Source organism: Tenrec ecaudatus, chromosome 3 (assembly GCF_050624435.1).
Source record: "Tenrec ecaudatus isolate mTenEca1 chromosome 3, mTenEca1.hap1, whole genome shotgun sequence".
NCBI classification, from domain to species: Eukaryota; Metazoa; Chordata; class Mammalia; order Afrosoricida; family Tenrecidae; genus Tenrec; species Tenrec ecaudatus.
The window spans coordinates 148,127,275-148,247,989 of NC_134532.1; the positions used below are offsets into that span (position 1 = coordinate 148,127,275).

The following is a 120,715-nucleotide window of genomic DNA, read 5'->3' on the forward strand; positions in this document are numbered from 1 at the left end:
AAAGGGATCCCACAGATTGGGAAAAATATTTAGTTGTGATGTATCAGATAAAGGGCTCATCTCCAAAACCTGTAGAAGATTTCAACATCTTCACCAGAAAAATTCATATATCCCAATTAAAAAATGGGCACAAGACATGAATAGACAATTTACCAAAGACAACATACAAGTAAATGGCCAACAACCGTATGAAGAAATGGTCATGTTCATTAGCAAGAAGGGAAATACAAATTAGACAACAATGAGATACTACCCCACACTGACATTTCTAACAAAACTCAATAAAACAGAAAATACCACAGGTTGGAGAGGATGGAGAGAGACTGAAACTCCCCATTCAAAATGGCAGCAGATCTCCCAGGTCCCCGAGGGTCCCCCGCAAACACAGACTTGTAGAATTGTACACCACTATGAAAATCCATATCGCACTTCTTAAAACAACTGCAAATGCAAGGACCCTTTGACCCAGCAATCCTCTATGGGCTATACTCTAGAGAAATAAAGAACAACATGAATAGGCCTATGCATGCCTGTGTTTATTAGAGTGGTTTGCATAATAGCAAAACAATCAAAAACTATGATTGCAGAGGAATGGGTAAACAAACCCTAGTACAGTCATACAATGGAATATTATACATAGTAATAAAAATGGTGACGATAAACAAGCAGCCAGCTAGGTGAGAAACAACAAAGCCCACATGGATGAAGCACAGCCTGTGTGATCAAGAGGTGTTGAAGGGAGCGGGTATCAAGCATCAAAGAACAAAAAATAATATCATTGTGAATGAGGGGGCGGTGCGGAGTGGGGACCCAAAGCCCATCTGTAGGCCACTGGACATTCCCTTACAGAAGGGTCGCAGGGAGGAGATGAGCTAGTCAGGGTGCAGTATAGCAATGATGAAACATATAGCTTTCCTCTCGTTCTTGAATGCTTCCACCCCCACCCGCACCTCACCCCTGGCCCATCATTATCCCAATTCTACCTTACAAATCTGGCTAGAACAAATGATGCACACTGGTGCAGATAAGAGCTGGAAACACAGGGAATCCAGGACCGATAAACCCCTCAAGACCAATAATGAGAGTAGTGATACCGGGAGGGGGAGGGGAAGGTGGGATAGAAAGAGGGAACCAATCACAAGGATCTACATATAATCCCCTTCCTGGGGAATGGACAACAGAAAAGTGGGTGAAGGCAGACATCGGTCAGTGTAAGACATGAACAAATAATAATTTCTAAATTATCAAGGGTTTGGGAGGGAGGAATGGTGGGGGGGGGAGGGAGGGGGTAAATGAGCTGATACTAAGGGCTCAAGTAGAAATAAAATGTTTTGAGAATGATGATGGCAACAAATGTGCTTGACACAATGGATGTATGGATAGTGATAAGAGTTCTACGAGCCCCCAATAAACTGATTTAAAAATAAAGAAAAACAATGATAATACTCTTTAGCATTGAAAAACATGGACAAAACTAGAGAACATTATGTTTAGTAAACTTAGTTTTATAAAGATAAATATTTAATAACATCATTATTATAAAGAAAACAAGGAAAAAGATGTGATTTTTATACCAAAAGATGAGACTTTGAAGACTATGAGGAGGCCAGGGATGGGAGCAGGAATAGAGAGAGGGAGGGATGGGGAATTCTAGAAGGACAGAAGAAGGAGGGGAGGGAAAAAGAGCGGCAGAGAACACATTTGTAGGGTGGGGGGTGTAATGGGATATTGTTCCTGATTTCATTTGTTGAAATGGGCTGTGCAACTATATAGAGTACGCTTCTTTCTTTCTTTTTACCTTTTCACATCTTTCATTCCTTTTTTATTATTTAAAACATTATTTTATTGGGGGTTCTTACAGCTCTTATAACAACCCACACATCAATTGTATGAAGCATATTTGTACATATGTTGCCATCATTCTTTTCTAGACATTTACTTTCTATTGAGCCCTTGGTATCAACTCTTTTCCCCTTCCTACCCCCCACCTTCATGACCCTTTGATAAATTATAAATGATTATTTTCATATGTTACACCGATTACTGTCTCCCTTCCCCCATGCATTCTGTTGGTCATCCCGTGAAGGGGAGTATACTTCTTTTTGTTTGTTTGTTTTTGACAAACCCTTGTGTCGAGGGCTGACTTTCAATAGATCGCAGGAGTATACTTCTTTAAAATATCAAAATTTAAAAATATATCTTAGAGTGGAGCCTCACAGCCTTAAAAAACAAACAAACAAACAAACCTCCTCCAGATTCCTTATCGTTCGGACTTAAATATTGGTCTGAGTGACTGAAAAGCAGGAGGAAAAGGAAAACGGGACAGGACTTGGAATCGTTCGTGATACCTGAGTTCGTTTCGAACACGTGGGGAAGCAGCAGCCGCAAGACTGGAGACACTCGGTCTCATGTCCTGTGGACGAATAAGCAGGAAAAGGACGTCATGTGGGTAAAGTGCATGGGGCAGCGGAAAAGAGGAAGACTCTGGACAGGATGGATGGACACCTTGGCTGCACACTGAGCTCTGCCAGAAGCACATTTGTGCGGCCGGCGTCCAACGGGGCAGTGTCCTCCTCTTGTACAGAGGATCCCTACGGGTGGGAACCATTCAACTGCACCGAACAGCCACCAGGGTCATGGCCGGACTGCTTCTCTCAGGGAGGCCTGCGACTGTAGCTGGCGGTGATGATTTCGCCGGCCTGTTACAGCCCACGAGCTTGATGTTCGTTCCCCACTCTGACATAAAGGAATTCACTTCATCACCTGTACCCTGTGCCTACAAATGCTTTAGCGCTGCGCTACCTCTGCTGCCTGGGAAGTCTCTAGTTTAACCCTGCATCCGCTCACAGGTGTTCCCAGGTACACCCAGTTTAACCAAAATCTTTCCTTCCCCATTTGGCCTGCAACATAACACTCTTGAAAACCCTTTCCTCACTGGGGGGAGCAGTTACTAATTTTTGTCATCTCATTACACGAAAATATCATATATATAAATGACAATAATATAAATAAGTTCCAGATCTGCAGATGAGCCAGTCAGGGTGCAGTGTAGCAATGACTAGACTAGTCTAGTTCCTAAATGCTTCCTCCCCACTCCCACTCACCCCACTATCATGATCCCAATTCTACCTTACAAATCTGGCTAGACCAGAGGATGTACACTGGTACAGATGGGAACTGGAAACACAGGGAATCCAGGATGGATGATTCCTTCAGGACCAGTGGTGTGAGTGGTGATACTAGGAGGGTGGAGGGAGGGTCAGGTAGAGAGGGGAAACTGATTATCAGGATCTACAAATAAGCTCCTCCCTGGGGGATGGACAACAGAGAAGTGGGTGAAGGGAGACGTCGGACAGTGTAAGATATGACAAAATAATACTTTATAAATTATCAAGGGTTCATGAGGGAAGAGGTAGTGGGCAAAGAGGTGGAAAAATGAGGAGCTGGTACTAGGGGCTAATGTGGAGCAAATGTTTTGAGAATTATTAGGGTAACAAGTATACAAATATGCATTATATAATTGATGTATGTATGGATTGTGGTAAGAGCTGTATGAGCCCCAAATAAAATGATTTTTAAAAAAATTACTAGCCACGATGAAACATAAAAAATAGTTAACTATTAGGGCCATCAATGAGGGAATTGGGACCAACTTGAGAACTTTGGCGCAGGGCATACATAGACTATCAGAAATAGGGAAGGACACAAACACAGAGGAGGCACAAATTGACAAATTGGATATGCTGAATATAAAACACCTGTGTACATCAAAAGAATCCACCAAGAGAGTAATAAGAGAGTTCACGGACTGGGAAAACACCTTTAGCAATGACACATCAGACAAAAGCCTTATTACTAAAATCTACAATACTCTTTTAACGTCCAAAAAGAAAAAAAAATTAATTGCCCACTGAGGAGGTGGGCAAAGGACCTGAACAGAAATATCACAGAGGCAGAAATCCGAATGGCCAACAAACATATGAGAAAATGTTCCCGATCTTTAGCCATAAGAGAAATGCAAATTAAAACAACAATGGGGTACCACCTAACACCCTCAAAGATAGCCCAATTCAAAAAAATCAGAAAGCAACAAGTGTTGGAGGGGCTGTGGGGAGACAGGAACTCTCATCTACTGCTGGTGGACCTGTAAGTATGTACAGCCAAAATAGAAATAATCTGGCGATATCTAAAACAGATGGAAATCAAGTTACCACACAACCCAGCAATTCCCCTACTGGGCATATACCCAGAAGAGGCAAGAAACAAACCAAGGCCAGACATCTGTGCTCCAATGTTCATTGCGGCACAGTTCACAATTGCAAGGAGTTGGAAACAACCCAAATTTCCTTCAATTGATGAATGGATTAAAAAGCTGTGGTACATACATACAGTGGAGTACTGCACATCACTAAAAAGCAGTGAGGAACATATGAAGCACATGGCTGCATGGAAAGAACTGGTGGAAATCATGCTAAGCGAAGTAAGCCAAGCACAAAAGGACAAGTACAACATGAGTCCACTGAGCATAGGGACAAAGCTACTGTATACAAACATTCCTGGGGTGAGAACCAGGCAGTATGGCAGGGACCAGACCAAATACAGGGATACATACAGTAGCCAACTACAGAGGAGGTGGGGAAAGGGGAAAAAAATACAAAAATAATAATAAAAAAGAAATGGGTAGCGGGGGCACAGGGCACTAAGCCACCCAAGAGGAGGGTATTGTTTATATCTCCACAGGGAAAGAGGGACCAGATTTCAACCCAGTGCTCCAAGATGTGAATGCAATATGCCAGGGTGGAGTAGGGAGCCAGTAGAGAGGTCTGAAGGGCCAACCCCAATCTCAACTACCTGGACACCTGCCCCTCCCCCCAGAAGAATTTATTTCAGAGGATGGCACTGAATCTGCAGCTCTGGGAGAGGGACATATCTGATCAGAGCACACGGGAGCAGATGAAGTGGAAAGAGGAGAGAGTGGAGCACATCCTGGCCTACCAGGCCTTCAGGTCGATATTCCCACTCAGAGCAGCCAGTCCACAGAGAAGACTATATGGCTGGCCCCACTAGGAGACACGACGTCCCTTACTGACCCATAGTCCTACAGGGGACAACACTGGAGACACAGTGTGGGAATTGCACTCGATCTGATCCCGCCACACTGAGGCAAAACACTAAATGGGTGCAACAGAACAGCAAGGGAATGGAGCAGCGAGGTCCCCAGGGAATGTCGAAGGTGGACTTTGGGGCCAGGGCATGGTGCCCCAACAGAGTAGACTGGAAAACACTTATAAAGGCCAACAAATAGTCCTTGAACTAACTACAATCTTTTCTTTCTTGTTGTGTTTTGTTTTGTGATTGGTTTGTTGTTGATGTTGTTTGGTGTATATTGCTGTTTGGTTTTGCTCTGTCTTGTTTTTGTGCATGTTATTATCTTTTCAGTTCTGTCTAAATAAAAGAGGCTGGAGGAGAAATCAACGGGACCAACAGTTCCGGGGAGAACATAGGAGAGGCACAGGTGGGGGAAAGGAAGTTGTGTTAACGAACCCAGGGACAAGGGAACAAGTGATCCACATCGGTGGTGAGGAGGGTATAGCAGGCCTGGCAGGGCATGATCAAGGGTAATGTAAACAAGAGGAATTACTAAAACCCAAATGAAGACTGAGCATGATAGTGGGATAAGAGGAAAGTCAAAGGAAATAGAGGAAAGAGCTAGGAGGCAAAGGGCATTTATAGAGGTCTAAATAAAGGCATATACATATGTAAATATATTTATACATGAGGATAGGGAAATAGCTCTATGCGCATATATTTATAGGTTTAGTATTAAGGTAGCAGATGGACATTGGGCCTCCACTCAAGTATTTCCTCAATGCAAGAATACTTTTTTCTATTAAATTGGCATTCTATGAGGCTCACCTTCTGGACACAATCTCTGAAGACAAAGTGGGTGCATAAGCAAATGTGGTGGAGAAAGCTGATGGTGCCTGGCTATCAAAAGATATAGCATCTGGGGTCTTAAAGACTTCAAGGTAAACAAGTGGCCATCTAGCTCAGAAGCAACAAAGCCCACACAGAAGAAGCACACCAGCCTGTGCGATCAAGAGGTGTCAAAGGGATAAGTTATCAAGCATTATCAGAACAAAAAATCATATCATTGTGAATGAGGAGGGGAGTGTGGAGTGGAGACTCAAAGCCCACTTGTAGGTTACTGGATATATTTTTATAGAAGGGACTCCAGGAGGAGCCAGTCAGAGTGCGATATAGCAATGATGAAATGTGCTACTTTCCTCTAGTTCCTAAATGCTTCCTTCCGTCACCCCACCACCACTATCATGATCCCAATTCTACCTTCCAAATATGGATAGACCACTGGTACAGATAAGAACTGGAAACACAGGGAATCCAGGACAGATGATCCCTGAGGGGCCAGTGGTGAGAGCGGTGATACTGGGAGGGTGAATGGAGGGTGGGTTGGAAAGTGGGAACCGATTACAAGGATCTACATGTGGCCTCCTCCCTGGGGGACAGACAACAGAAGAGTGGGTGAAGAGAGACGTTGGACAGTGCAAGATATGACAAAATAATAATTTGTAAATTATCAAGGGTTCATGAGGGAGGAGGGAGAGGAAAATGAGGAGCTGATACCAGGAGCTTGGGTGGAGAGCTGATGTTTTGAGAATGATGAGGGCAATAATGTACAGATGTGCTTTACACAATTGATGTGTATATGGATTGTGATGAGTTGTATGAGCCCCTAATACAAGGATTTTTTTAAAAAGGAAAAAATAAAAGTTCCAGATCTGCTCAAATGATTGAAAAACATTTCAGAAACTAGGGAACTTAGATAATTATGCTCATGATGAATCTTTTGTATCTGTTTGTTTTCATTAAGATTCTTCTGGTAACTCTAAAGTGGCTTAAACCTGAACAACCAGCCTGACAGGTTTTTGTTGGTTTGAGACAACTCATTAAAACATTTCAGTCTCTTCAAACCACTTGACATAAGCACAAGGCTCAAACCTATTACTCCACTGTGTTTTGGTTTCAGAGCTTACAGCCAAGGCAGGCCTAACATGTGCTGGGCTCCCAGTAAGTATGAGGGAGATCAGGAAGAGAGAGCCGAAAATAAAGACTCTCCTTAGAGCTATTCCGTGCATTGCAACGATCTGGGCGTCTAGGGGCCTGGAAGCCAAGCGGATTACACGTTGGGCTACTTGGTCAGCCGTTTGTACCCACTAGTTGCTCTGAGGGAGAAAGATGACACTGATACTTCCAAAAAGAGTTAAAGTCTTTTTTTTTTAATTTTAAGGAAAGATTTAAAGCCTTGGAAATCCGAAGGGGGCAGTTCTACTCGCTATAGATCAGATCTTCCTTGATGGTGGGTGGGTTGGTTTGGTTTGGGTTTTAGTATTTGGTGGCCCAGTGATCCTGTGGTCTACTTGGTAAAGCAGCAAATCAAGGGACCCACTTCCATCTAATGGATCCTGACTTATGGCAACTCTGTGTAGGTCAGAGTAGAACTCGACTTCTCAGGGAGTACAATGGCTTGTTTTTGGAAAGTAGATCACCTGGCCTTTCTTCCAAGGCACCTAGATGTGGATTCAAACCTCCAATTGTTCGGTTAACCACTCCATCCAGGGACTTTAGGACATGGGAAAAACCCTGCCACTGAGTCCGTTCCAACCCTTGAGGGCCACGTGTAGGGTTTCCAAGACGTCGTGGGAGGAGACAGTGTCTTACTTCCAGGGCACAGGGAGGATGGCGATAATATGGAAACAAAATGCACTCTGCATCCTTTCAGGGGCCTAAGGTTTTCTTGGGCCCTTAGCTGGGTACACCTGTTATTTCATCTCCCTGAGATTCTCAATGCTTTCTTGCCAATGTAAATGGACATAAGACTTGTTCATTCAAAGGTTACTCTGAAGCTATAGGGCATGCCTGACACAGTCTCTACCTTCCCACCACGGTAACTTTATTAAGGAATTGTCAGGTGCTGTCGAGTCGCTCTGACTCACAGCAAAGCTATGTGAAGCGAATGAAACACTGCCCGGGCAGGTGCAGTGCTCACAATCCTATGTTCCCACCTGTGTTGCAGCCGCTGGGGCCCTCTAGCTCATCAAAGGCCTTTCGCTCTCTCTTTTCTGACTCTCTGCTTTACCAAACGTGATGAGACTATTTCAGGGGCTAGTCTCTCCTGATAACATGTCCAAAGGATGTGAGATGAAGTTGATGCAGGTTCAAATAAATGACAGCCACTAGAATGTCTTGAAATTTAGAAGAGTCTTTTATCTGGTTATAACCAGACTGCGAGAACCTAAAAGCGATTCTTTGATTGCAGTCGCGAGTGGATATTTCAGTCCACTTTTAAAGGCAAAAACTCATTGATCATTTTTCTAGGACTTAAGCTAGAGTGGACAGAAGCAGAAAGCAAAATTAATGTGATTATTCTTTAGAGTTAGTGAGCATTATAGGGTACAGCATTGATTATAACATCCTTGTCATTAAAATAAAAATAGTTATATCCTGCTTACAACATCAAAAGGAACAATATTATTAATTACAGTGCTCTTATCTTGAGAACATAAGAGTACATTCTAAAATCAGTCACTAGTGGGACTTTCTGAGGTGCGAGGGGGAGGAGGCAGGTCCTTCAGCAGTCAACAGGATGGGGTTACAGTGGTTGGTGCTAGTCTGTCTTATTCTCTGATGTTCTTTGGGAAACAAATCATTAATTCATCAGCAACTTTTTTTTTGGATTTAAGGCTGTATATTGAGTTTTACTATCATAAGCTTAATAGCCTCTATATGGTTTCAACAAACTCATCTAATGCTTTAATAATGAATGGTCCAATGAAAAGTTTCAGTATCAAAAATAATAGACTAGTAATTAATACAGGTTGTGACCCAAGGAGGCCAATTAAACAATTTTTATATCAGCTGCCTGTAAATTTTATTTTTATCATCCTTAATTTTTATACTTTTCCAGACCAAAGCGAGAGTTTCTAGTATGATCCCAATTTTGTTTACAAAAAACAGTACTTTTTAAAGGGAAACGTGTAGCTTACCTTGTTTAAGGAATAACAAATTTAGACCTTATCTATTCTTTTTTTTTTGCTATTAGACCTTGTCTGTTCTGCAAGGCTACTTTACCTAAGGACTTAATTTGTTCTGACAATGTTTAAATGGTGGCTTTTATTTATTTACTTTAATCATTTTATTGGGGGCTCCTACAACTCTTCACAATCCATACACACATCCATTGTGTCAAGCACATTTGTAATTTGTTGCCATCATCATTCTCAAAAACATTTGCTTTCTATTTGAGCCCTTGGTATCAGCTCCGCATTTTTCCCCCTTCCTCTCCCCACCCTCCCTCCCTCATGAACCCTTGATAATTTATAAATTATTATTTTTTCATGTCTTACACTGACCGATATCTCCCTTCACCCACTTTCCTGTTGTCCGTCCCCCTGGGAGGGGGTTATATGTAAATCATTGTGATCGGTTCCCCCTTTCTCTCCCACCTTCCCCTTACCCTCCTGGTATCACTACTCTCATTATTGGTCCAGAGGGGTTTATCTGTCCTGGATTCCCTGTGTTTACAGCTCTCATCTGTACCAGTGTATATCCTTTGATCTAACCAGATTTGTAAGGTAGATTTGGGATTATGATAGTTGGAGGGTGGGAAGAAGCATTAAAGAACTAGAGGAAAGTTGTATGTTTCATCATTGCTATACTGCACCCTGACTGGCTCCTCTCCTCCCTGCCACCCTTCTGTAAGGGGATGTCCAGTTGCCTACAGATGGGCTTTGGGTCTTCACTCTGCACTCCCCCTCATTCACAATGATATGTTTTTCTTCTTTGATGCCTGATACTTGATTCTATTGACACCTCATGATCACACAGGCTGGTGTGCTTCTTCCATGTAGGCTTTGTTGCTTCTCAGCTTGTTTATTTCCAAGTCTTTAAGACCCTAGATGCTGTATATTTTGATAGCCGGGCACCATCAGCTTTCTTCACCACATTTGCTTATGCACCCGTTTTGTCTTCAGTGATCGTGTCAGGAAGGTGAGTATCATGGAATGCCAGCTTAATAGAACAAAGTGTTCTTGCATTGAGGGAGTACTTGAATAGAGGCCCTATGTCCATCTGCTATCTTAATACTAAACCTATAAATATATGCACATCGATCTATTTCCACATCATCATATATAAATATATTTACATATGTACATGCCTGTATTTAGACCACTATAAATGGCCTTTGCTTCCTAGTTCGTTCCTCTATTTACCTTTACTTTCCTCTTGTCAAATGGTGGCTTTTAATCTGTTATTAGTTACATAAATTACACTGGAGAGGCCTTTCCAGCCATGACTGTGTGATGAGTGTAGAGATACCTGTGGCTGCGGAACCTGCAATACCCAGATGTTAGATATAGAAGTAGACAAGCAGATGTAAGGTCAGAAGAGCAAGAAAACTCCATTTCTAGGAAAGCTTTAAAATACACTTGTAAACTATTTTGACACATTTTAATTGTTTGGTTACAATAGACGAAAAAGCTAGACTAAGATAATAATATTAATAAACTCATGATAGTCGTTTAAAACAGCAGTTCTCAACCTGTGGGTCTCAACCCCTTAGGGAATCGTATGACCCTTTCACAGGGGTTGCCTGATTCATAAGAGTAGCAAAATTACAGTTAGGAAGTAGCAAGGAAAATTATTTTATGGTTGAGAGGTCACCACAACATGAGGAACTGTATTAAAGGGTTGTGGTATGAGGAAGCTTGAGAACCACTGGAGTAAGAGGTCTTTCTTCTAAGGAAGAATAAACCTTTCATTCTGTATCAGGCCAAGACAGCTTTGTGACGCAAGTGGTGATCTCGGGCAACAAGTACATTCACCTTGACTATGCTTAGAGTAGTAAGTATGATGGTAAAGGATCTTTTTCTTTGCTTTTCTTTTAACCATTTTATTTGCGGCTCATACAACACTTTTTTAAAAATCATTTTATTAGGGGCTTGTACAATTCTTATCCCAATCTATACATACATCCATTGTGTCAAGAACATATGTACATTTGTTACCATCATCATTCTCAAAACATTTGCCTTCTACTTGAACCCTTAATATCTACTGCTCATTTCCCCCTCCCCACTCCCCCTACTCATGAACCCTTCATCATTCATAAATTATTTTTATTTTGTCATATATTACACTGTCCAATGTCTCCCCCCGCCTTCTTCTCTGCTGTCCATCCCCCAGGGAGGAGGCTATATGTAGATTCTTGAAATCAGTTCCACCTTTCTACCCCACATTCTCTCCACCCTCCAGGCATTGCCAATCCCACCACTGGTCCTGAAGGAGTCATCTGTCCTGGATTCCCTGTGTTTACAGTTGCTACCTGTACCTATGTACATCCTCTGGTCTAGCCAGATTTGTAAGGTAGAATTGGAATCATGATAGTGGGAAGGAGGAAGCATTTAAGAACTAGAGGAAAGTTATATGTTTCATCATTGCTACACTGAACTCTCCAGTTTTTATACTGCCCGCTTATAATAACCAAGTTCGTGGAAGAGACAAGTATGTTCTTTGATGTGAAGAATCTTTATTCCATTTGGAACCTTGTGAGTCGTGTTCATGAGCAAAGTCAAATCAGGGCAGGCCGTCCATAAAGTCGGCAGCAGTATGCCCCAGTTCACAGGCATAAAACTTTTATCTTCATCTAGTGGGGTTCTAGTCAACTTAATGTGGGCTGCCTCCTTTGGCCCCACCAGGTGCCCATTGTTGGCCTTGCCTTTTGACCATGGGTCCAGTCCCAAATTTTTAATAACTTCAGCTTCCTTGGGTTAGGCTGCTAGCTTCAGACCAGCCAATCTGCTCTTGTCTTCTTTTTCAGTTCCTGTAAATCAGGTTTACCGTGTTAGTGATCAGACTGGGCCCGTTTTCTTATTGCTACATTTCTTTCCACTATCATTGCCATTGTCATTGCCAAAATGCAATTCCCCTACGATGGAGCTTCTCTTTTTACCTTTTGGTGAGGTCTTTTGATGCTCACAAATGTATGTATTTTTAGGATGTCCCACTTCTCTATATTGTCATTTGCTGTATAGGTATTTTTTATTATGTTTGCGAGTGTATTTATGCCTTGTATTAGGACCCCTGAGTTAGACCCTATTTTGTGATCGATGATCCTTAGTGTTCTGGGGTTTACATTTCGGTCTTTAATCCGTGTTGAGTTCATGTTTGCATCTGGTGTGAGGCCTGAGTCCTGTTTCCTTCTTCTGCCAATGGAGATCCAATTTTGCCAGCACCGTTTGTTGAAGAGAAGATCTCTCCCCCTTTCAGTGTACATAACAGCATTTTAAAAGGAGGATTCTGTGCTATTTCATTTTGTGTGTGTCCAGTATTTCTCCCTGTCAACCGTCTAGGCTGGCACAGAGACTGCTTGCATCTGAGGGCGTCTTCTGACCTTTTGGAAAGTTTCTTGGGCAAACATCAGCAAGTTTGCCTCTCCCCAAACCTGTTCGCTTCTATGTTCATAAGAATGGTAATAATATTTATTGAACACTTGTGCAGTGCGCCAGGCTATTTATATGGTTCATTTCATTCAATCCTTAAAACTTGTCCACACGATACATACTAATAGTGCAGCTGTACAGATGGAGCAGTTGTGATACAGAGAGCTTATGTCCTTTGCCTCCGGTCTCATAGCTACTAAGTGGAGGAACCAGGGATTCAAACACGAATGGGCTTCAGAAGCAGCGGCCTCACTAGAAGGGTAGAGAAAGGTGATGATTGCCCCTCTTGACACTGTCCAAGGGGTGTATTAGCGCTTAAATTTCTGAGTATAAAGTTTGCAAAGGCTGTGTTTTCCAGTGGAAGCCCTAAATCTATTTATGGGCTGCCGCATCAGGTAGCTTCCACTGAATTCCTTCTGACCAGGAGCCAGTAACCTGTACAGCTTTTCCCTCAGCAGAGGTCATTGGAGAGTAGATTGTAGCCACTCCCCCGGCCAGTCCAGGGAGAAGCGAGGTAGCCTTTAGGGACCTCGTCTGGGTGTGCTCTTAGTGTCAATTAGGGTGCTAGGACCATGAGTCACACACTGACTGCCTTGGTCAGAGGTCCTGAATCAATCTTGTGAGCTAACATAATGCACATGTTACCATCTTGTAATTCTAATATCATGTACTTATCCCAAACACGGTCCCATTCCCCATTCAGTAGCCCCATCTGGAACTGTGATGCAGTGAGTTTTTGCAACCAGTTCCTTTGTGCTCCAGTGTCCTTTTAAAAAAAATAATTTTATCAGGGACTCATACAACTCTTATCACAATCCATCCATCCATCCATCCATCTATTGTGTCTTGTACATTTGTTGCCGTCATAATTTTCCTGTGTCCTTCTTAGGCCTCTGAATCTCTGCAAACTCTTGACTACCACTACAACCTCGTGCTACTGGTCTCCCTCATCCAGATAGTGGATCTTCACCTTTGTCTTGTCATTTCCTGTTTAAGACTAAATATGGGTTCTCATTAAATTATATTTGAGATTAGGAGTCTCTTTGCACCTTAGCAGTCCTTGTGCTGTAGTGGATCACACATCGTACCTGAAAGCTCATCAGTTTTTACCCAGCAGCCCCCACGGGAAAAAGCTGGAGCTTCTACTCCAGTAAAAACTCACAGTCTCGAGAGCCCACAGGGGCAGTTCTGCTCTGTCCTGTAGGGTCCCTATGAGTCAGAATTGATACAAAGACCGTGAGTTGCTTTGGTTTGTACCTACAAAAAGGGATGATACCAAGATAATCTCAAGGTTAAAGGGGTGCAGGGGTAGGAGCTTCCAAGGCAGGAGAGTCACTAGTGTTGGTCTCGCTCATCATCATTTGTGTGTGGCAATTTAATACACACACAAACCCTCCCCACCCTCATGGCACCCCTTTCCACCTTGGTCAGTGGGAGGAGAGGTGCTGCAAAGGGTACTAGGGGGCAGGGTCCAGAGGGGTGGGGTTCAGGGTGGTTCTTGGCCCAGCTCTAGGGTGAGGGGTGGAACAGGGCCAGGACACTAGAACTAGGTCTTCAGGCTGGCCCCACCCACTGGGAGGTGGGTATGACTACATGAGTCACCACACTAGGTGACCCCAATGCTGGGGATACCACTGTTGAGAGCCCAGACTATGCTGAACTCGATCTGGGCCCTGTGCTCCCAGTGATGGGTAAGAAGTCCCTAACCTTTCTGTTCCGGCGAATCCCAAACCACTCTGACTTTTTTATAGAGACAGGTAGACAAGAGATTCATTAAGATGGGTGAAGGTGGTAGCTGAGAATAGTTTTCAACTTGGGAAAAATTTAAAACCATCCTCGTGAGTCCACCATGGTAGAATTCTCCTTTCCATGTCGGAGACCCGGGCTCAAGCCCCAGCCACTGTTCTGCGGGGGTAGCTGCCACCTGTCTGTCAGCAGTGGCTTGTGTGCTGGAGTGATCTTCACCAGGGCTCAGTGGAGCTTCCAGATGAAGATAAAAGGGACTAGAGAAGAGGTCCAGCCACCCACTTCTGAAGATCAGCCAGCGAACACCCAGTGAGTCACAGAGGTCTGATGTGCAAGGCATCATGGGGAGGGTACAAGACCAAGCAGCATTCTATTCCACCACTAGTCGGTTACCAACTTGTGGCAGTTAACAATAACACAAATGCCCAGGCCACTGTCTTTTCAGTGGGACTTTTTTTTTTTAACTATATGGTCTCAGTTTCCCCCTTCTTGGTGATGGAAATATGCTCTTAATTTGTAAGAGATAGAAGTAAGATTCAAATCAGTAAGTTAAATATTATACAGAAACTAAACTACTTTACTACATACATCTCTAAATATCTTTCTATGCTAACTTCATATTTCCCATCACCACTGCTATCAAACTGACCATCTTAATAAGGGGTTTCTATTTGCAATACCCTAAATAAATCATTTCCTAATTGGTGTGTATTGTCTTCACATACTCTACTAAGGACAAAATCAGGATTACCTTAAACCAAACCCATCACTGCCATCAATTGAATGCCAACTCATAGCAGCCCTATAGAACATCATAGAACTGCCTCCTGCGAGTTCCTGAGACTCACTCTGTGAGTAGAATGCCTCATCTTTCTCTCTCAGAATTGCTGATGGTTTAGAACAGCTGACCTGGTAGTTAGCAGCCCAACACATCACCCACTACGTCAGCAGAGCTCCTTAGCAATACAGTAGAAAATAAAAATGCAATTTGAAAAGTCTCAAAATGTCAGGAAATGCCCCTTTTTGGGTATTGTTGGCCACACGCATTTCATCTATTCTCTTGAAATCATTTCAGAAATGTTTGCCAGCAGAGAGAGGATCCTTGAGAAGATCTGGTGAGGTCAGTTCTTTGGGTCCTAAAACTACACAAGTCAAAGGCTGTCCTCAAAGGGAGAGCTGATGCAATAGATAGGAGATTTTGAAGATGCGACTCCTTTCCCAAAGTGTATCAAAAAGTAGTGCCTTCCCCGACCCCCATTTTCCTGCCTCCCTTTCTAAAACTCCACATACACACAACCCTTTGAAAAAGGACTGATCGGTTCTTAGAAAAGAGCCTCGCATATACTGCATCACAATTAACTTCTGAAAACCCAAATCAAACGCATTTCCATTGAGTCTATGTCAACTCAGCAACCCTGTAGCACAGGTAGAGCTACCCCTGTGGGATTCTTCATCTTTCTCATGAAGACTGGCCTTGTGTTTTGCAGCTCAACAAATAACCGCTACACCACCAGGGCTCCTTAAGACAAGAGACAGTCGGTAGAATATCTGAGGGTCTCTCAACAATAACAAGGAAAGGAAGAGTTTCTACTGTCACATCTCAAGGATCTGAAGGACGTAAAGCTTTCTCCAGGATCTGTCCTAGAAGTATGGCCAGAGGACCCCTTAGAGGCAAGGATGGGGAGACTTTGTTTTACATACTTTGGACATGTTGTCAGGAGAGACCAGTCCCTGGAGAAGGATATTGTGGGAAACAGAAAGATTTCTCCCAAGTTGTCTCCTCCAAATATATGCCAAACCTAGCTTCTTGCTACACATGTCAAATGACTATACACTTGGAGTTCAACAAAAGTAGGTCAAGAGTTATTCTCCCTAATGGTTATAGTCTGTATAGTCTGTATAGTCTGCTCCACCCTAAATGCAGTCCACTCCCTTCTGATAAAGATAGCACTAGACTGTTTCCTTGTAGGAGAACCCAGGGAGGTCAAGCCCACTCAAGGTTGACCAAGGTTAGGCCGCCATCATGAATCTAGGGTCCGCCCATCACATCACATGTATACCTTTAGTCCCTCCCCTTCCTATCATGTGCACATCCCTGCTCACTGGCTTCCTGTTACGCTTATGCCCATCCACTTCCTGTTACGCTAATGTATATCCCACTCCTATTGCTTGTATTGCCTATTGTACAACCCCTTCCTGTGAAGTTTGTCTTTACCTGTAATTAGGAGACATGCACATCCCCAAAGATATATAAGCCTTGATGAGCAATAAATCACTCTCTCTTGCTCTCTCCCCTGCCCTCTCGGCCCATACTGTGCTTGGACCTGGCTGTTGAGATCATGGTCTTCCAGGTGGTGAGCATACTACCATGAAATGTGGCTGACTTCTTTATTTTATTCTCTCTCTCATTCTCTATGACTTTATTATAATCTTTATATATCTCATCTGTACAATTGAGCTTACTAAACCCGTGATTAGTTGTGGGGGGCTGGATTCCCCCGCAGGATATCATTCTCTGTAAAGTGGAGGGGCAGCAGGAAAGGAGGAAGGCCCTCAAGGAGATGGATTGACACAGTGGCAGCAACGATGAACTCAGGCACAGGAACAATAGTGAGGACGGCACAGGACCAGGCAGTGTTCCCTTCAATTGTGTATAAGGTCACTGGGTTGGAATTACATGCTCTGTAAAGAATTAGTCTCAGAAACTCACAGGGGCGGGTCTACCCTCTCTTATAGGGTCAGTATGAGTTGGTGTCAATTCACTGGCAGCAAGTTTTTGAGAAGAATGCAGAGGGGCCCTGAGGGCATTGTGGGTCACCACTCCGGCTGCCAATCGCAAGGTGGGTAGTTCAAACCCATCAGTCGCTCTACTGGAGAAAGTTGAGACTGTTTCTGTCTACCCCTCTCCCAGAAAGAGAGCCAGCCTTGGGAATGTGGGAGTTGCTGTGAGTTGGATGGACGGGGTGCCAGCGGGCTTGGGTTTGAAGGATGCAGACTTTTGAAACCCCAAAACTAGGAAGAGACAAAGTATTTGCCAGGTTCCCTCTTCCCTTTGTTGAAGTAATAGTACAATCTCTTCTCGTTGGTAAAATGTGTGTGTGTGGAGACCAGACAAGGGGGCTATGAGGAGAAATAATGGACAAAAAAGGGTTAATAGGTAAAAGTATTATCGGATGCCTGGATGTGTGCCAAGCACTCTGCCAGACTCTAACCTCACACTCTCACTGTCATTGGCTTGATCCAACTCACCGCCACCCTGTAGGACTGGGTGGATTCCCGAGACAGTAACTATTGGAGTAGAAAGCCTTGTCTTTTCTCGAGGAGCAGCTGGTGGTTTAGAACTTGTGACCTTGTAGTTAGTAACCCAACAGGAAACCACAGCACTGTCAGGCCTCTCATCATTTTATTTAATTAACCCCCACAGCACCCTATGATGATTTCTATTCTATTTATTTAGCTTTAAAAATGAGGAAACTGAGGCATGGAGAGGTTGAGTCACATGGCCAGCAATGTGCACAGGTTATCCTGGGTCCAGGTCGGTCAGCTGCCCCTTTAATCACTGCACAGGACAGTTGCCCTCGTGTTTCCTGAGAGCGAGGGACAGCCGTTAGCACTGTCCCAGCAACACTGAAGTCTGCCCAGGGCCGCGTGCACAGCCAGCAGGGCAGGGGCTGGAGGGGGATGGTTTCCTATCTCTACTTGTCTGGGCTGGACGGCTGGCTAGAATGGTGAGCCCGGGTGAATTGCCAGTTTCCCCTCAACCTCAAGGTGGCCGAGAATGTGTCCCATGTGTGTTCTGCTGTGAAAAAGTTCCGATATCTTCTCACTTGAGGTAGCTTCACCATGACTTGTAGAAATCAATGTAGTTTGGGTTGGATGTTTAGATTTCCATTCAACCAGTGTGATAAAGTCAGCATATTACAAAATAACAGAACTGTCTGATTCTGGCCTGCTGGGAAATCAGGGAGAAAGCAAACCGCTGTTTCCAAATGATTTACTCATGGGTAAAAGTTGTTTTAAGTGAGAAAGTCCACTTGACTCACTCTCTGGTGGAAAGGCCCTGGGCTGAGCAGCTGAGTGGAGAGGGGAGGTAGAGAGTGAAGACACGCGGCTCTGAGGTGGGCCAGTCATGACTAGCCCTGGACGGGAGTGCTGGTGGAGTAGTGGAGTCCAGTGAACTGCTCACCCCAGGGTCGGCAGTGTGAACCCTCAGCCATTCCAGGGACAGTCCCACTTTGTCCTATAGGGCCGCAATGGCAGTGAGCATGGTTTGCTGAGGGGGTGGTGGGAAGGAACTATTTGGCTGGGGCTAGGTATGGCTAGAGGGGTGGGTAGGAGTGGAGCCTATTCAAAATGCACTTGCATCGAGTCAACTCTCTCCTAACAGCGCTATCTGGAGTTTCTGAGGCTGTAATAATTACAGGAGGCGACCTCTTCCTCTTTCTCCCTTGGAGTGGCTGCTGGGTTTTGTATTAGAGCTCAAGTTCTGGGCCCCAGCTTGGCAGACGGCTATAAAAAACAGGAACTTTGGGGCCAGGGCATGATGCCCCAACAGACTGGACTGGAAAACACTCCAAAAGGCTAACAAACAGTCCTTGAACAAGCTTTTCTTTCTTGTTGTGGTTTTTTTTTGTTGTTGTTATTGGGTTGTTGTTTTGTTGTATATTGTTGCTTGGTTTTGCTCTGTCTTGTTTTTGTGCCTGTTATTATCTTTGCAGGTCTGTCTAAATAAGATAGGCTGGATGAACAATCTGGAGGAGAAAACAATGAGACTGACAGGTCCAGGGGGACATGGGAGAGGGGGAGGTGGGGGAAAGGTAGTGGTGTTAACAAACCCAGGCACAAGGGAACAACAAGTGATCCAAATTGGTGGTTAGGAGGGTGTAGGAGGCCTGGTAGCTGGTAGGGTGTGATCAAGGGTAATGTAACCACGAGGAATTACTGAAACCCAAATGAAGACTGAGCATGATGGTGGAACAAGAAGAAAGTCAAGGGAAATAGAGGAAAGAGCTAGGAGGCAAAGGGCATTTATACAGGTCTAAATAAAGGCATGTACATATGTAAATATATTTATATATGAGGATGGGGAAATAGATCTATGTGCATATATTTATAGGTTTAGTATTAAGGTAGCGGATGGACAGTAGGCCTCCACTCAAGTACTCCCTCAATGCAAGAATACTTTACTCTATTAAATCGGCATTCTGTGATGCTCACCTTCCCGACACAATCTCTGAAGACAAAGTGGGTGAATAAGCAAATGTAGTTAAGAAAGCTGATGGTGCCCGGCTATCAAAAGATAGATCATCTGGGGTATTAAAGGCTTGAGGGTAAACAAATGGCCATTTAGCCCAGAAGCAACACAGCCCACATGGAAGAAGCACGCCAGCCTATGTGATCATGAGGTGCCAAAGGGATCACGTATCAGGCATCATCAGAACAAAAATATCATAATGGGGGGGGGGGCGGGGAGTGCAGAGTGGAGACCCAAAGCCCATTTGTAAGTCATTGGACATCTCCTTACAGAAGGGTCTCAGGGAGGAGAAGAACTAGTCAGGGTGCGATGTAGCAATGATGAAACATACAATTTTCCTCTAGTTCCTAAATGCTTCCTCCTCCCGCACTGTCATGATCCAAATTCTTCTTTGCAAGCCTGGCTAGACCAGAGGATGTACACTGGTACAGATAGGAATTGGAAACACAGGGAATCCAGGACAGATGATCCCTTCAGGACCAGTGGTGTGAGTAGCGATACTGGGAGGGTAGAGGGAGGGAGGGTTGGAAAGGGGGAACCGATTACAAGGATCTATATGTGACCTCCTCCCTAAGGGATGGACAACAGAAAAGTGGATGAAGGGAGACATCAGACAGGGAAAGATATGACAAAGTAATAATTTATAAATTATCAAGGGTTCATAAAGAAGGGGGTTGCGGAGAGGGAGAGCAAAAAATGAACTGATGCCAGGGGCTTAAGTGGAGAGCAAATGTTTTGAGAATGATGAGGGCAATGAATGTACAATTGTGCTTTACACAACTGATGTATATATGGATTGTGATAAGAGTTGCATGAGCCCCTAATAAAATGATTAAAATTAAATTAATTAAAAATAAATAAATTAAATAAAATTTTAAAAAGAGAAACTTCGTCTTTCTCTGGTGAGCAGTGGTGAGTTTGAACCACCAACCCTGTGGTTAGCAGCCCCAAGAGGTAACCCACTACGACAGCAGAGCTCCCTGTAAGATTTAGAGAGAGAGAAGCCACTTCATTGTGTTCATTTCCTAGTGCTGCCATGACGAAATAAACTGGGTAGCTTCCAGACTAGAACATTCTCTGTTTCTGGAGGCTAGAAGTCCGAAGCAACTTGAGCCATGCTCTCACTGAACGGCTTCGAGAAAGACCCCTTCTCATGTCTCCTAGCTTCCTTGGCTTGTAGCTGCAGCATAACCCTCAGATGGATTAGGACTCACCCTAGCCCATGTTGACCCATGTTACTGAGAGCTTCACCACCTATTTCTAAACAAGGTCACAGTCACAGGGTTGATGATTTCGCCATATCTCTTTAGGTTACACAATCCAATCCATATCATCCACCTTTGGGAAAAAGCAGTAGCCCTGGGGGTGTCGTGAGCTATGCATTGAGCTTCTAACCACAAGATCAGTGGTTCAAACCCACTAGACACCCACTCCTCAGGAGAGATATGAGGTTGTCTACTCCTTGAAAGATTGAAAGTCAGAAACCCCCTTGGGCAAGTCCTACTTTGTCCTAAACGGTCACGCTGAGTCAGAATAGAGAGTTGTGGCGAAAGGAACCGCATGAGCTTCCAAAATAGGACCACTGTGGAATGTCACACTGGAGACTGAACCACCCGACCAAACCAAACCAAACCAAACCCAACCCACGGCCATCAACTAGATCCTGACTCACAGCAGTCCTGGAGGGACTTTCTGGGGCTTTCGGAAATCTTTAAGGAGCTGACAGCCTCGTCGTTCTCCTGGGGAGAGGCTGTGTACTAAACTAGGTGTAGGGTATGCACTAAGAATTTGAGATAAACCCGCAGATGAGATGCTGAACAAGGCAGGTGTGGGAGAGCAACCCTGGCCAAGGATGATGGAAGCAGGCAGGCCAGGTGTTAAGCCCAGGACAAGAGATGGTGAGACAAGCAGTTTTCTCCGGAGAAGAGAGAAGTTCTTTCCCCGCTAGGGCCTGTGCCCGAAATCCAGACTCTAGCCTGGTACCTGCGAGAAGATGTATTTCTGTCCATTAAAATTACCCGTTTGTGAAAAGTCTAGTACAGCACCACTAGAAACTAACCAAGCCCAAACCAAGTTTACTGCCATTGAGTCAATGCTGACTCAGCATTCTACCCTGATAGGACAGGGCCGGACCGCCCTTGTGAGTTGCTGAGACTGTCAGTGTGGGGGGGCTGGTAGCGCCCTCATAGGACAGGGTGGGACTGCCCCCGTGAGTTGCTGAGACTGTCAGTGTAGGGGGCTGGTAGCAGTCAACTGCTAACCTAGCAGATTGCAGCTGGACCCGTCACCATTATGCCACCAGGGATCCAGAAGGTAATAGAACACATTTGTCCAAGTATACAGTGACTCTATGATTAACATGATTTCAGTATAATTAAAACATAAAACTAAGGTGAGATCTAAAACACCCTTCTTGCTCCCCCAGAGTAGGCCTGCCTTGGGGTCTCTAAAGGAGAATCCTCTTCTTGGGCCAGAGTGACTGTGTGATTTGTAGCAGGTACCAGTCCATTCAGAAGTGCACGTGTGCTTCTCGGGTAAAGTGCTCTGGTTGCAGGTGCGGAGCCCTCTGGGAATATTTCTGATGGTCTGGGATCATTCTGATGTCAGGGATCAGCCCCCTTCATTGAACATGCCTGCCTGAACCCCCAGGTCTGCATTGACCTGTTGTCAGAAAATTAGCTGGACTCATATGTACCCTATTTCCCCAAAATAAGACAGTGTCTTATATTAATTTTTGCTCCCAAAGATGCACTAGGTCTTATTTTCAGGAGATGTCTTATTCTTCCATGAAGAAGAATATGGTTCGCATTTACTATTGAACAACAAAAAAGGAAATTTATTGCCTGTATATGGTATGGTAGTAGTTGTCACCATAAACCAGCATAACCAGACAAACTGAATCCTACAGTATCAAGAATTTCTTGTTACTACCATTATTTCCATGTACAACAGTCTATGGCACATTTACTTATTTATTCAATGACAGTCATGTCCTCATCTTCTGGAACATCATCATAACAATCCAAACCCTTATTTTCAGGGCATGCCTTAGATTTCAGTGAGAGGCAAAACTGTAAGTAGGTCTTATTGTCGGGGGTGTCTTACTTTCAGGGAAACAGGTCGTAGGCCCTGGTGTTAGAGTTTCCTGGCTGTGACCTTTATGGAAGCAGATCGCCATGCCTTTCTTCTGTGGCACCGCTGCGTGGGTTCCAACCCTCCATCTTTAGGTTCGTGGCCAAACTCAAACCAGTTATTTGTCTGCCAGGCAAGTGCAACTTCTAGGATGAAGAGGGAGGATGAAATCTCACCTTCAGGAAGAGATGATTCTGGAACAAACAAAAACACAGCGATGTGATCATGTGAACTAGCAGCAGCCGTGATAGGTCCCAGGAATCCAGGTGGCATAGTGGCTACTTGAGAGACTGTTAACTGCAAGGTCACCAGTTTGAAACCACCGGCTGCTCCCCAGGGGGAAAACAAGGCTTTCTATCCTGCACCGTGACAGTCGCAGATATCGTCAGGAACCGTCCTGCTGTGTCCTAGAGGGTCACAATGAGTTGGAATTGACCCGAGGGCCATGAGGGAGTGATATATGCCCCACAGTCCAGAAATGAAAAGGAAGCCCCAATGGGCCTTGAGCAGCTTGTGCCCAAATTTGGGGACTCTGGGGAGAAAGGATTTGTTGTAGCATACAGAGGAGGATGGAACAGAACAGAAAGACAACCCAAAGTTGTTGTAAGACGGGAAGGACTGGAGAATCGGATTCTGCTATTTGGGGATGTGAGGGTGGTTTTGAGCTGTTTATATTTTCTGTAATTAGGTCATTTTTGTTCTCTCTTAGTGCTCAGTACATTTTTAAAATGCTGGTCTGGTCAGCTGTGCTGAGGAACCAAGAAAGAGGTTTTTGTCTGCATTGGATCTGAGTGTTAAACTGGAAGCGGCTTCCCAGCCAACCGCCAAACAATGGAGACAGTGGGATCGTGTTGACACAGTGAGAGGTACCCAAAGGGGGAGGGCAAAGAGGCAAACGAGCTGGAAACCCTTGTTCAGAAACGCGCCACACATCCAGAAAAGTTCACCAAACCTGGCTTCTTCTCTCCGTTCCTGTGAAAGAGCTCTTGTGATGTAGTGGTTATGCGTAGGGCTGCAACCTTCAAAGTTAGCGGTTCAAAACCATCACCTGTCAATCCACGGGAGAAAGATGGAGCTTTCTGCTGTCTTGGAGATTCATAGAGGCAGTTCTGCCCTGTCCTAAAGGTTGCTGTGTGTTGGCATTGACTCAATGGCAGTGAGTTTGGTTAGGGTTTGGGTCTCTCTCCCTGTGGTAGCTTTACTCTGGGGCATACATGAAGCAGATAGGAAACCTTGGAGCCCACACGCAGGATGGAGCCATGGAGGTGGGGCGGGGGGGGGGGGGGAGAGGAGCAGTGAGGGGCTGGAAGGGAGAAGTTTGAGCAGGACCCTCTGGGCTGCCAGTTACCAAATCATCTTTTCTAGCTGGGAAGCAGCGTGGGACACATGTAGATTGCAGCAGGACCTCAACCAGTGCCCAGGGAAAGGTCCCCGTGAGGCGTTAGTGGGCTGGTCCAGCCTCTCAAGCTGACAGAGGCACAGGGAAGAGGTCAAGTAAATAACTGCCATGTAAAGCAGAGATGAGGACGGAATAGACTGGGGCCACAGAAGGTTAGAGGTGGGTAAAGGCTGACCAGTGTAGGTCACCAGGGTCCACCATGCACACTGACCTCAAGAGTTGGAACAGTTGGAACATTCTGGATCCCATCCAGGTTCTATTTGAATCCAGGCCTGGTTTCTAGAGTTGCTGCTTCAAGTCCTTTGGGGCCACCACTAAATAGAGTTGGGGGTGGGAAACCACTGTCATGGCCATTGCCAAGGCTCAGGCTGCCCTCGCCATCTGCTCCACTCATCTGAGTATACCAGACTAGCTTAAAACAACTCGCCTTTCTTTTCTCACAAATCGGCCTTTCAGGCAGAGCTCAGGGGTACCGCTTATCTCTGCCCCAGACTGCCTGGGCCACATGCCTCCAATGGCAGTGAGGAGCCGGACGGGATCTGCAGGGTATCTCTCATCTTGCACACTGAGGACACTTCCTCGGGCCTCTCCCATGTTCTTCATCATGCTGACTTCAGGGTAGTTCCACTTAGTGGTAGCTGAGGACTCCACACAGATTGGAATTGTCAAGGAGAGTATCTTGCTTGCACCCACAATCATTGCTTAACAGCAGTCAGGAGAGTAAAAGACGTGTTGCATTGGGTCAATCTGCTGCTCAAGACCTCCATAAGAGTACTGAATCGCAAGACGTTACTTTGAAGACAAGGGTGTACCTGACCCAAGCCATGTGCGATAGTTTATTGTGCCAGCCTGGCCAATAAACACAAGTAGGATTAACTGAAGGGCAGAGGGATAAATGGCTCGGTGAGCCTCGCCTTGGTTGTTCTGTGCCTCAGTTTAAAGGGGTACACTACCTGTGGGATGCCTAGCCTGTGGACTGTGTCGCTGTAAGTTGAGGTTTCTTTAAGCCCACACGATTGGAATGTTCATCTCTGGAGCTGGGGACCAACAGTTGATGACAGTTGGGGACCTGCCTTGCTGTTTGCTGCCTGGGTATATATAGCCCAGCTCTCTCTACAGAAGGAGACTGGCAACTGGAGTCTCTCAAGCCTTAAAGGACTGCTAGTGTCTCACTGCTTTATAATTTAACTGTTAATTTCTTGTATTATCTATCTGTATATAATTTAATGGTTCATTTCTTGTATTATATATCTTTATAAATATATTTATATATAATTACTAGCATTTTGGTTTGTCTCTCTAGAGAACCCTGTCCAACACACCATGGTATTTTGAATCGCTTCATATGCATGCAAAAGCTGAACATTGAACAAGAAAGACTTAAGAAGAATTGGTGTGTTTGAAGTGTGGTGCTGGGGAAGAATATTGAAAGTACCATGGACTGCTCAAAAGACAAACCAATCTGTCTTGGAAGAAGTATACCCAGAGTGCTCCCTAAAGGGAAGGATGTGGAGACTTCGTCTCACGTACTTTGGAAATGTCATCAGGAGACACCAGTCTCCCTGGGGAAGGACACCAAAGTAGAGGGGCAGCGAAACAGGAAGACCTTAAACAAGATGGCTTGACACAGTGGCTGCAACCATGGGCTCAAGCACAGGAACAATGGTGAGTGTGGTGCAGGACCAGCCAGAGTTTCACTTCGTTGTGCATAAGATTGCTATGGGTTAGCAGTTACATAATCTCCTGTCAACTTGAATGAAGGGGTGGGGTCTATCCTGGCAATCAGGTCATAGCCAATGAGGCCTCTGTGTGAGCATGGCTTTCTGCTGAGAATTCTGGGAACTCCTGACTTCCTCCCTGGAGATGGAACACACATTCTCTGCTTCACATTCCTGTTGACAAGACACATGAAGCTACACTGATGGAGCCAGAGCCCTGGAGTTGGAGGAGCCACGTGGAGACCCATGCTGAGATGCTTCCACCACCACTGGATCCACAAGACTTTCCACCCAGTGGCCTGTGATCTTCCTGCGTCAGGTATCATTGCATGTGTTGCATGAGTCTGAAGAAGAATTTATAGACTGGTATCAGACATATGGGCTAATATTGGACTTATGAACTTGACCTGCACTGGGCTGGTATGTTTTCTCAATATACAATTTTTTTTATAAAGTTCTTTCTTATATACATATGAGTGTCTATGAATTTGTTTCTCTAGTCAACCCAGACTCACAACATCTAACAACAACAGGGCTTCAAGAGCAAGGATTTCCAGAGGCCCAGGTAGAAGTTGTAAAGTATTTTAACCTAGCTTCAGAAATTCAAGACTATGGTAATTTCTACCATATTTTATTGGCCAAGTATGTCATTAATCCAGTACATATTCAAGAAGAGAAGACATAGATTGAACCCGTCAATGAGAGGAAGAATTTGTTACCATCAAAGAATTTGCTACCATGTTTAATCCATGATATCGGTTCACCAAGTCCTCAGCCAAGTCTCACAGCTGAACTCTGTCCCCAGATTCTTATCAGTGGCAGCTGGGAGGCAGCAACACACAGGATATAAAAAGCAAAGGTCACAGAGTACAGGAAGCAAGGGCTTGAGGGCTTCCTTCCTGCTACAATGTCGTGGGCTGAACTGAGTCTTTTCCTTGCTCCCTTCCCCTCCCACTCCCCAAGTATGTGTCAACTCTGCCGGCCCTGATTCTCAGTTGTATGGCATTTATGTGATAGGTACTGTGTCGCTTTTATAAAATGTGCTCACCTCCCACGAGCGATCTGCTAGGATCACTCAATCAGTTGTAAGAAGACTAAGGTGGGAGACTACATCCTGACTTAGAACACTACTGATTTGATCTAAGAGGGGTTTCCTTGCAGTGTGGTTTGCATCACCTTTTATCTTACAAGAGATCAAAACAAAACCAAAATGAAAGAGAAGGAGGCACCACCAAGTCGGAAGATGTGGGAGCAGAGCTCCTCCTTTGGACTGGGGCCCCGACGCTGAGCACCTCAGAGGCCTCAGGAAGATTGAAGTCAATACCTAGGAGCTCTCTGAGGGACTCCCGGCCACAGATGGTGAGAGGAGGCAAGGGTCTTCCGCTAGATCCAGCAGCGAGAGAAAGCCTTCCCCCAGGGCTGCCACTCTGGATTTGGCCTTTTAGCCTCCTGAACCGTGAAAAAACAAATTTGTTTGTTAACTCCATCAGCTGGTGGTACTTCTTTCCTTTTTAAGTTTTATTGTAAGCTTTATTGACTCCCGAGCCCTAAGTTTGGCTTCTTCCATTTCTTCTGGGCCATCTTTTTCGTCTGTGCAACCTCCTCTTCTTCAGGTTCAGGAACAGTCTGCTCCTTTTCGGTCAGATCACTTCCATGTGGCAGGGATCGCTCCTGCATGAACTGATCCCACCAGGAGCTCTGCACGGCTGGCGGCGCTCCCCACAACATGCCTAGTGACCAGAGAATCTGCATCTAACCCTGTAAATTCGGCATTGCTTCCTGCATTTTTAAGCATGTGCAGCAACAATTTAGGACTCTTTTGGGGTCATTAACCCTGGGTCCAACCCCAATTTGGTCTGTGCACACCTACCAACTCTGCTGTGTCCCACCTGCAGGAGGGCATGCACTGCTTCTATAAAGTGACTTATCTCAAATAGCTGGTGGCTCTCAGGATACGCCTAGGCTTGATGAATTGGGCAGTTTCATGACTTTCTGAAAAAAGACCTCAAGGTCTGACCCCCTGGGTTTGCATGATTTTGTGGGATTTCCTGGCTTTAGTATCAAGTCATTTGGGCCCATCCCCTCGGGCCACTATGTAGTAGGAAGAGCTGTGGGTCCTGGGAGAATTCCTGATTACTCAACCTCTCCCAACTTGTGACAGCTCTGGTCCAGCAGCCCATGATTGCTGAGACTGCAGGATTCACCACCGAGCCCCTGGATGAACTTACCAGGTCACTTAACTTGCAAAGTCCTGATTCCCATATGTGTGACATGACTATAGGTGGCTCAATGGTAGAATTCTTGCCTTCTGTGTGAGAGACTCTGCTGTGATTCCCACTCGATGTTGCTCATGCTTAGCTACGCATCCATCCGTCAGTAGAGGCTTAGGTATCAGTATGATGCTGCCTAAGTTTCAGCGGCGTTTCCAGATTAAGGCCAACTAGGAAGAATGGCCTGGTCATTTATTTCTCAAATCAGCCAGTGAAAACCCTATTGATCCGAATGGTCCAATCTATAACCGATGGTGGGATGGTGCAGCATTATTAACTTGTGTGTGGAATCGCTGTGAGTTGACACCCTGCAAAATGAGGAGAGTACTACTGTCCTAGGGAGGCCTGGCAGTGTAGTGGTTATTCGAAACTAACAGCCTCTTCAGGGGGGATAGAAAAGGCTTTCTACTCCTGTCAAGAGTCACAGTCCCGGAAACCCACAGGGACTGTTCTACGCTGTCCTGGGGTTTCTATGAGTCAACATCGGCTTGATGGCAATGTTGCTTTGAACTTCTATCCCAAAGGAAAAAACCATTGCTGTCGATTTCTACTGATAGGTACTTTACAGAGCAAAATTGCCTCATAAGGTGTCCAAGGCTATAATCTTTAGGACAGCAGACTGCCATATGTTTATCTTATGGTGTGGTTGGTAAGTTTGAATTGCTGAACTATCGATTAGCCCAGCTCTTACCCACACTGCCACCAACCAAAACCAAGCCCAATTCACTGCCACCCAATTAATGCTGACTCAAAGCGACACTACAGAACAGGGTAGAACTGCCCCTGTGGGTTTCTGAGGCTGTAACTCTTTACCAGGGCTCCCTTAAATCTTCAGTCATCACGAAAATACACTCTAGCTCTCTCTAATGCAGAGAACACAGCTGGCCAACAGACCTGCCCCAGCCAGTGAACTCTGAAATCTATCCCCTGATATGTATCCCCCAGTTGGTGCAGTGTCCCAGACTGGCTCCTAGACTAGGCTTGGATTCAGCAGAGATGTTAGGGCAGGCCTATTTCTGGCAGACCTGGCTCCAGGGATTGGCCAGTTTGGTTCCAGGCATCCTCCCCCGACAGCCTTGCTGAACTTTCTTAGGGCTGCACTGCTGTATAAGATGTGACTTTCCACCCAACCTTCCTTCGTTGTTTCTATCCTTCACGAGCATTACACCTTCCTAACAGGCCCTGCTTCCTGTCCATTGTTCCCTCCCTGGTGGGCTTTGTTTCTAAGAGGAGCCAGACAAGCACGACCAAAACTCACAAGACTGTCACAAAACACCTCAACCAAACCCACTGCCACCAAGTCAATTCTGACTCATAGAGATGCTATAGGGGGTTTCCAAGGCTGTACATCTTTATGGGATCGGACAGCTTCATCTATCTCCCTCCAAGCAGTCGGTGGGTTTGAACTGCTGACTTTGTGGTTAGCAGACCAATACCTAACCCACAGTGACAGCAGGGCTCCCCCTCAGGACTATTATCAGGAACCCACTGCCATCGAATACCTGACGTTTTCTGATTCATAGTGAAGTTAGACAGGATTTCCAAGGTGGTAAATCTTTATGGGACTAGACAGCCTCATCTTTCTCTCAAAGAGCAGCTGGTAGGTTTGAACCACTGACATTGTGGTTAGCTTAAGTGTCATTCTCAAAAAAAAAAACTCACTGCCATCAAGTCCATTCCGATCCAATTCCCCCTTATATCAACCCTATAGGGCAGAGTAGACATGTCCCTGTGGGTTTCCAAGACTAAATCTTTACAGAAGAAGAAAGCCTCATCTTCCTCCCTCATAGTAGCTGGTGGTTTGTGAACTACGGACCTTTCCGTTGGCAGCCCAATGAGTAACCAACGATGCCGCCAGGGCTCCTTGGGGTACCAAATACATGGGTGTGTGAGAAGCAGTTAGCCAAGGCCTGACATGTAGTTGGCACTCATCTAACCATTTAATCAATATTCAGAGTCCCCATGTGGGCAGGTGTTGGAGCAGGTGCCTGAGACATAGTGACACCATGACACCACATAGTTATTTTAAAGCATCTGGTCGATCCCCACTGCTCAGAGATAAAGGCCAACTTTCCCAACAGGACACAAAGAGCCCTTCAAAATCTCACACCGCAGGGCCGCCTCCTGCTCCACATTCTGCACACCTGAGCCCACAGATAAAAGGAACTTCCCTTTCTCCTCTAACTTTGCTTTCTCAACCCCAATATCCTTTCTCTCCTTTCCTTTCTCCTTGAAATGCCTCCTCCCTCCTCGGCACAAGCCCGATCAACTCTTTTTTTTGTTTGTTTGTTTAGAAAAAGATATTTTTTTAAAAAAATCATCTTATTAGGGGTTCGTACAACTCTTATCACAATCCATACATACATCAATTGTGTAAAGCACAAATGTACATTCATTGCCCTCATCATTCTCAAAACATTTGCTCCCCACTTAAGACGCTGGCATCAGGTCCTCATTTTTTACCCTCCCTCCCCGCTCCCCCCTCCTTTGTGAGCCCTTGATAATTTATAAATTATTATTTTGTCATATCTTTCCCTGTCCGACGACTCCCTTATCCGCCACTTTTCTGTTGTCCGTCCCCCAGGGAGGAGGTCACATGTAGATCCTTGTAATCGGTTCCCCCTTTCCAACCCTCCCTCCTTCTACCCTCCCAGTATCACCACTCACCACTGGTCCTGAAGAGGGATCATCCACCCTGGATTCCCTGTGTTTCCAGTTCCTATCTGTACCAGTGTACATCCTCTGGTCTAGCCAGATTTGCAAGGTAGAATTGGGATCATGATAGTGGGGGGTGGGGGAGGGGAAGCATTTAGGAACTAGGGGAAAGTTGTATTTTTCATCATTGCTACATCACACCCTGGCTGGCTCATCTCCTCCCCGAGACCCCTCTGTTAGGAGATCTCCAGTGGCAGACAAATGGGCTTTGGTTCTCCACTCCACACTAGCCCCCATCATTCACTATGGTAAGATTTTTTGTTCTGATGATGCCTGATACCTGATCCCTTCGTTACCTTGTGATCTCACAGACTGGTGTGCTTCTTCCATGTGCGCTTTGTTGCTTCTTTCTGATCAACTCTTAAACATACCCAAGACCTACTTCAGCTGTAGAGCCCTTTGTCACCCCAAAGTAGCTACTAACCTAATGGTTGCTCATTTGAACTCACCTGGAGAAAAGCGGGTTCCTATTCCAGTAGAAAATTACAGTCTTGGACATTGGGCCTCTACTCAAGTCCTCACTCAACGCAAGAATATTTTGCTCTAATAATCTGGCATTCTGTGGTGCTCACCTGCTCAACACGATCACTGAAGTTAAAATGAGTGCATAAACTAATGTGTTGAAGAAAGCTGATGGTACCCAGCTATTAGAAGATAAAGCAGCAGGGGTCTTAAATGCTTGATGTTAAAAAAAGTAGCCATCTAGCAGGGAAGCAACAAATTCCACATGGAAGAAGCACACAGCCTGTGTGATTCTGAGGTGTCGATGGGATCAGGTATCAGTCATCAGAAGACCCAAAACAAACAATCTTATCTATGTGAACAAGGGGGCTGGGTCAGAGTCAAGCCCCAAGTCCATCTGTGGCTTTGGACATCCCCTCACAGAAGGGTCGCGAAGAAGGGATGAACCAGGCAGGGTGCAGTTAGCACCGACAAAACACACAACATTCTCTAATTATTTAATGCTTCCTCCCCACCACTACCATGACCCCAGTTCTACTTTATAAATCCGCCTAGACTGGAGCATGCGCACTGGTACAGATAAGAGTTCTTGACACATGGAGTCCAGGACAGATAAACCCCTCAAGGACCAATAATGAGAGTAGTGATACCAGGAGAGTAGGAGGAAGGTGGGGGGAGAAGGAAGGAAAGGGGACCGATCAGTGTAATCAAGACATAACAACACCCACCCACCCCTCAAGAAGATCAACAACAGAAACGTGGGTGAAGGGAGACAGTGGTCCGTGTAAGATATGAAAATAACCATTTATGATTTATCAAGGAGTCACAAGGTGGGAGGGTGAGGGAGGGAGGAAAAAAGGAGGAACCTGGGGAATGATCAAGGGTAAGGTTGCGTAGAGAAGAGGTAAAGCTGTAGCCCAGGTGGGGACGGAACATGGTAGTGGGGCAGGAGGAAAGTCAAGGGAGATGGAGGAAGGAGCTGGGAGTCAAGGGGCATTTATGGAGGTCTAGACAAAGACATGTACATGCAAACATATATATGAGGATGGGGAAATAGATCTAAGTGTCTACATTTATAGGTTTAGTATTATGGTGGCGGAAGGACCTTGGGCCTCTACTCAAGCACTCCCTCAATGCATGAATACTTTCTTTTATTAAATTTGCACTCCATGATGCTCACTCTCCCGACACAACTGCTGAAGCCAAAGCGGGTGAACAAGTAAATGTGGTGAAGAAAGCTGATGGTGCCCGGCTATCAAAAGAGATAGTGACTGGGGTCTTAAAGGCTTGAAGATAAACAAGCGGCCATCTAGCTCAGAAGCAACGAAGCCCACATGGAAGAACACACCAGCCTGTGTGATCGCATGGTCCCGAAGGGATCAGTTATCAGGCATCAAAGAACAAAAAATCATATCATTGGCTGCACACCTCCATGATAGGGTCGCTGAAGACAAATGGGTGCATAAGCAAATGTGGCGAAGAAAGCTGATGGTGCCCAGCTATCAAAAGAGATAGTGTCTGGGGTCTTAAAGGCTTGAAGGTGAACAAGCGGCCATCTAGCTCAGAAGCAAAAAAGCCCACATGGAAGAAGCACACCAGCCAGTGCGATCACGAGGTGCCAAAGGGACCAGGTATAAGGCATCATGCAAAAAAAAAAGAGAGAGAGAGAGATATGTATATATATATATATATATATATATATATATATATATATATATATATATATGTGTGTATATGTATATATCTATATGCCATATTGAATGAAGGGGGAAGAGCAGAGTGGAGACCCAAAGCCCAAGTGTCAGCCACTGGAGATCCCCTCATAGAGGGGTTTAGGAGAGGAGATGGGTCAGTCAGGGTGCGAGGTAGTGCCGATGAAGAACACAGCTTTCCCCCAGATCCTGGATGCTTCCTCCCCCCAACTACCATGATCAGAATTCTACCTTGCAGGACTGGATAGGGCAGAGGTTGTACACTGGTGTATATGGGAGCTGGAGGCACAGGGAATCCAGGGTGGACGATACCTTCAGGACCAGAGGTGTGAGGGGCGAGGCTGGGAGGGTGGAGGGTAAGTAGGTTGGAAAGGGGGAACTGATTACAAGGATCCACATGTGACCTCTTCCCTGGGAGATGGACGGCAGAGAAGGGGGGGAAGGGAGACTCCGGATAGGGCAAGATATGACAAAATAACAATGTATAAATTACCAAGGGCACATGAGGGAGCGGGGAGTGAGGGGGAAAAAAAAAGAGGACCTGATGCAGAGGGCTTAAGTGGAGAGCAAATGCTTTGAGAGTGATTAGGGCAAAGAATGTAGGGATGTGCTTTATACAATTGATGTATGTATATGTGTGAATTGTGATAAGAGTTGTATGAGCCCCTAATAAAATTTTTAAAAAATAAATAAAGAAATAAAAAGGAGGAACCCTGATACTAAGGGCTCAAGCAGAAAGAAAATGTTTTGAAAATGATGATGGCAACATAGGTACAAATATGCTTGATATAACTGATGTATGGATTGTGATAAGAGCTGTATGAATCCCCAATAAAATGATTTATTAAAAAAAATAAGGAATTACAGTCTCAGAGATTCCTGGTGAGTCCAGTCGCCCTCGGCTGGATGGCAGTGCGTTTTGAGAGCCCCTTGGTGGGATAAAAGCCTGACCCTGTGCCCTGGCGAAGGTCACCGAGGAAGTGCCTTCAGCCAGTCCAGGTAGCCCAGGCAGCACGTGCTGACTGGGGACCTGGTAAAAGCACCAGTTACAGCGTCCTTGAACTTGTTTACCACTCTGTGCCCGCTAAGTGGTGACCTCCCCTAAGGCAGGGGCCGGGTCACACCTGCTGGGCACCTGGTCGGTCCCCGGTGACTGCGAGGAAGGACAGCGGAGGCGGTTTTCCCGAGGGGACCGAGGGGTCCGGGCTTGGGGGCGCGCCGGGGGGCGGGGGCAGCTCGGGGTTCACGTGCGAACCTTGGACGCGCGCTGGGCTCGCGCCCCGCCCGCTGCCCGCTCCGCCACTTCCCTCCCGGGGCTGCGGCGAGCGGGGCCGGCCGGCGTCACGGTCCCCTCCCCGAGCTCCCGCCCTCCGCCCCTCCCCGCTGCCCGCCCGCCCTCCTCTCTCTCTCCTCTCCTCTCTCCCTGCGAGCTGCACCGGGCAGGACCGGGCTACCCTCCGGGGCCTGCGGAGGAAAACGAAACCAAGGCGGGGCGTGCGCTGCGACTCCCCAGCCCGGGCCTGCCAGCGCGCGGGGACCGCGAGCCCGAGCGCACCCAGGGTCCCCCGGTCTTCGGGCGCCGCTGCGGCGGCGGCGGCTCCTCCCTCCTCCCGGACCGGCCGCGGGCTCGACCAGGGCCGGCCGGTGAGCGGCGCGCACGATGGGCAGGTGCTGCTTCTACACGGTGGGCACGCTGTCCCTGCTCCTGCTGGTGACCAGCGTCACGCTGCTGGTGGCCCGCGTCTTCCAGAAGGCCGTGGAGCAGACCATCCAGAAGGTGAGGCGGCGCGGGGCCGGGGGCCGTGGGAGCTGCAGGAGGGGACACCCGTCCCCGCTGCCCCTGGGGCCCGCGCCCTGCACTGCCCCCCGCCCCCCCAACCCCCCCCCCCCCTCCGTTTGTCCTTCTCGGGCTTGGTAGGCGAGGGCGAGAGGCGCACGGGGCAGGAACAATGACAGTGGCTCCGGGGTACTCTTCACTCCCACCGCGGCTTCGGAGTTTAGGGGAGAGGGGGGGAAGCCCTCGCGTCTGTGTTGTCATTTGCAGCGCCCAGCCCCACCACACCCCAATCACTGTTGCCCCCCCGCCCCCACCCTTTTCCTTCCTACTTCCCGAAGACAGGGCGTGAAATGAAAGGCGCCGCGGAAGAGGCAGAGGATGCGGGCCGTGCGGGGCCTTTGAAGTGGCGCGGGGCTGGGAGGAAGGGTGAGCGTGCGGCTATTGTGCTCGCGCCGCCCCGCGCCGGGCAGGGCCGCCGGCAGCCGGGCCACAGAATCCCCGGGCCCGTCGCCATCTGTGTTGCCGCTGGACTTATTTAACTGGCTTGCGCCAACTGCTTGGGCTGCGTCCTCTCCCTCCCTCTTCTGGCCCGCCTCAAACAGCCGCGGTCTTCAGGTGAAGCTACATCTAGAATCGGAAAGAATCGGAGTCTTTTCTCGTGAGTCACTTTAGCTGACTTCTCCATTGGCTGTCTTCCCTGGTCATTTCTTCCCTCTCAGCCACATCCAACACACCATGGGAGGAGGAACAAGAGAGAGTTGTACTCGGTTCACTTTTCCCTTTAAATAGAAACGTCACGGGAGCCCCCTTTCTCCTCAGCACATCTCTCCATGTGTCACTGGAGATACCTGGGCGTCACTTGCTGTCCGTCCGGCGCTCCTTGCTTAGGAATCGCTTCTTCTAGGTGGCAAGGGGCCTAGTCCTCTAATAGCAGTTTCCAGAAATATTCTGCTAATTGAATTTGTAATTAAAGGCAACTTAAAAAGAAAAAAAACCAACAAAACAAAAGCACCATAATTTAGTTTTCAGAGTTCATATTCCCCCCTCGCCCCCCCAAATCACAGTCTCCCTCCAAGGAGCTTCTCAAACACCATTGTCCCCTTGCCCCCAGGCACTCCACCATCAAGGAAAATAAAGGAAATCCTGTCCTCACTCTTGCCCCACTCCTGCCCATGCCGACTAGCGTGGAGCAATCAAGGGCTAACTCAGAGGTGAGTTTTCTTGTGGACTTTGGGAAGACAGTGTCAGAAGAGGGATATGAGATAAGGGCCTGGCTCAGTGCCACACAGATGAAACCAGCTGCTGTCTCCTGCGAACCCTGAAGCACAGCCGCCCCAGGCATGTCAGTCCAAGCGCTCTCCACAGACTTTTCCTCAGCAGACGTTTCTGAAGGAGATTACCAGGCCTCTCTTCCCAGGTCCCTCTGGATGGACTTGGATCGCCAGCCTTTGGCTTAGCAGCTGAGCACATGCATCATGTGCACAGACAGGGACTCTGCCTCCGGAAGAGGCAGCGGTGCGCTAGGTAATGAAGAGGGAGAACCGAGGGAGAATGGAGGCCTTTGGATTAGGGGGTGGTCAGAAATAGTGAATCTCCCCTCGATGGCCAGAAGAATGACTGCTCCTTAGGAACGAAAGGGGTGAGACTTTGTCTCACACACTGTGGACATGTCATCAGCAGACACAGCCCTTGGAGAAGGACATCGTGGTTGGTAAAGCAGAGGGTCGGTGAGAAAGAGAGAGACTCAACTAGATGAACTGACAGTGTTGGCAACCACACGTCAGAACGACTGATGATGGTGCAGGACTGGGCAGTGTGGGCACAGGGTCCCGGAGTCGGAACCATTGGGGGCACCGAACAACAAGGTTTCCTCAGTCGTGCCCCTGGGGACTCCATTGCTTGACCCAAAGGGGGTGGCTATGAACCACTTTGTCTGGGGGCTTGGGCTTGCTTTAAGATTTGGTGACTGGCTTTTGCCAAGTGGTTTTCTCAGTGAGGAATACCATGATAGACTGAGTTTCAAAATGTCCAACCTCAGCTAAGGAGAGGAGCCCCAGTTGCATAGTGGTTACGAGTTGGGCTGTTGACCATGAGGTCAGCCGTTCACAACCACCAGCTGCTTCTTGGGACATGGAAGTAGAAAGTCTCATCTTTCTCCTGTGGAGCAGCTGGTGGTTTTGAACTGCTCACTTTGTAGTTAGCAGCCCAACTCACAACCATTCTGCCACCAGGGGTCTGAACTAAGGCAAGGAGTAGAGAGGTTAGAAGAATTATTAGAGAAAGTGGGTGTGGTTTTCATGGGAGATAGTTCCTGTTGAGTTGGCCCTTGAATCATGGCAGCCCTCTCTTGGCATGATTTAGTCTGTTGCCATGTGCCATGATTTAGATGGTTTTCGTTGGCTGGTGTTTTGAAAGTAGTTTTCCAGGCCTTCCTTCCTAGTCTCTCCTAGTCATGAAGCTCTGCTTCATAACAACTTGCAAACCTCCAATGGCTGACAGATGATCGTGGTTGGAGCATTGAATCCAGGTATCTTGAACCAGTGCCTTCTTGGGTATAGTTACTTATTAGTCTATATGAGCAATTCTATGTTTATGAGACATCATTTAAATAGGGGGAAATTGCATGAGATTTGGAATCAGATATGAAACTCAAAACCCTTTATCTTCGAGTGAATTCTGACGCATAGCAAGCCTGTGAGGCACATCAGAACCGCCCATAGCATTTCCAAGGAGCCCTGGTGGCAAAGCGGTTCTACATTGGGCTGCTGACCAGGAGGTTAGGCGTGTGGAGTGGCCAGCTGCTCCAGGGGAGAAAGATGAGGCTCGCTACTCCTGCGCTGCTTCTACTCTGCTACTGCTGCTCGTAAGAAGTTCCTCTTGGAAGCCGGGGCAGTGCTAACCTGCTCTACAAGGAAGGCCACTGAGTTTGAATCCGTTCAATGGCCGGGAGTGAGAGGAGAGTTTCCAAGGCTGTCAATCTCTGCAGAAGCCCCCCACGGCCCTTCTTCTGCCCAGGAGAGTGGGTTTGAGTGAGAGACCTCCTGGGTGCTCTCAGGGCTCCTGGATTCACACGAGCTACGTTTCCATGGGGCCCTGCTATTTTACAGACTTTGTGGCTTTTTTTTAACATTTCATTACTTTTTTTTTAACATTTTATTACTTTTTTTTAAAACATTTTATTAGCGGCTCATACAACTCTTATCACAATCCATATATATACATACATCAATTGTATAAAGCACATCTGTACATTCTTTGCCCTAATCATTTTCAAAGCATTTGCTCTCCACTTAAGCCCTTTGCATCAAGTCCTCTTTCTTCCCCTCCCTCTCCGCTCCCCACTCCCTCATGAGCCCTTTCGTTACTTTAAAGCAGTGGTTCTCAGCCTTCCTAATGCCTCGGCCCTTTAATACAGCTTCTCTTGTTGTGGTGACTCCCCAACCATAACATTATTTCCATTGCTACTGCATAACTGTCATTTTGCTACTGTTAGGAATCGGGCTACCCCTCTGAAAGGGTTGAGTCCCAAAGGGGTCGTGACCCACAGGTTGAGACCCACTGCTTTAAAGGGCAGCTAACTACCCTTGGTGCACTGGTTTATTTATTTATTTTATTCATTTTTTACCTTTTTATTGGTAAAATTACCAATAAAATTACTTAATCCACATATCATACAATTTAATAGTTCAATCGTTCAATTACATCTAAATGAATTATACAATCATTACCAAAATCCATTTTAGAACCCCCCCCAGCCCAAAATAAAAAATGGGTTAAATCGCCTTTAAAAGGAGTTGTGTAATCAGAAACAGCTCCAGTGCTCCCTCCCCTCTCCCACCTTTGTTGGTTCCTCCTGAAATCCCCTCACAACTGGTGCATTATCACGAGGCTCACAAAGCTGAGGCTTCCGAGCCCTTCTTTCAAAGACCCTTCTCCAGCTCTGGACCTCATGCTGTATCCCTGATATTCCTATTCTAAGAGTGGACCCCTGGAGATTTAAGCTTCAGGACGCAGAATGCTACATCTGCCTCCCTGGGAGCCACTGTGGGGCTAAGTGAGGCCATCCACGCAAAGACAGCCCAGTAGCCTACACAGCAAGTCATCCATAGCAGCCAGGACTGCCCTGATCAGGACGATGTCACAATTCATGCATTGCTGGACTTTCATTCATTCAAAGATTGCTCTCGCCTCTTCCTTGTCCACAAGAGGACAAGGGATGACATTCAACTGAGTAGGTTTGGCTCATTGTGGGCAGCTTAGTGCAGTCATTCCTAGCAGAAGAATGTATCCACCGTGATCATTGTCGTGGGCCCGGAAGTGACTGGGCGTTGTTGGAAGAAGGTCCTTATATTCCCAGTGAATATGGTGGAAGGAATGAAGACAATTGGGCCCCGTTCTTGGCCTCACTGGTGACGTCTTTTGTTGGGCAAGACCTGTGCTTGGTTCTGCGTCATTGTTGTTATCTGCGCAGGAGGCACGGCAAGTGTGGGCCGGCATGAGCAGTAGCAAGCCTTGGCTGTCAAACATTTGGAGCGAGTGTTGCAGGGAGGCCCGGCGGTCATTCTAGCTTCAAGCCCAGGAGGGCTGGGGCTCTGATGATGCCTCTCAGGCCTGCTGACAGACAAGGGCTAGTCGGGGGTTACTCTGAGGGCACGTGCCAACAGACTGCTTGAAGTAGGTCCAGCACCATAGCTTGGCTCAGGCCTGAGCACTTTTCCCACCACAGCACAGGGTCACCCACCAGGACAGCGCCTCCAGACCTGGGGCAGGCCCTCTAAGGCCTGTTGAGAGGGGAAAGGCCGGGTGAGGTAGCACTGACATGCAAGTCCTGCCAGCTGCCTGGAAGGGCAACAACCCCTTGCCAGCCTGAAGTCACAATGTCAGATATGCGGCTAGCTGGCACAATTGCTGTGTCCTAAGAGATTTATCTGCATTGTGTGCCCCCCTTTTCTGTTTTTAAGTAATATCACCCCTATCTCAGAGCTTTTATTTTTCTATATATGAGCCTTCAGCTCTTAAGAGGGAACTCTGGTATATAGTCTAGTATACATAGTGAAGTATACATTGGACTGCTAACCACAAGGTCAGCTGTTCAAAACCACGTCCTGCTCCATGGGAGAAAGATGAAATTTTCTGCTCCCGTAAAGAGTTACAGTCTCAGGAACCCATAGGGTAGGTCTGCCCTGACCTATAGGGTCACCATAAGTCAGCATCAACTCAATGACAATGAGTTTGAGGGGTGTGTGTGTGTGTGTGTGTGTGTGTGTGTGTGTGAGTTTGCTTCCCCTCTTAAACCTGGGGAATAGAATTGTACTTTATATAAAAATGCCCTCAACTTAAAAAAATAAGAATAAGAGCTATCACAGAGCTTACTCTTTACCTAATACGTCTGTAAGAAAATACCACTTTCCTTTATTAAGTACAAACACATATTTATTGAGCGCCTACAGAGTCCCATAGGAGCCTTGGTGGAGTAGTGGATTATGTATTGGGATGCTAACCTCAAGGTCAGCAGTTTGAAACCACCAGCCACTCCGCCAAAGAAAGATGAGGCTTTCTTCTTCCGTAAAGAGGTAGTCTCTAGAAAACATAGGGGGCAGGTCTACCCTCTCCTACAGGGTCACTCTGAGTGAGGATGTTTTGAAACAGAATCCCATTGTGACGAGGTCTTCCCCCGTGAGTCTGCAGCTAATAGCAACAAGCCAGAACTGTGCTAGTTGGTTAGGGTGCATTACAGGACAGCAACACAAGGGTTATGCCTTCCTTCTTGGAGTTTATACTCTCACCTCCAAAGAGAATGGAGAGGGGGTGTCTAGGAGGATCCTCAAGCTCCCACTCCATTTGCCTCCTTCCGGTAGCACAACCAAGAGAAGGCAAGACAGACCGCTCAGTTAAAAGCTAAGGAATGTTGTTAGGAATCCTGGAGTCAGTCAATGAGCCCGTTGATGCAGCCATGACGTCAGTCCATCTCATTGAGGGCCTTCCTCTCTTTCACTTCCCCTCCACTTCACCAAGCATGACGTCCTTCTCCAGGGACTGGTCTCTCCTGACAACAGGTCCAAGTACCAGAGACAAAGTCTTGACATCCTTGCCACTAAGGAGCACTGTGGCCGTACTTGTTTCAGGAAGTATTTGTTTGTTCTTTTGGCAGCTCTTGGTACTTTCAATATTCTTCTTCAGCATCACAATTCAAATGCATCAATTCTTCTTCTATCTACGTTATTCAATGTCCAACTTTCACATACATATGAGTCTATTGAAAATAGCCAGGGGTCAGGCGCACCTCAGTCTTCAGAGTAACATCCTTGCATTTCAACACTAAAGAGGTCTTGTGCAACAGATTTACCCAATGCATTGCATTGTTTGATCTCATAACTGCGCATAAGCAAAAGCTAAGGAATAAGAAAAAGGAAATCAACTAAGACATATGCTTTGCTGGGAAGCTTGGTTGCCTTTCCAGGTAAAACTAATAGCCTTATTAGGACCCCTGGTGGCAATGGTGGGTACTCATTGAGCAGCTAACAAGATCAGCAGGTCGAAGCCACCAGCCACTCTTTGGAAGAAAGATGAGGCTTCCTACTACACTAAAGAGTTAGAGTCTTGAAAACCCACAGGTGAATTTCTTCTGCCCTGTCCTTTCGGGTAGCTGTGAGTTTCCATGTAAGGCCCTGAATCATGGAAGGACCCAGCAGGGGCCCTCAGCCAGGCTGGGAACAGGGGAGGCTTCTCACATTGGTTACCAATGGAGCTGACTCTTCTAGAACTATTGGCCAAGAGGAGGCGGGAAGGGCATTCTAAGGCAGAGGAACAACATGTGCCCAGACTTGGAGGGACCGTATAGCTGGAGTCAGAATGTGACAAGGAGTATAGAGAAAGGAGGCCCAAGGTAAACAGGGCCAAGTTATGAAACGCCCTCCCAGGCAGTCAACGCACCCCCCAAGATTGACCCCATTGTGACCTCCATTTACAGACCAGTTTTGCCGGTTTTTTAACTTTATAAAATATATGTCACAGTGTTTGTAATTAGTTTTCCTTCTATGTTTATCAGGCTTTCCCCCCTAAGCCTCCAATGTTTACAGTCATGGTGTTAAAGTTGGTCACTGAGGAAGAGCTTCCTCTTCTTCCATCTCTTCCACGAGCTGGATTGACACAGTGGCTGCAACAATGGGCAAATGCTGTGAGGATGACACAGGTCTGGGCGGCGGTTTGCTCTGTTGCACATGGGTTGCTGTGAGTTGGATCTCAGTCGGAGGGCATCTAATAACAACAATACCGACCATGCCGCTCTTCAAAGTTAAGAAGACTTAGAACCGTCCCTGCCATCAAATCTATCCCGACTCATAGTGACCCTATAGGACAGTGTAGGACTGCCCTGGTGCGTTTCCAAGGATATGAATCTGTATGGGAGCAAAACGCCTCCTTGTTCCGTTCTTCTTCAGTTTTAACTGCTGCCCTGGTGGTTAGCAGCCCAGTGAATAACCACTACGCCATCAAGACTCCTTAGACACACACACACACACACACACACACACACAATCTTTGTTATTGTTGTGTGGTGCCAGTTCTGACTCATAGGGACTCAAGTTCAACAGAGTGAAATACTGCCTGTCCTGCGCCGGTCTCACAAACGCTCTGTTGGAGCCTGTTGTTGCATGTCGTGGTTAAGTGCCCTCGCATCTGCTGTGACCCACAGTGAGCCTGTGCACAACAGAACCAAACACTGCACCTTCCTGCACCAGCCTCACAATTGTTCCCAGGCCCGAGCCCGTTGATGTAGCCATTGCGTCTACCCATCTCCTGGAGGGCCTTCCTCTACTCCAGTGCTTCTCTAGTTTACCCCGCCTGGGACTTTCCCGGGACTGGTCTCTCCTATCAATATGCCCAAAGTGTGTAAGATGAAGTCTTGCCATCCTTATCTCTAAGGAGCACTTTGGCCTTACTTCTTCCAACACAGATTGATTTGTCCTTTAAGCAGTCCATGGTACTTACAATATTATTTTTCAACACTAAAATTCAAACGCATCAATTCTTCCTTATTCAGTGTCCAACTTTCACATGCATAAGAGGAAATGGAGAATACCATGGCTTGGTATACCATGGCACCTGAATCCTCAAAGTGACATCCTTGCTCTTCCACACGCTAAAGGTCTTGTGAAGCAGATTTAGCTAATGCAATATGTCTTTCAACTTCTTGACTGCTGCTTCCATGAGCATTGATTGTATATTCAAGCAAGACAAATCCTTAACAATTTCAATCTTCTCCATTTATCATGATGCTAGCTACTGTGAGGATTTGTGTTTTTTTTTTTTACATTGAGTTGTCATCCACACTGAAGGCTGCTGTCCTTGATCTGCATCAGCAAGTGCTTCAAGTCCTCACTTTCAGCAAGCAGGATTGTGTCATTGGCGCATCACAGCTTGTTAATAAGCCTTTCCCCATCCTTATGCCACATTTTTCTTCATGTGATCCATTTTCTCCGATGATTTGCTCAGTATAGAGATTGAACAAGTACGGTGAGACCATGAGAATAAGTACGGTGCATCAACCCTGATGCACACCTTTCCTGATTTTACACCATGCAGTGTCCCCTTGTTCTGTTCACACAACTGCCTCTTGATCCCTGTACAAGTTCCTCATGAGCACAAGGAAGTGTTCCGGAATACTCAATGTGCTGGATGGAGTTCATTGTTGCATGAAGATCAGGTAATCTGTATCTTTACAGCTGAGGAAACAGGCTCAAGGCAAGCGAGCAATTTCTCTAAACCCAAATGGAGAACTCAGGACGAGAGCAGGCAAGCGGGGTATCCTGATTTGGGATTCACTCTTTCTCATGCCAAGGATGACCACTTGCCAGGGGGCCATTCTGCTGTCCCCGTCTAACTACTGGCAGTCTCTTTTACTTTCGAAAGACTCCCAGGTAGAACAATTTATTCTGTGGCCACAATCCCGATGCCACACTGTTTATTCTCCATTCTTGGGCAATAAAGGGCAGCCGTGTTCTCTAAGGCGCCGAGGTCCACTCAAGCTAACCCAAGAAAAATGAGATTATCTTTTGGACAGCTAGAAAAGGCAGCTCATGGAAATCTATGGGTGCGAGGCCAGTAAGGTCTCCTGGCGGTGCAGTAGAAACTGGGAAGCCACCAGAAATCGTGGGTGCCCGTGTTCTGTGCTCATTCCCTTGATTTCGCCACCACGGAGCTTCCCCTGCTGACTAATGGAGCCCGGCTCATCAGTGGCCTCCCCGCCTCTACGGGATCCTCTGCTTCCTCACGTGCTTCCTCTCGTAGCTTCTCCTTTCCAAATCTGTAAGGGAGTGAGGCAGTTGGCTAAGCCCAAGCAGAAATCCCAGCTCAATGATCAGACAGTAGGATCATTCATTTCTTTGCAAGATTCTCTTAATTCCTAAGCAAAGTAGTCCGGCGCCTCCATGGCTTCTAGAAACGTTGTCCTGTAATGTTTCTCTCAATATTTTATGCAGCCCTGTTAACCACAGGGGCACTCCTTATTAATAAGTAAGGCAATGGAGGAGGCCACTGGCCTCAGTTTCTGACCCTGGGCTCTAGGGAGCCACATCCAAATCACTGACCCCAGCCCACAGCTTCTGGGTCAGATTAGCCAAGGGACCCAGAAATCTGCTTTCAGCTGATGATGATGTCCACCAGGGGCTTGGATGGTGACTATGCTAACTGCTAACTACAGGCCAGCAGCTCGAAACTACCAGCTGCTCGGAGCAAGAAAGACAAGGCTTTCTACTCCTGTAAAGAGTTATAGTCTCAGTAGCTCACCAAGTAGTTCTTCCTGGTCCCCGAGGGCCACTATGAGTTCACATCAACTCCTTGGCAGTGACTCTGGTTTTGGTGCTTCAGGCTGAGGATATTACTACTAGGGATTATGTTATCTGCATGTTTGTATTAAAGGAAAGACTTGTGGGTTTGTTTTTTTGGTGGGTGGGGATGGGAAGTGGAAGTCAGGGAAGAGGAAAGTTCTTGGCCATAGAAAGCATTTTGCTTTCTTGTTTAATAAAATGCAGGATTTTAATCTGTCAGGCCACAGCAAAGGCACCATCTGCTCAGCCAGATATTTGCATGCTTAATTAAGCCAGGCAACTAGTCCAAAGCAAGCAAGCAAGGACTGTATGGGCTGTTTTAGATGTTTATCTCCTTCTATCTCTTAAAGCATGGATAGGTCTATGAGTTGGGAGTCATTTGCTCATTTAGAAAATAGTTACTGAGCAGCCCCTGCACGTACAAATGTAGATGCTAATGGATCATCTTGCTTTCAGGCCCCCTTTACACTTAAAAATCTTGAGGACCCCTACGAATTTCTGTCTCCATGGGTTATAGCTATCCAATTGACCATATTAGAAATTAAAACGGAAACATCTCAAAACAGCCGTCAGAGCAATGACAGCATGGCTTGTCACAAAGTGCCTGGAAAGGCCACTGCACGCGCTTATGAGCGAAGGAGAGAAATGCTCTCTGAGTGTGATTAGGTGAGGAGCTTTGGCTTCCTGTACCCCAAGAAGCATCTCAGGGGCCCGCAGGGGCTGTGGACCCCACAACAGAGCTTTGAACGGCTGATGTGGTTTTCTGATTAAATAAATATACTGATACTCTTTGAATATTTAAGAAGTGTATAATAACTTTTACATCACAATGAGGGCAGTTGGGAAACTCTGTTATTGATTTTGCTCAGTGTCTTCTTCATCTACTGGGCCCTTGTAGGACATGGGGTCCCTGTTGGATGAGCTGACCCGGCTGACTGCAAGGTTGGAGGTTTGTGTCTCCCCAGTGGCACCTCAAAAGAAAGGCCTGGTGATCTACATATATGTCTTTTAAAACCCAGCCATTGAAAACTCTGTCAAGCAGAGTTCTTCTCAGATGTATGGCATCGCTGTGAGTTAGAGTGGACTTGACAGCCACACTGTCTTCCTGCAGCTTCCCGGTGAGTCGCTGCTAACATGTCACTGCTCAGCTCTGCTCTCCTGCCCTTCTCCCCTCAAGTCCAGGGGGATTGTCAAGCCACAGACTGATTTGTTTACAAAGCTAGTTGAAAAGCGCTTCTAGAAGGGAGAGATCCTATCACAGTAACTTTGTGTCATTTTCCCATAAGACCAAGTGCACTGCCTTTTGCAAAATAGATGATCAGTGAAGGCAGTATTTGGTGGAAGGATGGAAGGATGAATAGACGATGTCTTTGGGAATCATTCTGATGGCTTATTGTTGTGCTTTTAGGGAGCCCTGGTGGTGGAGTGGTTGCACATCCGACTGCTAACCGCAAGGTCAGCAGTTCAAAACCAACAGCCACTTGGAGAGAGAAAGAGAGAAAGAGGCTTTCTACTCCTGTAAAAACTTAAAATTGCAGAACTCCAGGGGCCGTTCTACCCTGTGCTCCAGGGCCCCTGCGAGTGAGTGTCAGCTCGCGGGCAGTCCTTCTGGTTGTGGTTGTGGTTTTGGAGTGTACCCTTTGATGACTGCAAGAATCCAGACTGGGTCTACTAAATCTCAGGGCTCACTCAGCACTCAGCAGTAAAAGTTCATCAGCTTATCTCTGATTCATTGCTGACGAATCGGGTCAGCCCGGTCACAATTCCATGCCCACTGCGTAGAACTCTGAGAGATTTTTATCCTCGGTCCTGCCTTTGATCAGCTGTCTATTTGGCTTTAAGAATTTAGACTGGCTGAAGATCCCTTTTAAACCCCCCTTCACAGCAGAATTATTTTTTGTTTGTAATGTTTGGGTGACAGAATATGGTTGTTTTGTTTTTTTTACAAAAGTTAATAAGCCTTCCTTCGATCCCGATGCTGAGTTCTCCTTCATACAGTCCAGCTTCTTGTATTATTTGCTTAGCTTACAGATGAATAAGGAAGGTGGAATGATACATTCATTCACATTTCTATAATTGAATTACTTGATAATTCCACCAGGAGTTTTTGGTCATATCACATACCGTATATACTCGAGTATAAGCCGACCTGAATATCAGCTGAGGCACCTAAACATATTTTTTAATTATTTTATTGGGGGTTTATACAACTCTTATCACAATCCATATATCCATCCATTGTGTCAAGTACATTTGTACATTTCTTGCCATCATCATTCTCAAAACATTTGTTTTCTACTTGAGCCCTTGGTCTCAGTTCCTCATTTTCCCCTCCCTCCCCGCCTCCCCATGAACCCTTGATAATTTATAAATTATTATCATTTTGTCATGTCTTACACTGTCCAAGTTCTCCCTTCACCCACTTTTCTGTTGTCTGTCCCCCAGGGAGGGGGTAATATGGAGATCCTTGTAATCAGTTCCCCCTTTGTACTCCACCTTCCCTCCACCCTGCTGGTATCACCACTTTCACCACTGATCCTGAAGGGATCATCTGTCCTGGATTCCTTGTGTTTCCAGTTCCTATCTGTACAAGTATACATCCTCTGGTCTAGCCGGATTTGTAAGGTAGAACTGAGATCATGATAAGGTGGGGGGAGAAAACATTAAAGAACCAGAGGAAAGTTGTATGTTTCATCATTGCTACACTGCACCCTGACTGGCTCATCTCCTCCCCTTGACTCTTCTGTAAGGGAATGTCCAGTTGTTTACAGATGGGCTTTGGGTTCCCACTCTGCACTTCCCCTCATTCATAATGATATGATTTTTTTGTTGTTGTTCTTAGATGACTGATACCTCATCCCTTCGACACCTCATGATCGCACAGGCTGGTGTGCTTCTTCCATGTGGTCTTTCTTGCTTCTGAGCTAGATGTCTGCTTGTTTACCTTGCAGCCTTTAAGACCCCACATGTCATATCTTTTGATAGCCAGGCACCATCTGCTTTGCTTATGCACCTGTTTTGTCTTCAGCAATCATGTTGGGAAGGTGAGCATCATAGAATGCCAGTTTAATGGAACAAAGTACTTGAGTAGAGACCCAATGTCCATCTGCTACCTTAATACTAAACCTATAAATATATGCACATAGGTCTATTTCCCCATCCTCATATATAAATATATTTACATATGTTTATGCCTGTATTAGTTCTCTATAAATGCCCTTTGCCTCTTAGTTCTTTCCTCTGTTTCCTTTTCCTTCCCTCTTATCCCACTATCATGCTCAGCCTTTATTTGGGTTTCAGTAATTCCTCTTGGCTACATTGCCCTTGATCACACCTTACCAGGCTTCCTATACCCTCCTCACCACCGATTTGGATCACTTGCTGTTCCCTTGTCCCTGGGTTTGTTAGCACCACTTCCCACCTTCCTCTCTCCCATGTCCCCCTGGTATCAGTTGGTCCCCATTGTTTTCTCCTCCAGATTGTTTATCCTGCCTATCTTATCTAGATAGATCTGCAGAGATAATAATATACACACAAAGACAAGACAAAGCAAAACAAATTCACAAAAGAAAACAAAACAACAAAAGAAAAGACTGTAAATAGTTCAAGGTCTTTGTGTTGACCTTTAGAAGTGTTTCCTGTTGAGTCTGATGGGGTGCCACGCCCTGGCCCCAAAGTCTATTTTTGGTATTCCCTTGGGATTTCCTTGCTTTGCTCCCCTTACTGTTCTGTTGCACACCCTTAGTGTTCTGCCTCGGTGTGGTGGGGTCAGATCAGGAGCAATTCCCGCATGTGTCTCCAGTGTTGTCCCCCGTAGGGCTATGGGTCATTGAAGAATATTGTGTCTCATAGTGGGCCTGGCCATATGGCCCTCTCTGTGCATTTGCGTTTCTGAGCAAGGATATCATTCTCAAGGCTTGGTGGGCCAGGATGTGCTCCACTCTCTCTTCCTCCCCCTTCATCAGCTCCCGTATGCACAGATCAGACATGTCCCTCTCCCTGAACTGTAGCTTCAGTTCTGTTCTCTGAAGTAAATTCTTCTGGGGGGAGGGACGGCTGTCCACGTAGTTGGGATTAGGACCGGCCCCTAAGACCTCTCTACTGGTTCCCTGCTTCATGCAGGTATGTTGCATTCATGGAGCACCAGGTTGAAGTCTGACCCCTCTTTCCCTGTGGAGATATAAACAATACCCTCCCCTTGGGTGGGTTAGGAGGAACCTAATTTTATTGCATTAAAAATGTGCTAAAAACGCCGCTTATACACGAGTATATACGGTAGTTTAGTATTTTTAAAGCTAGCTTTCAAACTCTCTTTGAAAGTTGGGGGTCATGTCATATTCAGCTTTTCATCACCTTCCCCTGGTGCCAAATTCAAGACCTTATTTAAACAAGACTGTCAATAAACATTTACTGGATGAATTGTTGAGTATATCTTACGGAATAATTTTGTTTGTTTCTGGTTCTTGCTCTTAGCTTCGTATGTTGCCTTCATCTGCAGCCCAGCGGTCATGTTTGCCACATGAGTGGTTTACTGCAAGTGGAAAATAAGTGAGGCATTCTCCAAAGCACAAAGCCCAACATTGGCTTGGATGTGCTGAAATGGTTTTTCATACCCTGTGGGAGTGTAAATCAGGGGGTGCATGGGATTTCTTGTCAAACAACTTGGCAATGTTGAAAGACTTGTGAGATCTTGAAAATGTTTTATCTTTTGACCTCCAAATTCCAACTTTTGAAGATCTTTCTAAGAAATTAGTTACACCTGCTACACCAGGAGCAGTCAACTCCCCTTGAAGACAGGGCCCGTGCTTAGGAGGCACACAGAAAGGTCTCAATATATGGCTCATTCACAGAAAGGTTTTTTTAATCCAAATGATTAGTTTGGTGGTTGAGACTGCAGATTCACCAAATAATTCATTTCACTTTTCCATCTTGCTTTTGGGATTAGTTCCACAATAGTACCCCTTGAAAAATCTGCATTCCATTCTCTTAGTGTAAAATCAGCAAACAATACCCAAAGTTACATTTGAGAAATTTCACCTAACTGGAAAGCGTCTGAACCTGGGCCAGGTGTGTCTGGTGGCCGTGTCAGGTGAGAAGGAGCCTGGGTCCTGGCTTCATGATGAGTCAGCAGAGGCTACTGTGACTGGCAAAAGGGTGTGTATGAGGAGAAATGGGGGACTTCCTGAACCAGACATCCTGGGGCCTGGAGGTCATGAGTATGATTGGTTAGTTTTCAATCCTTGGCAGAGCAAGTCCTGAGAGTCCACAACTGCATGCCATCAACATCTGGGGCAGAAAGGGGAAGTGGAAGGCCAGCGCTAACCACTTCTTCTGGAGCGCCCAGTAGCCCGAGGTGCTGTAGTGGAAGCTGGAGCAGAGCAGGGCTGAGCAGTCATCTGAAAACTCACTTCTTTCCTCCATCCCCACTGTGTCTGATCGTGACCACGACTTCACATAGCTGCCCTAGTTTCCTTTCCTCAAGAGGTAAGAGGTGACTCTCCAGGAACGCGGGGGAACTTTGTTTACCTCTTCGTTCCCCGGCCCCTCTGAGGAGCCATGGTGGCTCAGTGGGCCATGCCTTGGGCTGCTGACCACAACCAAGGGCAGCCGTTGGCCACCACCAGTAACTCTGTGAGAGAAAGACGAGGCGGTGCACTCTTGTCGAGTTAGAGGCTCAGAAACCCACCGGAGCCGTTCTCCTTTGTCCAGTGGGGCGGCTGTGAATCAGACTCGGCTCCGTGTAGCAGAACAAAACATTGCTCATGCCTGTGCCTTCCTCCCAGTTGTTGCTGTGTGTGAGCCCCTTGTTGCAGCTGTTGTATCCGTCCATTTCCTTGAGGGTCTTCCCTGCTTTGCTGGTGCTCTGCTTTGGACATTGTATCAGGTGGCATGCATCCTGAAGGGAGGAAAGCATCTCTGACATAGCCTGGTCAGTACTGGGGACATATTTAATCGAGAAAAGGAGTCCTGGTGCTATTTTGGGCTCCTTTTCTTGATTAAACACTGGACTGCTAACCTTAACATCAGTGGTTCGAAACCACCAGTCAGCTACATGGGAGAAAGACGAGGTTTTCTATTACCATCTCAGAAACTCATAGGGGCCATTCTACCCTGTCCTATAGGGATACGGATTCAAAATGGAGTCCCTGTTGCCAAGACCAGGCACTATGGATCAGCATCACCCCCCTGACGCTAAGTCTGTTTTGGTTCATGTAGAAAATGATTTGTGGTTTATCTAAAGTTAGAATCTAATGCAGTGCCCTGTTTTCACTTGGTAAATCGAACATCTGTGCCTGTGTGGACATGGTGGTCAGAGTGGCAGTGGATGGAGTGGCGGATCATGCACTGTGCAGACCCACAGACCTGGATTTGATCAGAGAAACATGCCACCATTTCCGCATCTGCAAATAAATGGGAATTCCTACCTTCCAGGACCAGTGTAAGGATCTGATCAGGCATACAAAGCCCCTCCCACAGCATCTGACTGAGCCCACTCAGTAAGCAGCAGCTGGCGAGCCCTAGTCAATGTGGCAACTAGTGGTGGTGGAGGAGCTGAAACTCAAGGGAGGAAGATACAGAAGCCACTGTTGTAGAAACACTGGCAGCTGTGCTTAGGAACTTCTTTCTGGCCCCCTCCTCCCCCCTCTCCAAATCCCTCTTGCTCCTCTCTACTTACTGAGTGTGTATACATACATACCCACAATTGGATTTATGGTGGGTTCTACGGATGTCTACCCATGTGGAGTGAAAGGTGCAAGAAACGCCAATACTCTTGTGGCTCCAGCAAGACTTCACTGGAATAAAGCACCCCACTGGAGGTTGGTGGTTCCAACACACTCTGAGGTTCTTCAGAAGATAGGCCTGGCAATCTGCTCCCCACAGGTTACCCCTTTGAATACCCTGTACAGCAGTTCTGCCCTGCACACGTGGGCTTGTCATAAGTCAGAATCGGCTGGAAACAGCGACCCTATAGGGCAAAGGGGGATAGAAGACAGGACAGGTCAGAAAACCCACCATAGTGAGGTGGCGGGGAGACCCAAAAGCACTAATGATTTTACATGACAGACCAGGCCAGCTCCACATACTCTCCAGGGGGTGTGGTTGCTGGAAGGAATAAAGCAGACCATTAAAACCCATACTGTAAAGCAGACCATGAAAATCCATACTGTAAAAGGTCACTGACCTGAGGAAATAGTCCTCCGATGAAAGAGGAACCCAGACCATTGCTGTTTCCTCTTGTACAAATCATTTGCACGTTGCCTAAGGACTCGCCTGCCACGATCACTCGGCATTTCTGACCCAAAGGAACTGAGACCCTCACCTCCTTTTCTGATCGGCGAGCCCCACAGAGGCGCTTATCCACACACTACAAAAGGAAACCGTCACTTCTGTTTAGGGAGCCCCGTGTTCCTTCAGCAGACACCGCACTGTCCTCGTCGCGGCCCCTGTCTGCCTCCCCTCCTCTGTGCGGTGGAGCTGGGCGGTCTCTGATGAGCTGTGGCTGCACTTGGCCTTGTGCGCCAGGCCAGGCTTGGCTGGACGCCTTTGACCCAGCCAACCAGCAGCCAAGGTGAAAAGTGCCATGGGGGTTGGGGAACCTCAGGTCGTAACAGAGTCTGGTTTCACTTGTGACTTTGGCCCCCTGTCAAGAATTCCTTTTTCTTGCTGCTGTTTGGCGTTTCATTTCCTTTGTTTTGTGTGAAGGGAGGAATCAAGTCAAAACCAAGCCCCGTGGCTGAAGGGTGATTGTGACTCATAGCAAGGCCAGTCTGTTCAATGTTTATTTTCATCCAGAAGCATCCATATGGTCAAAGCCATCGAGTCAATGCTGACACATAGCGCCCCGTTAGGACAGGGTAGCACTGCCCCTGTGGGTTTCTGACGCTGTCAATCTTTACGGAGCAGAAAACCTCATTTTTCTCCTGCAGGGCAGCTGTTGGGCTTGAACTGCTAGCCTTGCAGTTAGCAACCGACGCATGACTCCCTACACCACCAGGCACCATCCTTAATGTGAAATTTGGGACAAGCTTGAGTGTTTACCGGGGAAAGCGCTGCAGGCTTTACCTACGTTGTCTTCTGGAAAGAGTTTTGTCCTGTGTTCCAGATCTGCTTCTACTTGGCTTTTGGTCACCTGGGCTTTTGCTTACATAAGACCTGGATGCAGACAAGATCAGATAAATCCTGATGGTTAACCACTTGTTCGATCACACTCTCTTGAGGTTCAGAATGCTAAGGCGATTGTCTAGATTTCAAAAAATAAAGGAGATCTCAAGTCCTCTCCCACCCCCGAACTCTGAGCGAACCAGGAGGCTGGTCAGCAAGAGCAAGTGAGGGACCCAGAGAGCCGCATCAGCCATCCTCACGAGAGTGGGGAAGATGCAGGGTGGAGGTGGAGAGTGGGAAGATGCAGGGGTGGAGGTGGAGAGTGGGAAGATGCAGGGGTGGAGGTGGCGAGTGGGGAAGATGCAGGGGTGGAGGTGGCGAGTGGGAAGATGCAGGGGTGGAGGTGGAGAGTGGGAAGATGCAGGGTGGAGGTGGCGAGTGGGGAAGATGCAGGGGTGGAGGTGGTGAGTGGGGAAGATGCAGGGTGGAGGTGGCGAGTGGGGAAGATGCAGGGGTGGAGGTGGTGAGTGGGGAAGATGCAGGGGTGGAGGTGGTGAGTGGGGAAGATGCAGGGGTGGAGGTGGTGAGTGGGGAAGATGCAGGGGTGGAGGTGGCGAGTGGGAAGATGCAGGGGTGGAGGTGGCGAGTGGGGAAGATGCAGGGGTGGAGGTGGTGAGTGGGGAAGATGCAGGGGTGGAGGTGCTGAGTGGGGAAGATGCAGGGGTGGAGGTGGTGAGTGGGGAAGATGCAGGGGTGGAGGTGGCGAGTGGGAAGATGCAGGGTGGAGGTGGCGAGTGGGAAGATGCAGGGGTGGAGGTGGCGAGTGGGGAAGATGCAGGGGTGGAGGTGGCGAGTGGGGAAGATGCAGGGGTGGAGGTAGCCGCTGGGGGAGGGTTAGCTGCTTCTGCCTGGCTTGCTTTTGTTTCCGCAAAAGCCAGAGGAAAGGCTACGGTGTGACAGCTTCCCCTGGTATCCAGTCTTTCTCTCTATCAATTGTGATCTTCAAGAATCTGAGTTTCTTAGGATTTTTCACTTCTTTGAAAAAGATACAGAGCAGTGATTTTTTCTCTCTCTTTTAATTTCTTTCCTGCCTATAAAAGTAGCTTGTTTCTGCTGTTTAAAAAATAATATTAATCTAAATAATGCAGAAAAACCCAGCACAGAGGAGAGAAGCCCTCCACCCCCACAATCCTTTTCACATAGATAAGTACTTCAATAGTTGATTGTGGGGGTCCTAATTTTGAGGGTAAATTTAACAATGTTAATGATCTATATTTCACGGCTCTAGTAATCCAGTCTTAGAAACCCACGGGGGCAATTCTACCCTGTCCTACAGAGTTGCCATGAGTGAGAATTGACTCGATGGCAGTGAGAAAGAGAATGTTTTAGAACAGTGCTTCTCAACCTGTGGGTGGAGACCCCTTTGGGTTACCTAAGACCATCGGAAAACACTTAATTCTGATGGTCTTAGGAACCAAGACACTGCTCCTCTATCTGTCTCCAAGCTGGTTTGCCCACATGCAGATATGCTGATCTGGTGAGAAAGAAGCTATCTCAACCCTCCCGCTGATGTTGCCTTTTTACGCAGACTGTCGCAAAATGTAGCCATGTACTTTACTGTTATATTAAGACTGTTACCCATGCTACACCATGCTTCAAGACAAGATTTCACATGTTTGTCATTAGAAATAAACATTTCACAATATATAATTACATATTGTTTTGTGATATTAGGGAGGATGACTTTCTACTGGAAGGCTGGAGGCTCTGCTGCACAGAGGTGCCTCCGAAGCAAGGTGGCTTAGGGCGAGTTCTCTAGAGAAGCACAACCAGTCATGTTTGATGGGTTGTAGAAAGAAAGGGATTTGTATCAAGAAATGGTTTAAACAGTTGTAGGAATGGGTAGGTCCAACCCAGTTCAAATCCGGCTTCTCCGGACTCATGGAAGCTGAAGCTGATGAACAAGAAGCAAGGTGACAAGGCAGAGACGGTGGGGGGCCACAGGCTGGTGGGTGCAGAGGTCCTAGGTGGGCTGAGTGAAGCCACTGTTAGCAACTCTGGAGGGCAGAGTAACTCTGTGGGAGGAGAAAGCCCCGTCTTTCTCTCGAGCAGCAACTGGTGTTTAGTTTTACTCTGACACACATGGGGTGGCCAGGGCTTGGAACTGAGTCGACGGCCACTGGAAAGAAATGAAAGATCCGTATAACTAGTGGCTGGCTCTTGGCAATCATTTATTATTATTATTATTATTATTAATTATTATTATTATTCTGCAGCACACTTTCCAGAGCTCCCTATTATGTATCAGAGAAAAATCTAGAGTCCTGTGACCCAACCTTTCCAAGCAAACTTTCCCACTCTCTACAAAAGCCACATCTCTTGCATATCTAATGCTTGTAATGTCACATCTCTGTAGCATTTGTCTCATTCTTCACACCCACGAAACCCAGAGCCCCAAGAGAAACGTTTTCAGTGTCCCCTAAATGAAAGGTAAGCTTCGGGAAGGCAGAAACCGTGTCTCTGTTGCTGGGCTATCTCCCTCCATGCTGTGCAGGAACGTGTGCAGTGTTTGGGTAATTTCCATACATACCTGCACACTTTGCAGGGAAACCAAGGTGGGCACTGCTGATGGTGCAAATGGTGAATGTGCTCAGCTGATAACAGAAAGGTTGGTGGGTCAAGGTCACCCAGAGGCTCCTCCAAAGAAAAGTCTGGTGATCAAAATAAATGAATGAGTAAACGAATAAAAAGAGAGAAAAAAGAAAAGTCTAGTGATCTACTTTAAAAAATCATCCATTGAAAACTGGGTGGCACAGAGATCTATTCTGGCATGCATGGGCACCAGGAGTTGGGTTGACTTAATCGTAGCTGGGTTTTAGCACTACTTTAACAAGTTCTCAGGAAAAGGGGGAATGATGGGTGAAGATTTTTCTTTTCATCAGAGGAATGGACAGCATTTAGCTCGGCAGAGTGCTAGAGTTCTGATCAGTGAAGTGATAGGTACTAGATGTCTGTGATTCTGACGAAGCTATTGCTTTCTTTGTGTCTGGGTGTGACCCACATAGCCAGAGCACAGCCATGTCCTTCTCCACAGGGTGTATTTTTACAACCCCACCCCCACCCACCCCATGGATTTGAAGTTCCAGGGTTGATGTTATAAGGCCTGACATAGTGATTTTGTATTTTGTAACAATGTCGTGGAGCCAACATTGTCTACCATCTCCAACATTACAAGGGGAAGTAGAATGGTCATTCTCAATAGCCCAAGGCTGCTATCTATGAGGTGAAGGTCAGACAAACCTCCTCTCTGCCATTTTTTTTAACCAATTGTAACACATCTCCCCCACACTGCATTCTCTACTTCTCTGCTAAGTGTGATAGATAATCTGTCCCAATAGCCACACAGACCTCACAGGAAATAGGCTTATAGGGTTTATCAGGAAAGCAACAGGTTATAATTAAGGATCAGAAATGACTCAGGATACAGTTCTTCACCAGTACAGCTCTCCCCACCCCACCCCCCAACCATGCCTCACTTGGCATCTGACTTCTCAGCTCCCAGGCCTCTCCCCTATGAGAAAGCTCTTTGGCTCCACTAGGAAATGCCAAGAGGCACCCTACTCTACCAGCAAGCTTCTTAATTGAAAGCACACGGCTTCCTCACGTAGGGTGCGATGGGCAGGAAACTCACTGTGGTCTTTGGCTCGTCTTCTGGTTCTGCTGCTTCTACGGCTGCCTTTTCTCGGCTGCTGCTTCTTGCCATCTCTTGCCATCTCCCATGACACAGCTCTCTCTGTTGTCTATGCTAAGAACCTCCTAGACTGAAGTCCAAAAGGTGTGCTGCGTTTCAGACTCTTTTTTTTTCTGAGTTCAAGTTTAATACAACTACAAAAGATCAATGGGCTTATGCCCCACTACTAGTACATGATACATATCAGGCCCTGCCCAAAACAGCTCAGGGTCATTTTCACTGGGGTGTAGAAAGACTGCCCCTCCCCAGCCCCTACAAAATATACCTATCATATTATCAAATACCATGCTCTCAGTAGAGTCTAAGGCCTTATGTTTGAAACACGAAGAATACGAAAGAGATTTGTTTGTTTTTCTCAAGGCTACTCATGGCTGCCTAGCACTGAAATGGTCCAGTGCTCACTTCTGCTTGGCGAAATACTCTCTGCTCTTCTGGACATCAGGCTTGATAGTATTGCTGCCAGGCTTCCAACCAGCTGGACACACTTCTCCATGCTTATCCGTGAACTGGAAAGCCTGAACTAGAGTCTCATCCACAGAGCGGCCAACAGGGAGGTCATTTACAGTGATCTGCCTAAGAATTCCTTTATCATCAATGATGAAGAGGCCCCTAAATGAGATGCCTTCATCCACCTTTAAGACCCCATAGTCCTGAGCAATGGTACGCTTGGCGTCTGATACCAAAGGAATGTTCATAGGCCCTAGGCCTCCTTCTTTCTTGGGTGTGTTGATCCAAGCCAGATGGCAGAAGCGAGAATCCACAGAAACACCAATCACTTGGCAGTTGAGTTTCTTAAATTCTTCTGCCCTGTCACTGAAAGCAATGATCTCCGTAGGGCACACAAAGGTGAAGTCAAGAGGGTAAAAAAAGAACACGATGTATTTTCCTTTGTAGTCAGTCAGGCTGATATCTTTGAACTGACCATCAGGCATAACAGCTGTAGCTTTGAAGTTGGGGGCAGGGTGCCCAATTTTGGCAGTTCCTGAAGACATTTTGTTAACAGCAGGGGCGCCTACAGGAGCGAGCACCCCTCGTCACCAAGCCCAGGAGAGCATGTCAGACTCTTCTTATCAATGGTCATTAAGATCACCCTTTCTAAGAGGGTTCGGGTTAAGCCAGTGGAATGGCAAAACTGGCCAATCCTCTTGTTAGGGTTCCCTATTCCTTATTTGCATAGATCTCCCATCTCCACAAGGATGCCATGTACCTTATTTCCATTATGAGCAAGCTTTTGAATCTCCTTAATGGGCCACAAGCACCTCATTTGCATAGTGTCACCCAGCCGTTTGGTCAGAGTTACAAAGCTTAGGACTCCAGTATCATTGACTCTTAAACAAGGCTAGGGTTCAGAGTGGTGAGCTCCCGCTCAGTCAAAAAGCAGCAGCTAATTTACAGCTGACCCTTGCCCCACACCCCTGGAAAGGCAGACTCAATTAATAGGTGGATCTTTTTCTCCTTTTGCTATTGTAGTGAGCTCAAGTGTTTTGAATTCTCTCTCAGCCTGACTCACTCCTCCTCCCGCTGCAAATAGCTTAGAGAGCTGTTTCAGAGGCAGATAGGAGACCAAGAAGCTCTTAAATAATTATGAGATAAAGAATATGCTTGATATCTAAAGTTGCTGCGGAAGTGCCGAGTGCCACCGAGGACGGGCAGGGAGGGAGCCACATGAGAGAGCTGATGGGGCTGAGCTGGGTCCTGAAGGTGGGAGCAAAGGGCTCTCGTGACTCAGCTGCAAAAGATTTCATACCATTCATCGTATCTCCGCTCCATACATCATCACTGGTAGTAATGACCTAAGAATAGTTCAGTAATATATTGTTTGGGTAGAAATCAGATGATGTCGATGTTATCCTGAAGTGACTTTCAGTCATGCCCGACTTACAGGGACCCCTACATACACCAGAACAAAATACCGCCCGGTCCTGCACCACCTTCACCACACTGCAGGCCATTGTTGCAGTTGCTGTATCGGTGAACCTTGTTGAGGGTTTTCATTGGCCCTCTACTTCACCAAGCATGACGGCCTTCTTCAGAGATTGGCCTCTCCTCACAGTACGTCCGCAGTATGAGATGAAGTTTCTCCATTCTGGCTCTGCTTCTTCCAGGCAGATTTGTTCATCCTTCTGGTCGTCCACAGTGCGTTCAGTGTTCTTTGTCAACACCGCAACTCAAATGCATCAGTTCTTCTGTCGTCTCCCTTCTGCAGGATGCAGGTTTCACACACATCTGAGGCTATTAAAAATACAAGGGCGTGTCACCACGTATTGCTCCCAGCGTTCCAGCTCGTACACGCACAGGTTTATATCCAGCACGATGTGTTTAAACATGTTGCAGCCGTGTGGGAGCACCTTCAAAGGTGTCCAGTGAAAGCGGTGCCATCTGAGATGATTTCCCAGGCCTGTTACATCCAAGGCAGAGGGATTAGCTCTGAGATTAGCTCAGAAGTTGTTTTTTTTCAAAATGGATAGATTTTCCTGAAGGCATAGGAGAATCATGAATGCAATACAGTATTATGAAGAAGTCTTAAGAATATTAAAGGGGAGAGAGCATTAAAACTAATTGTGATGATGTATATACAGCTCTTTTTAAAAGCAAGGTAACTAAGGAAGTGTATGATATGTGGCTATTATAACCAGAAAACTACCAAAAAAAGAAAGAAATCAAACTTGACCAATGTTTAGCGTGGGTGAAGGAGGAAGAGTTTCTGCCTAGGCGGCATTGAGTTTATGTCAATGGTGGTGGAATAGTTTGGACAAGGATCTCAATAATGATTGTACAACACAAAGAGTATAATCAACGGCTCTGAATTATACATGTAGAAGTTGTGGAATAGGAGAATGTTTTGTATATTTTTGCCACAATTTAAAAAAATTACCCGAATAACAATGAGTACAAAGAAGAAGGAAATGTTCTAGACTTGATTGTGGTAATGATTATAGAGCTCTTCTTGCTATGACTGAACTGTTGAATTGTGGATAAAGTGCCAATAAAACTGTTTAAAAAAACCCAAACCAATAAATATATAAACTTTGAATTCAAGAATGTTGAAAAATATTTTGGTGAACGCAAATACATTATAGATTAAAATAGAATCTTCTTTTTCTGAGTTAAAAATAACCCAAATGTGACAAAAATGTAAAACCACTAGATAAAAAAAATAAAACTAAAGGTACTAGACTGCAAAAAAGAAGAAAATTAAAGTTGCATTGGTGAGGGAAAAAAATCCTGGAGAAGTGCCAACAAACTATTCCTACCATAACCATTTCCCTTCTCGTTCCTTCTCCTTCTTCCAGGGTAGCAAGGGCTGTCTATCAGAATTTCATTGAGAAACCTCACCCCATCCACCCTGTGACCCCGATATTACCCCTTCAGACATTTTTTGTTCCCCCACCTCAAGGAACATTTAAAAAGAACCCAATTTGAGTACCTGGTGGATGCCAAGGCATAAAAGACGTGGTGAAGTAAATCACACACTGCAAAATTCTTCAAAGAAGAGTTAGCAAAATAGAAACACTGCCTTCAGAAGAGTTTGCAACCCGGGTGGAGAGCATGTCAATCAACAATAGCTGCGTCGTTGGGTATTCTTGCTTAATAATGACGTTGTTGACTCTGTAGCAATACTTTTTGACTTACCCTCATGCCAGAGCTTGCGTCAGGTGAAGCTTGGGCCTCAGAGTGACATCTTTGCTTCTTAGCACTTTAGAGAGCTCCCTGGAAGCAATGTAACACAGCATTTGCTTTCTCGTTTGCGGCTTCCATGCTTGGGATTGTGGATCCAAGTAAAAAGAAACCCAAGCGCATGTACTCTTCGATTCTGTAACACGGCCAACTCACTGCCATCGAGTCCATTCTGACTTACAGGGGCCCGAGAGGACACAGTAGAGCTGCCCCTTTGGATTTCCCGGAGTGTAGAGATTTGAGGACTATTATCTTTTTAATAACAGAGCTCCGTCATTGACGTGCCCTTGCAACATTGGTAGGGGCCATCAAGTAGGTGCTGACCCCGGCAGCCCTGTGTACAACAGTCTGAGCTGCTGGCCAGTCGTGCACCAGTCTCATAGCTGCTGTCCTGTCTGAGTGCCTGGTGGCAGCCGCTGGGTTGATTCATCTTGTCCAGGGCCTTCCTTTGTCCTGCTGCCCCTATACTTTCCCAAGCACGATGTCCTTCTCCAGAGTCTGGTCTCTCCTGGCAATATGCCCCAAAGATGCGAGATGTAGTTGCCCCCCTCCCTTGAAAGGAGCATTCTGGCTGTACCGTTTCCAAGACAGATTTATCTGTCCTTTGGTAGTCCAAAGCTCACTAGGTCCATAATTCAAAGACCAATTCTTCTTCGGTCTCCCTGACTCAGTGCCCCCCTTTCACATACATATGAGGTGATTGAAAGTACCATGGCTCGGGCCAGGTGCACAGTGGTCCTCAAAGGGACATCCTTGCTCTCCAACACTTTAAAGTGGTCTGGCACAGCAGATTTACCCAATGTAATAAACATGTCACTCCATCTCTTGACTGCTGCTTCCATGAGCATTGATTGTCCATCCGAGCAAGATACATTCCCTGACAACTTCAATCTTTTATCTGTTCTTTATGATTGATGTTGCCTATCGATCCAGTTGGGAGGATTTGGGTTTTCTTTACACTGAGTGGCAACATAGCTTTTCTGAAATTGGAGGCCCGGACTGGTGACATTTGGCACACTCCTGAATGCTGTCTCACAGTAGCATGCCTTTGTAGCATGTGGTTTCTGACATGCTCTGAATCGCATCCCTTGTGTATTGTCAGTCAGAGGCTCCCTGCCAGGGGAGTGACAGATGACATCAGGCGATTATTACACATACTTATTGTGTCTCTAGCGGTCTCACTTTGTCTAGATGGGTCCACCTCATTTTCCTCTTTTGATTTTCTTTAACATTTCCCACCCCTCCCATGGGAATTTTGTAAATTTATTATTTTTAAAAATTGAACAATGGTGTGAGGGACGATGCTGGGAGAGTGGAGGGTGAGTGGGTTGGAAAGGGGGAACTGATTACAAGGATCCACATGTGACCTCTTCCCTGGGAGAGGGACAGCAGAGAAGGGGGGAAGGGAGACTCCGGATAGGGCAAGATATGACAAAACAACGATGTATAAATTACCAAGGGCATATGAGGGAGGGGGGAATGGGGAGGGAGGAGGGGAAAAAAAAGAGGACCTGATGCAAGGGGCTTAAGTGGAGAGCAAATGCCCTGAGAATGATTGGGGCAGGGAATGTATGGATGTGCTTTATACAATCGATGTATGTATATGTATGGATTGTGGTAAGAGTTGTATGAGTCCCTAATAAAATGTAAAAGAAGAAAAGAGAAAAAAATGATTAGGGCAAAGATTGTACAGATGTGCTTTATACAATTGATGTATGTATATATATGAACTGTGAAAAGAATTGTATGAGCCCCAATAAATTGTTAAAATTAATAAAAAAAAAAAAGAAAGAAACACACACACACAAAAAAAATTGAACAATGTACGCTCAGAGTTAACCTTTTGCTTTGTTGGTTTCACTCCGTGCCTTTGCCTTTCTTGTGAGCACTGTTAGGACTTCTTAAAGAGCACCCCACCCCCAAGGAGTTGTGCGACAGTTAAGCGCTCAGCTGCAACCCGAAGTTTGGCAGTTTGAGCCTGTCCAGTGGCTCTGAGGGGGAAAGGCTGATGATCTGCTTCTGTAAAGACTCCCCTCCAAACAAACAAACAAACACACAAACCAAACTCACTGCCATCAAACAGGGCAGAGCTGATTCCAAGACTGCCACTCCTTCCAGGAGAAGAAAGCCTCATCTTCCTCCTGCCGAGTAGCTGGTGTTTGAGCGCCTGCCCTTGCCATTGGCAGCCCAGTGCATGGCTGCCCATCACCAGGGCTCCTGTGAAGGTCACGAGTGGTGGGCGCTGCGGTGCAGTTCTTCCCTGTCACACCAGACAGCTAGGGATCCAACATTGACTTGGTGGCTCCTCACAAGGAGAAGAAAAAGAACTGTTAGGTGTTGTGTTAGTCTGGGTAGACTAGAGAAATCCACAGAAACTCATATGTGTACAAGATAGTTTTATATAAAGGGTAATTGCACATTAAGAAAGCATCCCATTAAGAATTATATAAAGGGTAATTGTACATTTTGGGGGTGGGGGTAATTGTACATTAAGAAAGCATCCCAACCCAGTCCAACTCATGCCCATGAGTCCAATATTAGCCCATATGTCCCATATCAATCTATAGAATCCTCTTCCGACTCACAAAACATGCGCAATGATGCTGAATGCAGGATGATCACAGGCCAGTGGGTGCAAAGTCTTGTGGATCCAGTGGCAGTGGAAGCACCTCAGCGCTGGCAGGGGTCTTCACCTGGCTTCTCCAGTTCCCAGGGCATAGGATCTATCAGCGTAGTACCATGTGTCTTGTCAGGTCTTGTCAGCAGAACATCGTCTCAGGGAGTGAGCAGAGAGTGAGAGTGTCTTCTGCCTCCGAGGAGGAAAATACAGGAGTTCCCAGAATCCTCAGGAGAAGGCTGTGTCCACACAGAGACCTCATTGGCTATGACCCAATTTACAGACTAGATTCTACCCTTCGCTCTTAATCCTATCAAGTCCCAAATTGACACCAGATTATGTAACTGCCACCGGTAATTAGGTTTCTCCCTGTTAATGCTGGACACTATACTGATCAGGTCTCTGCAGTGTTGAGCGTGGTTGTTGTTGTTCAGTGCCATCAAGTCAGTTCCTACCATAACTCATTGGTAGCGCTGGTAATACTGTTTCCATCTATAAGCTATGCCCCCAGTTCCTTCCTTTACACAGCAAATGTTTATTGAAAACTGTCTGTGACTTAATTGGATTGGGGGTGGGAAGGGCAGCAGCTGGCGGCTTTATATTGGTGTCAAGATGCCTGCTCTCCAGGACTGCTTTTAAATGCCTATAAAATTTTTAAAATAAGGGATCCAGGATTCCTGGTGTTGTAGTGGTTATGCACTAGGCTGTTAACTGTAAGGTCGGCAGTTTGAAACTACCAGCTGCTCCTTGGGCAAAAGACTGGGCTTTCAACTCCTGTCAGGAGTTACAGTCTTGAAACCCCATGGGGTAGTTCCATCCTGTCCTATGAGGTCGCTGTGAATCAGAATCGATGCATGCCCATGCGTTTGGTTTGAAAGGTTAGAGTAGGAAGCCTGCCCCATCTCTGCCTCCTGTGTTCAAAGCCTCACATTTTGGTAAGTGTCCTTTTGCATTTCGTTCCTAGAATATCGTGTTAAAGAATGGTACTGAGACCTTTGACTCCTGGGAGAAGCCACCTCTGCCTGTGTACACCCAGTTCTATTTCTTCAACGTCACCAACCCAGAGGAGATTCTCCAAGGGGAGACCCCTCAGGTCACAGAAGTGGGGCCATACACCTACAGGTGAGTTCCACTGCCTCCCGGGAAATGCGGGAGTGCCTACGCTCTGTCCCTCCCCAGCAGCACACCGTGAGCTGTCTCGGAGGCCTGCTTTGAGCTGTGTGCGTCTGGTGTGCAGCTCCTGGCTGGCACCCACCCACGCGGGGCCGCAGCCCAGCAGGGCTCCTCGTCTGTGCACATGTGGAGCTAGGTCCTCAAGTGGCCAGAATGTAGCTATTGCTCTCTTCTGCTCTTTGATTTTAACATATTGCGTATGATCTGAAATTTGCCATTTTAACGTGCAAGTCAGCGACATTTGTTATAACCAACACTGCTGTTTGTTTACAAAATGGTTTTTTCATGATCTCGGACAGAATTTCAGCCCTCATAAAGCAACCACTCCACATTTCCCCCCGCCTGAGGCACCCCTGGTGATCTCTTCCCTACTTTGCTCTTTATCCATTTATTTTCCTAGTCTAGACATTTCATGGGATCATGCAATATTTGTTTTTTTATACATTTAAGTAAATTTTTAAGTAGATGGCTTATTTACCTACAGAGATGGGGAGTTTTTGTTTCTGTCAAGGGCCATTTGGATATTTATAACATCATTTGTGGGCCATGCTGGTCAAACATTTCATTAACTCACCCCCCCCCCCCCCCCAAGAACCCAGAGATCAGAGTGGTTACGCATTGGGCTGCAAACTGCAAAGTCAGCAGTTCAAAACCACCAACTTCTCTGTGGGGGGGTGGGGGGTGCTTTCTACTCCTGGAAAGAGTTAGGGTTTCAGAAACCTACAGGACAGTTCTACCCTGCCCTGTAGGGTCACAGTGAGTTGGAATCAACTCCGTGGTTTGAAACGTGATGGTTGAACCGCTGCTCTGGTGAGGCACGTTATGCTAGCTGAGACGGGTGATTTCACAGGCCCAAGGACAGGAACTTCCCCTCCTGACTTAGCAATGTTTTCAAGATTTGGGGGTATCTTGTTTTATTTTTATAATTAAAAGATCATTTTATTGGGGGCTCTTACAGCTCTTAAAACAATCCAAATAATAAAATAATTGTTAATAAAAAAAACAATCCCTACATCAATTATATCAAGCATATTTGTGCGTATGTTGCCATCATTATTTTCTAAACACTTACTTTCTATTTGAGCCCTTGGTATCAGCTCCTCTTTTTACTCTCCTCCCCTGTGCCCCCTTGATAAATTATAAATTATTATTATTTTCATATCTTACACCAACCGCTGTCTCCCTCCCCCAGGGTGGGTATTGTGTTTTAGATCAGAACTTCATTTCGCCTCATGGCTGAATAATATTTCAATGTGTACTCCACATTTTGTTTGTCTAGCCATCATCTCTCGAGGGACATTTGGTCATTTCTCAACTGTGCCATGAAGAGCCACCCCTACCCATGACCCTTTAAGGTTGCCCTTGATTTTCTTTAATGACTTCTAGGGCTCCCCCCTCCCTGCCCATACCTAGTTTTAGGTCAGTCTCCAGAGTTGGTTGCTGTTCTTCTGGGCGCTTCTCATTACTGCTAGGCCTCAGTCTCTTATGAACCTCCCTGGGAGGAAAAATAACCAAGTGGGAGGCTGAGCCAGACTGTTCAAACCGGTTTCTCTAGAGTCAGTTTTTACTCCTCTGAAAAGAAAAAAACCTTTGCTGCCATCAAGTTGATTCTGACTGATAGTGACCCTTCTAAGACAGAGTACGGTTATCCTTGTGAGTTTCCAAGGCTGTAAATCCTTATAGGAGCTGAAAACCTCACCTTTTCTCCAAGAAACGGCAGGTGGGACTGAACTGGTGACCTTTGGGCTAGCAGTTCCACGCAGCAGAAAAGCCCCACAGGGTTCCCAAGGGAGTTATCCTTACGGAAGCACGGGGCTCCATCTGTTTCCTGCCAAGTGACTGGTGGCTTTGAGCCCCTGACATCTCTGTGAGAGGCTGCCTGCTTGACCCTACACCAGAGCTCCTTGAGTCTTTGCCAGTGACACCAATTCCTGGGGAGTTATGGAAAATTGCTCGTAATCAATTTTTTCAAGAATAATTGAAGCAGCAGACAGGATTTTTTTCCCCTTTGAGAATTGCTAAATGGTTTTTTAAAAACCTTGAAATTTTGTCATAATTGCTTGCTCAATAAATATTTCTGACTGAATTATTTATTTTGAATCAGTACTGTTCTTGGTGCTGGGAATTTAAAGATAAAAATCTCAGTCCCTGCTTTGGTTGCTCATGGCTGGTTCTGGAGTCAGGCTGCTTGTTGTGAATCTCAACTTTGCCAGCGACTAGTTTCCTGATTTTTAAAATGAGGATACAACATGGATCTCTCCTAGAGGACCATTATGAGGCTTCAAGGGGTCAGTATTTATAACATGCTTAGATAGATGCCGAGGGCATGTTGTCTGCTGCTGTGGAGCTGGCCCTGACTGACTAACAGCAATCCCGATGCCCAGCAGAATGCACCCCCAGGATCAGACCATGGTGATCCCTAATCAGTGGCCATTGGCTGATTTTCAGAAGCAAGGTGCTAGGTCTTTCTTCCTAGTCTGCCTCAGTCTGGACACTCCAGGGAAACCTTTTCCACATCACAGTAACACCCGGGCCTCCCTTGGCAGATGGGTAATGGATATGCACGAGGCCCATTGGCTTGGGCATCAAACCTCAGTGTCCCACATGGGGTGGAGAATTCCCCCGCGGAACCTGGGAGAGCGCCCTGTTGTGCAGGCCCCACAGTGTTCCGTTCTGCTGAAGGCAGGTAGGGTGCTGTGAGTCAGAACTGACTGGTCGGCACCTAGCAACAAAGGAGGCGAATTGCATGTTTGCTGTTGTTACTCAGGCTAAGTGAATTGTTTCAGGCTGTATAAACCAAGACAAACCCTGATGTCTATGAAAAGCCCCAACCAAACCCACTGCCACCCAGGTGATTCTGCCTGATCTCACGGCCACCGAGTTGGCTCCGACTCACAGCGACCCTACAGGACCGAGTAGACCGGTCCCATGGGCTCCCAGACTGTCACTCTTTCCGGGCACAGAAAGCCGCGTCTTCCTCCCACAGAACAGCTGCGGGTGCCTTCGAGTTGCGGCCCTGTGCTTAGCAGCCCAACACGCGTGGCTCCAAGGTCTTATAAAGCTTGACCGGCGCGGCCTCATCTTTCTCCCTGGGAGAGGCTGCTGGGTCTGAACCACCAACCTTGTGGTCATCGTCCAATGCTTATGCGACAGCACCATGAGGAAACTGATAGAAAAAAGAAAAAAATCCACTTGGGGCCACATGTTTAAAGGCCTTTTGATACGTGTGTGCAGCCGGGGCCACTGTGGTTGGGGAGAGCAGTTGCATCTGAGTCTGCCCTACTGCCAGGACCAGGCTCAGGGTCTGAGGGCCTGAGATTTGAAACAAACAAACAAACAAACCCAAATCCTTTGGATTAAAGGGGCAGACCCTGTCTCCCTGCAGGAATAACCTCATCTGAGAACTAAAGAAATAGCCTGGCAAACAGATTTCCCTCTGGGTCTCCCAGGACTATTTCTGAGATCATTATCCCCATCTCCAAATAAATTCGTGGGCTTTCTCATTGATCACCAGGAAAGGAAACCCGATACGAGTCTCTTAAATTCAACGTCCTCTGGCTCCGTGTCCCCGCTGGCGTGGACGGGCTGCGGTAGGTGCAGGTATGGGATCAATACTAGGTCTTCCCCTCCCGGCCCCATGTCTCCATTTTGGAGAGACTTTAGCTAACTTAAAGGGACCCTGCTGGCAATGTGTTGGCGAGCTGTACTGCTGTCTGCAAGGTCAGTTCAAAACCACCAGCGGCTCCTTGGGAGAAAGATGGGCCTTCTACCCCTGTAAACAATTGCAATCTTGGAAACCCATGGGCGGCACTTCTACCCTGTCCTGTAGGGTCACTAAGAGTCAGCATCAACTCAATGGCAGTGCACCATTTTGGTTTAACTTGATATTCTTGGTTGATGCCAATGGGGGGGGGGGTGCCCCACTACCAACTGAGCAGTGAGCACTTCTCTCCAGCGTACATACATGGCACAGCCCTAGTGATGGTAGCCATGCCTGCTGCTTCACCTTAAAACGCACCGTCTGTGCATTCCCACTCCCAATGACCCTCCAGACCAGGGAGAACTGCCCCGTGCGTGTCCGAGACGGCGGTGCTGTACGTGAGTATAGAAGCTCATCTTTCCCTCCTCCATCTGTGTCGGTGCTCAATAGGAGCGAGAAAGTAATGAAGAAGAAAAATGTAATTTTCCCCGCCCTTTTTTTGGGGAGGTGGGTGCGGGCAACAGGCCCACCCTCAGTTTTGTCCATGGACCCCCTGAGGGATGTGTGGGTCCCAGGTCACAAAGTCCGAGATGCTTTGGGCTTTCCGTATGAGCAAGTTTGTGAACATGAACAGTGCTGTCAAGTCCATTCCTACGTGTGGCATCACGCTTACAGGCGTGTCAGTGGTGATGGGTCACCACAGGTCTTGCTCAAACCGTCATGTATGTTCATAAATTCTTCAACATCACGGTCATTTTAAGACCTGCTGTGCCTTCTTCCCAGGAGCCCTGGTTGTGTAGTAGTAACTTGTTGGGCTGCGATCCACATGGTTAACAGTTTAAGACCACCAGCTGCTCCTCAGGAGAAAGACCGGGCTCTCTACTCCCGCAAACAGTTTCAGTCTTGGAAACTCACAGGGGCAATTCTGCCCTGTCCCATTGGGGGTCGCTGTGAGTCGACATTGACTCCATGGCTTTGACTGCCTTCTGATTGTGTAAATTGTCAACCAAGAAGCATACGTTTTGTCATAGCATAGCTTTTTACAGTGATAGCTGTTATTCCCATATAATCGGTTTTCCTTGCGCTCGGGGTGTTTTATTTTCTGTATTAGAAAGCGTGTTCTCTGAGAAAGGACCCTAGGCTTCATCAGCCTGCCAGAGGGGCCGATACCACAAGGTGGTGAGGAGCCGCTGAGAACAGGTCCTGTAAGGAAGGCAAGTTGGTCTCCCACTGACATGTCTGGTTTTCTTTGCCTCCAGATCACTTGACTTACGGTTTTTCTCCCAGCCCTCGTCTCTCCTGCACTCAGCGTCCAGAGTAAGTTCCCAGTGGACATTTCTGACATTTCCATTCCCTTCCCTGCTCATATTTCTAATGCCTCTCCTTGGTTGACACTCAAAGCCTCTTTAGTTTTATTTTGGGCCCTCTCAGCCTACGGCTTTGTATGCCAACCCAGAACTGGCTCATAGAAATGTAAGCTGAGGCACCTCCCAAAGCCAAACTCTGGCCAGTTCGGGCTTGGGGAGCCTGTAGGACAGAGTAGAACCGTGCATGTGGCTTGATCTCTGAGGCAGAAGTGGGCTGGTGGACTTCACCAGCTGATCTTCTGGCTAGCAGTGCGACGTGTAATCCATTATGCCACCAAGCCTCCTGGTGAGCCACGGAGGGAAGTTAACATTTTTTAGTAGACACATTTTAAAAAGTAGAAAGAAGCAGGTGACATTAATTTTAACACTGCATTTTACTTAACCTAGTATATAAAAAAGCATAAAAACTAGCATCAGTTCAACATGTAATCAATATTAAAAATGATTTGTGAGCTACTTTATAGTCTCTTTTTCACTTCCCATTTCAAATTAGCCACATTTTAAGTCTGCAACAGCCATTTGTAACATGGATGACCAGTTACTGTTAATTCTGATTCATGGCAACCCAAAGTGTGTCAGTGTGGAACTATACTTCAAGTGTTTGTGTGTTTGTTTAACTTCGTATTGTGTATTAGGTGGGGTTTACACTCCAGATCATCACTTTTGTATCAATCACTTAAAGTATTTCTCAAGCCTCCCAGTAGCTTGCCTGCCCCCACTTTTGTTTTCTCTTCTCTCTCTTGTGGGGTGCTGTCTCCCTCTTCATTCAGGTTTGGACCTGTCTACGCCCTGGCTTATTGCTTCTTCTTGCTCTGTCCCTCTCACCTGTGGTAACCTGCAAAGTCTGTTTCTTTTGGTATGATAACCTTTGCCTTGATAACCGTGGTCTCCTGTAATATTTTTCCTTTTGTGATTGATTAATTTCACTCAGCATAGTGCTCTCTGAATCCACTCATGTCAGGAGACATGGCACAGAGGCTAGAATTTCCAGTGCTTCAAAAAAGGGATCATGGCTAGAAGGGCCATATTCAGTAACTGACTACCTTTCAATAAAGCAACTTCCTTACACAATTCTGTCATTAATGTTCAATGTGTCGAATCTATTCTGTGGATGGTTTCTCAATTCAGGTGGGATATGCTTGTGCTGGGTTTTCTAGAGAAGTAAAGCCAGGGATACTCATTTATGTATAAGAAGTAATTTTATATCAAGAAGGAATACCAAGCCATTCCAACTCAAGTCCGCAAGCCTGATGTTAGCCAGGACTCTCTCAGACCAGGTCAATGATGCAGAAAAACATTGGTGGGAACACGGCAGGGTGGGCCACATGGGGTTGCCACTGGCAGCAGAGACAGGGTCCCAGGAAGCAGGGAGGTTAAGGGGCAGAGAGAAAGGTGGGGAGGGAGAGGAAGAATCCCTAGTATCTCTCTTATAAAAAGGTCATAACTCTCAGGAGGCCTCATCAGGCTGTGATATGATTGAGTTTGGGCTCTACCCCTCTGCAATGCCAGTAAACGGAAAGTCTAACTGCCACAATATGAGACTTGTTTGAATTTTCTTCACCTTCAACTTGAATTTGCATAGGAATAATCAGTGGTCAGTTCCATTGCCAGCCTTTGGCCTTGTTCTGATGATGTAGAGTTTCTTCTCCATGGTCTCTTTCCACAGATGCAGTTGATTTGATTCTTAGGTGTTCTTTTGGTGAGGTTCACATGTATAGTAGCCGTGTATGTTGTTGAACAGGGTATTTCCAATAAAGAAGTCATTGGTCATGGAAATCCTATTACATGGCCTCTCATGTTGTTTCTATTGCTTAGACTATTCCAACCCCAGATCTTTCCTCTTCCAGTTGCCGCATTCCAATCACTCATAATTAACAATGGATCTCGATTGTATGCTTGATCCATTTCAGACTGTAGACATTGATAAAAATCTTCAATTTCTTCATCTTTGGCATTAGTGTTTGATACATTAGTTTGAATAAGAACCGCATTAACTGGTGTTCTTTGTAGGCATATGGATATCAACCAGACACTAACTGCATTGTGTTCCGGGCTAGATCTTGGAGGGTTCTTTTTGACCTTGGCATAGTAGACCTTATTGTCTGATTTAAAATAGTAAACAAGTCCATTTCGGCTCACACCGTTTCTGCGTTCTGTTCCAGTGCTCTTGGATTCACCCTTCGTAAACCCCTTGTTCTGGTTGATGATGCGCGCTCACAGCTGTCCTTCCCATTTTGAGCAGCTTGCCCCAGCAAATGGAGATCCCAAAGTTCTGCCTCGTCCACGACATGAAGGGGACTCTGCTCTGAGGTCGCAACCCTTCCCCAGTTGTTCCGATTGCCTTCGAATCTGAGGGCCCATCTTCTGGCTCCGTAGCAGTGTTCCATTGCCATCCATTAGGTTCTCACAGGCCCAGTTTTGTGACCTAGCCCCGCAGGCTCTCCCTCTCCATTTGTCTTAGTTGAGGAACTTCAACGACATGTGTCCACTCTGGGTGATTTGGGTGGCCGTTGAAATGCCATTGGCATAGCTTTCAGCGTCACAGCAAGATTTACAACTTACGATCCACAAATAAAGGACCCGGTGGTATGGGTGGCGTTGGGCGTGTAGGTGGCGCTGGGCGTGTAGGTGGCGCTGGGCGTGTAGGTGGCGTTGGGCGTGTGGGTGGCGTTGGGCGTGTGGGTGGCGCTGGGCGTGTGGGTGGCGCTGGGCGTGTGGGTGGCGCTAGGCGTGTAGGTGGCGCTGGGCGTGTAGGTGGCGCTGGCCGTGTAGGTGGCGCTGGCCGTGTAGGTGGCGCTGGCCGTGTAGGTGGCGCTGGCCGTGTAGGTGGCGCTGGGCGTGTAGGTGGCGCTGGCCGTGTAGGTGGCGCTGGGCGTGTAGGTGGCGCTGGGCGTGTAGGTGGCGTTGGGCGTGTAGGTGGCGCTGGGCGTGTAGGTGGCGCTGGGCTTGTAGCGAGGTGAGCAGTTTGGAACTACAAGCGGTGCCCTCGTGCTCGTGGAGAGCTGCACGAAGGCGACAGGAGACGGAGGAAGGACTGACCATTTAAATTACTGGGCTGCTGAAGAATATCGAATACACCCATGAGCTTCTAGAAGAGGGAATACATCTGTCTTGGGGAAAGTAGTCAAAATAGTCCTTAGTATTACAGGCAGTGAGACTTTGCCTTATGTACTTCAGACATGATCAGGTGAGATTGATCCCTGGAGACGGACATCATGCTTGGTCAAGTTAAAAGTGAACAAAAATGAGAGTGTTTCAGCGAGATGGATTGACCATAGTGGCGTCAGCAATGGGCTCGGCTTGATCAAAGGGGATTGTGTTAGGTTGGGTTGTCTAGAGAAACAAACCAGTGTCACTTTCTATATACAAAAGAGAATTTTATATCAATAAGGAACTTTATCAAGAAGATGCCCCAGCCCAGTTCAACGTAAGTCCATAGGACCAATGCTAGCCTCGGCCCACTTCCGACTCACATAGCTGTAAGCCAATGATTCTGAAAGGTGACTTGGGAAGTAGGAAGGTCACTGGCTAGTGAGTGTGGAAACACAGGCATTCAAGGTTGGTGGAAGCATGGCAGGGTGCTGACACCAGAGTTTGGCGGCCCACATGGGACCGCCCTTGGAAGCAGACAATGAAGTCCCAGCGAGGGAGAAGGCAAAATGACACAGAAAAGTCTCTGTTGGATCTTACTCTTATACAAAAGGTCACACCCCCAAGGCGGTGTCATCAAGCCACCACTTGATTGACAGCTTGAATTCTACCCCTAGCTAGGAGGATCTAGTTGATATAATATCTAACTGCCTCAAGGGTGAAAGCATTAGCTTGCCGTTAACGAAAATACTAAAAACACCCACAATGTAATATTTAGTTTGTTGGAAATTCAAAATTCAAACAAGTAGGGATGTTTTAACTCAGGAAGACAGTATGGCCTTGTACACAGTCACAGTACATAGGAATCAAAGTTAGGATGGCACAGGACCAGACTGCGTTTCATTCTGTTGTACACAGGTTCGCGATCCACGGGGACTGATTTGATAGTGCAGCAGTAACCCCCAAACAAAACCGATGCATGTGTGGATAAGTGACCAGACTACCCCCAGAACTAGTTTAAATCCACCAGCCACAGTGGAGAAATGGTTCAACCCACAGGACACACGGGCTTATCTGGAACGACGGAAACCAGTCAGGGAAGCACGCAGAAGCCAAGGAGTTCAAGAGGAGGACAGAGATTTGTTGTTGTTGGTCTTCATCTGATTGGCTCTCCCTCAAGGTGACCTTGCGTATAGCAGAATGCCGTGCGTCCTGGTCTGTGCCCTTCTTCCTGATGGTTGGTGTATGACTTCCCTCATTTTGTTGGTCCTCTCCTTTAACAAACACGATGAACTTTCCTGTTCTTTTTAATGATGTCCTTTCTATGAGGAGGACACAAGGCCCTCCAATGAATGCTTAGTGATGCACACACACCTGCTGTTGTCCTGAACAAGGGTTCAGGGCTGCCTGCCACTGTTTCAGCCAAAGAGACCGGGCTGATTTGGGAAACCCTTGCAGTGCATTCTGCAAGCAGGAGACAGAAGGAAACAGTGGGGTTTGCTACCTCTAAACCATGTGACACCCCCCCTCAAAATAAAATCAGGTTTGCAGTGATCATAGGAGCAATTATCTAAACGTACCTTTCTCCATGCCCTGACGACCATCCCCTGAGGCCTGGGAGATGTTTGGCGCCCGGCCTTCCTGAGTTGGAGCAGCTCTACGGATGAAGCTTAAAGGGAAGAGGCTGATACATTTTGAATTTCCAACAAACTCTTAACCTGTGTTATATTTCTGGTATCTTGATTAACAATAGGCTAATTCTGTCACCCTTTCTGTTAGTCCAGTGAAAACTGCTGAAAGTTCCCAGCCTGGGTTGAGTGGGCTGTGAATACTGGGATTTGTAGGAAGGCACAGCCTTTTCGGGAGATTTTCTAGCTACTTTATTGTGTCCCTGTTCAGTCAGTTTGTGGATCTGATTTCCATCATTTCTGCCTTGATTATGCTGTTTGCTCAGATTGCACAAGAAAAACACATTCCCTTAGCTCCTGCTCCTGTGTTTATGAATGGATTTCCTCCCAACGGAGTCAGTGGACTCTGTGACATTCTGGTGACCGGGCCTTAGGGCAAAAGAATGAGGAGGGCTAGCCAGCCTCTGTCAGGCTCCAGTGACTGGTCTCCCATGGGAAAAAGCCCTGAAATGGGGTGAAGGCTGTGGAGGACTGATCAATCTGATAAAGCAGCAATCTAAGCTTCACAAGGACAGACATTCCTCAAAGCTTCCATCTGCCAAGAGCTCAGAAGGGTAATGTTGAGGAAAACGAACAACCTGGTTTAAGGAAAGTAGTGCTTTTTTACATTTTTTGGTAGCATTGTGGATTGAGCAGACAAGGAACAGGTCTTCATAAAAAGCAAACTTATGTCATAATCTTTCTGCCTATTTGTCTAAAATTCGGATCAAATTATTATATATACACGGATTTCACAATTTTTAAAATTTAAATCATTTTATTGGGGCTCATGCAACTCTTATCACAATCCATCCATACATCAATTGTGTAAAGCACACTTATACATTCATTGCCCTCATCTTTCTCAAAATTCGCCTTCTGCTTGGGTTCCTGGAATCGGCTCCTCATTTTCCTTTTTTCCCTCCCCCTCCCTCATGAACCCTTAATAATTTATTAATTATTATTTTATCTTATCTTACATTGCCTGGCATCTCCCTTCACCCACTTTTCTGTTGCCTTTCCCCCAGAAAGGAGGTTATATGTATATCACCAAGATCGGTTCCCCATTTCTACACCCCCTTCCCTCCCGGTATCACCACTCTCACCCTTGGTCCTTAAGGGTTCATCTGTCCTAGATTCCCTGTGTTTCTAGATCCTATCTGTACCTCTGTGCATCCTCTGGTCTAACCAGGTTTGCAAGGTAAAATTGGGATCATGATAGTTGAGGGGAGGAAGCGTTTAAGAACTAGAGGAAGGTTTTGAGTTTCATTATTGCTACACTGAACCCTGAGTGACTCATTTCCTCCCCACTACCCCTCTGCAAGGGATGTCCAGTTGTCCACAGATAGGCATTGGGTCCCCATCATGCGCTCCCCTCATTCACAATGATAGGATTTCTCTCCCCCCCACTGCCTTTGGTGCTTGAAACCTGGCCCTTCATGATCACACATGTTAGTGTGCTGCTTCCATGTGCTCTTTGTTGCTTCTGGGCTAGATGGCCACTTGTTTTTGTTCTTTGGTGTCTGCTACCTGACCCCTTCAATACCTCGTGTTCACTTAGACTTGTGTGCTTCTTCTCTGTGGGTTTTGTTGCTTCCGAGCTAGATGGCCGCTTGTTTTCTTCAAGCCTTTAAGACCTCAGACACTATATCTTTTGATAGCCGGGCACCATCAGCTTTCTTCACCATGTTTGCTTATGCACACGTCTGTCTTCAGCGATCATGTCGGGAAGGTGGGTATCATGAAATGACCATTTAGCTGAGCAAGGTGCTCTTGTATTAAGGGAATGCGCACGAGGAGGCCCAATGTCCACCTGCTACCCTACTACTAAACCTATAAATATATTCACATAGGTCTCTTTCCCCCATAATCATGAATATATTTACATATGTACATGTCTGTATTTAGGCTTCTATGTATGCCCTTTGCCTCCTACTCCTTGCCTCTATTTCCTTACGCTTTCCTCCTGTCCCACTACCATGATCAGCCTTCATTCTGGTTTCAGTAATTCCTCTCAGTTACCTTGCCCTTGGTCACCCCCTACCAGTCCCCCCATCCCCTCCCTCCACTGGTTTTGAACCACTCATTGTTCCCTTGTCCCTGGGTTGGCCAACTCCTCCTCCCTTCCTCTACCTCCCACACTCTCATGTCCCTCCGGGACTGCTGGTCCCATTTTTTTCTCACATTGTTTGTCCAGCCTATCTTATCTAGGTGGACCTGCAGAGATAGTAATATGTACATAAAAATGCAGATGGCTTTGACAGCACCAAAGTGGCACATAAGAACATGGCGACAATGGCAGCAACACCGACAAGCTAACAAACAAAAGAGCCACTGACATACAAAATTTAAAAGAAGAAAAAAAAGACAGCCAAAAAAAAAAGGGGGGGACTGACCTGTTAGTAGTTCAAGGTCTGTTTGTTGACCTTTAGGAGTGTTTTCCAGACGAGTCTGATGGGGTTCCATGTCCTGGCCCCAAAGTCCATCCTTTATACGCCCTCTGGATCTCCTTGCTCCAGTGATTTGCCTCAGTGTGGTGGGGTCAGCTCAGTCGCACATCCCACATTGTGTCTCCGGTGTTGTCCCGTATAGAGCCCTGGGTCAGTGCAGGATGTCGCATCTCGCCATGGGGCCGGCTATATGGTTCTCTCTGTACATTGGGCCCTCGGAGCCGGGCTATTGTCCTCTGAGTTTGGTGGGCCCAGGTGTGCTCTGCTCCATTCTTCCTCCTTCCTTTGCTTCAGCTTCCTTCTGGGTGTGGTAGGTCAGTTCCTTTCCCACACCAGACGCTCTATTTTCATTTTCTGTGGTACTCCCTTCGATGGTGGGGGTCGGGGCAAAAAATTTTTAGAGGTCTTTTTTATATTAATAGGTAACTTTTTCTTTATTACACAACTTTTCAAGGGTTAAAAAAAATTTGTCTAAGAACTCTTTCAACTAAATTTCATAGTTCCAAGAAGTGTTTGCTAAAGCGAAGCAGCCCTGGTGGGACAGTAGGCTAAGAGTTGGGCTGCTAACCACTCGGTTGGCAGTTCAAACACACCTGCAGTTCCACGGGAGATGAGAGTTAGTCCCTGAAACCGGAAGGAACAGAAATTCTTTTGTTGTCACCCAACCTAGGCTTCCTTGTCCTACTTTTGAGCCAATTGAAATAGAGGTGACTACGCATGCAAGAGAAGCCATTTCCATCAAAGCACGGAGGCAAGTGAGTCCCTAAGGGCCCAGGTAGGCTTCCGGGGCTGCTGGGGAGTTCAAACCCCCTGCCTGGGGACAAAGCTTTTACATTGTGGGCCCAGGGTCAGAAAGAACCCACTAAGTGGCTAAGGTCTGTGGAGAGTCAAATGGATTTAGGACTCATGGTGAACTGTAGCCTTTTATTGAGGTGAAGGGAGACAATGGACAGTGTAAGATACGAAATAATAACAATGACACATAATGGATCAAGGATTCACAGGGTGTGGGAAGGTGGGGGGGGGGGGAGAAGAGCTTATGCCAAGGGCTCAAGGAGAAAATGTTTTGGAAATAATGATGGCAACATATGTACAAATATGCTTGAGGTATGGAATGTTATGAGAGCGGCAAGAGCCCCCAATAGTGTGCCCTAGGGGGTCACCGTGAGCTCTAGTGTGCCCCCTACAGGGTCACCGTGAGCTCTAGTGTGCCCCCTACGGGGTCACCGTGAGCTCTAGTGTGTCCCCTACGGGGTCACCGTGAGCTCTAGTATGCCCCCTACGGGGTCACCGTGAGTTCTTGTGTGCCCCCTACGGGGTCACCGTGAGTTCTAGTGTGCCCTACGGGGTCACCGTGAGCTCTAGTGTGCCCTACGGGGTCACCGTGAGCTCTAGTGTGCCCTCTATGGGGTCACCATGAGCTCTAGTGTGCCCTACAGGGTCACCGTGAGTTCTAGTGTGCCCTACAGGGTCACCGTGAACTCTAGTGTGCCCCCTATGGGGTCACCATGAGTACCAATGTGCCCTACGGGGTCACCGTGAGTTCTAGTGTGCCTACGGGGTCACCATGAGTTCTAGTGTGCCCCCTACGGGGTCACCGTGAGCTCTAGTGTGTCCCCTACAGGGTCACCGTGAGTTCTAGTGTGCCCCCTACAGGGTCACCGTGAGTTCTAGTGTGCCTACGGGGTCACTGTGAGCTCTAGTGTGCCCTACAGGGTCACCGTGAGCTCTAGTGTGCCCTACGGGGTCACCGTGAGCTCTAGTGTGCCCTCTATGCGGTCACCATGAGCTCTAGTGTGCCCTACAGGGTCACCGTGAGTTCTAGTGTGCCCCCTGCGGGGTCACCGTGAGTTCTAGTGTGCCCCCTACGGGGTCACCGTGAGCTCTACTGTGCCTACGGGGTCACCGTGAGCTCTAGTGTGCCTACGGGGTCACCGTGAGCTCTAGTGTGCCTACGGGGTCACCGTGAGCTCTAGTATGCCTACGGGGTCACCGTGAGTTCTAGTGTGCCTACGGGGTCACTGTGAGCTCTAGCGTGCCTACGGGGTCACCGTGAGTTCTAGCGTGCCTACGGGGTCACCGTGAGCTCTAGCGTGCCTACGGGGTCACCGTGAGTTCTAGTGTGCCTACGGGGTCACCATGAGTTCTAGTGTGCCTACAGGGTCACCGTGAGTTCTAGTGTGCCTACAGGGTCACCGTGAGTTCTAGCATGCCTACGGGGTCACCGTGAGTTCTACTGTGCCCCCTATGGGGTCATCGTGAGTTCTTGTGTGTCCCCTACGGGGTCACCGTGAGTTCTAGTGTGCCCCCTATGAGGTCACTGTGAGTTCTAGTGTGCCCACCGGGTCACCAGGAGCTGGAAATGACTAATCTAATTGAGCGAGTGGTGGAAGCTTGACCATCACATGCTGCTTTGAGAGGCAGGCCCCTTGCAGTTCCTCCCTGAGATTTCCTGTCCCCTGCAGAGCGAGCCACTTCTCACAGCCCTGGTGGCACTGTCTGCCCTCAGTCAGAGCTGAGTTGGTGGCAGAACCTAAATTGCTGAGGGAAGGCATGCGTTTAGCCATGAGTCACCTCACGTGGTCAGTCCATCACGAGAATTAATGATGATGTGACTTGGGAACCTTTGACTTTGACCTTTTGAAGTCAATTGAGAAACCAAGCCAGGTGACAAGCTTTCAAATGATTGGAGATTTTGTGACAGGTTTCTGTTTAAGATGCCAGGCTCTTCCAGAATAAACAATAAGGGAATGCTTTCAAACATCACCCTCAGTGCACGGACACAAAAACACATGCCAAGGAACCACATCGGCCTTAGGCTTGCTCCGGTCTTTAGGCTCGTGAGCCAGGGCTCCGGGAAACATCAGTGCCCTGGCAAGGTCATGGATTGGCGTCACTGGCCAGAAAGCATTTGGCAAAGTTCACTGCTGAGCTTCTGGACTTCTTTTGAGTCCCAGCTCTTGGTTCCCTGGCCTCTGATTTGTGGCCTAAGGGGTACCCACCCCTGCTCTCTTTTCCTGCTCCAGTTCCTTAGAGCTTCTGGGGCCAACTTGGGGTCCTCAGCCCCAGCTAGAAGTCGCTCCCTGGGGAGAGGCTGGGGGTATGGGGAAAGTGAAGGTGAGAGATCTGGGCCTCTGTCTCAGGCACCGGCCTTGGTTAACGTAGGGACTGTGCTTTGGGGTTTCCTCTTCTCTGTCGTCTAACAAATCACTTTGTTGTTTGGGGGAGGCAGGGGAGCAAAAGGGAAATATAGCTGCATATAAAATGGAATGCACTATTGTATGTGTTTAATGTGATCTACACATTAACAAACCAAAACACAAACCCACTGCCATCGAGTGGATTCCACCTCCCATGGGCCGTCCATACTGAGAGCTTCAGAGGCTGCAAACCTTTACGGGAGCAAAGGCCTCGTGTTTGTTTCTTGTTTATGTGTGCCATTTAGTGATACGAATCCCATTAGTACGACACGAATATCATTACTTGCGTTCAGTGATACTACATTACGCCTGCTGTGCAGTGCAGCTCCCTCGTCATTTTCACCACTTTTCTTAGCCCCAAAACCAGAAACTCACTGCTTCCTCACCAGCGATGGCTCCTTTCCCTCCGTCCTGTCCCCTGGAACCTCTAGTAAAGCTGTGGTTCCCATACCTTTGCCTAGTCTAGAGCTTTCATATAAGTGGGATCATACAGTATCTTACTGTTTTCACTCTCTTACTTCACTCAGCATAATGTTTTCACATAGGAACTCTGGTGGCATTAGTGGATGACAAGTGGGCCAGTAACCTCAAGGTCAGCAGTTCGAGTCCCTAGGCACTCTTTTGAGAAAGATGAAGCTTTCTGCTCTTGTGGAGAGTTGCAGTCTCAGACCCACAGGGGCAGCTCTGCTCTATCCTCCTGGGTCACTGAAAGGGGGAGTCAGTGGCACCAAAGGTTGTTTGTTTCCATGGTTTTGAGGTTGATCCCGGTTGCCGGTTGCCGTTTGGATCAGGACTGTGTTTCTCTTTGTAGCTGGGCCACGGTCCTCTGTGTGTGTAAAACACATTGCTTTTATTCATTCAGCTGTTGATGAGATTAAGGTTGTTTCTATCTCTCTGACAAATCGCTGTGGAATTCACGTGTGCGGGACTCAGGAAACCTCAGGACAAGGCAGGGAAGCAGAATGCCAGACCTGGTTCTGATCCAGTCTGCTTAGCTCTGGGCCGGCTACTTTACCTGAATCCTAGCCTTTTCCCCCCGCCCCGCCCCCATCTGTAGAAAGACAAGGTTGTGATTTCTTTATGCAGGGTTTTTGTTTCATTTACTTATTTCTTTTTGAAGTTACATTTTATTTATAATTTTTAGAAACCATATTATTGCCATCAAAAAAGTACACAGGCACGTCGAAAAGAGCAGTGCAATCATGGCCAATCAGCTTGGGAACATTTTCTTCGTTTTGCATCCATTGTCTCCTGTCCCCCGTACCTTCCCTGTCATTAACCCCAAGGAACCAGTGAGCTAGTTGCTGTCTCTATGGCGTTACCTCTCCTGGGTTTCCTATAAAGAAAACCATACAATATGGGAAGGGGCGGGGCGAGCAACGATTTTTAAAAGACACAAAGAAATCTCATTCCAAAAGAAACAGAAAGAAATCATCAAATTAGGACAAGTAAAAGATGGGCCAGAGGAGAAGACAAAGGTAGGATGTGAACTCTAAGCCAGACTTGATCTGCCGTGTTCCACGTCTCAGTCAAGACCGCTCACGGTCCATAGAAGCTTACTCCACATGGGGACTGCCCGCGGGTCTTCGGGTACCAGCAAGAGAAACTGACTCTGGGTGATGTAAGTGGAACGGGGATGGATTTCAAGGGTGCAATCTGTGTTACAGCATCAAAGGGAGCAGAGGGCAGACGTCCAGGCAGCTTTAAAGCTCCAGGTCTCGGGAGCTTATGGACAGCCACATAAGTCGTTTGTCTGGAAGAAACGTGGTCTTCCTACCTTGTTTCCCATCTTAGGGCATGCTGCTCAGAGTTTATAGGCCCAGGGAAAAGAACTGGCTGCAGTTGGCTCTCACACCATGCTTGGATGGATAGCCCCAAGACTGGATAGATAGCGCTCAGTGGAGGAACCCCCAAAACTCCACCTTCACTGCCATCTAGTTGCTGCTGACTCACAGCTACCCTACAGGACAGGGCAGAGCTGCCAATGTGGGTTTCTTTATGGGAGTAGAAAGCCCTGTCTTTCTCTCTTGGAGAAACCTCTGCTAGTGGTTTCAAACCACTGACCTTACAGTTAGCAGCCAGGTGTGTACCCACCACCCCACCAAGAACTCCTCAGTGGAGGAAAGGAAAAGAAATCAGGGGCTATTGCTAGAAGGTACCTGGAATGGCACTCATGGTTTACACTCAACTAATAACGTGCAGGTTGTCAATTCAAACCCATCGAGCAGTGCCGTAGGAGAAAGGCCTGGGGCTCTAACTCCATCAAGCTTACAGTCCAGGAAACCCTAGGGAGGAGTTCTACTCTGTCACATGTGAGGTCACTCCAAGGCAAAAGTGGCTTGATGGCAATGGGTTTTTGTTGTTGTTTGTTTGCTTTTTTCAAAATAAAAGATCATTTTATTGGGGCTTGTAATAGCTCTTATAACAATCCATATATCAATTTTATCAAGCATATTTGTACGTTTCCATCATTATTTTCTTTTTTTTCTCATTCCGAGGTTTATTTATTTATTTTTAATCTTTTTATTGGGGCTCATAGGGCTCTTATCACAGTCTGTTTGCTTATTTTTTAAGAGAAGAAAGGAGAGTGGATTCGGTGTTAGGCTGGATTGTCTGGGAAAACAAACCTAATGACACTCCTAGACCTGTAAGAAAAAACCGTATGTCAAGAAGTCATTTGATACCAACAAAGCAACCCAGTCCAACCCAAGTCCATGGGCCCAATGCTAGCCAGAGCCCTCTCAGACACTCGTTTCTGCAGGCCACGCCACAGAAAGGCGAAGTGAGAAGCAGAGAGCCCACGGGCGGGCCAGTGGGTACGAGATCATGTGTAGCCCAGGCAGTGGGAACGTGTCTGGGCACCATGGTCAGCTGGCTCAAGTTTGCTCCCAGGGTCAACGGCCTAATGGGGCCGCTCCTAGAGGCAGGTTCAGAACCCCAGCAGGCAGGGAGGGTGAAGGGCAAGAACAGAGAAGTTCTGTCTGTCTATCTGTCTTGTAAAAAGGTCACACTCCGAAGGGGGCATCACCAGGCTACCACCTGCTTGACAAGGGGGGGGGCACCTCTCTCTCCACACAAGTGCCATCAAGTTGGCATAAAACCTAACTACCACTGCTGCCTAATAGTCCAAAAAGCCTACTGCAAATGCCGTCAACCTCCAAACTGTGTCATTACATTAATGCAACCCAGACATTTTATGTCCTCCTCCCTCCTGAATTAGAAGAAGGTGTAGTTTTTCTTTGGCTTTCCCATCGTTAGGTAGAGTGTGTTGTGTGGGAAGCCTGCATTGACTCCACCCACAGACATTTATTTGTTAAGTGCCCAGTATGAGAGGTGGCCTGGCACACTGGGAAGATCTGTGTGCAAGTTTTGGTCTTCTTCTGCCCAGCTCTGCCTCTGCCCTTCTGTAGAAATGAGCATGATGTCGGCCCGCTCCATGCTATAAGCATGTAAGGATTAAGTGAAATAATGCATTAAACCCTTTGCAAAACTCAACAAGTGTCAAATAATTTTCCTATCCTTGTGCGACCTCTGTGCTATTGAAGGGCCTAACAAACAAGCTCAAACTCACTGCTATTGAGTCGATGCCAACTCATAGCTAACCTCTAGGGCAGGGTAGAACTGCCCGGTGTGAGTTTCTGAGACTGTAATTCTTCATAGGAGTAGAAAGCCCCAGTCTTTCTTCCTCGGAGTGCCTGGTGGTTTTGAACCGCTGAGCTTGTGGATCCCAGCCCAACTCGTAAGCACTACTCGGTAGAAGGGCCAAAGGCCCATGTAATTTTGTGCACCTGCAAGTGCTTATTTGTTTATTGTTTGTCTACTTTGATTTAAAACTCTAGAAAGGATTTAAGAGATAAATATATAAGTGTTTGTCATTATCTTGATTACAGGCCACCTTTAGATGATGTCACTAGACAGATTATAGCTGAGTAGCAAAGATGTAATATAGAAAGCAGGCTCCACAGTTACTCAGGGGTGGGAGAACTGGGTAGCCCAGCTGCCCAATCAACACCTTCCTAACCTGTGTCTGAGTTCATGGCCCAATAGAAAAATCACATAACATCTAGCATTTTTCTAGTTACCACCTTTTTTTTATTCAAGTTGAAAGAAATGTGTGAAATTTATTTTCTGAATTGAATACATTGAAAAGAGGATCGTTTCAATATGCTACTAATATTAAATAGTTCTGGACATTTTGCTTTCTGGGAGCAGAGAGTCACGTTTGAAATCCAGTGTGTATTTTACACTTACAGCATATCTTGTTTCAAACTCTCGACATTTTAAGCGCTCAGTACTCAACATGAGTCTCGTAGCTAGCATGGTAGACAGCATAGCCTTAGACAGCAAGGAAGGGGGGTGGTGAACTGGAGGATGAAGGAACAGACACTAAAGTGCCTTGAATATCAGCCTGCAAGGATGAGAGTAAGGCAAAACATCAGATCTTGCCTTTATTTAAAATGTTGGTAGTTTATTCCTTAGTAATTTTTTTGCTTTAATTCTGATTTTTTATTATTGCATTAGATATGACAAAATAATAATAAATTATCAAGGGTTCATGAGGGAGGGGGGAGTAGGAAAGGAGGGGAAAATGAGGAGCTGATGCCAACGGCTTAACTGAAGAGCAAATGTTTTGAGAATGATGAGGGCAGCAAATGTGCAAACGTGCTTTACACAATGGATGTATGTATGGATTGTGATAAGAGTTGTAGGAGCCCCCAATAAATGATTTTTAAAAATTGCTGCTCATTAGGTGTTGACAAGATAAGGTATTAGGCATCAGAAGACTCAAAACAAACAATAACATCATGCAAATGATGGGGTTAGAGTGGGGACCAAATCTCATCTGTAGACGATTGGACATCCCCTCGCAGAAGGGTCACAGGGAAAGAACGGAACAGCCAGGGTGCAGCACAGCACCGACGGGACACACAACACTCCTCTAGTCCTTTTTTGTTTTAAATCGTTTTATTGGGGGCTCATACAACTTTTCTCACAATCCATACATACATCAACTGTGTAAACAACATTTGTACATTCATTGCCCTCATCATTCTCAAAACATTTGCTCTCCACCTAAGCCCCTGGCATCAGCTCCTCATTTTTACCCCTCCCTTGCCACTCCCTACTCCCTCATGAACCCTTGATTATTTATAAATTATTATTTTGTTATCTCTTGCCCTGTCTGATGTCTCCCTTCACCTACTTTTTTGTTGTCCGTCCCCCAGGGAGGAGGTCACATGTAGATCCTTGTAATCGGTTTCCTCTTTCCAACCCACCCTCCCTCCACCCTGCCGGTATCACCACTCACATCACTGGTCCTGAAGGGATCATCTGCCCTGGATTGACAGTTCCTATCTGTACCAGTGTACATCTTCTGGTCTAGCCAGATTTGTAAGGTAGAAGTGGGATCATTATAGGGGGGGGAGGGGAGCATTTAGGGACTAGAGGAAAGTTGTATGTTTCATCATTGCTACATCACAGCCTGACTGGCTCGTCTCCTCCATGAGACCCTTCTGTAAGGGATGTTCAGTGGCCTACAAATGGGCTTTGGGTCTCCCCTCCACATTTCCCCCCTCATTCAATATGATAAGATTTTTTGTTTTGTTGATGCCTGATGCCTGATCCCTTCAACACCTCATTATCGCACAGGTTGATGTGCTTCTTCCATGTGGGCTTTGTTGCTTCTGAGCTAGATGGGTGCTTGAGCCATCTTCAAGCATTTAAGACCCCAAATGCTATATCTTTTGATAGCCGGACACCATCAGCTTTCTTTGCCACATTTGCTTACGCACCCATTTGTCTTCAGCGATCATATAGGGGAGGTGAGCACACAATGATATGATTTTTTTGTTCTTTGATGCCTGATAACTGATCCCTTCGGCACCTGGTGATCACAGACTGGTGTGCTTCTATGTGGGCTTTGTTGCTTCTGAGCTAGATGACCACTTGTTTACCTTTAAGACCCCAGATGCTATGTCTTTTGATAGCCAGACACCCTCGGCTTTCTTTACTGCCTCTAGTTCTTTAATGCTTCCTCCTCCCAACTATCATGACCCCAGTTCTACCTTACAAATCCGGCTAGACCTGAATATGTACACTGGTACAGATAAGAGCTCTAGACATCCGGAATCCAGGACAGATTAAACCCTTCAGGGACAGCACTGGGAGTAGTGATACCGTGAGGGTAGGGGGAAGGTGGGAGGAGAAATGAGGAATCGACTACAATTACATATAATTCCACCCCCTCCCCAGGGGGACGGATAAAAATAATGTTGGACAAAAGGAGACAGCAGGCAGTATAAGATATGAAAATAATAATTTATAATGTATCAGGGGTCCATGAGGGGGGTGGGTGAGGGAGGGAAGGAAAAACAGGAGCTGATACCAAGGGCTCAAGCAGAAAGAAAATATTTTGAAAATGATGAAGGCAACATATGTACAAATGTGCTTAATACAATTGATTTATGGATTGTTATAAGAGTTGTAAGAACTCCCAATAAAATGATCTTTTAATAACAATTTTAAAATATTGCATTTGAAAAACAATCATTGTAACATACCACATAAATAGAACAAAAGGAAAAACTACACAAACACTTGATCAATCATGTCAGAAAAGGCATTTGACAAAAATTAAACACTCAAAATCTAACACAGACCAAATTAGGACAAAAAGGGAAATCCCTTACATATTAAGGGACATATATATATAAAACCAATGACTAACGGTACTCTCAAAGAAGAGAGATTGAAAGCCCTCCCCTTAGGGGGGGGAAAGGGAGTGGGTTTTAACAAACCCAGGGTGACATAGTTAAGGCTTATGGTGCCAACCTGGCCGATAAACACATGTGGGGTTAATTGAAGGGTGGAGAGATAAATGACTCCATGAGCCTCGCCTTTCTAGTTCTCGGGTCCCTTGCTTCATGATGGTCGGACCAGGGTGTAGCTGCCTTAGCAATTCCCTGCTTCAGCTGACAAGGCTGACTTCCTGCAAGGCATCCTGAGGAGAAGCCACAGGCACCTACCCCGATGCAGCCCTGGGTGCTGGTGCAGCCGTGTGGAGACCCCTGCTAGTGCTGAGATGCTTCCACACTCACTGACTCGGCTTTCCTCCTGCAGTCGGCGTCATAGTGTGTGTTTTGTGAGATGGAGGAAGACTTTGTAGATTGGTGTTGGACATATGGGCTAATGTCAGGCTTATGGGCTTGGATAGCACTGGGTTGGGATGCTTTCTTAATGTACATTTACCCTTTATATAAAACTCTCATACATATATTATAGATTCAATTTCTCTTGACTATGAAGTATTTTTCTCCCCTTGTGTTTGGTGCCCGGGGCATGTCACGCTCGTGTATCCTAGTCCCAGCGTGGGTAAAAAGTAATATTTTATTATGTTTTCCATTGAAAGTTTGCACCACAAGTGAGGTTCCGGTTTATCAGTTAGTTCACAAATTGTTCAGGGACATTGGTTACATTAAAGAAAAGAACAAAACAGCACGTCAACATTCTTCTCATTAATCCCATTCAACAGAATTGAAAGCAAAAACTCAACTTGCTTACCAATGTTCATTCACAAAACGGAACAACAGAAAGAGCCCGAGTGTCCATCGGCAGGGTGATGAGTAAGCCGGCTGTGGTGGGTACAGACAGTGGAAGACTGTTCAGTCAGAAAAGAATAAAGTCCTGATATGTGATAGTTCTGGATGACCGTTAAAACTCTGATGCTCATGAAATAAGGCAGGCGCAAAAGGACAAGCAATCCCACGTACTTGAACTAGCTAACACGTGTATGGTTGTTGTTTGTTGCCATTGCGTCTATATTTTGCCTCACGTCTTCAGACTCCAAAGTGTGTAATTGTTTTAATGCAGCTCAGACATTTTACGAACCCCTCCCTGCGGACTTAGAAGAACGTGCCGTTTGTCCTTTCCCATAATTATGTAGAGTTTGTTGTTCTGGGAGGCCTGTGCACATGCTTCAACTGTACACACCTGCTGTGCGTGCCCCACCATGTGTACAAATGAAGAAGCGGCGGGCCCACATCTGACCTCCGGCTTCCGCAGACGGACGGAGAATCCAATTCTACGCTGCCACAGGGCATAGGCCAGATCCGCCTCCACCCTCCATCCTTCTCCTTTGAAAAAGAAAACCATTTTATTGGGATCTCTGACTGATTTTATCACAACCCATAATTCCATTAGACCAAGCATAATTGTACAATTGCTGCCACCATCCTTTTCAAAACATTTTCTTTCTTCTTGAACTCTTTGATAGCAGCTCCCCTATCCCCTCCCTCCCTCAACGCCCCCCCCCCCCTTATTATGAGATTCTTCTTTACTCTATTCCCTCCCACGACACTCTGATCATGGGCTGATTTCTCTACCTTCCTTCTTCTGAGATTGTTGACGCATGTCAAAACGGACCAGTCCCCAAGATAGAGCCCCCTACACCCTATTGGTGTGCTCCTCCCTCCCAGCCCCAGTCACTGGGAGGAGGTTACAATCGGTAGATGGAGAGCCATAGGAACAAGCTTCCTTCCCTGCAGCAGTGTAGAACTTTCCAGGGCTTTCCGTGCTGTGTGACCACTTAGTGGTGTGTCTGCCAAGTGCCTCTGGGTGGCTTTGAGCTGCTGACCTTTTGCTAGTAGATGAGCGCTTAACTGTTTACACCACCCAGGGGCTCCCAAACAGGCATCGTGACAGGCAACAAATTAGTGCTAATTCTGGCCTGGTGGGAGGGGGACATAGGGCTTGAACACTTAATGGATGCAGATGCTCTATTTGGGATGATGGCGAAGTGCTAGAATTGAATAGTACGAAGGCAAGTAATGCCAATGAACTGTACCCTTAAAAACAGTTGGAATTTCATGGCAAATTGAGTTTTATATATTTTACCACACACATCAAAAAAATGAAAGACAAGGAAAAAAGGAATGGACTCTGATTCAAGTTGGGGATAAAAGGAGACAATGATAAGCAAACTGAAATGCAAACAAAATATATAATCAGAGCTGAAACAGAGAGAAATATCTCAGCGTCCAACATAAGCCAGGAGCGAACTCACAATTTTGCTTCCCTGCTCACGCCAGCCCTCGTGGGATGCGCTTCCTGGGTCCTGGAGAGGAGGAAGGCAGGCAACAGTTTGTAAGGAGGCTCTCTCTCTTCTCAAGTAGCGTGGCGCGCGTCTGTTTTAAGGGCCAGCATCTGCAGGCTGGCTAGCTGACTGCTATGTTGGCAGTGGTGTCTTAACATGACGTGAGAGCTGCAAGAAGCCGTCTGGGGAGGTTATGGTATGTTACTGCTGAAAGAAAGGACGTCTTGCTTCTTACGATGGAACCTCTTTTCAAACAAAATCCTGCCCTTTCTTCTAGGGAGCTCAGAGACAAAGCAAATATACAGTTTGGGGACAACGGAACAACCATCTCTGCTGTTAGCAACAAGGCCTATATTTTTGAACGAGAGCTCTCCATTGGAGACCCCAAGGCTGATTTGATTCGGACGTTAAACATCCCTGTGGTGGTAAGTTGGCATCTTGGTCTCACTGGGGTGGGTTTAGAAGAAAGGGAAAGCTGAATTAATCGTGGTTTTCCACTTGGGCATTATTAAGTTATATTCAAATATGCATGTGTACGTACACATACGGGAAAACACGTTCCCTTTCTCTCTCTCTAGACTGTGGCTCCCTGAGCCCTAACCACCAAGGTCCTGTCCAAAGTGAAGGGTGCAAATGTCAGATGTGTTGTCACTCTCTTGCTGGGTGTTGGCGAGCAGCACCTGTGCCTTTAACAGGGCCCTAGGATTCCCCTGGTGGCAGCGCTGCTTAGATGCTCAACTACCAGCCCAGAGGCACTGGTTCCGACTCACCCAGGGCACCTCAGAAGGCAGGCGTGGTGATGTCAGCCTGCAGAGGCCCCCGGAGCAGCTCAGCTTCCACCACGGGGCTGAGTCGGAATTAATAACTACAACAAAGCAATCCTTTAAAAATACTTATTTGGTCTAGAAACTCTAGAAATGTAATTTTCATGTTACTCCCTAGTGCAGATTTTTATCTTGGATTACGAAATGTCAAATATTTTGCTTTTTATGGCTGTTCCATTTCCCAAGACGACTGACCCTTTCCAGAGACTGGCCTGTTGACTGCAGCCTACTGTGACTTAACTGGGCTCTGTTTAGAATGACAGATCCATCTACTAATATTACCTATACTGTGCACCTTTCAGAGATTCCCACCCCAACTCCTAAGTGACTACTACATTGTCTGCTGGACCCTCTTGGGGGACTCAGGATCTGAAGGGTCTAGATTTCAGATTGGGCCCTGACCTCTTATTAGTTGTGCAGGGTTTTTAATACTCATAGCAACTGTTGCAGGTTCAAATAAATGGCAGCCACTAGAATGTCTTGAAATTTAGAAGAGTCTTTTATCTGGTTATAACCGAATTGCAAGAATCTAAAAGCGACTCCTAGATTGCAGTGCCGAGTGGACGTTTCAGTCCATCTGTGTCAGGGGAGCCAGCCCTAACAAATCATCACAGGACCGGCAGGCACTGTTGTGCAGCGATAATATGTAAAGATTATAGTAAGGTCATAGAAAATAAGAGAGATAGAAGAGAACGTGAAATAAAGTAGTCAGACACATTTCATGGTAGCATGCTCACCTCAGCCCTGGTTGGTGGTCCACGTGAGAATGTGGAAGGTGGGAATGGCAGGGGAAAGAGGGCGGGGAAGGACAGGGAGAGAGGGGACAGGGAAGCAGGTGCCCGGGGGAGAGAGGACCAGTGGGGAGAGAGAGATTTATTACTAATCAAGGCTTATATAACCTTTAGGGGCGCAAGCCCCCTAATTACAGGTAAAGACATACGTCACAGAAGGGGTTGTCCTATAGGTAATACAGTAATGGGAGGGGGGCGATCTAGGGGTATACATGCAATAGGAAGGAGAGGGATTGAGGGTACACTTGTGACAAGATGGTGGATCTAGATTCAGGATGACAGCCTAATTTTGGATGTCACTGGGCAGGTTTTACCTCTTCTTTGGAAACAATTACTATCCTTATCAGTAGGATGTGAGCTCCACCTACGGTACATTGGACCAGTCTGGTGACTGAATGCCTGCAGGGAGAATATCTTCAGGGAGAACATCTCTAAGCATTTGACCTCCCACCATGTGCTGGCAAACAGCCTCTAAGGTTTGGCATATCTTTGGGGAAGACAAAGCTGGGGAAAAGTCTTTTTATATCCCACATATCTTTAAAGGCAAAAACTCGTTTATCACTTGTCTAGAACTTAAGCAAGTGTGAACAGAAGCAGAAAGCAAGATTAACATTATTATTCTTTAGAATTAGTGAGCATTACAGGGTACAGCATTGATTATAACATCTGGTTAATAAAATAAGAATAGTAATATCCTGGTTACAACATCAAAAGGAACAATATTATTAATTACAATGATCTGATCTTGAGAACCTAAGAGTACATGCTAAAATCAGTCAGTAGTGGGATTTGCCGACATGGGAGGGGGAAGGAGGCAGGTCATTCAGCAGGCAACAAGTGGGCGCTGCAGAGGCTAGTGCTCGTCTGCCACACAACCTTGCAGGACAGGATAGAACTGCCACATGCTTTTCTGAGACTGTAACTCTATGGGAGTAGAAAGCCAGAGGAGCGGCTGGTGGTTTTGAACTTCGGATTTTGAGGATCACGGCTCCAAAACTTAACTACTACACCCTTATGAGTCAGTCTGGACTTCATGGCAGTGAGCCCTGCTCAGGAGGAACATGGCACCTCCTGTGGCCAAAGAAGCCAACGTAGTCACGAGTGTGGTCCCCATTGTATGGGTTGCTGAAGCCTCCACGTCAGTAGTTGGCACCCACCAGCCCCTCGGAGGGAGAGAGCTGATGCTGTCTGCTCCTGTAGAGAGTCCCAGTCTCAGAAGCCCTGGGGAGCACTTCTGCTTTGCTCTCGAGCAGCGGTTCTCAACCTTCCTCATGCCGCCGCCCTTTCAGACAGGTCCTCATGTGGTGGTGACACCGCCCCCCCAACCATAAAATTATTTTTGTTGCTACTTCATCACTGTTATTTTGCTACTGTGATGACCCCTGTGAAAGGGTCATTCGATCCCCAGGTTGAGAACCGCTGCTCTAGAGGTCACTGTAGCTATGAGTTGATAGATGTGTGACTCGGCGGCAGTGGGTTTATAATATACGAGCCCCTTAGGGGCCACTAACACTTAACTACCAGCCCATAGTTCGGCAGCTCAACGCCCACCAGAGTGGCCTGGGAAGACAGGCCTAGCTGCTTCTGAAAGCTCACAGCCCTGAAAACTCCACAGAGCAGTTCCTCTGTGCACACAGGGCGCCTCCGCAAGGAAACAGCAGCCTACCTCGGAGCTTGTGATAGCAGGTGCCAAGGCCGCCCTAAGCTGAGACCAGACGTCAGAAGGTCTTCATTCCCCCGTGCCGTGCCAACAGCACGTGTCCACCTGTTGAATCTCAGCACGTCAGGTTGCTGGCCCCGCCATGGGGGAGACGCTGCTGAATTCTCCTTTGTTCCTCAGACGGCCATGGAATGGGTCCAGAACCGCCTCCTTCGGGACATCATTGAGGCCATCATGAAGGCCTATGAGCAGAAGCTGTTTGTGACTCACACCGTGCATGACTTGCTCTGGGGCTACAGAGATGAGCTCTTGTCCCTCATCAGCGTGTTCAAGCCCGACGTCTCGCCTTACTTCGGGCTGTTCTACGGGGTAAGTGACTTTCCTCTTCTCCGAGCCGCTTGTTCCATGCCAAGTCCATGCCCTAGGCCAGATTTCATCTTAACTGTGGGTTTCTTTTAGAAGGACAAAGGTGCCTGGTGTTCCACATGTCTTATAGAAGACGTGATAAATCAAACAAATCTAGAGTAAAATGGATAGTTGGGAGTTTGGTAAAAGCCAGACTTAACCCCAAGAAACAAACCGTTCACTTGAGGTTGGAATCTGGGATTGTGATGTTCTTTCACCTTCATTCATCGTTATTGTCTGGTGATGCGGGATTTTTGCCTTTATTATATAACCCTTGAACGCTTTGCTTCCTGTGTCATAGATGGTGGTAAAATTGCCCCTTTGCCTTCTAACGTCCCAGTTAGTGAAGCAAAAGCACAGACAGGGTTTTGAAACACTGGAGGTCAGCAGCCCTGGGTGGCACACCTGGTGTGTCTTTGAGTGCTGGCAAAGCGGAAGATCTGCCAAAGGGCATTGCTGTGAAGACACTGAGCTGCTCTGTTCTGGAATGGTCCGGCGAGTATCAGTCAGGATTTCCTCAACAGCAAGAGCGTTTCGCTTGTTTTTATGTGAAAGGTGGGAGTCCTGGCCCCACGCCTTCTTCCAGGGGAAACAGGCCAGGGAGATGTTCTCTAGAAGGCCCTGTATCCTCCCAACAGTTTCCACAGGGCCAGGGGAAGGACTGACTTCGTACGAAGCGGTGGCTAGTCCTCCCTTCTAGAAACCATTTCAGCAGAGCCTCCTGCAAAGAGAGACAAAGCACTGGCCGTCCTGGGCCAGCCTCACGGACGTCGTTGTGTTTGATCCCTGGCTGCAGCCACTATGTCATTCCCTCTCCGGAGGGTCTTCTTCTACGTCACCAAGCCTGATGTCCTTGTGCAGGGATTAGTCTCCCCTGATACCCTGTCCAAGGCACGTGCGATGAAGTCTCACCATCCTCGCTTCTAAGAAGCATCGTGGCTGTATTTCTCCTGAAATAGATTTGTTTGTTTGCTCTTCTGGCGGTCCGTGGTGCGTCTAACATTCTCCACCGGCATCATCACTCAAAAGAGTCCCTCCTTCTGCCGAGTGTGGAAATGAATATAAGGGGAGGCAGTAAGCAGAGAGCTGGCACAGAGCTCCCCACCACTGAAAGAGACCTGGTTAACTAGTAGATCCTCTTATCGCCGTGTTGCAGGGCCAGCCCACTCACTTACATCCACTGGTGACTCTTGTCCTTGTTCACTGCTGTGGAGTGGGCTAACTCGTGGCCACCTTCTGGATCCCAGAATGCCATGTGGCCTGGTTGGACTTGCGGCATCTTCCTTGCGACTGGTTGGTTTGTGGCCATGAGAATAAGCCAATCCATCTCACTGAAGGTGTCCTTCCTGTACGTTGGCCTCTGTACTTCACCAACCAGGATGTCCTTTGTACAGATAGCTCTTCCCTGATGATGTGTCCTCAGTAAACAAGACAAAGCTTACTAAGGAGTATTCGGTGCGTATTCCCTTTAAAACTCATTTGGTGGTGGTTCTGGCAACCGACGGCATGGTCAATCTTCTTGGCCAACACCCCAGTTCAGCTGCTTCTTCTGTGTTCTTTTTTATTGTCCACCTGTCACGGGCAGATGAGCCAATGGAAAAGACCAAGGCTTGGGAGCAGTGAACCTTACCCATCAAAATGCCATCTTTGTGTTTAGGGCATCTCTGTTCTCCTTGGCATAAGAGAACTCTGGCACCTCCTACCTAGGATGGATTCGTACCAACGAAACTCACCACCATCCAGTCAATTCCCACTGATAATGACCTGATGGGGCAGAACAGAACTGCCCTGTGCATCGCTGAGGCTGTGAAGCGTGACGGGCGCAGCGGGTGCAGCTTTCTCCTGTGGAGCAGAACTGCTCACACTGTCCTGCCGTTAGCGGCACAGCATGTCACCCACTGGGCCTCCAGGACTCCTGCGGGCGTGGGCTCTGAGATGCAGTAAATGATCATTGGGAGGGACCTTCGAGAGCCAGCCAGTCCGGTCCTAGGCATGCTGTGCACTTGCATTCTCAGTGTTTATATGAGAGAACATCCTCAGCCTCCAACGGTGACAGCTTCTTTGTGTCCACGCTCGCTCGCAGACCCACCGCGGCCACAGAGCACCCATTTATCCCATTCTCCTCAAACACGACAGACACGGATACATTCAGACTCAGACGCCGACGCTGTGCAGATGACAGCTGGCGACAAACCCTTTGGGTTCCTCTGAACTGCTTGGTTACATGTTTAGCTACTTAGTGTTGCCCACAGCTGATTTAAGGGGGGGACTTCAAGAAGCAGTATAAAAAGATGAAAGATTTTGTGGTTTAGCATTTTTCCCAATGGGGTATTTGAACTTGCTGACATGTTTGTGTTACCGCTCTTAAGAAAGGAGTATTTTCTCCTACTTAAAGTCGCATAGCTTTTCATATGTGGCTATTCTATATGTAGACTGTTAACATATGACATAGTAGTGGGTGAGTGTGGAGCTGTTAACCCCAAGGTTGGCATTTCAAACCCAACAGCCACCCCTTGGGAGGAGACAGATGAGACTGCCTGCTCTAAGTCTAGAAGCTCTCCTGAGAACTGTCCAACATCATTGCACCATGCGAGGCTTCACTGAAGGTCACTGGCTGAGAGTCAGACCCAGGCTTTGCATGCGGAAGGAGATATTTCTACCACGGAACCACCATAGCCCTATATATTCCTCAAATGAAGACATGACTCACACACTATACAACTCACTGTTTTGAAGTGTGCAGATTCAGGGCCCTGTAGTGTTTTCGTTAGGTTGTGCAGCCACCATCACGGTCTCAATCCCAGGGCGTTTTACGACCCACCAAAGACTCCTGCACCCATTAAGCAGTCACTGCCCCACCTCTCCCAATCCCCTCACCCCCTGGCAACCATCCATCTCTGTCTGTGACTTTTCTTATGCTGGGCATTTTAAATAACTGGAATCCCCCAGCATGCGGTTTTTGTGTATTAGCATGTTCTCAAGGTTCATCCATGTTGCAGCATGTGTCGACACTTCATTTGGGTCATCAATTGATATTTTAGGATATACACTCTGTCTACTCATTCGCTAATGTATGGGCATTTGAGTTGTTTCTACATTTTTGCAATTACAAACAATGCTTCTGTGAATATGCATGTATACATTTTTATTTGTCTTGGGCATACACTGAGGAGTGGAATGACTAGCATATGCATATGGCAAATCCTCTTTTAGTTATTTTTTTTCTCTGAGGACCTGCCAAATGTTTTCCCAAATGTTGATCATTTTTTATGCTCCCGCAAATTGTGTATGATGGTTCTTAATTCCTCACATCTTCAACAAAGCTTGTTCTGGTCTTCCTTTTCTGGAATTGTAGCTATCCTGTTGTTGTTGTTGGGTGCCACGGAGGCAGCGCCGACTCACAGCGACCTCACGCGCAACAGAAGGAAACGCCCTCCTCACCACTGTTCTTATGTCCAGCTCAGCGTCCATGCATCCTGTGGAGGACCGTCCTCTTTTGGGCAGCCCCTCTACTTTAGCAAGCACAGTGTCCTTCCCCAGGAACTGATCTCTCCTGACAACATGTCCAAGCACGTGAGATAAAGTCTTGCCATCCTGGCTTCTAAGGAGCGTTCTGGCCGTACCTCTTCCAACACCCATCTGTGTGTCCTTCCAGCAGCCCGTGGCACTTCCCATGTTCTTCTCCGGCACCACAGTTCTAATGCATTGATTTTTTCTTTGGGCCTCCATCCTAGTGGGTGTGAACAGACCCTTACTGGCGCAGTGCTCAAAGAGCTCAGCCGCTAACTGGAAGATGGGCGGTTTGAACTCAGCCAGTGGCTCTGTGGGCGAAAGCCAAGGCAGTCTGCTTCCATCTACAACCTCGGAAACCCTATGAGACAGTTCTCCTCTGTCCTATAGAATTGCTGAGTCAGAATTGACTCAGCGGCCGTGGGTTTGATATGGTTACTTTTGCTTAGATGAGTTCTACTGATTATGAAATTTTGTATAAACGGAAATGGAAAGAATCTCAACATTGCCAAGAATTTCATTTTGCTCAACTCTACAATCACTGCCTCATGGATGCACCAGTCATAAAAGCAAATGACGTATTACACTGGGCAAATCTGCTGCCAAAGACCTCATTCTCTGCGGTGTGAAAGAGAAGGATGTTACTTGGAGGATTAAAGTGTGCCTGGCCCAAGTCATGAAAGCTGGACAATGACTAAGGAAGGCCGAGAAAGAATTGATGCGTTTATATTACTCTGTTGGTGAAGAATACTGAATACCATGGGCCGCTAGAACAAGGAGCCTGGTGGCAGAGGAGGTTGCCTACCAGGCTGTTGATAGAAAAGTCTGCAGTTCGAACCTCCCATCTGCTCAGAGGGGGATGAATAAGGCTTCGGCTCCCATAAAGATTTACAGCCTCCGAAGCCCAGTGAAGCCATGGTGCTTTGCCCTGTGGGCTTGCTAGGAGTGAGCATGGCTCAACGGCAGTGGGTTTGGTTTCCTTTAGTCAGAAGAGTGGAACAAATCTGTCTGGGAAGAAGTATAGTCAGAATGTCCCTTGGAAATGAGGGTGGTGAGACTTTGTTTCTTGTACCTTGAACGTGTTACCAGGAAAGATCCGTCCCTGGAGAAGGACATCATGCTTGGTCATGGAGGGTCACGGGGGTTCAGGGAAAAGGAGGAAGCTGGATGGACACAGTGGCTGCAGCAATGGGCTCAAATGTACCAACTGTGAGGCTGGCGTGGAACTGGGAAATGTTTGCATCGCTTCTTGGCAATTTGAATATTGTCTTTGGAGAAAGGCTATTCAAGTATTGTTTAGTTTTTAATTGGATCATTTATTTTTAAAACCATAAAGTAATAATATGGTTTATATTGTATTTAACAAAATATTTACAGTACCCTGATTCCTGGTTCTGAAACTGCCCAATTAAGGCAGTTTCATGAAGATGAAATGCGCTAGTTACTGTAATTTATCATGTTCACTTATTTTCAGAAAAATGGAACCAATGATGGTGACTATGTTTTTCTAACGGGAGAAGACAATTACCTTAACTTTACAAAGATTGTGGAATGGAATGGAAAAAAGTAAGTCTAGTGAAATAGAAATGTGACTCTTTTTTTCCAAATTACATTTAAACTACATGTTAACTTTTGCATTTTTTTTAGTATATTTGCTGCCGATGTGAGCACCCCTTCTGCACTGTTTCAAAAGTCTTAGCACTGTCATTGTTTTCAGATGAGAAGTTCAATAAATCTGTCAGTCTTTCATTGTCGTTTTAGAAATCAAGATTGGGATGATATGCTTTCATTGGTTATAAGCCAGTGAAAAATCGCACTTCAAGTGTTTAGTCCTCACTGAATGACTGGTGGCTACAGCACAAATCATTTCCAGCCACTGCTTGCTTGCTGTTTGCTTTGCTGGGAAGGGGAAGGATCTCTGCTCTTTAATGAATGCACTGTAGTGACAGTGATGGTTGCTAGACCGTGTATACGCGAGTATGAGCTGACCCGAATATCAGCTGGGGCACCTAATTTTACCAGAACAACTGCACGAAAAATGTGCTGAAAACTCGGTTTATATGTGAGTGTATATGGTATATATTTTTAAGGATGGAATTACCTATGAGTTCACCATTCACTTTTAAAGTGATTTTAAAACTATAGAGTCCTGATACAGTTGCTATTGTATTTAGCAACGTATTTACAGTACCCTGTTTCCTGGTTCTGGTTTAGGTAGCAGTGAGACCCAATTAGAACAGTTGCAGGAAGGAGGTGAAATGCAGACAATTCTGCCCTTGTTTCCACCCCCACCTCTGTTTCCCCCAAGCCCTCTGATAGCCACTGCCTTAGCAGGTCCTCCTCAGGCGTCTGGGGGCAGGAGGCTTCCTCCCTGTGAGCTTATTTTCCCCCTCTTGCCCTGTTGTGCTCTTCGAATGTTTAGTTACAGGTTCACATGCAGACATGGCTTTTGAAAAATAATTTTTAATAAAAACCAGGTAGCATAGTAGACATACTGTTGATTTAGAAAGGGCTGTGCCTTTTCCCTTTGATATTTCTCGGGGAAAGGCAGCTGTGTGCTTTCTATCAGCCAGAAGACTAATATATGTGAAACGCTTTTAAGAAGCAAATCAATCACATTACGCAAACCATTCATTTTCCAGGTTGTCCAGAACCTACCTTTGCGTGCACTTATTGGATTGCTATAAAGAAGTGTTCTGCATTGATATTAGCGAGACTTTTTGCCCAATTGCAACAGGGGACTGGGAGTACTAGGGAAAACGCGTATACATACTGTTGAACGTTTTCATTACATTACTCAAATTAAAAAAATTAAAATTAAATATCTACAGGATTAATTCCTTCTCGATTTGAAGCCAGAATTGGGCTTATTTTCTTAAGTGCTACAGGCAATACAAGTCACGTAGGTCATTGTGTGTCTCCTATTTGCCTGGATAGCTGGGAAATTCCAGAGCAAATGCAGTGTTCACAGCAGAGCTCCTCTGACCCCCGCAGGCCTGAAGAGTTAGCCTCCACCTTCAGATTGCTTCTAAATTCCCTGGACTTAAGTCCTATTTTATGTCGTTCTATTGCAAGTTGCCACCCCTCCATTTTGGAAGTAGTTTGTTTATAAATTACAAATATAGGCATCAGTATCAGCAGTTTCCAGATAAACACAGACTAGGAAGAAACACCTGGCAATCTACTTCCAAGAGTCAGCCACTGGAAACCTTGTAGGTCACAGCGGTCTGGGGTTACCATGAGCTCCAGTCCGACTGACTGGCAGCTGACAACAGCAGCAACAGCAGCAGTGGGTCTCAACTGTGGGCATTTTTGCCTTCCAGGAGCACTGGGCAATTCTGGCGATATTTTCGTTTGTCACAACTGGGGGTACCCTGAAAGCTAGTGGCTAGAGGCCAGGGACGCTTCTAAACATCCTATAGGGCACAGGACTGCCCCCACAGCAAAGAGTCCTCAAGTTTATATTGTTAATGACATAGGGGTAGCCCTGCATTCTTCCTGCCAATAAAAGTCTCTGGGTGGTAGGTAGACTTGTAAGACTTTACATATTTAAATAGCTGTATCCCATTGTTATTTCAGACTGATTTAAGCTAGGTATAAAATTCTAGGCTGACTTTTGGCATTTATTTTTTCCCCTTAATCCGCAGATTTATTGCAGTGTATCCAGGTTTTAATTTTTTTCTGTTTGACCCTGGAGACATACCTTCAATCCAGTGCCTACTGCCTGTCTTAAATTTGGGAAAACTGTAAGCCAGTATCTTTCCAATGATGACATCTCTACTATTTTCCCTATTTTTCTTCCTCTGAGAACTCCTATTTATCATTATTTGAACTTCTCGATCTAATTTTTGTATTTCCTAATTGATTCTTTGGTTTTTATCTTACTGCCTTTCTGAGTTAGTCTTTGTGTAAATACCTTAGAAATATCTTCCAGTCACCAGGTCTCTCTCCAACTATGTGCAGTCATGAGTTTTATCCCCAGCCCCTCCTCAGAAACTACTTTTATATCTAAGAATTTTGTTTTGGTCCCATGTCCCCCCCTCCCACCCCCCACCACCCACTTTCTGTGCCTTCCTACTCTTGTTTCACTCTTTTCTGTCGAATGAAGGGGAATGTTGAGCATTCTTGTGACTCAAGGGAAGTCTTCTAGTGGGTTTAGCACAGAGAACTGCTCCCGAAGGAGACAGAGTTAACCCTGTTTCATGAATATTACAGAAGCAGACATATTTCTCTTGAATTCATCTATCTGTAGGTTGGCCATGAGCAAGGCTAAACAGGATCGCTGCTCTAAGTAAAACTATCTTTCTAATCCTGTATGTTGTTGTTAAGGAGCCCTGATGGGGCAGTGGGGAAAGTGCCAGTCTGATGACCCCAAGATCCGTAGCTCAAAGCCACCAGACACCTCACAGAAGAAACACGAGACTGTGTGCTCCGTTAAAATGGACAGTTTCAGAGACCCTATGGAGTTCTAGTCCTCCCTCCTCGAGTCGCCCTGAATCTCAGTCAGCCCATTAGCTGTGGGATTTAGCGTTTGATGCTCTTGTTAGTGGCCAGCGAGTCAGTCCGACTCACATGGACCCCACGTGTGCAGGGGGAATTACTCCAGGCTGTGACCTTTTGGAAGCCTGTCTTCTGCAGGTGTTTCTTGGCGAGTCCAGCTAGTAGTTGACTACTTACCCATTTGCACCCTCTCTACAGGCTGTCCTTTTGAGGGAAAGAGAGGAAATGTTGGCTATCACCATTATGGAAATTGACTTGAGGGATAGGAATTTGCTTTTTCCTCCTCTTTGACCTGATCCCTCCCCAAGACCACCATTGTCTGTGCATATGAGTAGCCTGCAGTGGGGTGGCCATCTCCTCGGTACGCATTGCAAAGTCCTGACCATTTGATTCTAAAAGCAAATTTGCTCATCCTTATCCTTTCTTGTGCATTTTAATCGCAGGTCACTTGGCTGGTGGGGAACAGAAAAGTGCAATATGATTAATGGAACAAATGGAGACTCTTTCCACCCGTTAATCACCAAAGATGAAATCCTTTACGTCTTTCCATCTGAGTTTTGCAGGTAAGAACGTTACAAATGAGTTTTTTGACTGCCCCTCTCCCCCGGAAAATCTAGTGCCATTAGGGTGATTCCAACTCGCTGGAAGAGTAGAGCCGAGCAGAGCTGCCCACAGGGTTTTGGAGACTGGGAACCCTCAGGAAGCTGACTGCCACACCTTTCTCCCACAGAGCCGCAACCTTTCAGTTAGTGTAGGAGTGCTTAATCACTTGTGCCACCCAGGCTCCTTCTGTTCCTGACTGCAAGGCCTCCAAAAGTGTGAGGTATATCTGTAACACTTAAGCTTACACACGTAAGCTTAATAAGGTCAATTCTGATGGCACATTGAAAGACAGTGTAGCATAGTCTAAAGTAGAGATGTCAGGGGCAGACCCCACTGAGTCATCTACTGTGACTCTTCTAGCCTGACTCTCTGACTCCACCATATGACCTTTCCCTGTATGGGTCTGGTAAGAAGATGGGGGAAGACACTGAGAGGCTCCAGCTGCTCACAGCCTGACTTACTTCCACCTCCCCATGCCACATCTCTCGCCCTTAACCTCAGGCTGTTTAAACAAGGGCTGATTTCCCTGGCCTCCGTCTCTTCTCGCCCCCGCTGTGCACAGTTGACTCAACAGTCTCGATTGCCAGTAGCTTTCTATGAAATATCGCTTCAAAGTCCAAAGGAACCTTGTGGCATGTGACATTGTTGGTTCATTCCTCTCACATTTCTACAAACTGCTGAACTTCCATTGTTTGATCACAGGCCATGCAAGTGCACCTTTTGCCAATCCCCCAGGGTGGAAACAATGGTGATGCTGTCAATCCCTCCTCCTCTCCCCCCCCCCCCTGTTTAATCAGCCACCAAGTACTGTTGGTTCCTGCTCAGAAATAGCTTTTAAGGCGGGGAGGGATGCAAGGGGCTCCGAGCACAATGATGGACGGATAACACCCCCCACCCCATCCCACCAGGAGGACGAACAACAGAAATGTGGGTGACAGTGGTCAGTGTAAGACATGAAAATAATAATGATTTATAATTTATCAAGGGCTCAGAAGGGTGGACAGGGTGGGGAGGGAGGGAAAAAAGAGGAGCTGGTAACAAGGGCTCAAATAGAAAGTAAATGTTTAGAAAATGATGATGGCAGCATATGTACAAATATGCTTGATACAATTGATGTATGGATTATTATAAGACCTGTCAGAGCCCTCAATAAAATTATTTTTAATAGCTTTTGAATTCATCCTCATTTCTCCACCTGGGCTGTCTATGCCATATGTTAGATCCTTTCTGTCTCTCATATGGGATAGCCTGACTCCCTATGCAATAAATATTTGTGGAAACAAAATTACATAGAAGAAACAAACGTCGATAGGAAAAGGCAGTTGATTGAAACACCGGAACTGGGGCAGAAAGAGGCTTGAAAGAAGGTTTGACACAAAGGCACGCCATTTGGTAGATCTTGGCAAAGCTAAAGAGGCATGCCTGCTGCGATTCTGCCAGTCTCTCAGGTAGGTTCCCTGGCATGAAGAAGTCTTGTCTGTGCCTTCCAGGAGGTAGGCGGCGGTGCCCATTGAACATTATAGTAATGAAAACGGAAGACAACCCAATGACCACAGAGAGGAGCCTGGAGAAGTCCGTCCCGGTCTATTCTCAGGCAGCATACCACTGGCTGTGAGGTGGGCCCAGCACTGGACCGTGTCTGGCTCTGTTGCACATGAGGACACGTGCACTGGAGCCAACTTGACTGCAACTCACAGCAGTCAGCAACATGCTCGTACCATAGGGAATCCCATGGAATTTTAGATGAGAGAGTCAGTGCTAGGTACATTGCTATAATCAATTAAAAATGAAATTTTGAATGTGGAAATTGGTATACTCTTTCTATAACTTAAAAATAGCAAATGAAAAAAATTAATAAAAAGGACACAAGAAAAGAGAGGGCCCCCCTCAAGTAGAGGGGAAATAGCAGATGATTCTACGTGCTAATAACACTCTGAGCTGGTGGAGCTTCTTTCAGAGACTCCTTTCAGTTTCAGTTGACATGTATCTGGCAAGCGTTCAGGAGGGCTTTACGTGTCAACTCATTGATTTGGGGCCGGTTACACCGACTGGGGCCCACATTGGCTTTTTATTCTTATCTCCTAACAGGTCAGTGTTTCTAACGTTCAGTGGCTTCGAGAACATACAGGGACTGCCTGCCTATCGGTATAAGGTTCCTGCAGAAATACTAGCCAACACTTCAGATAATGCCGGCTTCTGTATACCTGAAGGGAACTGCCTGGGCTCGGGAGTGTTAAATATCAGCATCTGCAAGAATGGTAAGATCCCAGAGGAAGGGAGAGGAGTATGGAGGTCTAGAATGTGGAAGGATTGGAAAGCAGACTATATTGTCAGCCCAATTAGAAAGAAAGATTCGCATGATCCCTATTCTACCTTACAAATCTAGACAGAGGACGTACACTGGTACAGATAGGCACTGGATACACAGCGAATCCAGGACAGATGAACATCTCAGGACCATTGTTGAGAGTGGCGATGGAAGGGTGGAGGGAAGGTGGGGTAGAACGGGGGACCGATTACAAGGATCTACATATACCCCCCTCACTGGGGGACAGACAACAGAAAAGTAGGTGAAGAGAGACGTCAGAGAGTGTAAGACATGACAAAATAATAATAATTTATACATTATCAAGGGATCATGAGGGAAGGGAAAAAATGAGCTGATGCAAAGCGCTCAAGTGGAAAGCAAATGTTTTGGGAATGATGAGGGCAACAAATGTACACATGTGCTCGACACAATGGATGCATGTATGGATTGTGATAAGAGTTGTACGAGCCCCCAATAAAATGATTTTTTTTAAAAACCAATGCATTGATAACAAGTGAGATCAGTGGTGACAACCCTCTTATATGAATGTAAATAAAACACTACGCTTAAAAACAAAAGACTGATATTTTAAGCGTAGTATTTTATGCCGTGGCTGTGAAACCCACTGCCATCGAGTCGATTCTGACTCAAAGTGCTCCTATAAAGCTGTAAATCTTTATGGGAACAGAAGAGTGATTGGTGGGTCTGAACCGTCAACCTTGCAGTTGCAGCTCAACGCTTACCTGATAACACCACCAAGGCCCCTTCAAATTGTCAATCATGGCCGATTGATTTCTTTGGCGGGGTGGGGGGGGCAATGATTTTTATTTATGGACTGTCACGGTGTATTTCTTTCTGGGTGGTAGTTGACACGTTTTCATAGCAGTAAGAGGTGGCGCTTACCATGTGGTCCTCTAAGTGCTCTGCATGTTGCTGTTGGGGCCGTGGGCTGGGCTTCTGGGTGACACAGACCTGCCCCATGGGTTTTCTAGGCTGTCATTGTTAGGGATGATAGCCAAGCGCCTAGCCATTGTACTCCAGTGCTCTTTGTCCATATTTGCACGTGGTAATTCATCTCAGGAAGGTCTCAAATGGCTTCAACGGCCCAGCACTGGACGAGGAACCTAAAGGTGGTGGCAGTAAAGATGGCATCTCGGTAACTGGGAACCACGTGTCGGGAATAGGGCGCCCTTCATGGCCATAAAGACCACGGGGAATGAGAGCTCGTTCCTGGCTCTCACCACCGGTGAAGGCTCTTGAAAATATCCCGTATCCCTGTCCCCCTCAAGGCCCCAACGTGGATTTATTTTTCTGGATGTTTGGTGAACAGTGTGCTTTCTCCAGAGGCTGGTATTAGAATAATAGAGTCTAATTGGTAAGACAACTTACGTCAGCGTCTTTTCCTCTTTCGTCTCACATGCACATTCTCAGACGTGGACTGGAGTGTTCAGCTCTCCAGGCGTGTGGCTGTTTGGTAACGTCAAGTGTGCTCCAACTCCAGGGGGCCCCATGCACACAGAAAGAAACGCTGCCCGGGCCGGCACCATCCCTTGTTGTAGCCGGTGTGTCAGTCCATCTCACTGAGGGTCTTCCTCTGTTTGTGCCCCCTCCACTTTACCAAAGCACGACATCCTTCTCTGGGCACTGGTCTCCAGAATTATCCTCAAGTTTTCTAAATGCTCAAAGCAACATTGCGGATATTGTGGGGAGTGGGTGTGTAGAGGCAGGTAGATCTGGGGTTGAGTCCTATTTCTATTCCCTTTGTTGACTAAGGGCCAGGTGGACAAGGGTCCTGAGCACCAGTGTTCTTCTCGTCCATAAAATGGAGATATCTAGCTTCCGTAGAAGACAAGAGATGGAGATAACGTATGAGAGAGACCCACGAGAGTGTCAGGCTTCTTAAGCCCTGAGTTGATTTGTTTATTTTGCTGCATTTTGAAGGTTGCTGTAGGTCACAAGGAAAGAGACAGTGGCTGTGTGGGACTGAGAAGCACAAAAGAGCAAGCCACGTGTGCTAGTCTGGTGGACTGGAGAAACAAATTCATGGACACCCCCGTACGTGTAGGAAAGAGCTCGATATACCAGAGCAGTTGGATAATGAGAAAATATCCCAGCCCAGTCCAGACCAAGTCCATAAGGCTGATATTAGCCCACAGGTTTCAGCAGCATAGCAATATACAAGTCACCACAGTGTGACAAAATGACTGGCAGGTGGTGGAGGTCTTGGATAAACTGGTGGTCTGCCATTTAATCGATGCTGACTTATAGCGCCCCTATAGGACAGGGTAGAACCGGCCCTGGGCATTTCCAGGCCTACAACTGTTTACAGAGTAGGACGGCCTTTCTCCCCGGGAGAGGCTGGTGTTTCCAAACCGCCAGCCTGTGGATCACAGCCGACCGTGGAACCACCAAGTCCCCAGGGCTCTGAAATCTTGCATAGGTTTCCTCTAATAACTTGCTTCCCTATTTGTTCCTTAAAATGAAAGAAAGAAGGAAAGAAAGAAAGAGAGAAAGAAAACCCAAAGTCTTCAGGTGGGCAGATCAGTATCTCATCAGAAGCCAAGTGTATAAAATGACCAGTCTTAAAACCAGTCTACATCAACACATTCAGGAGAACAAGGTCTGTCTTGGGTAAAACAATCCAAACCCAAACCAAGCTCAGTGCCATTGAGTCGATGCAGACTGATAGCAACCGACCCCCTATGCGTTTCCCAGACTGTTTAGAGGAGTAGAAAGCCCAGTCTTTCTCCCTCAGAGCTGCTGGAGGTTTTGAACTGCTGACCATGTGGATGGCAGCCCAGTGTGTAGCCACTATACCACCATGGCTCTTTTTGGTCAAACAATAGGAAATTAAAATAGGACACCAAGCCAAAAGGACACTTTTAGCTTCACGCAACTGCATTCTAGCAGTCACTGACTGCTAAAAAACTATAATTAAGACAGGTGCATGGAAGTTCAATTAGAATTCTGACAGCAGTCAGAAGTCCCTGGGTGAATTCTGCAACTTTTCTACCTGTTTTCTCAAATGTAAAATGTATATAATAATTCTAACTTCACAGGGATGCTGGGAATGCTAATTAAAATAGTGTATGTACAGTTCTTGACACATTATGAACCCATTTAGGTTGAGTGGTTTCCCCTCATAGGGACCCTATAAGACAGAATTGCTTCATTGAATTTCTGAGACACTCAATCTACTTGAGAGCAGAGAGCTTCATCCTTCTTTTGCTATGTTATAGGTTAAAATAAATGTTGCAGAATAAAGAATTTATCCAGGCCTTCAGTATACATTGTGGAGTAAAATAATTTAGAGTGAGTGAGATGTCAAAAATGTAGATAAATCTTGAATGAGGCTGTATATGATGGAACTATAACTCCTATACCATGCGGAAGGAGGTCTGGTGGACTAGTGGATACGCAGTGGGCAGCTAGCCACAAGGTCAGCAGCTCGAAACCATCAGCAGTTCCCAGGAGGAAGACAAGGCTTTCTCCTCCTGCACAGAGTTAGTCTTGGAAACCCATAGGAGCAGTCCTGCTCTATCCTGTAAGGTCACCGTGAGTCAGACTCAACTTGCCGGCAGTGTGTTTTTGAGTGTGTGTCTCATGTTGACGCATGTATAGGTGCCCTTCCCCGTGGAGGTCAGGCTTGTGATCAGGAACTGCATACTTACCTCCTCATGGTTTTCCTTAAAATGCAGGTGCACCCATTATCATGTCTTTCCCACACTTCTACCAAGCGGAGGAGAAGTTTGTCTCTGCCATTGCAGGCATGCATCCCAATGAGGAAAATGATGAGACGTTTGTGGACATCAATCCTGTGAGTATATGCTGCTTGCTGGTGATGGGGCGTCTGTGTTCTTCTTTCTATACAGTGTGGACAGAGGACAGTGGGATAGTTCCAAGCACACTCACAGAATACATAGTCTTTCTACATGGGGAAAACTCAGCTCAGTCTGGTGTCATGCAGAGTCTCATAGCCTTGTATTCATAACCCTTTATTAAGTCTGGCCTTCATAGATGATAATATACAGAAATACTAGCAAACTTCCTTACACACACACACACACACACACACACACATACTATAGTCAAAGTTGGAGACAGCTGAGACTGGACCCATGTCAGCTGGCCAGTTTCCCACATGGATCTTGGGCTTGACCATGCTCATTTCTCTGTACTGTTTTGGTTGAGTTTTAAATATACATGTTAGCACCCGTCACTTTGAGCCAATTTTATTCTATAGAAGTTTATTATTTGAGATTATTTGCTTTAAAAGCATGAGTTGTAAAGACCTTTTAATTCTATCCTAATAAAGCAAAGAAGTTAAAAATCTTCTAAAACGATTAGGCTATCACTTCACGGTGTGAGGGCCTCTCGCTGCAGGCACTTCCACTTCCATGAGTAGAAGGCTGGATACCGCCCTTCTTGGGTTGCCTAACATACAACTTTAGGGACACTTCACTTTTAGCTTCACGCAACTGCATTCTAGCTGAGAATCTAATGAGCTTACCCTTTTGTCAGTAAGAGTTGGTGTGGTTTTCTCAGACCCCCTCTTAGCCACCTCTGGGTCAGTGTACCTGGTCAGCTTTCAGGAGCACCTGTTAGCAGGTGCTTGTCATCATGAGCGAAAGGTGGCCCCATAGCTTGGGTGCTAGGTAGGGGGCCCCCAAGGGAGACAGCTACTGCAGCACTGACTGTTATTGACTCCCTTCTCATTCCATGGGCCCCTCCTCTGGAAAGCTCCTTCCATATCCACCTGGATGTCCAGCCTTGGCAGGCTCTCTATTGGCTCTCCCTCCTGCTGGAGTCCTCTAGGGTTCTGCTTCTTAAGTGTGACAGCATCCTGGGATCTTGTGAGATGCCAAACCTCGGGCCCCAGCCTGAACCATCTGCATCAGAATGTGCATGTTCCCAAGACCCCCCAGAACACACATGCATGCCCAGGCACCGGAAACAACCAATGGCGCTCAGTCTGTTCCAGGGGTCAGTTCCCCCGGGTTGCACTCTGCATATCATTTATCAGAGCCACGGCGACAAAACTCGATGGGAAGCTCTTGTTTGCTTTTTAATTCGTGTGTCCCAATGCTTTCTTTCCCCTTCTCTGATTTGCAGTTGACGGGCATTATCCTAAGAGCGGCCAAGAAGTTCCAAGTCAACGTTTACGTCAGGAAATTCGATGACTTTGTGTAAGTTCTGACTGTTTCTAACATGGGTGCAGGGTGTTTGCCAATTGGCATTCTGCTGGGGTCCACGTGGTAGGGAGTCTAGCCCTTTTCTCCCTCCGCCCTTCCCTGCCCTTCAGGACAGCGCCTTCACCTCCATCCTGTGCCTTGGTCTCCCCACCTAATTATCACATGCAGCCTGACACTCACAGAGTGCTCTCCTTGGACAGGAAGTCAAATCCCATGTCTTTTTTTTAAAATCACTTTATTGGGGCTCTTACAGCTCTTCTTACAATCCGTACATCCATTGTATCAAGCACAGTTGTACATATGTTGCCATCATCCTTTTCAGAGTATTTTCTTTCTACGGAAGCCCTTGGTATCGGCGACTTGCTTTCACCCTCCCTCCCCCACCCTCCCAGCCTCATGAACCCTTGATAAATTATTATTTTTATATCCTACACCGTCCGCTGTCTCCTTTCACCCATATTTCTGTTGTTCATTACCTTGTGGGGGGGAGGGGCAGGGCTTATACATTGATCATTGTGATCGGTTCCTCTTTCTCCCCCACCTTCCCTGTACCCTCATGGTATTGCTGCTCCCATTGTTGTTCCTGAGGGGTTATCTGTCCTTGAGAATCCCATGTCTTACTCTCTGATGCCAAGTAGTAATTCAGCTCAAGTCCCTTCCGTTCTGCTCTGTACCACTTCTTTCTTTTTTTCAGTGTTCTATTTGGTGACTTTTGGGTTTGTAAAGGCTTGCTTGTTCCCTAACACATTTCTTCAGTGCTGTGTATTTGCATAACACTAACCATTTTTAGTTTTATTGATAAAGAGTTCACCCACCATATACTTCCATAGTTCAGTCACTCAAAGAGAGTTGTATATACATATATACAGTCAGTTCTAGGGTACCCTCCCCCGTTCATTTTTTGCTCACCAATTCCCCTCACTTTTCCCTCCCCCATCCCAGATAAACCATTGAATCAGTCCTTGTCTCTGTGCATCCACTCCTGTGCTTCATAAACTGGGACGCCTAACAGAAACGAAAAACAAAATGAAACAGAAAGAAAATAATACTGAAATGAAGATAAAAATAAAGAATAAGTAAGCAGACACTACCAGCAATATTACAAAAAGCCAGAGAGAAAATTTCTGGCATGGAACATGTGAGAAATATTTAATCCAAGAGCAAATTCCGGAGGGGTCCAGAGGGAAGTCCACTGACCAGGTTTAATGTTATACTGGAGCCCCATCCCCTTAATCAAGTTCACCATCAGCTCTGGCAGGTAGCAAAGCTGTTTGCCTCCTTCCACAATGGCCAGAGTGGATCTGCCAGGGGCTCAATCTGACTAGATACTCGCTGTGGAATTGTGGGCTCCCACTGTCCCCTAGCCGTCTACGAATTGGGTGTTCGCCATGTAAGCCCTGGTACTTCTCCCTGCCTCCTATTTGGGTTTGTTATCGTCATTGTCGGAGCCCACAGGCTGGAGTGCTCCTTCCTGATGGACACCGTTGGTGCCTCCCTTAGATGGCTGCTCGTGTGATGCCCTTTGTACCACTTCTGCCGTCCTTCTTGGTCTGCCCCAGCCACCCGGAGCCAGGCCAGATCTCACCGTTAAAAGGCACGGTGCACACATGGCCAAATTGGCCCAGGGCTTTGGAAGCTAGCCACAAGCTTGGGGTGCCCCGGCGCCCACTAGTCCCTGGAGTTAGATAATGCACGAAATGACTCACAGAGTAGGGGTGCTAACAATTACTGTCTCGCTTGAACAAAATGAAGACACCAATGAGAGAGAAGGGCAGGACCACGTTTGGGAGGCTTCCAACGTAGAGCTTCCACGGCCCCCAAAGGGACACACTGCACACCCTCACGAGCGATGTCTAATAACCAGGAAGCCCAAAGACTTTCCCGGGGACATAGTCATGATTGATCGCGTCTGACCCCTTCCCCTGAGGCCGGCTGATGTCGCGTGGTAGGTCTTCCTGTCAAGGCCAAGCCCCTCCTGAGCGGCCCCATTAGTTGTGATGTGCCAGCCTTCAAGATCTTCAGGCACTCAGGAAAGGCACAGTCTTAGGGGTCGTCTGTCAGGAACCAAGGTCTCCCTGGGTGACGCAAAAGGTCTGTGCTCCACTCTTACCCTAACGGTTGGCAACTTGAGCCCATCCAGGTGTGCTGTGGCTGAAAGGCCTGGCGATCTGCGTCTGTAAAAACCACAGCCAAGGTAGCCCTTGGAAGCCAGCGCTCATGCGGCACACCTGGGGCTGCCCTGAGTCAGAGCCATCTCGCCAACGACGGGCTTGGGTTTTCTCTTGGAACCCAGGAAAAGACTAGATTCTTCGAGTAAGCTTGTTTGTAAATCCCAGAACATACATGGACTCATTTCTTACAAAAACTCAGTATATTACCCCCATGAACCCAGAAGGCTTAGCGGTTACACATCGGGCTGCAGTCAGCAAGGTCTGCAGTTTGAAACCACCAGCCTCTCTGAGGAAGCAAGAGGGGGCTTTCTACTCCGGGAAGCAGCTCCAATCCTGGAAACTCACAGGGGCAGTTCTACCCTGTCCTAGAGGGTTGCTGTGACTCAGCATCGACTCAATGGCAACCAGTCGTTACAGACAAGAAAACCAAGGCACAGATTTTAAGTAACTTGGCAGCGTTCACACAGATAACAAGGCCGCGTGGCTCTGGAGTCTGTTCTTAAAGAAATATTTCCTTCCCCGCAATGTCCTCCCCTTCTGCTTCCGCCTGGACGCGCACCCATGTTCACTTGGTTGGCTAGCTAACGTTGCCTTCTGACTACTCCTGCTGCTGAATCCCTTTGCTCCTCCCTTGATTTCATCGGATAAACAACAACTGCAAAACTCACTGCCATTGAGGGGATGCTGACCCACAGCAACCCTACAGGACACGGTGGAACTACCCTGTGAGTTTCTAAGACTGTCACTCTTTATGGGAGTGGAAAGCCCGTCTTTCTCCTGTGCAGCTGGCTAGTGGTCTTGAACTGCTGACCTTGCAGTTAGCAGTCCAATGTGTAACCACTATGCCACCAAGGCTCCTTCTCTAAAAGTCACCACTTAATTAGGATTCTTGCAGTGTAATGAGTTCCAACTGTTCACTGGGGATTTATTTTTAATATAAGAAAATGCTTATAACGTTGAGTATAAAAAACAATGAAAACTACATGTGTAACAAGTAGGTGCATATACATTTGTGTGTATGTATACACAAATACGAACACGCATACAAATATACAGCTATATACATATATGGAAGAAACAAAAGGAAACGCCTGCTTGGCCCACCTCTGCCATTTACCAGATTTCTCTCTGCATGTTATGAAACCAGCGTGGCCTGTGAGAGTAAGTTTGTCACCCACAGACGCTAACCTGCGGTGGACTGATTGAGTATTTAAGAGCTGAGCACAGCCGGAGAAACCGGAGGCCCGGTTTCCTCTCGGAGGGTGCAATGAGCGCCAGGCCGGCGCCCGGTGACAAGCCCCTGAGGGATGGCAGGGCTTCTGCACTGCGTAGCTTCTCGCGGGGACAGTTAGCAGACGAGCACCGGCCGAACTTGCTCTCGGCACCTTGATTTCTGATCATTACACTTTGCATCACCGTGCGATGGCTAGACTGACAGGATGAATACTGGAGCCAACTTCTGATTAAAATGTGAACTGAGAAGCCAGCAGGAACGTGCCATGGAACATGCATGCTGGGATGTTCGTGGAAACGCGCCTATCTGCAGAGCGGGCCGCTAACCTGGGCTGGCAACGCCACTAAAGCCACCCCACCCTTTTTCTTCATAGTGAAACCGGAAACATGAGAACGCTGGTTTTCCCGATAATGTATCTTAACGAGGTAAGTCCTGCTCGAGACCCTTGGGGCAGCCAAGTGTGCACCTACGGGGTTCCGAGTGAAACCCCTGATGTTGAGGGTCCGGAGAGAGGTCGGCAACCTTGCCGTCAGAGAAGACACAGCTAGGGGAGCCAACAGGTGAAACGGACCAGGCAGTGTAGACTGTGAGGCAGGGACGGAGCATCGAACAGAGTGAGACAGAAGACAGTGTAGACTGTGAGGCAGGGACGGAGCATCGAACAGAGTGAGCCAGAAGACAGTGTAGACTGTGAGGCAGGGACGGAGCATCGTACAGAGTGAGCCAGAAGACAGTGTAGACTGTGAGGCAGGGACGGAGCATCGAACAGAGTGAGCCAGAAGACAGTGTAGACTGTGAGGCAGGGACGGAGCATCGTACAGAGTGAGCCAGAAGCTCAGAGAAGGGTCTTTAACCAAACCTTGGCTGGCCAGAGGAAAGTTCAGAACGGAAATTATACCATGCTGGAGTTTGAATGCTATGTTGGAGTTGTTAGAAAATAAGAGAGGACATTATTTTAGTATTTCTGAATACTTTTTCCTTTGTTTTCGCATGCTTTTAATTAAGAATTTAAAGGGGGGGGTGTTCAAGAGAAAAAGAATGATAAAGAATCCACGCTCACTCTGACTACATTTACTCACGAATGGATTCTCAGTGTATCTGCTTTGCTAACTGGAGGAAGCTGTTTCTTCCCCTGGAAGAAATACACAGAAAAACAATGATAGCTGGATATTCAATAATCAGAGACTGACGATTTTCGTGCCTCTCTAGAGCATTCTGATTGATAAAGAGAGTGCAGACCGACTCAAGTCTGTGATGAACACTACCATGATCATCACCAACATACCCTACATCATCATGGCCCTGGGGGTGCTCTTCGGCTTGATCTTCACTGGACTTGCGTGCAGGGGGCAGGGATCCATGGACGAGGTGAGTAGTGACCGAAAGCATGCCTCCCGCGCGGAATACCTTTCTAGAAAAATTCCTACTTCAAGGGCTGCCAACTGGCTCTTCAGGAAGGGGTCTGGGCTTTTATCATGGGCACAATGACTTTCTAGCCAAATGTGTGTCAAAGAAGGTGAGGGGAATAAAAATAAGGTGGGTGATAAAATGGTCCCACCTAGTATGCGACACTCTCTTGGTGGGAATGGAATCTCAGGATGTATTAGTTTTCCCAGATAACACAAAACAACAATGAAAAACACACAGTAACTTCAAAGAAGAGGAAGCAGAAGGCAGTTAAGCACTTGGACTTGGGTGTCAGACTGCTTGGGGTCCAGGCCCAAGCCTGCCTGTTTGTAATATTAAACTGCTAGTGGGTTACTCATGGAGCTGATCTTAAAAGGGTGTGTGTGGAGACTTGTCCCAGTGTTATCAGTGTAATAAGAGCTCAATAAACATCAATTATTATCAAAGATGATCAAGCAACTCCAAGATTATAATTCCAAGCAAGGTTCCTGGAGACCTGGAAAGAATCCCTGATGTATCAGAATTATCGATTCATTATCTTCTGGGAAGACTGGATGGGAGAAGCTATTAATATGGCCTTCCCTATATGACCAGCAGGCCAAACCAAGACGGCAAGGGGTCTTTTCTCTCCCTGCTTCCCAACAAAGCCTCCTTTGTCCCCAACACCTCCCCGAAGACGTGAAGTGGACAATGCAACAGACGGAAGTCCTCCGAGCAGTGTTAGCCAGTCTGGCTTCCACAGCCCTCCATCAAGTGTCTTACCCCGTGCCTCTCATTGCAGCGTGAATTAGCTGTGCGACAAACTGTCTTGCATGTTATGTGTAGAGGTTCCTTTCTGTTTGAGCTTTTCCTGCACGCAGAGAAAACCCTGTGGGGATGGTATACTGCGGCTACAGTCCACCCCTCCGCGTGTCCCCACAGCACGGCGAGGGGCCCCACTTCTGAGTCTGATGGGAGTGGTTGCTGGGCCGTGACAGTGGGCTCACACCTAGCAATTGTGTGGATGATGCAGGCCGGGCCACGTTTCGCTTTGGAGTGCACAGGGTCTCTGAGCGGAACCGAGTCGAGGGCATCTAACAATCACCACCTTACAGACGCTGTAATGGGTTTCAAGCAGCAAGGAGGCAAATTCCGCAATCTGTGTTAAGTGTCCCGGCTGAGGTAAACAGCGCGGAGGCTAAAGTACTCTCCAGTTTGGTGGTAGGAGGAGGTTGGGGGGCTCCTGGGGAAGGTTAGAGCCCCATCTTAAAAGAAAACACCAGAAGAGATGGGCCAAGAGAGGAGACGGTGAGTGGGGCAAACAGCCTCTCGTTTCTCCACACTCCTACCTTTCCTCTCCAGGGAGAAGTTTCTGGCATAAGCACCTGACTGTCTTGTCCTGTCTCATCTGTTTCAGGGTACGGCCGATGAGAGAGCACCCCTTATACGGACCTAACCACTGTCTGAGCCTGGCGAAGGAGCCTGCGAGCCACCCCGAGCTGGCCCGCGTGCTGGGCAGTTCTCAGCTCCTCACAGGCCCGTTGCTTGTTGTAGACGGGGGACTGGACGCAGTGCTGGGGGCTGATGAGGACCCCGGGGCCAGCCAGCTAAAGAAAGACCGGGCGGCCGTGGCCAGCCCTTATGCTTTATAGACAAACATGTTCTGTTTTCCATGTCTAGCAAGTATTTCATAACCCTCGTAGAGTGATCTGTTGTCGCCGGGTGCCGGGAGCTCCAGAGCTGTGTGCCCACTGTCGTGGTTGTCATGCCTCTGCCTATCGCTGTCAGTGTTGTCTCGCCGTGGTCTGTGTTCTTCACTTGCTCCGAATGCACGGCCCCAGGCTGCACCGTGCTCCTGCAGTCATCTCCCCGGGACAAAGCTACAGAGTCGGAATCCAGGGTACAAGGACAGCCGCACTCAATAAAGCCTTCGACTGCGCCGACGGCCTATTGCAAACACACACATGTGGCTTTTTGTGTTTTCCGTGTCATCTTCTCCAGGACAGCTTCTGGATCTTCTGATGACTTGTGGACTGGATACGAACCGAGTGGGGCAGGGGGTGGGTGCAGAGTGAGAGAGAGACTTATGAGTCGGTACTGAGAAGTCTTTTTGCCTCAGACCAAAAGGAGATTGCATCTTGCCATCTTTGTTTCATACCAGTCAACTTGGCTTCGAAACACGTTTGGCATTTTCCTCCAGAAGGTCTATGGCAAACCTATACAACTGCAGTCAGAAGTGGTCTAGATTGGTAAAGAATATCCCTATTTGGTTCTGGGTGGAAATGACACACTAAGGCACCCTGGTGGCACCACGGGTCAAGCACTAGGCTGCCAATCTCAAGGCTGGTGGCTCAGACCCCTCAGCCGCTCCGTGGGAGAAATCTGAGCTGTGTCTGCTCCCCAAAGATAAAAGTCTCACCCCCGATGGGGCAGTTGTGCTCCGTCCTCTGGGGCCAGGCCAAGTCAGAATTGACTCCCTGACCGTGCTCTTCCTCGGGCCGCTCCTTGGAGCCAGTGCTGTGGAAAGGTCCCTGCGGGCTTTCTGAGTGTCAGCAGTCACCGTCGCAGAATGCAAGCGCCCCATGCTACGCTACTCGACCCAGAGGGCGCAAATAAGACAGGTCAGGACAGTGCGCTCGGGGAAACTGGGAGTTCGGCACAGAACCGGAACGGGCTTTGCCACTAGGAGTACCAGGATGTGCAGGCGAGCCTTATGATGCTCACTCATCAAGGGGAACAGGTCCTAAACAACTAACCCGTGTTTTGGGGGGTGTATGTAAGGAAGGTTCGCTGCTTGTTTAAGAACTTTTAATGGACTGACTCGATACCCTAGGCGTGGCTGGGGCCAGTCGCTTGCTTCGCTCCTGGAGGGAAGAGGACCCTGGTCGGATGCGCTTCAGGTAGTCTCTAGTCGGTTCCTTTCCCGTGATGCTTGACATGCTTCTTTCTACTGTTAATGTACACGAAATGGTTCACTAATAAAAAACGGCTGTTTCTATGACATTGCACCAGAAGTTGTGTGTCACGTCTCCGGATGTCCAGTCATCGTTGGAATTCCTGTTGAAAGATGCTCCTGGGCCTCTAGACAGATGCAGCCCTGGGAGGGGGTGGGGGTTGTCTCACAAGTTCCAAGCCCTGCCTTTCTGTGAAGCCCCCTCAGCCTGGCAGAGGAGGATGGGGGAGTAGGTGAATGGGAGTCTGGGATCGATCAATGCCACAGCCCCTCAGAGGGACCGTTCTGAGGCTTATTCTACCTGGTTCCTCAGCCAGGACTGAGTCCTGTGAGCTGGGTGCCCACCATGGTGCCTGCCTTTCTCTAGCTTTTACACACAGACACACACACACACACACACACACACACACACACACACACACACCCTGCCCCTGCTTCTCTCCCCATGATCCTTCTGCAGCTCCCTCCTCAATGACCTGCTCGCCCTAACAGCCTTGTCTCCAATGCTGCTTCCAAGTGCACGGAAACAGACAAAGACTTCTGGGAGGGCTCCATCGCATTTGAGCATGGCGCATTTGGACTAACATGATAACATCTCATTTCTGTTATAAAGCAAATCCAAACCTGCCATGAGACAACTAGCTCAGTGTTGCCATGTCCTTGTGTAGGATGGCTCCTGAGGACCCCGAGAATGTGTGCTCCCCGGGAACCCCAAATCTGACTCCAGCTGGCCTGTGCCACGAGCGGAGCTCCTTGGACCAATGTCTGCTTTAACACCCAAAGCTGTAAGGAAACCCTGGAATTTTGTAACACGCCAAGCGGAATTCTGCGAAGTTAGGAAGAAGCCTCCGGAAGTGTCAGGGGAAGCCAGCCCCTAACACATCATTATGGGTCTGGTAGGCGCAATTGTACAGCGATACTAAGTAAAGATCATAGTAAAGTTATAGAGAGCATGAGAGATAGAAGTATTGAAATAAATGGAGTCAGACACGATTCATAGTAGCATGCTCACCGCAGCTCTGCTTGGTGGTCCACGTGGAGGGAGAGAGAGTTTAATGCTAGCCCAGGCTCTTTATCTTCTCTGGGGACATGCAAGGCCCCTAATTACAGGTGAGGACATACCTGACAGGAAGGGGCTGTGCTATAGGTAATACAGTAATGAGAGGGGTGGTGTAGGGACATATACACAATAGGAAGAGGAGGGCTTAGGGGTATACATGTGACAAGATGTTCTCTGGGTCTCCATAGAACCATTATCAGTAGGGCGTAAACCCCACCTACAGGAACCAAATAGATGACTGCAGGCCTCCATTGTCCTTAACAGCAGGGAGTGGGACCCAGTGCAATCTGGCAACTGATCGCCCTCAGGGAGGATGCCTGGGAGCATCTGACCTCCCCCCACACAGAAGGGTTTTTGAAGGACTATTAAGGTGTGTGTGTGTGTGTGTGTGTGTGTGTGTGTGTGTGTGCCTGTGTGTGACACATACTGGCAGGTGCTGAAGTACACATCCCTGAAGTTGAATGGCACAGAACGCAAAGGCCAGAAACATGTACACAATTCAACCAAAGATGAATAATTGATCAGTAATAATTGTATTTCATTTCTTTGACACGTATATCTTATAAAGGTTGAACACATTATTGAAATACAGTTCACATGCCATAAAATTCACCTGTTTTAAGTGGTTAAGTGAATGGGTTCTGGTAAATTTATTGAGTTTTGCAAACATCACCATAATCGCTTGGGAGCATTTTCTTTTCTTTGGGAAGATTTTCATCAGTAAGATCCCTCCTGCCTTTTTACTGGTAACCCTTAGGACCACGCCCAGTTCCAAAAGGCCACTCGTGTTTGCCTTTGCTGTACATTTCATAAAACAAAGTCCCTGTAACAAGCCCGTGGCCGTCGAGTTCATCCTGACGCACAGTGACACTGAAGGACAGAACAGAGCCGCTGCTTAGGGCTCTGGAGACTGGAATGCTCATCTTTTTTCCTCAGAGGGGCTGTAGGGGTGAACCACTGACCTGGTGGTTAGCAGCCCAAAGCCTAACCCATAATGAAGAAGTATTGGTTAAGCAAAGTGGAATTGGGGGGACGAACAATGGAAGTGGTGGTGGTGTCTGAGTCAAACACATCAGCCCACGACCAATACCCAGGAGCCTGAGATCAGACATGCCTCTACCCTCCAACCAACTCTGACACTGTCCCTCCCACAGAGCTCTCTGCTTCTCTACAGGGTTTGGTCATTCACTACGGTCACCCACAGCTCACAGACCATACTCATGACTGTGGGCTTTCTTAGGGAGGTTAACAGGTTACAATTCAGGATTAGCAATAGTCAGAGTTCAGCTCTTTAGTAAGAACAGCCAGTTCTCAGTCATGACCACAGGGATGTGTGCCTGTCGGTCTCACTACTTCCCTCAGACATGAGGACCCTTGGCCTCTGCCTGCCTGTGCAACACTACAAAGCTCCTTTAGTGCTGCTGATAAATGCCCAATCGGTACACTACTCGCCATAACCTCAGCCTGAAGGTGCTCAGCTATATATAGCTTGTAGGTCAGCAAACCAAGCCCCCAATTAAGTGCCTGGAGGCACCTTCCTTTCCAAGCGAGTCTGCAGCCCAGAGACTCGGCATTACTGGTTCTGTGACCTAGGAAGCCTGCCACTGTCTCCTCGTGCTCTGCCTCTGCTGCTGCCACTCTACCACTTCTCTGGCGTCATAGCTTTCTGTCCTGGGACGGAGGTTCAATGTGCGGGGAGCTCCACTCACCACTCTGCTTTCTCCATGGTAGCGAGGTCCCTCTCTACTGCTGAGATGGCTCATCTCACAGCCAGCAGGGTGACCAATCCCCAAGTTAGAGATCTAAGTTTTTACAATCAGAACAAACTGAACGATCACTGACAAGTGAATCTGATAATCCTGTCAGCATCTTCCTAGCCTCTTCCCCAGCAGGCAGAGGTGGTTTGGTGGCAGTTACAAAGACTATGGTTAGTGGAGCCATGTCAAGAAGTCACTGCATCATAGGCTCGAACTGCTGCTGAAATTGACTTTCAATTCATTCCCTTCACCTTAATATATAAAATACCTGGGACCTCTCATCTTGGCGCCTTGGGGGAGATTTTAGAATGTCAATTGAATTTATTTTTGATCTCTCTTTCTGATAGATTAGGTTTTGTCCTTTTCAGATAAGATTCACTAATAGCTTTAATGGCTCAAAGGTAGGATTTTCACTTTCCATGCGGACAGCCCTGGTTCTCAGTCAATGCCAGGGCAGCCACCACCCATATGACAGTGGAAACTTGTGTGCCGCTCTGAGGCTGAACAGGTTTCACGGACTAGGAAGAAAGGCCTGGTGATCTACTGAAAACTCAGCCAGGGAAAACCCTCTGGGTCACGAGGGTCTGATGCCCAACCGACCAGGGGGCTGCTGAGGAGGCTGGGCAGCAGCTCGTGCTGTTGAGTTAAGCACCAACTTCATGGCAGCTAACAAGTGCGTCATCACCAGGCTGTCTGTTGTTTGTGGACACTGTATTGCGATTCGGGTGAAAGTTTACAGAGCGTGTTAGTTTCTCATTCAACAATTTCGACATATTTTGTTGGTGATTAGTTGCAACCCCTTCAATGTAACAGCATCTTCCTCACTTCCTTTGTCCTCCGCTTTCATTTGTCCTGTGGGCTAACACCAAAATGCTGCCTCTGCTGCCTCCATGCCTGTCCTCTTAGCTTTATGCTTTATTAACAAGGAGCCTAGCTGACACTGTGGCCTAAGCATTGGGCTGCTAGCCACAAAATAAGTGGTTCAAATCCAACAACCGTTCCACATACGATTGAGGAGGGGGAGTGCTCCGCCTTGGAAACCCACAGCGCAGAGCAACTCGGTCCTATGGCATCACTGTGAGTCAGGAATCAACTTTGGTTTCAGATACAATGAAATCTCAAGAGGGAGCAAAAGGAAATGCATAGATGAAGTGGGCCATCTTTACTAGGCTATCGTTTCATGGTCTCCCGATCAGAGTTCCACTTAAAACCACTCATGTATAGAAGGATTCACTTTCGTAAGTTGATCACACCATTCCCCTGCTCCAATTCTTCAAGAGGTCCCGACACAAGATCAGATCAAAACTCCTTAGCCTGTTAGGCTAGGTCCTTCACAAGTTGTCCCTTACCTACCCAGTCTTTTTTTTTTTTTTTACAGTTCTCAAGAACAATAATTTTATTGTGGCTGCCTTTTTGTTCAACAACACAAATACTGTGACTTTAAAAAATGATTTATTTTTTTTCTATTAAAAGATCATTTTATCGATAAAAAAGATCATTTTATTGGAGGCTCTTACAGCGCTTATAACAATCCCTATATCAATTGTATCCAGCATATCTGTACATACGTTCATTCATCCTTTCTTGGGTAAATAATGGGTTTCCATAGCTAGAAATCTCAACAGGAGCAGACGGCCTTATCTTTCTCCCTCAGAGAGGCCAGTGAGTTAGAACTGCTGACCTTGCAGCTAGACACCCAAGGCATAACCCACCACCCACACCAGGGCTGCAGGACAGTAACAAGTAATAGCCCCATGATGAATGGTGCAGGCAGGCCAAGTCGGGTTGTGGGAAGGCACTTCCCTTGCAGGATGTCAGCACTTATCAATTTGTTTTATTCTAATAAGTCATTTTATTGGGGGCTCTTACAGCTCTTATAACAATCCAAACATGTTATGTCAAGCACATTTGTACATCACATTTGTGCAGCATCATTTCCAA

The 120,715-nt window shown here is 47.0% G+C and overlaps 1 protein-coding gene and 1 pseudogene across 1 annotated transcript; one reads left to right on the top strand and one right to left on the bottom strand.

The window, feature by feature from the left end:
* The first annotated feature begins 34,333 nt into the window (after nt 1–34,333).
* On the top strand, nt 34,334–116,012 carry SCARB2 (scavenger receptor class B member 2). The gene is made up of 12 exons (XM_075544180.1): nt 34,334–34,706; nt 63,647–63,804; nt 88,698–88,845; nt 91,876–92,064; nt 97,085–97,176; nt 100,554–100,673; nt 102,802–102,971; nt 106,720–106,838; nt 108,134–108,207; nt 111,992–112,043; nt 112,828–112,986; nt 114,422–116,012. The coding sequence occupies exons 1-12, from the start codon at nt 34,590–34,592 to the stop codon at nt 114,458–114,460; spliced, it is 1,437 nt and encodes a 478-aa protein (XP_075400295.1). The 5' UTR covers nt 34,334–34,589; the 3' UTR covers nt 114,461–116,012.
* On the bottom strand, nt 56,762–57,394 carry LOC142443606 (peroxiredoxin-1 pseudogene; annotated as a pseudogene).
* Nucleotides 116,013–120,715: the final 4,703 nt, after the last annotated feature.

Coding starts and splice junctions, on each gene's coding strand:
- SCARB2 (XM_075544180.1), top strand. CDS start 34,590: ATGGGCAGGTGCTGCTTCTACACGGTGGGCACGCTGTCCCTGCTCCTG. Junction 106,839..108,133: donor CGTTTGTGGACATCAATCCT/GTGAGTATATGC, acceptor TCTGATTTGCAG/TTGACGGGCATTATCCTAAG. Junction 108,208..111,991: donor AGGAAATTCGATGACTTTGT/GTAAGTTCTGAC, acceptor TTTTCTTCATAG/TGAAACCGGAAACATGAGAA.